This window comes from Amblyraja radiata, chromosome 15 (genome assembly GCF_010909765.2).
Source record: "Amblyraja radiata isolate CabotCenter1 chromosome 15, sAmbRad1.1.pri, whole genome shotgun sequence".
In the NCBI taxonomy this organism is placed as follows: domain Eukaryota; kingdom Metazoa; phylum Chordata; class Chondrichthyes; order Rajiformes; family Rajidae; genus Amblyraja; species Amblyraja radiata.
Genome location: NC_045970.1, coordinates 49,800,952 through 49,944,107, shown reverse-complemented (window position 1 = coordinate 49,944,107; position 143,156 = coordinate 49,800,952). Strand labels below are relative to the sequence as shown.

The window sequence follows — 143,156 nt, the reverse complement described above, 5'->3', positions numbered from 1 at the left end:
CTCAGCTGTCTCACCGACTGACTCACTTCGGGGTATTCTGGGGTCCAGGAACTCGGTTCCAGACGGAACAGAGCGGTGGCGTAGCCCATGTTCCACTCCGTGTTGTCGGGATCTTCCTCCACAGCCCTGGCAAAACATTCCTTCACCTCCTCGCAGCACTGAGGGTGGGAGGTCAGCAAAAACCACCCCTTCTCCCCCAACACCTCGGGCACCATTGCCGTGACGTGCGAGCCCTGTGTGAGGGGGCCACACATCACCTCTAGCTTGTCGAGGTAGGACTGGGCCTCGCTGAGTTGCCCCATGTGGTAATGCAACCAGGCCCGGTTGCCTTGGGTGACGATGCTCCTCCTCTCAAATCCATCCCCATGGATCTCCCTCAGACGTCTCTCCGCCTCCTCTAAGTCACGGAGAGCTTCTTCGCAGTTGCCCTGCAGGTACTTGATGTAAGCCAAGTGGTTGTGCGGCACGCCGTGGTGCTTCCTGCCGATGATAATCGAATCCTGCAACTTCTGCTTCACGTTGTCCAGGTCACTGTCGTTCATCCTTGGCCTCCAAGTGAAGTGGCACTGAAGCTGGCCGAGCTTCACCAACAAGGACTCCCTCAGTGTGTCGCTGCAAGAGAGCACAAGGTGATCAATGGGACAACACACAAAAAGCTGGAGTAGCTCAGTGGATCAGGCATAATCAAGGATGAGTCGCACCCTGGTCACTCCCTTTCCTACCCTCACCCAACGGGCAAGAGGCACAGAAGTGTGAAAACGCACACCTCCAGATTCAGGGACAGTTTCTTCCAAGCTGTTATCAGGCAACTGAACCATCCTATCACCAACTAGAGAGCGGTCCTGACCTTCCAGCTACCTCATCGGTCTATCTATTATCGAACTTTACCTTGGACTAAACGTTACTCCCTTTATCCTGGATCTGTGCATTGTGGACAGCTTGATTGTAATCATGTATAGACATTCTGCTGAATGAATAGCACAAAGCAAAAAAAGCTCATGTTTTAGCTGCATTTCAGCTCCACCCTCCTGATCTCAGGTTTCCCAGTACGGAGGAGGAGGTTCGGTCGGCTATTCAGTGGTGGGAGGAAGGGGGACCTCCATGTCGGTTTGCCCCTGGTTCTGGCCAAGATGGCCGCTCACGTGTCCCGGCAACGGACAGTCGAGGGTTCTGCCTGAGTCGAATGCCTGCCCCACTTCCGGGCCTACGTCCGGGACTCGTGAGGCCTTCCGTGAGCACTGATTGCCGTGAAGGAGTGAAGGAGGGGTTAGGTGCATCGTGGATAAGAATGACAACACTGTAATGATAACAATGCCTGTCTGTACGGAGTTTGTACGTTCTCCCCATGACCTGCGTAGGTTTACTGCGAGATCTCCGGTTTCCTCCCACACTCCAAAGACTTGCAGGCTTGTAATTGTAGGCTGATAGTTTTTGTTTAGTTTAGTTTAGAGATACAATGTGGAAACAGGCCCTTCGGCCCACCGAGTCTGCACCGGCCCCGGTGCGATCCCCGCACACTAACACTATCCTACACACACTAGGGACAATTTACATATGCACCAAGCCAATTAACCTACATATCTATACATCTTTGGAGTGTGGGAGGGAACTGAAGACTGTCTGTGCGACACACTAGTGCTGTACACTGTCAGTAAACAATCATTTCCCCTCTCCCTCCCCCCACTCTCTCCCTCCCCCCACTCTCTCCCTCCCCCACTCTCTCCCTCCCCCACTCTCTCTCCCCCCACTCTCTCCCTCCCCCACTCTCTCCCTCCCCCACTCTCTCTCCCCCCCCACTCTCTCCCTCCCCCACTCTCTCCCTCCCCCACTCTCTCTCCCCGCACTCTCTCTCTCCCCCCCCCCACTCTCTCCCTCCCACTCTCTCTCTCTCCCCCCTCCCCACTCTTTCTCTCTCACTCTCTCTCCATCACCCCCTCTCCCCTCCTTTCTCTCTCCTCCCCTCTTTCTCCCTCTTGGTTCTTGGTTTCTTGGTCCTCCAAAATATTCCAAATGGAATTTAATCTGAGGTGGTGAAGAGAACCTCGCCCCCTCTATACCCCCTTCTACTCTTCTCTCTCCCCCCCTAACTCTCTCCCTCTCTCTCTCCCCCACTCTCTCTCTCTCCCCCCTATCTCTCTCCCCTACTCTCTCTCCCTCTCTCTCTCCCCCCCTCTCCCCCACAGATCCACGTTGCCGTGGTGACGAGGCCTGAGACCTGAGGCCAAACCCCCGGGTCCAGACGACAACTCCCCCCTCCTCAGTCGTCAGTAGACCCCTGACTGACCTTGACCCCCGCAGGCCCAAAGTCAGTAACCGGGCCTCAAGCCTCCAGCGGGTTGCCGCGGTGATGGACAGTGGGGCCCCAGGCGGCCATATTGGGCCCGGGACCCTTCCTCACCCTCCTGCCCCCTCTCCCCTGCAGGGCCCAGAACGAGACAGAGTCGGTGGCCCTGGAGGGCCACTGCCTGGTGGTGTGTGACGGACCCCCGGCAGGGGCCCAGCAGTGAGGGGGGGCCAACGGTCAGGCCCGGACAGGCCGGTGGTGAGGGAGCGGCCGATGGCTAGGCCTGGACAGGCCGGTGGTGAGGGGGGAGGCGCTGGTGATGACGGTTCGGCCCGGCGGGCTGAAGGCGGCCTTCTCTGCCATCCACGAACCAGCAGCCAACGGGAACGAGTCTAAAGTCATCCACTTTGACCAGGTCAGTGTCTGTGTGTGTGTGTGTGAGAGAGTGTGTGTGAATGTGTGTGTGAGTGTGTGTGAGTGTGAGAGACTGTGAGTGTGAGACTGTGTGTGACTGTGTGTGAGAGATTGTGTGTGTATGCGTGGGTGATTGTCCATGTGTTAGTGTGTGTGTGTTTATGTGGCTCTGTGTGTAGGTATATGTTTGTGTGGGTGTCTATGTCTGTTTGTGTGTGTGTGTGCATGTGTCTGTATGTCCATGTGTCTGTCTTTGTGTGTGTGTGTGTGGCTGTATGTCCGTGTGTGTGTGTCTGTCTGCGTGTGTATACAGTATGACTCTGTGTATCTGTATGTGTGTGTGTGTATTTATGTGGCTCTGTGTGTAAGGATATGTTTGTGTGTGTGTGTGTGCGCGTGTGTCTGCATGTCTGTGTGTGTATGTCTGTGTGTGTATACAGTATGTCTCTGTTGTATGTGTGTGTGTGTGTGTCTGTGCGTGTGTGTCTGCGCGTGTCTGTCTGTGTGAGTGTGTGTCTGTGTGTGTGTGCCTGTCTGTCTGTGTGTATGTGTATACAGTATGTCTCTGTGTGTCTGCGTGTATCCACGGTTGGCCGGCAGGGACGTGATGGGCCGAAGGGCCTCCCCACCGTGCTACCCTTGCCACGGCCGTCCCTCACCATCTCCCCTCCCCCACCCGCAGGTCCTCGTCAATGTCGGACGCTATTTTGACCGGGACCTTGGAGCGTTCGTGGCTCCTCATCAAGGCATCTACAGCTTTGCCTTCCACGTGGTCAAAGTCTACAACCGGCAAACTATCCAGGTGGGGAGAGGCGGATGGGGAGGGGTGAGGGTTTGGGGGATGGAGATGAGGGGAAGTGAGAAGGGTGGGAAAGTGGGTGGTGGGTCCCAAGGGTGCCAACAGAATTGGCACGCCGGGCCAATAAGACCGTCACAACATGGCCGACGTTCCATACGTTTCTGGTTGGAGAGGATGGGAGGGGGAAGGGTTGAGGGGGGGGAAAGATGGCCTTAGGATTTTGGTCAACCTTCACATTATTCCAAGACTGCCTTGGGAGGGGGAGGAAGTGGGATGTAGCCCACTATCCCGTCATGCCTAGGGCATGACCTTCACAAGATGGCCGACCCTCCCATCGTTCCAAAGCGCGGTTCGAGGTGAGGACAGCAAATGGGAGCCTGATCTTTCACCTCCTCCCACCTGATTCCCTCCCATTTACAAAAGGTCATAGGTGGGGACGGAGGTCACACCTTCCCTTGGTTTAAGCCAACATTGGGTGAGAGTTGGGAGTGAGAAATTGCGAGAGACCAAACCCGAGAGAGCATAGCGACCAGGGGGGGGGGGGAGGAGGGTGTCTCCTCTCCCATTAGTACGGAACCTTTGCATTTTTCAGCTTGAAATTGTGCAATATGGTGCATACTGTAGCGAGTCTTTTAACCTACACTTGAATGCAATATATATGCTTTAAATTGGATTAGCTATGAATAAGGTTAGAGTAAATTACATTCCTAATTACATTCCACAGTAGAGCCCAGACTCTGATCAACAGGTGCAGCACATGACTGATCTTAGTGTATTCATGTATGGAAATCAGATTATAATCAAGCACTTGGTCCATGTTGACCAACCTGGGTCTCACTGCATACCTGGTACTACTCCTGGCCCTGACTCCAGTTGCATACCTTCTCTCATTCCTGACCCTGAGTCCAGCCTTACACCTGGCCCCCTATTCTACCCTGATCATAGCTGCTTACCTGCTTAGGTTCCCAGTGCTGAACACACCCCTGGTCCCAGCTTTGACTGCACATCTAGTACTATTCCAGACCTTGACTCTGGATGCAAACTTGGCCTTGCTCCTAGCCCCTTTGCACTGACAATATATCTGGCCCACACATAAAGTCCCATATCTGACCCCCTGGACTTAACCTATTACGTTCAAGTCCACAGGTGCTTATCTAATGCAGTAATCCTTTATGGGGCACTTCACAGACCAAATTATGGATAACAACATTTGCTACATTCATTGGCTTCCTTGTTATCTAACATGCTAGTTACTTTGTCAAAGAAGTCATCAGTTGGTTGAACACAATTCCAATCCATAAAATTATACTCACTCAGCTGTATAAGTATTCTATTACAATTTCTTTCATTTTCGTAACAAACTGTCCTGAAGTCATTTTCACCCCCAATATTTTCAGCATTTTGCTGTCTTCCTCTCAGCTGGAACTTTTCCGAAATGCAAAGTTCAATAACTATATATTTAAGCAATATTATTCTATTAAATGTGATCTTGAGAGTACATAATCTTTTCTGTGGTATTCATATAGTTAATATGCACCGAGGGTAAAGTTTTGTTCCAATGCTCCCCATTCCCAATTACTTCTACATTGAAGTGATTGAAATCCAAGTGAAGTTTAAATGGCATCATAAAAGTAAAACCGCCGGAATGGATGATATTCATTCCATGGTTGGTTGGGGTCAGTATCAACACAATTGCTATATTAAACTTTGAATCTTCAGATGTCCTGGTTCAAGCTAAAACTAAATACAAATAATAATCTCCTCACACATTCCCCTGCAAGTATCTCTGTCACTCCTTTAAAATATACCCCTTCTTTGAACAAGCTCTTAAACATCACATCTGAATCAGTTTCCATCTGATTACACTCCTTGAGGATGTTCATCTACGTGTTCAATTAATAAGACAATGAGATTGGGGACATTTCCATTCAACCTGTGAAAGGAATTGGGGGGGGTTAGAAATAGTCAGTGAGGTAAACAAACATAATAATTGAGTGGCAAATGACAATAGTGCTACCTTCCCAATATTTAACTGAAGGAAATAATGGGTTCAAGGCTGTATGTTGTGACAGACAGCCTGACACCTTGCATGTCATTTAATATTACACTTATCCCATCCCCCTAGATATTCTGGATTCATCAATTAAGGTTTTGTCAACTAATTACAAATCAGGCTAATTACAATCAATAACATTAGCCAACTCCGAAACATGAAGTGCTGAGCATTGGGATCCAGACATCATGGATCTCGGTTCCCCGCTCATATCTGGCAATGTTCTCCGTGGAGCGATTTTGAAAGGGGGGAGGCTGAGCAATCACTGATCACTGGCCTGGGGGGTTCCCAGTGAGGGAGGGGAGCAACCGAGTGGGGAGAGGGTGTGGAAGAAGGGTGTGTCCCCTCCCAGGGTAGGAACCTTTTGAAATTTGATGTATTAAAATCATGTTTTAGTGCATTGTAGAAGTTGGTTTCAATGTTTTTTGTATGAAGTATTTTTAAGAGGTAACTTTTTAAGGGGTAACTTTATCCACACAAAGGGTGGTGGGTGTATGGAACAAGCTGCCAGAGGAGGTAGTTGAGGCAAGGATCCCGACATTTAAGAAAAACTTAAGACTGATTCATGGATAGGACAGGTTTGGAGGTATGGACCAAAAGCAGGTAGTGTAGCTGGGACATGTTGGCAGGTGTGGGCAAGTTGTGCCGAAGGGCCTGTTTTCACACTGTATCACTCTATGACTACATTATACCTCCAACATGCATGAATGCTTCAAAATCAAGTGATCGAGTTTTATTGCCATATACTCAAGCATAGAAACATTGAAAATAGGTGCAGGAATAGGCCATCGGCCCTTCGAGCCAGCACTGCCATTCAATATGATCATGAGAAATCTAACTCTCTCTTGAAAAAATCCAGTGAATTGGCCTGCAAATTCCTTCTGTGGCAGAGAATTCCACAGATTCACAACTCTCCGTGTGAAGAAAGTTTGTCCTCATCTCACTCCTAACTGCCCCCCCCCCCCCTTTATTCTTAAACTGTGACCCCTGGTCTGAACTCCCCCAGCATCGGGAAATTTTTCCTGCAGTTACAGTAAGTGAAAATCTAGCAGGCAAGCAGGATGCTTTCTCCAACCACCCCCATTTGAAGTCCACTATCTTCCACCGTTTCTACCCAGTGCTTGGTACTTACTTCCAGCAGCCACTGGTTGTCCTCCAGGATGCACTGAGCTGCAGCCTGATCCATGCCGGTCACCTGGGCGAATTTGGCACAGAGACTCTCACGGCAGCGGCGCAACGCTTCTGATGCCTTGCACTGAAGCTGCTCCATGGCCGGAGTTGCAGTGAGCGACTAGCCAGCCCGGCAAACACTCGCCAGCCCCACTCCCCGTCCACATCTGTCCCCGTCGCTGCTTCTGCTTCCAACACCCATGGACCATGTAGTTGATATGAGTTTTGAAATTTTCGTTGATCACAGAATTTCTCACAAAAGAGCGAGAGAAATTTGTGATCAGCGTGATGGCGAAATGCGTGATTCTCACGCTCAATGCATGGGAGTTGGCAGCCCTGCCTCTCTATCCCCCTCTCTCTCTCCCCCTCTCTCTCCCCCTCACTCTCCCCCCTCTCTCTCCCCCTCTCTCCCCCCTCACTCTCTCCCTCTCCCTTTCTCTCCCCCTCCCTCGATCCCCTCACTCTCTCCCTCTCTCTCTCCCCCTCTCTCTCCCCCTCTCTCTCTACCCCTCTCTCTCCCCGTCTCTCTCTCTCTCTCTCTACTCTCTCTCTCCCCTCTCTCCCCCCTCTCTCCCCCCTCTCGCTCCCCCCTCTCCCCCCTCTCTCCCCCCTCTCTCTCTCCCCCTCTCTCAGTCCCCTCTCTTTCCTCTCTCTCTCCCACTCTCTCCCTCCCCTCTCTCTCCACCTCTCTCTCTCTCCTCTCTCTCTCTCCTCTCTCTCCCCTCTCTCCTGCCCTGGAGAGGAAAAGAATACAAAAAGTAGTAAACACTGCCCAGTCCATCATCGGCTCTGACCTTCCTTCCATCGAGGGGATTTATTGCAGTCGCAAAAAGGCTGGCAGTATCTTCAGAGACCCACACCATCCTGGCCACACACTCATCTCCCTGCTACCTTCAGGTAGAAGGTACAGGAGCCTGAAGACTGCAACAACCAGGTTGAGGAATAGCTACTTCCCCACAGCCATCAGGCTATTAAACCTGGCTCGGACAAAACTCTGATTATTGGTGGCCCATTATCTGCTATTTGCACTTCAGTTTATTTGTTTATGTGTGTATATATTTATATTGTGGTATATGGACACACTGATCTGTTTTGTAGTAAATGCCTACTATGTTCTGTGTGCTAAGCAAAGCAAGAATTTCATTGTCCTGTCAGGGACACATGACAATAAACTCACGAACTTGGATCTTGCGAGTGGGTTTTTGTGGAACGTGATCGATTGGAACGTTGCGGTTGCAGTGAATTTGAACCCAATATCGGCAGGAAAAACACTGCCGGTTCGTATGGAGCCAACATCACATTTATGCCATGGAAATGTTGATTAAAGTCATCCTAAGAAGTAAGCTTATATGTAAAATTTACGACTTACCTTATGTTTTGTCCCCTACGTGAGATCCATCCCGTTGTCGGTGTTGACGACGTTAGAAGTCGCTTTTTTATTTTACTCCAGCGACTAAATTGTCCCGCGATTTTTTTTAAACTTCCGAGAACGGAAGTCGGAACAATTTTTCAGCATCAGCTAGCAGCCCGAGAAAATATATCCCGGACAGGCAGGAGAAAACGGCATTTTAATCCTACCCCCCTCCCCCCCCAGCCTGAAAGGCGCGAAAGTCGCGCACACGCCAGTGGCAGAACTGCAGCGCCGCTGAAGGTAAGTATTGTAACATACCTATGAACTGGGCTTGTAGTCACTGGAATTTAGAAGGATGAGAGGGTATCTTATAGAAACATATACAATTCTTAAAGGATTGGACAGGCTAGATGCAAGAAAAATGTTCCCGATGTTGGGGGAGTCCAGAACCAGGGGTCACAGCTTAAGAATAAGGGGTAGGCCATTTAGGACTGAGATGAGGAAAAACCTATTCACCCAGAGACTAGTGAATCTGACAGAAGACAGTGGAGGCCAATTCACTGGATGTTTTCAAGAGAGAGTTAGATTTAGCTCTGAAGGCTAATGGAATCAGGGGATATGGGGAAAAAGGGGGAAAAAGGGGTAATGATTTTGGATGATCAGCCATGATTATATTGAATGGCGGTGCTGTCTCGAAGGGCCGAATGCCCTACTCCTGCACCTATTTTCTAGGTTTCGGGTCAAGACCCTTCTTCAGACAGGACAGTCAGGGGGGAGGTGAGGAGGGTCTTCCTTCAACTCCTGCACTCAACCCAATATCAGTCCAGTTTCTGTCATCTTTCATCACACTTTACTGTGGGCGGTGCGACCGACTTCGCAGCGGCCTCTGCAGTCTGTCTGTGTATTTGTCCTGTAGGGGGCGCTGCTCTGTGTGCAGCCATGTCATGCAGCTCGTCAGTTTTTCAACTTTTTTTATTTTTTTAGTATGTTTTAAAGTCTGTATTTAATGTTTCTTTGTGTGTTTTGTGTGGGGGGTGGTGTGGGGGGGTGAGGGGGAAACCGCTTCGGTCGCCTCCTCCACGGAGAGGCGAGTTTTTCCAGGTCGCCTCCCCCGTGGCCTAACATCAAGGATCGACGCGGCCTTTCCCGGAGACGCGCCCGGGGCTTCAGCAGCGGGCGCAGCGTGGACTCTCGGCGTGGAGCGGGTGAGCCCTCGCTGGGGCTCGCTGGAGGGGAGCGCTCCGTTTCGCTGACCCGGGGCAGCCGGCAGCCTGAAGTCGCAGCCTGAAGCCGCGGTCTGCAGAGCTCCAGATGGTGCGGCGTCTACAGCCCGGGATCTCACGTTGGGGACCCGGGGGAAGAAGAAGCCATCACTGCCGGCCCGCGGCCGACTTCTACCGCGGGTGCGGCATGGACTTACCATCACCCCTGGAGGGGAGCTTCGACCGCCGGCCCTGCAGTCTACGGTGCTTCTGGCTGCGGCGGGGACTTTAAATCTTGACCGCCGGCCTGCGGCCTACAACAACTTAAGGCCGCGGTCTCCGGTGAGGAAGAGCCGATCCTGGACTGACTCTGGGCTCTGGTCCTGACCACGGGGGGGAAATGGAGGAGGACTGGCCAAATTTTGTGCCTTCCACCACAGTGATGAATGCTGTGGTGGATGTTTGTGTTACAGTTTTATTGTGGTTGTGTGTTCTTTATTATTGTATCGCTGCAGACAACCCAAATTTCCACCAGCCTGGCTGTGTGGCAATAAATTTTATCTAATTATATCTAATCTATCTATTTTTTACTTTTTTGTCCTGTTGAGGGTTTAGTTTGTAGCGGGTTTTTAAATGTGTATGTGTGGGGGGTGGTGGGTGGGTGGGGGAAACTTTTAAATCTCTTCCCTGCATGGAGACCCGACCTTTTAGCTGTCGGGTCTCCGTTGCCGTTGGGGCCTAGCGCTGTGGAGCGGCCTCCAACCGGAACGACCTGGAGGCTCAAGTCACGGAGCCTGTGGAGCTGCGGAGCTGCGGACTTACCATTGTGGAGCTAGCCAGCTTCAGAGCGTGGAGAGCTGCGGCGGCGCGCTGCTGCGACCCGACTCCGGTGGATGGTGACACCGGGAGCCCGCGGGTCCCTGCTGGGAGACCACTTTGCGGGGCACCGGCAACGGCGACTTCTCCCACTCGAATTGCGGGGTTCAGAGTGACCTGGAGCGGGGCCTTACAACGCCCGGCGCGGCTTTAAATTGCCGCGGACTTGCTAGCGCCCACCGGGGGCTCCAACATCAAGACCCGGGGCAGGGCCTTACATCGCCCGGCGTGGCTTTGAGTGGCCGCGGACTTGCTAGCGCCCGCCGGGGCCTTTGACCTCGACTTCGGGAGAGGAATGGAGAGCAGGGGAGAGATAAGACTTTGCCTTCCATCACAGTGAGGAGGAGACTCACTGTGATGGATGTTTGTGTGAATTGTGTTGGTGTGTGTCTTGGTTCTTTTCTTGTATGGCTGCAGAAACCAAATTTCGTTTGAACCTCATGTGAGGTTCAAATGACAAATAAAAGGTATTGTATTGTATTGTATTGTATTGTATTGTATTGTATTGTATTGTATTGTATTGTATTGCTTCCTGTGACACACCCTCTGACTCAAGTCCTGTCTTTGGCACGGTGACCAGAACTCACACCAGAGCTCCCGATATATTTTGACCAGAGATTAACACATATGCACCCGTGATCACCACCCCACCCCATCTTGTCAGCTTCTGTTTGTCACTTAGATCATCCCCTCAGGAGATATGGTGCCGTCTGCACGGAGTTTGTACGTTCTCCCCGTGACCACGTGGTTTTTTTCCCTGGGTGCTCCGGTTTCCCCTCCCCCCCCCCCACACGCCAAAGACGTACAGGTTTGTAGTTTGATTCCGCGTTGGTAAATATTGCAAATTGTCCCTGGGTTGCGTCGGATAGTGCGAGTGTACGGGGTGATCGCTGGTCGCCGTGGACCCGGTGGGCTGAAGGGCCTGTTTCTGCACTGTATCCCTAAACTAGACTAATGTAGAATTAATCGTAAATTCACTAGATTATAGTGCAGAATTAGGCCGTTTGGCCCATCAAGTCTACTACACCAATCAATCATGTCTGATCTATATTTCCCCCTCAGTGCCATTCTCCTGCCTTTTCCCCATAAACCCATTAAACCTGCCCTGTTTATGTACCTATGCAAATGTTTTTTAAACGTCGCGAAAGTACCTTAAAGCCTTAAAATATGTTCCATTCGTAGATCCATTGCCAGACCTTGGTCCCTTTTCCTGAATAATGACTGATGGAATGGATTAGAAACCCTGACCCCACATGATCACCCTTCCCAAACATGCTCACCGATTCAGAGACATTAAATATGACCAATCCACTAATCATCGTCATAGAATCACACAGCATGGAAACAGGCCCCTCAGACCAACTTGCCCACACCGGCCAACATGCCCCATCTACACTAGTCAAGTTCAAGTTCAAGTGAGTTTATTGTCATGTGTCCCTGTATAGGACAATGAAATTCTTGCTTTGCTTAAGCACACAGAAAAAATAGTAGGCATTTACTACAAAACAGATAAATCCCACCTGCCCTTGGCCCGTATCCCTCTAAACCGCTGTTTGGGGAGTCCAGAACCAGGGACCACAGTTTAAGAATAAGGGGTAAGCCATTTAGAACGGAGATGAGGAAACATTTTTTCACACAGAGTGTTGTGAGTCTATGGAATTCTCTGCCTCAGAGGGCGGTGGAGGCAGGTTCTCTGGATACTTTCAAGAGAGAGCTAGATAGGGCTCTTAAAGACAGCGGAGTCAGGGGATTATGGGGAGAAGGCAGGAACGGGGTACTGATTGGGGATGATCAGCCATGATCACATTGAATAGTGGTGCTGGCTCAAATGGCCGAATGGGTTACTCCTGCACCTATTGCCCCTAAACCTATATAATCCAGTTACCTGTCCAAATGATTTTTAAATGTTGTGATAGTAACTGCCAAAACTGCCTCTGACAGCTTATTCCATTTAACGACTCCCCTCAGGATGCTATCAAACCTGTTCCCTCCTCCCTCACTTTAAATGTCCTCTGGTTATCGATTCCGTTACCCTTGATGTGTTTACCAGATCGATTCCTCTCATGATTTTAAACACCTCTATAAGATCATCCCACATCCTCCTGCACTCCAAGGAATAAAGTTCCAGCCTGATCAGCCTCTCTCTATAGTTCAGATTCTCGAGTCCTTGCAACCTTTCTCTGCACCCTTTCCAGCTTGGCAACATCTTTCCTATAACACGGTGCCCAAAATTGAACACGATACTCTAAATGTGGCCCGACCAATGTCTTATATAAGTGTAACATGACCTCTCAACTCCTAGCGGGTGGCGGGGTTGGCGCAGCGGTAGAGCTATTGCCTTTCAGCATCAGAGACCCGGGTTCGATCCTGACTACGGCGCTTGTCTGTACGTTCTCCCCGTGACCTGTGTGGGTTCCCTCCGAGATCTTCGGTTTCCTCCCACACCCCAGAGACGTACAGGTTTGTAGGTTAATTGGCTTGGTATCAATGTAAATTGTCCCCAGTGTGTGCAGGATAGTGTTTTTAGAAACATAGAAACATAGAAATTAGGTGCAGGAGTAGGCCATTCGGCCCTTCGAGCCTGCACCGCCATTCAATATGATCATGGCTTTTGTGCGGGGATCGCTGCTCGAGGTGGACTCGGCGTGCCGCATGTGCTGTTTCCGCGCTGTATCTCTAAAGACTGAAAACTAAGCTTCTCTACTCATCCACCTAATGTCGGCGTCAGTGCTTTGAGAAGGTCCTGATCCCCGATATCACTGTGCAAAGTGAAGATGTTCCTTACCTCATGCTGCTGTTCAGGATTCCGTCTTCCTTCTGAGAAATGGCTGGACCAGAGAAAGTGTGCGGTGTTTTTATAGTCCATTGATTGGGATGAGTCCAGATAGTTCACGCCCTGAAAGTGGAAATGAAACAGAAAAAAATCAAATCTTCCCATTTCTCTGTGCAGTCTAGTTGTGAAACTGAAACACCTTGGTTCAAATTCCAAACCAGTGATGTTGGATTTACAGACAAGTGCGGGCAAACATTCACTTCAATTTTTAATTCCTACACGTACATAGAATCATAGAAAATAGGTGCAGGAGGAGGCCATTCGGCCCGTCGAGCCTGCACCGCCATTCATTGTGATCATGGCTGATTGTCTCCTATCAATAACCCGTGCCTGCCTTCTCCCCATATCCCTTGACTCCACTAGGCCCTAGAGCTCTATCTAACTCTCTCTTAAATCCATCCAGTGACTTGGCCTCCACTGCCCTCTGTGGCAGGGAATTCCATAAATTCACAACTCTCTGGGTGAAAACGTTTTTTCTCACCTCAGTCTTAAATGACCTCCCCTTTATTCTAAGACTGTGGCCCCTGGTTCTGGACTCGCCCAACATTGGGAACATTTTTCCTGCAACTAGCTTGTCCAGTCCTTTTATAATTGTATATGTTTCTATAAGAATCCCCCTCATCCTTCTAAACTCCAGTGAATACAAGCCTAGTCTTTTCAATCTTTCCTCATATGACAGTCCCGCCATCCCCGGGATTAATCTCTTGAACCTACGCTGCACTGCCTCAATCACAAGGATGTCCTTCCTCAAATTAGGAGACCAAAACTGTACACACTACTCCATATGTGGTCTCACCAGAGCCCTATACAACTGCAGAAGAACCTCTTTACTCCTATACTGAAATCTAGTTATGAAGGCCAACATTCCATTAGCTTTCTTCACTGCCTGCTGTACCTGTAAGCCAACTTTCAATGACCGGTGTACAAGGACACCCAGGTATCGCTGCACCTCCCCCTTACCTAACCTAACCCCATTGAGATAATAATCTGCCCCCTTGTTTTTGCCGCCAAAGTGGATAACCTCACATTTATCTATATTATACTGCATCTGCCACGCATCTAACATATCACTCGACCTGTCCAGGTCACCCTGCAACCTCCTAACATCCTCTTCACAGTTCACACTGTCACCCAACCTTGTGTCATCCGCAAACTTGCTAGTGTTGCTCCTCATTCCCTCTTCCAAATCATTAATATATATGGTAAACAGTTGCGGCTCCAACACCGAGCCTTGCGGCACTCCATTCGCCACTGCCTGCCATTCTGAAAAGGACCCGTTCACTTCAACTCTTTGCTTCCTGCCTGACAACCAATTTTCTATCCATCTCAACAACCTACCCGCAATACCATGTGCTCTAATTTTAGTCACCAGTCTCCCGTGCGGGACCTTAACAAAGGCTTTCTGACAGTCTAGATACACTACATCCACTGGCACCCCTTCATCCATTTTGCTTGTCGCATCCTCAAAAAATTCCAGAAGATTAGTCAAGCATAATTTCCCTTTCATAAATCGATGTTGACTTGTACTAATCATTTTACTGCTATCCAAATGCCCCATTATTAACTCTTTAACAATTAACTCCAGCATCTTTCCCATCAGGCTAACTGGTCTGAAATTCCACGTTTTCTCTCTCGCTCCTTTCTTGAAAAGTGGGATAACATTAGTTATCCTCCAATCCACAGGAACTGATCCTGAATCTATTGAACATTGGAAAATGATCACCAATGCGTCCACTATTTCTAGAGCCACCTCCCTGAGGACCCTGGGATGCAGACCATCAGGTCCAGGGGATTTATCATCCTTCAGTCCCATTAGCCTACCCAATACTATTTAACCATATAACCATATAACCATATAACAATTACAGCACGGAAACAGGCCATCTCGACCCTTCTAGTCCGTGCCGAACACATAATCTCCCCTAGTCCCATATACCTGCGCTCAGACCATAACCCTCCATTCCTTTCCCATCCATATAACTATCTAATTTATTTTTAAATGATAAAAACGAACCTGCCTCCACCACCTTCACTGGAAGCTCATTCCACACAGCTACCACTCTCTGAGTAAAGAAGTTCCCCCTCATGTTACCCCTAAACTTCAGTCCCTTAATTCTCAAGTCATGTCCCCTTGTTTGAATCTTCCCTACTCTCAGTGGGAAAAGCTTTTCTCGCCTAATTAAAATTTATTTCAGTTCCTCTACCCCCTTAGATCCTCTGTCCTCCAGTACAGCTGGGAGATTGTTTGTGTCTTCCTTAGTGAAGACAGATCCGAAGAACCTATTCAACTCTTCTGCTATTTCCTTGTTGCCCATAATAATTTCACCCGTGTCTGCCTTCAAGGGACCTACATTTGACTTTGCTACTCTTTTTCCCTTAACATATCTAATGAAGCTTTTACTGTCCTGCTTTATATTCCTGGCCAGCTTCCCCTCGTACTTCATCTTTTCAGCCCGTATTGCCTGTTTTGTTTCCTTCTGTTGTCCTATGAAAGTTTCCCAATCCTCTGGCTTCCGGCTACTCTTTGCTGTGTTATACATCTTTTCTTTCATTTTTATTCTATCCCTAACGTCTCTTGTCAGCCACGGTTGCCTCCTACTCCCCTTAGAATCTTTCTTCCTTTTTGGAATGAAATTATCCTGCGTCTTCCGGATTATGCCCAGAAATTCCTGCCATTGCTGTTCCATCGGCAGGCATGACCTGCGCAGTAATACACCAATATGGAGAAGCCTGCCGCACCGGGATCAGAGACGCTGGCAGGCGGGACCTACACAGCAACCTCCATTTAAAGCTCCGAATGGGAGCAGTTTGGAAGCGTGGAGCCGAAGCGGGTTGCTGCGTAGGTCCCGCCTGCCAGCGTCTCCGATCCCGGTATGGCTGTTGGCGAAATGGAGCAGCTTGGAGACGCTGGCAGGTAAGAATCCCTCGGCTATTTACAGACCCGGGCTCGGAGACGCTGGCAGCATGGGCTGTACAGTAACCTCCGCTAGCTCTGAAAAAGAGCAGGTTGGCGACCCGGGCTCAGGGATACAGGCAGGGTGGCCTGCACAGCAACCGACAAAAGCTCCAAAAAGGAGCAGCTTGTCGACCCCGGGCTCAGAGACGCTGGCAGAGTGGCCTGCACAGTAACCTCTGAAAGCTCCAAAATTGAGCAGTTTGTCGACCTCAGTTCAGGGAAGACCAACTCGGAACTGGCTGTTTAAAAGGGAATATATTGGCCAGGGAAGCACTGCCTCAACATCAAAGATTGAGGTTATCAGGCTGCTTACAAGAGTAAGGATAACTGAGTGAGTGCACTGCACTGGTACAGGCAGTTAAATTCAGATATTTGAAAGAGGCAGGGAGCTTGAGGATTCCCTCAACACATGCAAAAAACTTTCAGCTCACAGCTAAAATATAGTTTCCAGCACTCTGGAACTTAATTTGCCATCCTGTCGGGGATAGGCAAAGCAGTAAAGGCCGAACTGGCAGATAGCATTATTACCTGACTTGCAGGTTTGTGTTGTAAAAAATAAATAAATACAAAAATAAGAAGCCAAAGCTCCGAAAGAGAGTAGTTTGGCGACCCGAGTTTGGGGAAGACCAAGGCCAAAACAGCAAAATATGTCCAAAAGACAATACTAGGCAGGAAGGTACTGCCTCATCATCCATCAGGGATATCATCTGTCGGCTCTCAAAACTGGAAAACCTGATTAAGAGGTTGAGAGAAGGGAATGTGCTCCGCACTGGCGAGCGATACAGGTGTTCCAGTCAGATGTCTGCGGCAGCAATACTTGGTTCAGAGTTGCATTATGATATCTACCGCTCAGAGGAGGGGTGGTTTGAGGAGTATTACATGGTAAACTCTGACTGTGGGGAAGTCCACAGCAAACTCGAATTCCCTCAATAAATGGATGATATGCTTCAACTCAAGTCTAAAAAGGAGCTGCCGGCATTTGTAAGTAAATTTGCCATCCCCTCGGGGATAGGAGAACCGTTAGAGAAAGCACTGGCAAGTAGCGTTGGTTACTTGACTTCTCATCAGCTGAATGAGAAGAACATGCAGGACACTGCTGGAAAGTATGGTATTCCTGATAACTGCCAGACACTGGAGGTTCCGAAGGTTAATGCCACCATTTGGGGCAATCTGAATGGCAAAACAAAGTAAAAAGACTTAAAACTCCAGTGAGTTCGGAGATTTCTCACAAGAGGGATTCGGTCTTTGCAAGGTCGGTAGAGGGAACTCAGCTGTCTGATTTGCAGTAGACACCTCAGCACTTCTGTGTAATGCACCGTTTGGGCTCAATTGTGTTGTAAAGGATTTGTGCAAGGCAAGTAATGTGCAGTCTGCAAGTATCTCTTTGGAGAAGATTTGGGCAAGCAAGTAAAATTCAAGGCTGCGGTGGGTGTGGTAGACACTCTTTGTGGGTAAGACTCCCGGCTACCGGCGTGCATATCATCACTACCAAGCTAGCGGCACATACCGCTACACAAAGGTTGGTTGGAGCAACAGGCCTACACAATTAAAACCAAGCCAGAGGCCGTTTTTATAAGCAGGTTCACAGCGCTCACCATGGAGGCAGCGCACTCCACATACTCAGTATCGGTCCCCAGCAGGCCACGATGCCAGAGCCAAAGGGACAGAGTAAAATCTAGGGTCAGTTGACTCTATTGATCAACCGCCTAAGGCCATTTTGGTGGTGTCAGTCTCAGGGTTTGCTGGATCTTGGTGGGTGATGGTGAAATCACCTCTTGCCTACTATTTTATTGGCAGCCTTGGTGGTTTTTATAGCAAGCTCTTTCTTAAAAACTGCCTTGGTCAAACCTACAGCCGCTGTCTGTTTCGTCATGGACAGCAAAGCGACCAAGAGGTGCGGGCCGTTGAGGTATGCAATTATAAAGTTCATAAGTTCATAAATTATAGGATCAGAATTAGGCCATTTGGCCCATCAAGTCTACTCCGCCATTCAATCATGGCTGATCAATCTTTCGCTCCCAACCCCATTCTCCTGCCTTCTCCCCATAACCACTGACACCCGTACTAATCAAAAATCTATCTATCTCTGCCATAAAAATATCCATTGAGATTCAACTGATGCTGGGAAACTGCATGTTGGTGAAACTCAATGCCACTGATAAACTGATAAATCATTCCGGGAAATGATGAGCCTGATCCCTCAGTCACGAACCAACCTGCCAGGAGATGTATATATTTTAAGGACATTTTCCACATGCCCTGAATTGTGAGTCTCGACGATAATTACAGAGTCAGCTGCCTGATGACAATTGTCTGTCAGTGGTTGGGTGAAAGCTTTTGTACGAGTGACAACCTGCGTTTTTCAAAATATTTCCAGCATCAGTAATCTCTGCTGCAGTTCGCAGCAAACCGCAGGAAACAGTTTTAGGGAACATGTTCCCCTCGTAAAAACAGGCAAGTAGGGGCAGGAGCAGGCAACTGTTACCACAGGACCGCATGATACTGGAGCAGAATTAAGTCATTCGGCCCATCGAGTTTGCTCCGCCATTCGATCATGGCTGATCTATTTTTCCCCTCTCAACCCCATTCTCCTGCCTTCTCCGCATAAATTTTGACGTCCTTACTAATCAAGAACCTATCAATCTCCACTTGCTGCACCTCCAGTTCCTTGTTACAGCAACTTCCAAGGTTCAGTTAACCTTCCAATTATCTTTCTGTACGAAGATAAATAGATCAGAGACCCATCAACCTTTCCAGGAATTAACTCTGAGGAGAAAGATGACACGATGTAGCAATGTTACAAAATTTTGAGATTTTAAAAATCAAGTCTGCATTTTATCCCATCCGATAAAGCATAAAAAGAAGTTTAATTTGACACCTAATTCACTTTCATATCTTCAGTATTAAAAAAGTTATGGCCATTTTCATCCTCGGAAATTAGCACTATTGCTTTTCCATTGACTTAACACAAAAGCTGTGATCGAGGACAGTCAAAAGCCCATAACTTTCTTAAAAATTAAGAGAACTGAAATAAAATTTCAGTTATTATAGATTGCAGCATTCTGAAACAAATATGAAAATCTTACTTGGATGACCTGAAATTAAAGCATATAATTAGTTAGTTACTTAATTGTAGCTAATTACAACATTCAATTACTAGATCTAATAATAATAATAATAATAAATTTTATTTATGGGCGCCTTTCAAGAGTCTCAAGGACACCTTACAAAAATTTAGCAAGTAGAGGAAAAACCAAAACTGCGGAGGTTGGATTTGTGGATGGAGAGGAGGCCGGCTGATGTGGATCTGAGGGACCGTGAGGGTTGTTAGGGGGAGAGGAGGTCAGTGAGATATGGGGGGGCCAGATGGTGGAGGGCTTTGTAGGTGAGGACCAGGATTTTGTAGGTGATCCGGTGGGAGATGGGAAGCCAGTAAAGTTGTTTGAGGACTGGAGTGATGTGATGCCAGGATTTGGTGTGGGTGATGAGTCGGGCGGCTGCGTTCTGGACCATCTAAACATCTATCCATTTCTTAAGAAAAGATTAAAATTTTTAAATAGCCTAAGTGTCCAAATAACATTCACACAAGAATTCAGAATATAACATGATTTTTAAATCTCATTGTCATGAATTTATAGGTAATGGAATGAATGGAATATAGGCCAAATGGAAGGAATGTAGTGTTTAATTCCCGTAAATTAATGGCCATTAAATCATCTCGCGAGTGAGATTTTGTGGAACGCGATCGATTGGAAGGTTGTGGTTTGTGGTGAATTTAAACCCCATATCGGCAGGAAAAACACTGCCGGTTCGAATGGGGCCTAAATCACCTTTTCGCAACGTAAAATTTGGATTAAGGTAATCCTAAGATTAGCTGTTCCGTACGGGAGATCCGTCCCCGTTGTCGGCGTTGACGGCATTAGAGCGGATTATTATTTTACTCCAGCGCTGAAATTGTCCCGCGCTTTAAAAATTTTTTTCACAGAACGGCAGTCGGAACAATTCTTGAGCTAGCAGCCCGAGAAAATATATATTGGACAGGGAGGAGAAAACCGCATTTTAACCCCCCCCCTCCCCCCTCAAAGGTGCCAAAGTCGCGCACACGGCCAGTGGCAGAACTGCAGCGCCGCTGATGATAAGTTTTGTAACATACCTACACGATGTTCTTTTTGAAAGGTCCTTGTTATTTGCACTTTTTAAAAATCAGTTAAAAATACTGAACATGCTCAAATTAATGTGTTGGATGGGCAACGAGTTGACAAGAGGTGTTTGATCATTTTCTGAAAAAGGGTCCGGACCTGAGACGTCATCTATCCATGTTCTCCAGGGATGTTGCCTAACCCCCTGAGTTACTCCAGCACTTTGTGTCTTTATCTGTTTCCATCAGTCGCATGAGATGTGCTGACGATATTCAAGTCGGAGGTAGATTGAGACCGTTCAAAAACAGGTGGGGACAGATAACCTCTGATCCTTTCAGCTTACTAATCACAAATGGTTATAAGGTTGAGTTTCTAGCTGATCAATTTCCTCCGCGGCAAGTAAAGCCAAGACTCCCGTACATACGGACTAAAGAGGAAACTATGGCTATCCATGTTTAAATAGAAAAACTACACAAATAGGGTGTGATGGAGCAGTCTGCTCAACAACAAGAGGGTATATTATTAATATCTTCTCAAGGTTGAAGAATAGCGGAGGAAACTGAATCTTTCTAGGATTTAGCTAGGCTGAACACGTGCTTGGAATATACCCATTTTTAGATGGATATTTTTCATTCAGCAAAATATCTGATACAGATTATGAGGCATTATGGCCTCAATCGATCTCGAAGATGCATACTATTCAGTACCAATACACGAGAGCCACACGATATCTGTAGGTTATTTGGCAAGGCCAGTTGTGGCGATTTTTAGGCTCTACCTAAGGGGTTGAGTTCAGCGCTAGGCTATTTACAAAGATTCTAAAGCCAACGTTGCCCTACTTAGATCTAAAGGGCATATTATAGTGGGATTTTAGATGACATGCTCATTGTAGGGAAGAGATCATGTGTCACAGAGTTAGCTGTTTCAGCAACAAAGGCAATCCTAGAATATCTAGGGTTTGATATTCATCCAGGGAAGTCCATACTGGAGCCGACAAAATCAATTACATATCTAGGTTTTGTTATAAACTCTGCAGATATGTCTGTGACCCTACACGCAGATAAGAAACAGAATATTGTAGAGGCATGCACAAATATTGGAAGATGCCTCCAAAGATAATTCAAGACAATTCTCTGCCTCAGTGGGCGGTGGAGGCGGGTTCTCTGGATGCTTTCAAGAGAGAGTTAGATAGGGCTCTTAAAAATAGCGGAGTCCGGTGATATGGGGAGAAGGCAGGAACGGGGTACTGATTGGGGATGATCAGCCATGATCACATTGAATGGCGGTGCTGGCTCAAAGGGCTGAATGGCCTACTCCTGCACCCATTGTCTATAAGACGAGGTAACATGAATTATAGTAGCACCAAATTGGCCTATTCAACCATTGTAAATAGGTCTGCTGAAAGAAGCTTCTATATTTGCTCAGAGATACGAGCACTGGTTAGTTCAACCTAAAGGGCCTGTCCCAAGAGCATGCGACCTGCATGCGGCAAGCGCGACCAAACCGGAAGCAGAGGCCGCACGGAGGTCGAGTGATCCCCGTACAGGGCCGGTCCCACCAGCATGCGACCAGCATGCGGCGGGCGCGACCAAACCAGAAGCAGGGGCCTCACGGAGGTCGAGTGAGTGACGTGAAGTTCGAGCGAAGTTCGCATGTGACGTACGGCGTCAAGACGCTGCATCCAGCGTCGAGACGCTTCGTATGCCCGTCGAGGCGGCTGCGGGCCGGCAGGCCATTGCCGCGCGGAATTTTTTAACACGGCCACTTTTTCGGAGCCCCGCGCGATGACGGGACCAGCTCCGCACAACTCCATACGGCTCCGACGATCGAAGTGGCACCGGCCCCGCGAGGCCGTACGACTCAAGCAACCACGTTAGGTCGCGCTTGCCGCATGGAGTCGCATGCTCATGGGACAGTCCCTTTACACTCATGCATTTATCACTGCGTGGCTGTATGGAAAAGGTTTGTGAAGAGACACATGTGAGCTACTTTTAAACAGAAGTAGCAGAGGTTTGGGGGGGATAATAAAACAAGGAAAATAGTTTTGTGAAGATGTACAACTGAACTACTTTAAGGCAGAAGTAGCAGATGTTTGGAATTGCTTTCAGTTTCGTTTTTTGAGAAGCGTCTAAGTTATAGCGCTATTAACACTGCTCACAATGCTTTATCATTGTATCTAGTGCTTGGGCTGGGACAACAAACTATTGGCACTCATCCATTGGTGTCAACATTCATGAAAGGTGTCTTTAATATGAACCCTCCGAGGCCTAGATATAATGAGGTGTGGAATGTGAAAGTAGTTTTAAGTTTGTTTCGCAACCTGGCACCAGCTGCATCGTTGACGTTGGAACAGCTCACTCATAAATCAGTGATGCTTATGGCACTTATTTCAGCGCAAAGAGCTCAGTCTTTGCACTAACTCCATCTGGATAATTCTGCTATAACTGACAAGAAAGTGGTATTTATGTGGATGATCTGATAAAGCAGAGCAGACCAGGCGCGGTGGAGTACAAGTTAGATCTGGCAGCATACCCACCGGATCAGAGATTGTGTGTTGTTATTTATGTGAAGAAGTACATTGAGGTTACTAAAAACCTTCAAGATGAGGAAAAAGCTTTCTTCATAAGTTATAAAAAGCCACACAAGAGAGTGTCGGTGCAGACTATTTTGAGATGGATAAAGTGTACGCTGTTGAAAGCGGGAGTGAATACTGATATTTTCAAGTCTCACTCTACCAGGGCTGCAGCCACATCGGCAGCAAATAGAATGGAGGCTCCTCTTGATCACATTCTTGCAACAGCAGGATGGTCAGATGAACGCACGTTTCGGAAGTTTTATAATAAACCGATTAACAGATCTGGACAATTTGCAGATAGAATTCTGGGTTGTGTTAATTAAGACATCGTCCAACCCCGATGTAATGGGACTTTGGTTCTGTTAAGGGCGATATACATGTATGTAAAATTAGCATCATGTTTGAATGGCCTATGTTTTTTCTTTCAACCATTTATGGTTTATCTGTGTAGTGTGTTCACATACAGATTGGTTTACTGCATGAAACCACAGAGCTTTGAAGGCTTCACGTAGTCTCATCACGAGACTTCGATATAAAATAGAAAGATTAAACGAGAATAAACTTACCGTTTAAAGTTTGATCTTTATTTTATGAAAAGTTGGAGTGAGAGACTACGTGCCCTCTACTCCCAACCTGAATCTCATAAAGATCATTCAGTAAGTCAAGGGTTATTAATCTTACTATAGTTTAATTTGGTGCAAGTGGTCTGTGGTTTCATACAGTTGCTTTGAAGTTTGACGCGCATGCGGGCTGGCGGGTTCTTCGTGTAGTCTCTCACTCCAACGTCCCATAAAATAAAGATCAAACTTCAAACGGTAAGTTCTCGTTTAATCTTTCTATTTTTGCCCTTAGTTGGATAACACACATCTTCAGTCATTGTGTGGGGTGGGAGATTGCAACCTTCACGTGGTCCACCCTGTTTCGACGAATACAATCAACCTGGCGTGCACAAATAAATAAGATCAAATAGAACAAGTTGTCCTACAACTTTAGGCTGTGCACGCCATACGCAAGAAGAAGAAGTCATTGTGTTTTACATCTATATGGCTGTTTTTTAACCCCTTCAGTCTGAAGGCCTCGACCCGAAACATCCCCCATTCTTTCTCTCCAGAGATGCTGCCTGTGCCGCTGAGCTATTCCAGCTTTTTGTGTCTATTTTCAGTTTAAACCAAAATCTGCAGTTCCTTCCTACACTCTTTGTTAAGCGAAACAGGTCCTATTCTCAGAATATTATTCACCTCAACTAAGTATTTTCTTCACCTCCTTGCTACAGAGAATACAATCCCAGTTATCAAATCTTTCTTCAAAGTGAAAAGAAAATTCTAGACCTGCCAACATCTTCATAAATCGCCCCTGAATCCTCTCCAGATCAATTGCACCCTTTCTACAATGTGCCATTGTCTTACAGCATGGAAACAGGCCCTTCATCCCAACTTTAGATAAAGTTAGCCTCTAATTTCTATTGAAGTGATTGAAGTGAGGGTGTGTGAAGATGTGTGAGTGTGCAACAGTGTGTGTGAGGGTGTGTATGAGGGTGTGTGTGAGAGAGTGTGTGTGAGTGTGTTTGAGGGTAGTGTGTATGAGGGTGTGTGTGAGAGAGTGTGTGTGTGTATGAGGGTGATTGTCTATTTTAACACTGAGCACTCAGGAGGTATAGTGCGCTCTGCGTAGGATCAATCCACGCAAGGCTGCAGGCCCGGATGGAGTCCAGGGAAGGGTACTAAAGGACTGTGCTGTACAGCTGGCGGAGGTATTCACGAGAATCTTCAATCTATCTCTATCTCTGGCAACGGTCCCCAAGTGCCTGAAAAGAGCCACCATAGTGCCGGTGCCGAAAAAGTCCAAAGTCACCAACCTGAACGACTACCGCCCGGTTGCCCTAACTCCAATCCCAATGAAGTGCTTCGAAAGGCTGGTCCTCTCCCATATCAAATCCAGCATCCCTGCCTCACTGGACTCTCATCAATTTGCATACAGGGCAAATAGATCAACAGAGGATGCCATCTCTCTGGCTCTTCACACTGTCCTGACTCACCTGGACAGACAGGGCACGTACGTGAGGATGCTCTTCATTGACTATAGCTCTGCATTCAATACGGTCATCCCCACCAAGCTCACCACCAAACTCCACCAGCTAGGCCTCAGCTCGCCGATATGCGATTGGATCCTGAACTTTCTGACGGAGCGACCGCAGGCAGTGAGACTGGGCCCGCACCTGTCCTCCACTATCACCCTGAGCACCGGCACACCACAGGGCTGTGTACTAAGCCCCATGCTCTACTCCCTCTTTACTCACGACTGTGTTCCTGCATTCGACACCAACACCATCGTGAAGTTTGCAGACGACACAACAGTGATTGGGCTGATCACCAACGGTGATGAAACAAAATACAGGGCGGAGGTGCAGAACCTGGCGGACTGGTGCACACGTAACAACTTGTCACTAAACACCTCCAAGACCAAGGAGCTGATTATTGACTTCAGGAGGTCCCATAATGGAGAATACGCCCCAATCTCCATTTACGGGGAAAGTGTGGAGAGAGTGTCCAGCTTTAAGTTTCTGGGCACTCACATTTCAGAGGACCTCACATGGTCCACCAACACCGCTGCGCTGGTCAAGAAGGCACAACAACGACTGTTCTTCCTGAGGACATTAAAAAAGACTGGTCTGCTCCAACAGCTGCTGACAACGTTTTACCGCTGCACCACAGAGAGCATATTAACGTATGGCATCTCTGTGTGGTATCTCAGCTGCACGGAGGCGGAGAGGATAGCTCTTCAGCGCATCGTCCACAGAGCGCAGAGGATCATTGGGACAGAGCTACCAGCCTTGGAGGGCATCTACCACACACGGTGCCTCAGGAAGGCCGTCAGCATCCATAAAGACTCATCACACCCCTGTAACGGTCTGTTCGAACTACTTCCCTCTGGCAGACGTTACAAGGCCTTCTACGCCCGAACCTCCAGACTCAGAAACAGCTTTATTCCAAGAGCTATAGCGGCTCTGAGCCAGCCCTGCTGAGTGCCCCCCACCCCCCCTGGACTGTCTCCCTCGGATGGCCACGACACACAGCTTATTTATTTATTTTACTTTTCTTTTTCATCGGTTGGAGCTGCATACTAAATCTCGTTGCACTGACGTGCAATGACAATAAAAGATATTATTATTATTATTATTATTATTATTGTGAGGATGTGTGTGAGTGTGTGAGAGTATGTGTCAGTGGGAGTGTGTATCAGTTTTTGTGAAGGTGTGTGTGAGGGTGTGTGATAGTGTGTGTTAGTAAGTATAAGAGTGTGTATCAGTGTGTGAGAGTGTGTAAGAGTGTGTGTGAGGGTGTGTATGTGTGATGGTGTGTTAGTGTGAGAATGTGTGTGCGTGTGTGTAAGTGTTTGTGAGAGTGTGTGTGACGCTATGTGTGAAGATGTGTGTGAGATTGTGTGTGTGAGAGGGTGTGCCTGTATGTGTGAGGGTGTGAGAGAATATGTGAGGGTGTGTGCCAGGGTGTGTGTAAGGGTGTGTCAGTGAAACGGCGCCAACACCCAGAGTGAGAAGAAATTCGGAGACTTAGCGACGTCTGGGGAGCGTTCCCCCCTCCAAACCCTCCCCCACCCCTCCCCAGGAATGCGGGCCAGCCCAGGTGCTCTGTGTCCAGCTGGGGTCCGGGGGAGGTGAGGGTTAATGACCCGGGGGTCGGGCATCGGAGGGAAGCCTTAGCCTGAGATTCATCCCCGCGACTCCGGAAGCGGCACCGACGCCCCCACTCTCCCGGTCCGCTCCGCCGGGCTGTGGCTAGAACTTCATGGGGTGTGGGCAGAGCGGCCGATGGACGCAGAGCCGCCGGAGGTGAGGGTGGGAGGTGTGAGCGGTGCCTCATAGGTCGGTGCTGGGACCACCGCCGTGTCTCACCTATCACACCATCTGCATGGGAATGTGTAGTTTAGTTTAGACTCTAAACTAAACTATTTTTTTCCCAAATCATCCCACGGACCGGATTGGACCCCTTCGCGGGCCGGTAGTTTGACACCCCTGCTTTAAACCAATGCCCTCTAGTTCTTGAATCACATATCCCGGGAAAAATACTATGCATTCATCTTATATATTCCCCTCATGGTTTTTACTCACCTCTAAAACAATTATTCCTATATTTTGAATTTACAGCACCTGCAGATTTTGGTTCCATGAATGTCAAATGGAATAATAAATACTGCAGTTACATTGCCATTTAAATAGCGTGCGATGGGCTTAAGACAATCAAATTGCTCGTTCTTTATGGGAAACCCGCCGACAGAAAACTATTCTCATTGGTGTTCAAGAAGGAACTGCAGATGCTGGAAGATCGAAGGTACACAAAATGCTGGAGAAACTCAGCGGGTGCAGCAGCATCTATGGAGCGAAGGAAATAGGCGACGTTTCGGGCCAAAACCCTTTTTCAGACGTCTCATTATTCTCATTGGTGAGTGTGGAGATCTGGAAGCCTTAGGCGAATTGAATTGTTCGTGACTTTCTTTCTTTTTTTCTTTATTTATTTGAGCGCGAGACATTCTGTGATCAGCGTGAGAATTGCGTGAAATGCGTGAGTCTCACGCTCAGTGCGTGAGTTGGCAGCCCTGAAAGAGGGGCGGCGGGGAGAGGGGAGATGGGGAGGGGGGAGATGGTGAGGGTGGAGAAGTGTGGGGGGAGATGTGTGAGGGGAGGGGGAGATGGGGAGAGGCTAGATGGGGAGATGGAGATGGAGAGGAGATGGAAGGGGATTTGGAGGGAAAATGGAGATGAGGCAGGAGGTGGTGGATGGCGACCCCTCCCCCTTCCTCCCTCTTGACCAAAGACGGACACAAGATGCTGGAGTAACTCAGCGGGACAGGCAGCGTCTCTGGAGAGAAGGAATGAGCGATGTTTCAGGTGGGGAACCTTCCCGCCATCTTGTCCACCTGCCCCGCTGCGAGGCGGGCCGGAGCGCGCAGGCGCGGTGCGGAGCGGAGCGGGGCGGAAGTGATGGTCGAGCCGGCCGTTGCGGGGCGGGGCGCCGGAAGCGTCTGCAGCGTCGGCGGGGGGCGGGGGCGGGGGTTGGGCTCGCGCAGGCGCGGTGCGGAGCGGGGCGGAAGTGATGGTCGAGCCGGCCGTTGCGGGGCGTTGCGTTGCGGGGCGGGGCGCCGAAGCGCCTGCAGCGTCGGCGGGGGGCGGGGGCGGGGGTTGGGCTCGCGCAGGCGCGGTGCGGAGCGGGGCGGGGCGCCGGAAGCGTCTGCAGCGTCGGCGGGGGACGGGGGCGGGGGGCGGGGGTTGGGGGTTGGGCTCGCGCAGGCGCGGTGCGGGCCGAGCCGGCGGAGCGTGGATCAAAGATCTTTGGACGTGGGTCGGCGCCATGTACCGGGTGGAGGAACGCGGGCTGAGCAACACCACCTCTTACCGCCTCTACCTCAGTGAGTGCCCGCCTGGCAGGGGGAACACGGAGCGGGAGGGGGGGAAGAGAGCGGCATAGAAGGTGGATGGAGGAGAGGGTCGAGGGTGGATGGAAAGGAGGGAGGTGGTAGAAAGGAAGGTGGAGGTGAGGAGGGATAGAGGGGAGGATGACGTGGAGGAGGAGGAGGAGGAGGAGAGGGTGGAGGTGAGGTTGGAGGGGGTAGGGATGGTTGTAGAAGGGGGTGGAGGAGGTAGAGTGGAGGATAGTATCGCCTCAGCGCAGAGGGAGAAGAGGTGGGAAGAGACTGGAGACCTAAGACTTTTGCCTCCATCACAGTGAGGAGATGTTGGGTGGACTCACTGTGGTGGATGTTAATATGTGTTTATTGTTGTTTTTTATTGTATTTTATTGTATGTATGACTGCTTCAATTTCGTTCAGACTTCGGTCTGAATGACATTAAAGGTTATCTTATCTTATCTTATCTTATAGATGGGGAGGTGGAGGAGGTAGAGTGGAGGGGGAGAGGGGAGGGTAGAAGGGAGGGTGGAGGACGTAGAGGAGAAATCATGGATGAGGTAGAGGGTAAAGCGTGGAGGAGGTAGAGGGGAAAGCGTGGAGGAGGTAGAGGGGAAAGCGTGGAGGAGGTAGAGGGGAAAGCGTGGAGGAGGTAGAGGGGAAAGCGTGGAGGAGAGCAATGGAGGAAGGATTGGAGGAGGGGAGGGGGAAGAGGAGATGGGATGGTGTGGAGGATAGGAGTTGGGGAGGGAATAAATGGGAGGTTGCAGAAGAAGGATGTGGGTAAAGGAGAGAGGTGGGGGTGGTGAGCAGACTGGGGTGGAGGGATGGGTAGTGGATTGGCGGGTATGAGTGGGGGACTAGAGGGGGTGTGCTGGGTTTGAGGGTGGTGGTGGAGGCGAGGGGGAAAGAGGAGGGGAGGGGTACCAGGTTTTAGAGGAAGCGGGGCGGGCGGGGAAGGGAGAGGAGACGGATGTGAGAAGGAAGGGGGGGAAATGGATGAGGGAGACGGGAAACGAGTGTGAATTTGAGGAAAGAGGAAGGAGTCTGGCCGGGGGGGGAGGGGGGGGGAGATAATTGGTGGCTGGAAAGAGGTGAGAGGCTGAATTGAGGAAAGAGAAAGCACTAGTTGGAGGGAGAGAGGGTGGGGAGGTTTGTAGGAAACCGGTTGGGTGATCTATCGGGCAGAGCGACAGGTTTTGTTAGAGATTAAGAAGGGTGGAGTTGGTAGTCGTTGTGAGGGTGGTGCGTGCTTGGTTTTGGAGATTTCATCGTACTTGTATCTGATTGTTGTCTTTTGCAGGGAATTCCCAGGGTCAGATCCTGTCTCCTTTCCATGACATCCCACTTTGGGCTTCAGAGTCACAGGTAATAAAATGACATCTCTTGCTCCATCCATCCACATCCTTTGCTCAGCATCTCTGGGGAGAGTCCTGGACCAGAGGGCACAGTCTCAGAATAAAAGGACGTACCTTTAGAAAGGAGATGAGGAGGAATTTCTTCGGTCAGAGGGTAGCGAAGCAGTGGAGTTCATTGCCACAGACAGCTGTGGAGGCCAAGTCAATGGATATTTTTAAGGCAGAGATTGACGGGTTTATGTTTAGTTTAGAGATACAGTGTGGAAACAGGCCTTTCGGCCCACCGAGTCCGCACCGACCAGCGATCCCCACACATCAACACTATCCTACTACTAGGGACAATTTAAGCATACGCCAATTTGCCTACATACCTGTACGTCTTTGGAGTGGGAGGAAACCAAAGATCTCGGAGAAAATCCTCAAGGTCACAGAGAGAACGTACAGGCAGCACCCATAGTCAGGATCGAACCCGGGTCTCCAGTTCTTGATGGGCTGAAAGGCCTAATTCTGATCCTAGAACATGAACTTATGTATGAGCAAAGCTTGAAGGTTTCCCTAACTGAATGAGTAGTCTCACATTCTCAACACCTTTCATTCCTCACCCTCCTACCCGCTGGCCCAGTGAGGCAGACGCTACAGAAGCTTGAATGCGGCTCAGGAACACCTCAGGAATCAGTACCCCATTCCTGCTTTCTCTCCATGACCCTTGATTCCGTAAAATGAAGCTTTGTACTATACCTGGGTACATGTAATAATGGGGCGGTGCAGCGGCGTAGCAGTAGAGATCAGGGTTCGATCCTAACTACAGGTGCCATCTCTTTGGAGTTGAATGAATGAAACTGTATCATGGCACGTGACATGTCACCATGAAATTCTTTGTTTTTGCGTGCCACACACAACGTGGGCAAAGAGTTGCCATGTAGAGAGCACCGACAAAGCCACAAAGTGTTTGGACGTTCTCTCTGACCAGGTGAGTTTGCTCCGGGTGCTCCGGTTTCCTCCCGCACTCCAAAGACGTGCACGATTGTAAGCTAATTGGTTTCCGCCTCGTATATCTAAACTAAACCAAACATCTTGAGATCAGATGTAGTTTTACGATGCAAGTGCGTATCCTCGTGACATAGAAAACACAGAAAAATAAGTGCCAGAGTAGGCCATTTGGCCCTTCAAGTCGGCACAGGCAGCCATTCAATATGATCATGGCTGATCATCCAAAATCACTACCCTGTTCCTGCTTTTTCCCCATATCCCTTGATTCCTTTAGCCCTTAGAGCTAAATATAAATCTCTTGAAAACATCCAGTGAATTGGCCTCCACTGCCTTCTGTGGCAGAGAATTCCGCAGATTCACAACTCTGGGTGAAGAAGTTTTGCCTCATCTCAGACCTAAATAGCCTACCCCTTATTCTTAAACATGGGGAACATTTTTCCTGCATCTAGCCTGTCCAATCCTTTAGGAAGTTGATACGTTTCCACAAGAAATGTAGAAGGTCATTCAGCCTGTGCTGGGTCGCTGAGCAATCCCATTCCGTGCTTCATTCACCTTACACTTTTCTCCCTCGTGTGCCCATTAGTACCATCTGATTTTTTTCTTTCCCCACCAGACACTTCCAGCAGCATAATCTAGCCCTGTAACAAACCTTCCATCGTGCCTCCGGGATGCGAGAAGAAACCTGAGCACGCGGGTAAACCCGTGCAGTCACTGGAAAAGTGGGGTAAACTCCACAGATGGGGGCTGGAGGCCAGAATTGAACCTCTATTTTGTTCCTGTCCCCGATTTGTTACATCCAACTTGTATAAAGATTCGTAAACCGGACTGCAAAGGCTTGAGTGCTGAGGATTGAGTGCTGGAGTAGCTCAGCGGGTCAGGCAGCATCTCCGGAGAACGTTTAGATTAGTTTATAGTTGCGTTTACCGAGGTACAGTGAAAAGCTTTTTTGTTGCGTGCCAACCAGTCAGCGGATAAACAGTAGCTGAGCACAATTGTGCCATCCACAGTTTACAGATACATGATAAAGGAAATCACATTTAGTGCAAGATAAAGTGCAATGAAAGATAGTTTGAAGGATAATAAGGCAGATAATAGGTCAAGACTACTTGGGATAGGAAAGATTTAGAGGGATACGGGCCAAAAGTGAGCATGTGAGACTAGTATAGATGGGGAATCTTGGTCGACAGGAACAAATTAGGTCGAAGGGTTTGTTTCCATAGATAGACATAAAATGCTGCAGTAACCCTGCAGGTGATAATAATAATAATAATACAATTTACTGTCATTGTAAATATATACAACAAAATTTCAGGCGCACTGCCCGAGCGGAACTCTAACGTATCAGATAAATAATAACGAATAACAAAACGGCAAGAAAACGTCGTCATAATGGGCAATATTTCAGTGTAGTGTTGTGGCAGTACAAAATATTGGCTCTGGGGGCTGTGTGTTCAGTTCAGAGTGGTGATGGCCTTGGGGTAGAAACTGTTTGTTAATCTTGTGGTGTGTGATTTGATGGACCTGTAACGCTTTCCTTAGAGCAAAAGGGCAAACAAGTGATGTGCGGGTTGAGATGAGTCCTTTAGGATGTGTGATGCCTTCCGCAGGCAACGAGAGCTATCGATCTCTTCCAGGGCAGGCAGGTGTGTGTTGGTGATCTTCTGGGCTGTGTTGATGACTCTCTGCAGAGTCGTCTTGTCATCCGTAGAACTGTTGCTATACCATACCAGGATGCCATGTGTCAGGACACTCTTTATGGAGCAACGGTAGAATGACAGCATCTCTGGAGAAAAGGAATAGGCGACGTTTTGGGTCGAGACCCAAAATGTTTCCTTCCTGTTTGAGCCTATATGGCTGTTTTGCTTCAAGTGTTAGTGAATTAACACAGAGTAAAGTCCGGTTAAAGATTGTCTAAAGGTCTCCAATGTAGTGGGTAGTAGCTCAGGACTGCTCTCCCATCTTGTTGGCAGGATGGTTGGTAATGACGTTTTGGGTCTGGACCCTTCTTCAGCTTGAGTCGACAAGTGCTGTTATAATCTGCAACCCTTAAATATGGTTTCATTTGCAGACATTTTGCAATCGTGTTGCTTCCCAGCTAAAGGCGTTGCTTTGATAGTTCATTGCATAGTTACTTCATAGCTAATCTTAAAGAAATAGTACCATTCATTTATTGCTGTGATTACTCTGACCTTTGGTACCTGTTTAAGTATGTGTATGTGTCAGCAGGCAAAATGGTGGGTCTCTAATAAATTGTGTTCGCTAATACTTAACTGTGAATTCCCCTGCAGAATGTGTTTAACATGGTTGTTGAAGTTCCTCGTTGGACCAATGCCAAGATGGAGGTAATTCTACATTTTTGTCCATTAATATGTCATTTGGTTTTTAAATAACTTGCCATTTGTTCTCATTTCAAGCTATTCTTTAACACTCTAAAGTTGTATTGAGTGTGTTACAGGTCCACCACTGATTTTCCGGCCCCCTTGGTTCCAGAGCTTTGCCATTTATTATCCGTCTTGCCGGGCCAACAGAGGGGGGCCGAGATACAGACCCGCAATGTCGGCGATGGGAACGGATCTGCCGGCTCTGGCCGGGCCGTAGTTCCAGAGCCCCGGCCACAGCTGGCAAATTCGAACCGCCGAACAGCGCTGAAGTTCGGATGAGGTCGATATCGGCAGCCTCACCCGGCCTAGGCGCCACGTTTTCAGGGGAACTTCCCGGAAAGGTGGAGGGGGGGTCCAGATTAAATGAGGTGCTGAACCACCAGTAGCCGGAACATCGGTAGTGGACCTATATTGACATAGGAACTGAAGACTAGTGCAGCACATAAATAGACCCTTGGGCCCAACTCTTCAATGCAAACTAAGATATCCATCTATGCTAGTCCCATTTGCCTGCATTTGGACCCTATTCCATTAAGCCATTCCTATCTATGTAAATATCTATCCAAATATCTTGAACGTTGTAATTCTACATGTCTCAACCACTTCTTCTGGCTCGTGCCATACAATCACCACCCTCTTTGTGAAGAAGCTGGCCCACAGGTTCTCAATAATTTGTTCTCTACTCACCAGAAGCAGGTTTTAAATCAGCATCTGCTTTAGCTTTTTGCTTCTCCTCCCTGGGCAAAAGATGGTGGACCTCATTATATTTGAACCTCGTAATGTTATACAAATGATACACACACACAATGCTGGGGTAATTTAGCAAAGTATTACAATATCTAGGCCCAAGCCTTTAATGAAGTAGGAGGGAACTGCAGCTGCTGGTTTAAACTGAAGATAGACAAAAAATGCTGGAGTAACTCAGCGAGACAGACAGCATCAACAAGACAGCGGGACAGACAGACAACAGAGAAGGAATGGATGAAGTTTCAGGTCGGGACCCTCGTTCAGACTGAGTACAAAGTGTCTAGACGTAGTCCACTGAGACAATGTACACGAGTCGCTCGGCATTGGCGGCATTTTCAAATTCCAAATTTCTATGTGCAGCTGACCATAAAAGCTAGTTGATGGGTAAATGTAAAAAGGAACTGCAGATGCTGGTATCGACTGAAGATAGACACAAAATGATGGAGTAACTCAGCGGGTCAGGCAGCATCTCCGGAGAAAAATGGACAGGTGACATTTCGGGATGGGACCCTTGTTCAGACTGATTGTAGCTGGGGGGGGGGGGGGGGGGGGGGAGCTGGAATTGAGGGGGGAAAAACAGCAAATTGCTGGATACTTGCATGCCTTAAAATGGTGTCTGGGTTCTGATGGTTGAAGTTGTCTTTCACCGCCTTCTGTTTGATAAATTCATACGTGATAGAAGCAGAATTAGGCCATTCGGCTCATCAAGTCTGCTCCGCCATTCAATCATGGCTGATCTAGCTTCCCCTCTCAACCCCACTCTCCTGCCTTCTCCTCATAACCTGTGACATCCATACCAGTCAAGAATCTATGTATCCCTGATGTAGATGAAGTTTAGCTTTTCCTCAACGTCATTTTCCCCACATGGCTTCATAATCTAAGTTAATTTCTTGATTTGACATCTGGGATTAATGGTTTACACAGAAATGCTCCTCACATATTACAGCAGGGAGGTTGTGGTTTAGGATTACACAGAAATGCTCTTCACATATTACAGCAGGGAGGTTGTGGTTTAGGAGAGGGGAGGATCTGTTGGTCTATGATTAGTTTCGGAGAAAACTAATGGGAGCGTGTAGGAAGGAACTGCAGATGCTGGTTTAAACCGAAGATAGACACAAAAAGCTGGAGTAACTCAGCGGGGCAGATAGCATCTCTGGAGAGAAGGAATGGGTGACGTTTCGGGTCGAGACCCTCCTTCAGATGGAAAGTCACAGGAAAGGGAAACGAGAGATATAGACGATGACGTAGAGAGATAAAGAACAATGAATGAAAGATATGCAAAAAAGTAAGGACGATAAAGGAAACAGGCCTTTTTTAGCTGTTGGGTGTAAACGAGAAGCTGGTGCGATTCGGGTGGGGGAGCGATGGAGAAGGAGGGAATGCAGGGGTTACTTGAAGGTAGAGAAAACAATATTCATACCTCTAAGCTGCCCAAGCGAAATACGAGGTGCTGTTCCTCCAATTAGCGTTTAGCCTCACTCTGATAACGGAGGAGACCCAGGACAGAAAGGTCAGCGTGGGAATGGGAGGGAATTAAAGTGTCTAGCAACCAGGAGATCAGGTATGTCTAGGCGGACTGAGCAAAAGTGTTTATCGAAACGATTGTCCAGTCTATGTTTGGCCTCACCGATGCATAAGACTCCACATCCTGAGCAACGAATACAGTAGACGAGGTTAGAGGATTTGCAAGTGAACTTCAGCCTCAGGCTGGAATGTCCAGGCAGCCAGCCAACCGTGATTGCTGGTGTTTGCTATTGTTTCTGATTGTAAAGTCGCTTGCCAAAGGCAAGCCAACCAATCCCCAACGAACTGCTTGCCAATGAAGCTGAACCCTGGCCAAACAGTCGGCACGGTGGCGCAGCGGCCTGCCTTACAGCGCCAGAGACCCGGGTTCAATCCTGACTACGGGTACTGTCTACGGAGTTTGTATGTTCACCCCGTGACCCGCTTGGTTTTTCCCGGGGTCCTCCGGTTCCCTCCCACACTCCAAAGACGTACAGGTCTGTAAGTTAATTGGCTTTTCTAAGGATTGTAAATCGTCCCTCGTGTAGGGGGGATTGCTGATGGGCGGGCCGAAGGGCCTGTTTCCACCGCTGTACCTCTAATCTAAATAAACTAAAGTGTGATATCCTGACCCTTGCATTGGCAGGTGGCTCTATTACTAGTGAAACTGGATCCTTGCCAGGCCAGAGAGTCCTGCCTGGGGTGGGAGAGTCTAGTGGGAAAGTCCAGGACCAGAGGAATAAAAGGGTGTGCCTTTAGAAGGGAGGAGAGGAAGAATTTATTTATGTGTACGATGGAACTGCAGATGCTGGTAAAAAACCGGCACAAAAAACTGGAGTAACTCAGCGGGCCAGGCAGCATCTCTGGAGACTAAAGAAGGGTCTCGACACAAAACGTCACTCATTCCTTCTCTCTAGAGATGCTGCCTGCCCCCCTGAGTTACTCCAGTCTTTTGTGTCTATCTTAGGTTTAAACCAACAAATCAACAGTTCCTTCCTACATGCGCGCGTGTGTGAGTGTGTGAAGATATATACATGTGTGTGTTTATACACACACACACCGCAAAGACAAAAATATTGTCTTTTTTAAATCTATTTATGTTTCCAGAGATGCTGTCTGACCCGCTGAGTTACTCCAGCACTTTGTGTTCTTTTGTGTATTAGTCAGCATCTGCACTCCATGGTTTCTCCATATAGAGTGCATGGCATTGAGATGGAACAGGTAGGTTTAAAGCAGATTTACGAGGTATTTTTTGTTTGTTGCCATGGCAAGCTGCGATGCGAGGTGAATACAATAGAATGCTCTCCGTGGTGCTTCTGTGTTAATTGGTGACCGTCTCTGGGGACGTGCCGGATTTCCCTCGTGTCTAGTGCCTGCTGTTAACCGGCACGTCAGCTGCCGTTGCTGGCGTCGGACAACGGACAATGTTTCTTCACCAAACTTCTGTTTTCAGATTGCAACAATGGAACCCTTGAATCCCATTAAGCAAGACATTAAAAAGGGGAACCTGCGATTTGTGGCAAATATTTTCCCTTATAAGGGATATATTTGGAATTACGGTGCCCTGCCGCAGGTGAGTGCGATTAAATTGTTCTTGCACGTGCAAATAGCTACATTTGACTTGATTCAGATGAGTCAGCTCTTCACTTTGATGTAGGTACTGCAATGGTTTAGTCATACAGCGTGGAAAAACATGCCCTTCAGCCCAACTTGCCCACGCCGAACCACATGCCCTACCCATCTATATTATATGTTCCACCTGCCTGCATTTGGCCATATCCCTCGAAACCTGTCCTATCCTTATATCTGTTCCAATGTTTTAGAAACATAGAAAAATAGGTGCAGGAGTTAATTGGCTTGGTATGAATGTGAAATTGTCCCTAGTGTGTGTGTGGATTGTGTTAGTGTGCGGGGATCGCTGGTCGGCGCGGACTTGGTGGGCCGAAGGGCCTGTTTTTGTGCTGTATCTCTAAACTAAATGTGCAAATTCCACCCAGACAGCACCCAGGGTCAGGATCAAACTCGGGTCTCTGGCAATTTGAGACAGCAGCTGAAAGGGGTGGGAAAATATTGCTATCTTAAAAATGTATAACATCCATGTAAATACTGATACGATTGTGCCCGTGTTACATTCTCGTTTATTGGTGATATCCTATTACCACTTGAAATGCATTTCCTCGCTTCCGTTATTGTTCCTATTATTAGAGGTTTTGATTTTTAGATAGGAACTCTGAGGCAAAGTGCTAAGTTGGGGAAAGGCTGATTACAACAGTGTAAGGCCGGAGCTGGTGAGGGTCACTTGGCGGCCACTGTTATTGGATCAGTCTTCATCTGACGTGGGAGTCATTTAAAGGCCAGTAGGTTAGAAGTCAGGCCCAGCATCTTCGGGTGAGGGACAAGGGGACAAGTAATAGCTTTTTAGTTTATCTCCGTGTCGAGATGCAGCGCAGCAACAGGCCCTTCGGCCCACCGAGTCCGTGTCGACCAGAGATCCCCCTACACTAGCACTATCCTAAACACACTAGGAACAATTTAGAATTTTACCAAGCCAATTAGCCAACAAACAGATATACGTCTTTGGAGTGCGGGAGGAAAACCAGAGCTCCCGGAGAAAACCCATGCAGTCACGGGGAGAACATGCAAACTCCGCACAGTCAGCACCCGTAGTCAGGCTTGAATCTGGGTCACGTTCCAAAGACGTGCAGGCTTGCAGTTTAATTGGCTTCTATAAAATGTGCCTCGTGTGTGGGATAGAACTAGTGTATGGTGATCGTAGTCAGGGTGGACTCGGTGGGCCGAAGGGTATGTTTTCACACCATATCTTTAATACTAAAACTAAAACTAATTTATGTGTCTTGGTTTGAGTTGAGTTTATTGTCAAGTGTGCCAAGGTACAGTGAACCTTTGTTGCGTGTTATCCAGTCAGTGAAAAGACAACACATGATTACATTCGACCCATCCACAGTGTACAGAGATACGTGATAACGGGAATAACATGAATAACGTTTAGTGCAAGACAAAGCTGGTAAAGTCCGATCAAAAATAGTCCGAGGGTCTCCAATGAGGTGGATAGTAGTTCAGGACCGCACTCTAGTTGTGGTCAATCCAGTCCATCATCGGCTCTGACCTTCCTTCCATCGAGGGGATTTATCGCAGTCGCTGCCTCAAAAAGGCTGGCAGTATCATCAAAGACCCACAACATCCTGGCCACACACTCACCTCCCTGCTACCTTCAGGTAGAAGGTACAGGAGCCTGAGACTGCAACAACCGGGTTCAGGAATAGCTATTTCCCCACAGCCATCAGGCTATTAAACCTGGCTCGGACAAAACTGATTATTAATAACCAATTATCTGTTATTTGCACTATCATTTTATTTATTCATGTGTGTATATATTTATATTATAGTATATGGACACACTGATCTGTTTTGTAGTAAATGCCTACTATGTTCTGTGTGCTGAAGCAAAGCAAGAATTTCATTGGCCTATCAGGGACACATGACAATAAACTCAGTTGAACTTGAACTTGAACTTGAACTTGGTGAATACTGTAGACTGAATAGTTAAACCAGTACTTTCCCTGTAACTCCTGCTTTGCTTTTCTCTCTCCAGACATGGGAAGACCCCAAGCACACCGATGAATTGACTGGATATGTTGGAGACAATGATCCTATTGATGTCTGTGAAATCGGAACCAAAGTATGGCAGCTTTCAGCTGGTGTTTAGAAAATATCTTCTGTTAAAATGTGCATGAAGGAAGATAGACACAAGATGCTGGAGGAACTCAGTGGGACAGGCAGCATTTCTGGGGATAGGAAGGGTCACCCATTCCTTCTCTCCAGAAATGCTGCCTATCCCGCTGAGTTACTCCACCATTTTGAGTCTACCTTCTGTTAAAATATGTGTGAAGGGACAGTTACCTGTGAAGTCTTTTACCTCTATTCGGTTCAGTCACTTGAAGGTCGTCACTTGCAACTTACTGTTCCAAGTGTATCCCTGACTATCCTCGAACATTACAGTTTAGTTTAGAGATACAGTGTCGACACAACACCTTCGGCCCACCGGGTTCGCGTCTTAACCAACCTGATCGCCCGGTTGCTCAGCACTTCAACACCCCCTCCCATTCCCAATCTGACCTTTCTGTCTTGGGCCTCCGCCATTGCCAGAGTCAGGCCCAGCGCAAATTGGAGGAACAGCACCTCATATTTTGCTTGGGTAGTTTACCCCAACATTGACCTCTAATTTCAGATAGCCCTTGCTTTCTCCCTCCCACCTTCCCAGTTCTCCCACCAGTCCTACTGTCTCCGCCTACTTCCTTTCTTTTTCCCGTCTGAAGAAGGGTCTTGACCCGAAACGTCACCTATTCCTTCGCTCCATAGATGCTGCCTCACCCGCTGAGTTTCTCCAGCATATTTTGTCTACCTTCGATTTTCCCAGCATCTGCAGTTCTTTCTTAAACGCACCACAGCCTGGGATGCGAGTGCAGGCGCCAGGATAAATAAAGTGAGTGTGAAGGTTTGGCAAATCAGACATTCCACAAGATGTCTTCCTCCAGCAAAGTCTGACTCTTCAGAGGAATGGGAGAAATAGATTGGGTAACCGCTTTAGTCTTTTGCCCAGTAGGGGAATCTAGAGCCATTGGTCATACGTTTAAGGTGAGGTGAGGGGATGGGAGGGAGAGATTGCCCATAATTTTAAACACCCTTATGGGCCTCTCCCGCTTAGGCGATTTCTTTTAGGCGACTGCCAGCGGCTAGGACAATGGAATTCACCAAAGTCAGCACCAGCGACAACCTACGTCACCTGGCGACAACCTACGTTAACCTGGCAACAATCTACAACAGCACCTATGACTGTTGTCTGTTTGTCTTTTTGCACAAAGTCCGCGAGCATTGCCACTTTTAATTTCACTGCACATCTCGTATGTGTATGTGACGAATAAACTTGACTTGACAACCTATGACAGCCCAAATTAACCATATAACCATATAACAATTACAGCACGGAAACAGGCCATCTCGGCCCTACAAGTCCGCGCCGAACAATTTTTTTTTTCCCTTAGTCCCACCTGCCTGCACTCATACCATAACCCTCCATTCCCTTCTCATCCATATGCCTATCCAATTTATTCTTAAATGATACCAACGAACCTGCTGCCACCACTTCCACTGGAAGCTCATTCCACACCGCTACCACTCTCTGAGTAAAGTAGTTCCCCCTCATGTTACCCCTAAACTTCTGTCCCTTAATTCTGAAGTCATGTCCTCTGGTTTGAATCTTCCCTATTCTCAAAGGGAAAAGCTTGATCACATCAACTCTGTCTATCCCTCTCATCATTTTAAAGACCTCTATCAAGTCCCCCCTTAACCTTCTGCGCTCCAGAGAATAAAGACCTAACTTATTCAACCTATCTCTGTAACTTAGTTAAATTGTTGGCACTGTATCCGAATAATTTTCAACGTGTTGACATTTTTTTCGGCTGTCGCCTAAAAAGATCGCCTAAGTGGGACAGGCCCATTACTAATAAAGAATTTGTCAATCTCTGCTTTAAAAATACCCAATGACTTGGCCTCAACAGCCATCTGTGGAAATGAATTCCACAGATTCACCACTCTCTGGCTCAAAGAACAATTCCTCCTCATCCCCTTTTTCTAAAAGAATGTCCTTTTATTCCAAGGCTGTGCCCTCTGGTCCTGGGCTCTCCCACGAGTGGAAACATCCTCTCCACATCCACTCCATCCCAGCCTCTCTTTTGAGATTTGCTTGTCTTGACAGTGAAAGGTCGGCTCCTAGACACAGCCTGGGACGATTGAATGCTTTTGGTTTTGTTCCATTTGTTTGTTCTCAGGTGTGCACAAGAGGTGAGGTGATCCAGGTTAAAGTTCTGGGGACTCTGGCTTTGATTGATGAAGGTGAAACCGACTGGAAAATTATTGCCATTGATATCAAAGATCCTGAGGCAGATCAATTTAATAGTAAGTTCACGCGGGCTTTTACCTGCCTAACTCATGCACTCCTGGTGGGCGACGCGGTAGAGTTGCTGCCTCACAGCGCCAGAGACCCGGGTTCTTTACCATCTCTGCCACGGAAGGCAGTGGAGCCCAATTCACTGGGTGTATTCAAGAGAGAGTTAGATTTAGCTCTTGGGGCTAACGAAATCAAGGGATATGGGGAGAAAGCAGGAACGGGGTACAGATTCTGGATGATCAGCCATGGGCATATTGAATGGGGTTGCTGGCTCAAAGGGCCGAATGGCCTACTCCTGCACCTACTTTTCTGTTCGATCCTGACCTCGGCTGCTGTCTGTATGTCCGTTCTCCCTGTGACTGCGTGGGTTTTCTCCGGGTGCTCTGGTTTCCTCCCACACTCCAAAAGACTGCAGGTTTGCAGGTTAATTGGCTTCAGTAAAATGATAAATTATCCCTAGTGTGTGTAGGAGGATAGTGTAAGTGTGCGGGGTGATTGCTGGACTCGGTGGGCCGAAGGACCTGTTTCCACGCTGTAACTCCAAAGTCCTAAAGTCCCAGAGCCAGCACATCCTTCCTCAGATATGGCGCCCATAATTGCTCGCAATACTCCAAATACGGCCTTATCAGCGCCTTATAGAGCCTCAGCATTACATCCCTGTTTTTGTATTCCACTCCTCTTGAAATAATTGCCAGCATTGAGTTTGCTTTCTTTCCTACCAATTCCACTTGCAAGTTGGCTTTTTGGGAATCCTGCACCAGCACTTCCAAGTCCATTTGCACCTCCGATTTCTGGATTCTCTTCCCATTTATAAAATAGTCTTCGTCACGGTTGTTCACAGTGATGGGGATCATTGGTTATCTTTACGTTAGGAGACGTTAAATCTTTTATTTTAAACTTTGATGATGGTGCCACCCAGAGAAAGATCCAAATTACCGCACTTTTTGATTTTTCGCAACCAGATATCGATGATGTGGAAAGGCTGAAACCGGGATATCTTGCCGCCTCCGTTGACTGGTTCAAACGATACAAGTTGCCTGATGGTAAACCTGAAAACCAGTTTGCGTTCAACGCCGAATTCAAGGACAAGGTATTGTGGCTTCTGGTTCTCTACGCTGTTTTAAGGTAGTGCAGATTCTTCTTGTCCTTGGACTCGATTTCCAATCCATGCCCATCCTCCTACTCTCCTCGCATATATATGAGGGACCGGCGCGGTGGCGCAGCAGTAGAGTTGTCTTACAGCCCATGCAGCGCCGGAGACCCGGGTTCGATCCTGACTATGGGTGCTTGTCTGTATGGAGTTTGTACGTTCTCCCTGTGACCACGTGGGTTTTCACCGAGAGTTTTGGTTTCCACCCACACTCCAAAGATGTTCAGGTTTGCAGGTTAATTGGCTTGGTGTATGTGTAAAAAATAGTCCCGAGTGTGTGTAGGATAGTGTTAATGTGTGGGGATCGCAGGTCGGCGAGGACTCGGTGTGCCGAAGGGCCTGTTTCCACGCTGTATCTCTAAACTGAATATGTCCTGATCCATTTTACTTCTGTCTCATCATGACACAGAGGCGCAGCGGTAGAGTTGCTGCCTCACAGCGCCAGACACCAGGGTTCGATCCTGACTACGGGTGCTCTCTGTACGGAGTTTATTCATTCTCCCTGTGGGATTTCTCCGGATGCTCCGGTTTCCTTCCATATTCCAAAACGTCCAGGTTTGTAGGTTAATTGACTTCTGTAAGGATTGTAAATTATCCCTAGTGTGTCGGATATTGTTAGTGGACGGGGATCGCAGTGTGGCATGGACTCGGTGCACTGAGGGGCCTGTTTCCATGCTCTAAACTAAACTAAAGTTATACATGATTGATTACAATCAAGCCATCCACAGTGTACAGATACTGGATGAAGGGAATAACGTTTAGTACATAAAGTCCAGCAGAGTCCGATAAAAGATAGACCGAGGGTCTTCAATGAGGTAGATAGTAGCTCAGGGCCGACCGTTCTCTAGGATGGTTCAGTTGCCTGAAAACAACTGGGAAGAAACTCCCTGAATCTGGAGGTGTGTTTTCACACTTCTGTACCTTTTGCCTGAAAGGAGAGGGGAGAAGAGGGAGTGACCAGGGTGAGACTTGTCGTTGGTTGTGCTGGTGGCCTTGCCGAGGCAGCGTGAAGTGTTGTTTTTGATCCCACTGTGATATGTCTAACTGCTATAGACTTTGGCCTGTTTACGGAGTTTGCACGTTCTGCCTGTGACTGCCTGGGATTTCCCCTGGTGCTCCGGTCCCTCCCACATCCCAAACACGTGTAGATTTATAGGTTAATTGGCTTAAGTCCCTGGAGTGTGTGGGATAGAACGAGTGTACGGGTGATTGTTGATCGGCGTGGACTCTTCAGAGAAATACCGACTTTAGAGATGCAGCACGGACGCGGGCCCTTCGGCCCATTGAGTCCGTACCGACCATCATCCGACACACTAGGGACAAATTACATTGTTACAGAAACCAATGATACTTTTAGATAAGCTCATGCATATGCAGGAAGCAGAGGGATATGGATTATGCACAGGCTGGTAAGAGTTGGTCTTGTCGTCGTGTTTGGCATGGACTTTGTGGGCCGAAGGGCCTGTTCCTGTGCTGTAGGAAGGAACTGCAGATGCTGGCTTAAACTGAAGATAGACTCAGAATGCTGCAGTAACTCAGCGGGACAGGCAGCTTCTCTGGGGAGACGGAATGGGTGATTCACAACCCTCTGTGTGAAAAAGTTTTTCCTCGTCTTCGTTCTAATTGGCTTACCCCTTATTCTTAAACTGTGGCCTCTGGTTCTGGACTCCCCCAACAGCGGGAACATGTTTCCTGCCTCTAGCGTGTCCAAACCCTTAATAATCTTGTATGTTTCAATATGATCCCCTCTGATCCTTCTAAATTCCAGTGTATACAAGCCCAGCTGCTCTATTCTATCAACATATGACTGTCCCGCCATCCCGCTTTCTTCAGTGCAGCAGGCAGTGAAGAAAGCGAATGGTATGTTAGCATTCATAGCAAAAGGATTTGAGTATAGGAGCAGGGAGGTTCTGCTGCAGCCGTACAGGGTCTTGGTGAGACCACACCTGGAATATTGCATACAGTTTTGGTCTCCTAATCTGAGGAAAGACATTCTTGCCATATAGGGAGTACAGAGAAGGTTCACCAGACTGATTCCTGGGATGTCAGGACTTTCATATGAAGAAAGACTGGATAGACTCGTCTTGTACTCGTTAGAATTTAAAAGATTGAGGTGGGATCTTATAGAAACTTACAAAATTCTTAAGGGGTTGGACAGGCTAGATGCAGGAAGATTGTTCCCGATGTTGGGGAAGTCCAGAACAAGGGGTCACAGTTTAAGGATAAGGGGGAAATCTTTTAGGACCGAGATGAGGAAAACACTTTTCACACAGAGAGTGGTGAATCTCTGGAATTCTCTGCCACAGAAGGTTGTTGAGGCTAGTTCATTGGCTATATTTAAGAGGGAGTTAGATGTGGCCCTTGTGGCCGAATGGCCTACTCCTGCACCTATTTTCTATGTTTCTAACATATGACAGTCCCGCCATCCCGGTAATTAACCTTGTGAACCCACGCTACACTCCCTCAATAGCAAGGCAAGGCAAGTTTATTTGTATAGCACGTTTCAACAACAATAATTCAAAGTGCTTTACATAAAACATTATAAGCATTGGAAAGAAACACATATGAAATGACATTTAGATGTAAAACGATTATTAGATTATTCAGATAAAATAATTACAAAATTAAAAGCAATCAAATAACATATTTAAAATAGAATAAAACCAGGAATCGAAGTTACAGTGCAATATAGGTAATTAATAAATTGTATTGTTTACTGAAAGGCAGCGGCAAACAGAAAAGTCTTCAGTCTAGATTTAAAAGAGCTGAGAGCTGCAGCAGACCTGCAGTTTTCTGGGAGTTTGTTCCAGATATGTGGTGCATAAAAACTAAATGCTGCCTCTCCATGTTTAGTTCTGACTCTGGGGACACAGAGCAGACCTGTCTCAGACGATCTGAGAGGTCTGGGTGGTTCGTAGCTAAGCAGAAGATCAGAAATGTATTTTGGCCTTAAACCATTCAGTGCTTTGTAAACCAACAGTAGTATTTTGAAATCAATTCTTTGAAAGACAGGAAGCCAGTGTAAAGACCTCAGACTGGAGTAATGTGATCTACTTTTTTGGTCTTAGTGAGGACTCGAGCAGCAGCGTTCTGAATTAACTGCAGCTGTCTGATCGACTTTTTAGGGAGACCTGTAAAGACACTGTTACAGTAGTCGAGCCTGCTGAAGATAAATGCATAGACAAGTTTTTCCAAATCCTGCTGAGACATAAGTCCTTTAATCCTTGATATATTCTTTAGGTGATAGTAGGCTGACTTTATGACTGTTTTTATGTGGCTGTTGAAGTTCAGGTCTGAGTCCATGACTACTCCTAAGTTTCTGGCAAGAATGTCTTTCCTCAAATTCCCGCAACAATCCCCCACTCTGTACGTACCCTCATGAGCTGTCTGCTCGACAAGCGGCCTGTGGGTTGATTGCCATTGGAATTACTAGTTGAGCAGGTGCGTTGAAGTTTATTAACACAGTTAATGAAATAGTTTAAGAAACAGTTAGACGGGTACATTGATAGGACACGTTTGGAGGGATATGGACCAAACGCAGGCAGGTGGGACTAAAGTAGCTGGGACATGTGTGGGCGAGTTGGGCCAAAGGGCCTGTTTCCACCCTCTATCACCCTGACTCTAACACACAATGTCTTTGCTTTCAGGACTTTGCCATGAAGGTGATCAAAAGCACACATGCTTTTTGGAAAGCTCTGATAATGAAACAATCCCCAACTAAAGGAATCAACTGGTAAGTGTTACAATGACTGATGAAATGGAGATAACACAGGCTAATCTAAAGGGAATATTACACTTTGTTGTCATGCATGATCTTAACGTGACCTGTTGTTAATTGTTGTTTGGACAACTTATGTGGGGACAGATTGAAGAGTCTGTGCACTGGCTGTGAAAGGGTTGAATCTTTTGTGTTGGAAATGGGTATTCTGTGTTTGCCATCAACATCTGTCAAGAGTGTCGCAGCGTTAGAGTCGCTACCTCACAGCGCCAGAGACCCGGGTTTGATCCTGACTACGCGTGCTGTCTGTACGGAGTTTATACATTCGCCCTGTGACCAAGTGGGTTTTCTCCGGATGCTCCGGTTTCCTCCCACATTCCAAAAACGTGCAGGTTTGTAGGTTAATTGGCTTCTGCAGGAATTGTAAATTCTCCCTAGTGTGTCGAATAGTGTTAGTGTGCGGGGATGGCAGTGTGGCACTGTCTCGGTGCACTGAAGGGCCTGTTTCCCTGCTCTAAACTAAACTAAAATTATACATGATTGATTACAATGTACAGATACTGGATGAAGGGAATAACGTTTAGTACATAAAGTCCAGTAGAGTCCGATAAAAGATAGACCGAGAGTCTTCAATGAGGTAGATAGTAGCTCAGAACCGATCGCTCTCTAGTTGGTGCGAGGAATGTTCAGTTGCCTGATAACAACTGGGAAGAAACTGTCCCTGAATCTGGAGGTGTGCATTTTCACACTTCTGTACCTTTTGCCTGAGAGGAGAGGGAAGAAGAGGGAGTGACCAGGGTGAGACTTGTCGTTGGTTATGCTGGCGGCCTTGCCGAGGCAGCGTGAAGTGTTGTTTTTGACCCCACTGTGATATGTCTAACTGCCCTAGCCTTTGGCCTGTTTACCAAACGTTCATTTCTTTTCACAGTACAAACACCACCGTGTCTGGCAGCCCGTCCCTGTGCTCTGAACCTGATGCTGCTACTCTTTTGAATAAAGTGAGTACACTGATCAAAAGGATACCCATTTCAACAGCAATCGTTTGCTGTTTGGTCTCGGATGCGAGCTGGTGACGTGTGCCTTGTAAATGCTACTATGTGGTCTCTAGAAGCAAAGAACCGCCGATGCTGGTTGATACCAACAATAGACACAACGTGGTGGAGTAACACTGCGGGTCAGGCAGCGTCTCTGGAGAAAAAGGATGGGTGACATTTTGAGTTGGGACCCTTTTTCAGAGCTGGTGACGTTTCAGTTGGGACACTTCTTCAGACTTGAGGGTCCTTACCCGAATCATCGTCCATCCCCTTTTCTACAGAAACTTTGTCCGGCCTCACAGAGTTACTTCAGCACTTTGTGTCTATTTGTGGTTTCTAGTGTATGTTAGTTGTGTCATACATTTGAAATACCTTCATCTACCTAGAGCATAACAGGAAACAGACAATTGTCTGATATTTGGACACGTTCACAAATTATAGGAGTAGAATTAGGCCATTCGGCCCATCGAGTCTACTCTGCCATTCAATCATAGCTGATCTCTGCTTTCTAATCCCACTTTCCTGCCTTCTCCCCATAACCCTTGACACCCGTTCTAATCAAGAATTTGTCCATCTCTGCCTTAAAAATATCCACTGACTTGGCTGATGTCTGTGTATGGAACGATTTGCAGGAGGAGGTAGTTGAGGCAGGTACTATAACAACATTTAAAAGATGTTTGGACAGGGACATGGATAGGAAAGGTTTAGAGGGAAATGTAATGGAAATGTCCTGAAGGCATTTCTGTTTTATCGTGAAGAGGTGCAGGATGTCCTACGATGTATGAAGGGAGATAAATCTCCCAAGCATATCAGGTATCGTGTATCAGATTTATGTACAAAATCATGAGAGGAATAGATTAGGTAGACTATTATAGACTAGGTCGAGTCTCTTGCCCAGTGAAGGGGAATCACGAACCAGAGGACATAGGTTTACAGTGGGGGGGGGAGATTTAATAGGAATCTGGAAGGTTACTGTTTTACACAACGGGTGGTGGGTGTGTGGAGCAAGCAGCTGGAGGAGGTAGTTGGGGCTGGGACTGTTGCAACGTTTAAGAAACATTTAGATAGGTAGACACAAAAAGCTGGAGTAACTCAGCGGGACAGGCAACATCTCTGGAGAGAAGGAATGGGTGACGTTTCTTCTGACTTCATTCTGAAGAAGGGTCTCGTCCCGTAAACGTCACCCATTCCTTAAGTCCAGAGATGCTGCCTGGCCCGCTGAGTTACGGTCTGTGAAACCGTGTGACCAAGGAGATGCGGCAAGACTGGAAGATGTCTCTAGGTGAAGAAGGGATACAAAGTAAAACCTGGGATTATAAACTCTGACTCCACCCACTGACTCTTCCAATACTTAGCCTTATTTCCCAGAATTAGGTTTGGGGAGATTTGAAATACAAAATCCATGGTATTTTTAATGAGAAATTTTAAATTGCAGGGTTAGTGAACCTGTATGAAAATAAGTATTTGTCAAGACAGCAAGTGGAAAGGAGGTGGGGTGCGAGTATGGTTATATATGCTGCTGCAACAAGGTTCATGGAACCAAATTTAATAACGTTCACAGGAGAACTGAATAATGGATAGAAGGTAGACACAAAATGCTGGAGTAAGTCAGCGGGACAGGCAGCAATGGTGGCCAATTAGGAAAAGGGGAGATGCAACGAGACCTGGGTGTCATGGTGCACCAGTCATTGAAAGTAGGCATGCAGGTGCAGCAGGCAGTGAAGAAAGCGAATGTTATGTTAGCATTCATAGCAAAAGGATTTGAGTATAGGAGCAGGGAGATTCTACTGCAGTTGTACAGGGTCTTGGTGAGACCACACCTGGAGTATTGCGTACAGTTTTGGTCTCCAAATCTGAGGAAGGACATTATTGCCATAGAGGGAGTGCAGAGAAGGTTCACCAGACTGATTCCTGGGATGTCAGGACTTTCATATGAAGAAAGACTGGATAGACTCGGCTTGTACTCGCTAGAATTTAGGAGATTGAGGGGGGGATCTTATAGAAACTTACAAAAATCTTAAGGGGTTGGACAGGCTAGATGCAGGAAGATTGTTCCCGATGTTGGGGAAGTCCAGGACAAGGGGTCACAGCTTAAGGATAGAGGGGAAATCCTTTAGGACTGAGATGAGAAAAACACTTTTCATACAGAGAGTGGTGAATCTCTGGAACTCTCTGCCACAGAAGGGAGTTGAGGCCAGTTCATTGGCTATATTTAAGAGGGAGTTAGATGTGGCCCTTGTGGCTAAAGGGATCAGGGGTATGGAGAGAAGGCAGGTACAGGATACTGAGTTGGATGATCAGCCATGATCATATTGAATGGCGGTGCAGGCTCGAAGGGCCGAATGGCCTACTCCTGCACCTATTTTCTATGTTTCTGTTTCTATCTCTGGAGAAAAGAAATGGGTGACGTTTCAGTTCGAGACCCTTCTTCAGTCTGAAGAATTGAAACATCACCCATTCCTTCTCTCCAGGGATGCTGCCTGTCTTTCTCAGTTACTCCAGCATTTTGTGTCTATCTTCGATTTAAACCAGCATCTGCAGTTCTTTCCGACACATGAAAATGTATAGGACAGGTTTAGAGGGATATGGGCCAAATGCAGGCAGGTGAGACTAGTGTAGATGGGATATGTTGGTCAGCAATGGGGCAATTTTGGCCGAAGGGCCACATTTTATTTTTTTTAAGTTTCCGCTTCCGGCGCTGAGCCAGCCAACAGTCCATCGTCCGTTTCATATAGTTTGTGGGTTGTTTTTTTAATTGATCTGTTGGCAGATCAATTTCCCTCTCTGGATAAATAAAGTTCTATCGTACCGTATAAAAAAGAATCTTGGATTCGGGTGGAAGAATGTGGGAATCTGATGAAAGGGTCCCGGCTCAAAACGTCACCCATCCTTTTCCTCCAGAGATGCTGCCTGACCCGCTGAGTTCCTCCAGCCGTTTGGGCCTAACTGTGGGAGTAATTCTGATGGCTAGTTCTTTCAAAGACCAAGCTCCTTCTTCTTCTTGCGTATGGCATGCACAGCCTAAAGTTGTAGGACATGCCGGGTTGATTGCATTCGTCGAAACAGGGCGGACCAGGTGAAGGTTGCAGCCAAGCTCCTGTTATTGCTTTTGTTCCATTTGATGTTACGGTTAAAATTAAAACATTTCTAAACTTTTGTCTATTTTTGTGCAGTTGCCAGAATTTGGAATGGGCGACTCGACGGCAGCAAATCGTGAGTGGTTTCTGGACTCTCTCGTTGTTCCGTTAGTCAGTGGCACCTCCCCAGCACTTTTACTGAACTCTTTTATAATACTCGATTATAACTAAGAGATGGGATCATCTGGATTATGTACCATTTCCACAGTTCTCCCGTGGCGAATTCATTGTGCAATCTAATTGCATTGGACAATAAAGACCAAATGTCCATGCCAGGTATAGCTCACTTGGCAGGTCAAGAATAGGCTGGGTCACTGTGACAGCACAGTGGCACAGAGGTACAGTTGCTGCTTTACAGGGCCAGAGACCCAGGTTCGATCCTGTACGGAGTTTACAACTGCGACATGCGTGGGTTTTCTCCGGGTGCTCCGGTTTCCTCCCACACTCCAAAGAGGCACGGGTTTGTAGATGAATTGGCTTGGGTAAAATTGATTGTCCCTCGTGTGTGGAGGTGTAGGATAATGTCAGTGTGCGGGGATTGCTGGTCGGCGTGGACTCAGTTAGCCAAAGGGCCTGTTTCCGTGCTGTGTCTGCAAACTAAACTAACAAAAATGGATTTACATCACTTCAAAAGACACAGCGTTGTCTGTGGCAAGCGAAGCTGTTAAAAATTCAGTTCTAGTGCAATTGAAACCGGCTACCATATCACGGTTGATAAATTACTGTTAAAGTCTGTTCAGAACATAGTATTTTTGGTTAATTTCCAGTATTTTGCCCTTATATTTTCTGTAATATTACCCATGTCTGCAAGATGTCTTTTCATTGTGTTAGTACAGTTAGACCTCGTCAGAAATAAAAAGTAACGGAAATTCCCCTACTCTGGGCAAGAGACTGTGCGTATACTCGATCTATTTCTCTCATGATTTTTACATGATCACCCCTCATCCTCATGAGTTCCAAGGAAGAGTCCCGGCCTACTCAACCTCTCCCTGTAGCTCAGGCCCAATACATGCCCCTCGTGAACCAAAGCGCCTACAATACATTAAACATGGTTTTGGTGGATTGATCCCAGTATTGTAGTTGTCATAAGGTCGTATGTGATGGGAGCAACATCATGGCCCATCTACTCTGCCATTCAATCATGGCTGATCTCTCTCTCCCTCCTGACCCCATTCTCCTGCCTTCTCCCCACAACCCCAGACACCCGTACTAATCAAGAATCTATCTATCTCTGCCTTAAAAATATCCACTGACTTGGCCTCCACAGCCTTTTGTGGCAATGAATTCCAGATTCACCACCCTCTGACTAAAGAAATTCCTCCTCATCTTCCTATAGGAATTCTGAGGCTATGACCTCTAGTCCTAGACACTAGTGGAAACATCCTCTCCACATCCACTCTATCCAAACCTTTCACTATTCGGTACATTTCAATGAGGTTTGCCCCTCATCCTTCTAAAGTCCAGCGAGTAAAGGCCCAGTGCTGTCAAACACTCATCATATGTTAACCCACTAATTCCTGGGATCATTCTTGTAAACCTCCTCTGGACCCTCTTCAGAGCCAGCACATCCTTCCTCAGATATGGTGCCCAAAATTGCTCACCATATTCCACAAATGCGGCCAGACCCTCGTCTTTTTGAACCTCAGCTCTATGTTGTACTGGACCAGCTTGGCCAGAAGCCAGTTGCAAAATACAGTCTTCAGCTTGTTGCCTAGATAATGTTTTGTTTAGTTTGGAGATACAGTGCAGAAACAGGCCATACGGCCCCCCGAATCCGCACCGACTAGCGTTCCCCTCACATCGACACTATCCTGCACACACTGGGGACAATTTTACATTTATACCAAGCCACTTAGCCTACAAACCTAGTCAAGTGGTCAAACTGACTTGCGGCCGACCACTAAGTTATGGGGGAGTCCACTGTGGACTTTCTCCAAGGCAGACCCAGCCTGAAGCCCCATCCCCTGCACTACGTGGACAGACCTTGCTAAGTCTTCCTCGGCGTGGTTTCGTAACGCGTTTTTGACACGAGGAGCAACATTTGCACGTGCGTTTATTTGCCGTTTGTGTTTCTCCCTGCAGTGGACCTGTGGTGGTACGGGAAGAAGAATTGAGCGAGGTACTTGGTCTTGGCTGTTGTCGTCCAAATTCTTGCTGCTTCTCGGTTCAAAAAAAGGGATAAGCGAAGACTACTACTTAATGTACATCTGTGAAGAGTAGAATATACTTTGGATAATTATAAAGTGTGGCTCCCAATAAATAAATGTTCACTCTTGCTCAGTTTGTTCAATTTGATATTAATCAAGGTCCATGGTGGATTATGGTCAAGCTGTTACAATTACTCTCAAGTATGAACCTGCTAATCTCTTGGCAGAGCTCAGTAAAATGTCTATTTTGGGAACCTTCTGTTGTTGATGTGGGGCCTGTCCCTTGCAGATGTCAAATGTGATTATACTGGTTTGTGAGTGCTGACAATCCAGCTAGCTGACACACCAGCTAGTTAAAATTCCCTGGTTTATTTTGGCTTTTTTTTTAAAACAGAGGTTCTGGTGAGCTCCTGCAACACTGCATCCCTGGGTATTAGTCAATTATAACTAACGGTAACCTCGGTTCGATCCTGACTACGGTAGCTGTCTGTACGGAGTTTGTACGTTCTCACCGTGACGTCTGGTCTCCACACATGTCCCAAAGACGTACAGGTTTGTAGGTAAATTGGCTTGGGTAAGAATTGTAAATTGTCCCTAGTGTGTAGGGTAGTGAGTGTACGGGGCAAAAATTGCTTGCTAGTCGGTGCAGACTTGGTGGGCCTAAGGGCCTGTCTCCATGCTGTACCTGTAAAACTAAAAATCACGGTTAAGAGGCTCTTTCCAATGTGGAACTGACATGAAAAGGGGTCCTGACCCAAAACGCCACCTATCTCTCTTCGCCAGAGATGCTTCCTGACCTGTGCTACTGCAGCACTGTTTTATTTTGTAACCTATAAAGATACATTTAGAACACCTCAAATACTTAGAGATGAGCATGATCCTCATACACCCAGTGTGTGGAAATACCAGCATCTGCAAATTCCAGACAATCATTATCACTTCCCGATCAACCACCCACCAAGACACAAATATTGACCCTGCACTAACTTCCTGCTTCTTTCACCATCTGGCCTTCTGAGGGTCATGAGGATTAGACTATAAACTGGCTGGTCGGTGCGGACTCAGTGGACCGAAGGACCCGTTTCCGTGCTGCATCTCTAAACTGTACGCCACAGTAACGGGCCCACAATGTTTGTGCCGAACATGATGCTAAATCAATCTCTGCCTGCAATGTGATCCATAATCCCTCCTTTCCTTACCTATCCATAAAGAATGTGTCAATGTGGATCGGGCATCTATTTCACCAACCATCCAAAACATTCAGCCCCTGCAACGCACAATGGCCATGGTGCTTACCATCTACAGGATGCACCAAGGCTGCTCCAGCAGGCTCTCCCAAACCTGGTTTTCTTTCCAACAAGGATGAGCAGCAGGTACATGGAAGCCTAAAATGACTCTAAACCCTAAAATTCCCAATATAACCACAGAGAAAGTACCATCACCAAGGATTGCAGCAATTCAGAAACGTGGCACATTAAGATGGCAGCATGTAGATATGGTAGTAAAGGCGGTGCCTGATATGCTTGCCTTCATTGCTGGGGGGGGGGGGGGGGGGGGGGGGGATTGAGTATAAGAGTCAGGATGCAGCTCTATAGACTTTAGAAACAGCGTGGACACAGGCCCTTCGGCTCACCGAGTCGACACCGACCAGCGATCACCCCCGGTATGCACGCACTATCCACACGAGGGACAATTATAATTTTTAACCAAAGCCAATTAACCTACAAACCTGCACGTCTTAGGAGTGTGGGAGGAAACCAGAGCACGCAGAGAAAATCCACGTGGTCACAGGAAGAACGTACAAACTCCGTGCAGACAGCGCTCGTTGTCAAGATTGAACCTGTGTCTCTGGTGCTGTTAGGCAGCAACTCTGCCGATGCCCCACTGTGCCACCCTAAAGCTCTATAGGACTTTGGTTGGGCTGCATTTGGAAGATTGTGTGCTGTTCTCGTCACCCCATTACAATATCAGAGTGTGGTGGCTTTGGAGAGGGTGCAGGGGAAGTTCACCAGAACACTGCCTGGATTAGAGTGTTTCAGTTACAGGGAGTGGTTGGATAGACATGGATTATTTGGTCTGGATCATCAGAAGTTGAGAGGAGACTCGATAGAAATATACAAAATTATGAGGGGCATAAATAGGGTAGTCAGAACCATTTTCCCACGTGAGGGCATAAGGTGGGAGGGGGAAAGTTTTCAAGGAGATGTGCGGGGCAAGTTTATTTACTCCCCCCCCCCCACACAAACAAGGGGTGGTAGTGGTGCAGATATGATAGTAGCTTTTAGATAGATGCATACAGGTGCAGGAAATCGAGGGATAGGGAACCAGTACAGGCAGATAAGATCAGTTTAACTTGGCATCATGTTCTGCACAAACATGCCCCAAAGGGTCGAGTCCTGAGCTGTACCCTTCTATGTTCCATGACCAACTCAACGATGGCCTGGATAGAGTGCATGTGGAGACAATGTTTCCACTTGTGGGGGTCTCGGAACATAAGCTTAATCACAGAATTAAAGGGTGTACGTAACTCTAGAAAGGAGACAAGGAGGAATTGTTTTAATATCAATGGATATTTTTAAGGCGGAGATGGACAGATTTTTGATTCGTACAGATGTCAGCGGTTATGGGGAGAAAGTAGGAGCATGGGGTTGAGAGGGATAGATTAGCCATGATTGAATGGCGGAGTAGACCTGATGAGCTGAATGGCCTAATTCTGCTCCTAGATGGCCTTGCCATTGCTGCCCTGAAACATGACAGCATCACTAGATATATGACATTAATGTGACTCATTTATATGATTATGATCTCCTGCCTCCAATGAAGCAGAATACAATAAAACATCAGCAGCAACAAATGTTCACAAGGATTTACTGCAGTTGAAGATTACAAGAAATAAATGCCGAGAAATGTGATGGTTTTGGTGGTCTTGAGCATGTGCGGCGTTTAGCGATGGACTCGGCGCCAGTCGTGGCCAGGCGTTGACGAGACTCTGCAGACCCGTGGACTGCCAGCCCTCATTTCCAAACCCTGCTGGTTGAGCTGGTCCCAGATCTTCTGCGAGTAAATAACAACGGTCTCGCGTTTCCCCAAATAGCTCCGACCCCTGTTGGCAGTGGAGGAAACGGGCATGTCCTAAACCAGCGACCACTTCAGCAATACTTCATTTTATGTAGAGAAGTTTCAGTTAAGTCGAACTTCAAGTCAATTTCTCGACAAGTTATTTTCAAGTCAATGTCTCGACAGGTGCACATACGTCTGTAGATGCAGTGAAATGCTATGAACGGGAAGCTTATGGAAGGTGTAGGTGCAGTGAAATGTTATGAACAGGAGATACAAAGGGTCTTCTCCTTAAGTTGGGCTGAAGGATGGTTTCCTCAGAGCTGGAAGCTTATGGAAGGTGCACATCTCTAGATGCAGTGAAATGCTCTGAACAGTAGATACAAAGGATCTTTCCCTTAAGTTGGGTTTGAATGGTTTCCTCACAGCTGAAAGCTTGTGGAGGGTGGATGTGGCGGTTGTATCTCAGTTAACGGACGCCATCGTGTCTATGCACAGGGCCAGACTCGCATGTGGTTCAGCAGGTGCAGTCCAATTGGCAGCACTCTTGCCCGAGTTGATAGATTTTGAAGTGTGGCTTACCGGGGGAGAACGGAAGCTAAATTCTTTGGCCGGCACTTCAGTGCGGCACGGTCAAAGGGGCCACCCGTCTAATGATGGTTCTACCGAGGCCCTTCAGCTCTTTTGAAATGACATTAAAGAACCCGTGGCGTAATTCTGAAGGACCGTCCAAAAGCAAAATCTTGGCCGAAGCACAGTGATGCCGATCTTCAAACCCGAATCACAGTCACTTCATTAAATAAATAATCGTCTCCAAAGACGGTCGGAACAGTCAGCAGAGGCAAATCTTCTCATGATTGATACGTGGTGGTTGTGACGATGAACTCGATGGTCCCTCAGTTGAGGTGAAGAGCCTGCCTCATCAGTTCGTAGGTGGTAAAGGCCACAGCCTGCGAGGGGATACAGCGGATGTAATTGAGAGTGAGGCCTCGGTACAGGCCCCTCCGTAAGCCATGTTGATCGTAGACATATCTCAGAGTCTTGGACATTGTCCTGATGAAGGAGAAAGATAGAACAAGAAACCATCATCATCATTTACACATAATTATTTTCCTTCCGAATTAACTGAATAATGACAACATCGTTGATTAAAAGAGGGTGGGGGCTTGGAACGCATTGCCAGGGGTGGTAGTGGTGGAGGCAGATACCGTAGTGGCGTTTAAGAAGCTTTTAGATGGATGCATAGAAGTGCATGGGATCGAGGGTTAGGGATCAGGTACAGGCAGATGAGATCAGTTTAACTTGGCTTCAAGTTCAGAACAAACATATCCCAAAGGGCCCGATCCTGTGCTGTACCGTTCTATGTTTGATGACCATCAGGGGCGGCACGGTGATGCAGAGGTGGAATTGCTGCCTTACAGCGCCAGAGATCCAGGTTCGATCCTGACTATGGGTGCTGCCTGTATGGAGTTCGTACGTTCTCCCCGTGACCTGTACGAGTTTTCCCCGGGTGCTCTGGTTTCTTCCCACACTCCAAAGATGTACAGGTATATAGGTTAATTGACTTTGGTAAAATTGTAAATTGTCCCTAGTGTGTAGGATAGTGTTAGTGTACAGAGATTGCTGGTCGGCGTGCCGAATGGCCTGTTTCCGGGTTGTAACTCTAAACTAAACTGATGGTTATAGAAATCAAGGACTGCAGATGCTAGAAAAGTTGTCGACATGCAGAATGTCAGGCAACATCTGTGGAAAGAGAACCAGTTAATATTTCAGGTTTGAAGATCCATTGCCAGAACTTGGAAAGGGAGAATTCAAACTGTAGAGATGGTAGTGGAGGGTTGTATAGGGAAAAGAAATGGGAGAAAACCCACGCAAGTCACAGGGAGAATGTACAAACTCCATACAGTCAGCATCCGTAGTCAGGATCAAACCCGCATCTCTGCAGCTGAAAGGCAGCAACTCTACCACTGCTCCACCGTGCCACCCAATCATTCTGTGGGATTTATTTAGTTTAGTTTAGAGAAACAGGGCGGAAAAAGGCCCTTTTGGCCCACCAGGTCGGCGACAACCAGCTATCCCCGCACATTAACACTATCCTATTCCCTCTACAGACAATTTTTACATTTACCAAACCAATTAACCTACATACCTGTAAGTCTTTGGAGTGTGGGAGGAAACCGAAAAACATCGAAGAAAACCCACGCAGTTCACGGAGAGAACGTACAAGCTCCGTACAGACAGCACCCGTAGTCAGGATCGAACCCGGGTCTCTGGCGCTGCATTCGCTGTAAGGCAGCAACTCTACCGCTGTGCCACTGTGCTGCCCTTAGGGGTTTCTAGGGTTGCAGCGTGAACATAAGGTCACTGAAGTTGGAATGGTCCCTACTGTTAGATATCCAACTATCAGGGGGGGGTCGCAAAACTGGGGTCCACTGACTGTGGACTTGGCAAAGTAATACCAGAGGCTCTGCTCTCGTCCAAAACAACACTCTGGCATGCAATGATTACCTTGCAGCTGATAGCTAGCACACAATGACCTGCAGTGTCAGCTGAGCCAGAATGGGCAAGTTTGGCATACGGAACTACTGCACCACAGATGTAGCGGCCAGCAGCAAGGGCAAAGGATGACATGTGATCAGTGATGCCACAGGAGGAGCCGCTGCCTCACAATGCCAGAGGCCCAGGATCGGTCCTGACCGCGGGAGTTGTACGCTTGGAGTTTGCGCGTTCTCCCTGTGAGCAATTGTTTTTGGGACTTAGTTGTGATATCCATTTTAGATAGACACAAAATGCTGGAGTAACTCAGCGGGACAGGCAGCATCTCTGGAGAGAAGGAATGGGCGACGTTTTGGGTCGAGACGTTCTGAAGAAGTGTCCCATTCCTCTCCAGAGATGCTGCCTGTCCCGCTGAGTTGCTCCAGCATTTTGTGTCTATCTTCGCTTCAAACCAGCATCTGCAGTTCCTTCCTACACATGTGATATCCATTTGTTGCTCATGGACATCAAAACTGCCCACTCGTCATATTTCGGTCAATGATTTGGATGTACCTGAGATTTGTGAAGAGTGCTTTACTGTGGAGCACAGATAGAAACAGAGATGTTTCATTTTGGCATTGTTGCCAGAAATACGGGTACTTACACATATTTGTCAGCCTCAGCCAAAGCGGAACCCAATTGCATTCGCCGTCGAGCCACGTCTAGTGGGTACCTACAAACCACACAGTTTGTTAATAATTTGTTAAATCAACCATCATTATTGCATTTTATGTTCTGCATCAACCTTCAGGAAAACAAGCTGAATCAGTATCAAGGTCAAATCTCGGTTCATGCATCTGATTTTAAAAAGGAACACTCATCTTGGAAAGTCCGCGTGTCATAGTGACGACCAGCACGGAAAAAGGCCCTTCAACCCTCCTTGTACCTGCCGATCAATACTGAAGTATCTGAGGTAGTCCCCAGGTTTGACGCAGGCCCTTCAGCCCAACTTGCCCATGTGGACCAACATGTCCCATCTACATTAGTACCACCTGCCTGCATTAGGCCCGTATCCCTCTAAGCCTGTCCTATCCATGTACCTGTCTAATTATTTCTTAAATGTTGCGATAGTATCTGCCTCAACTACTTCCTCCGGCAGCTCGATCCATGCACCCACCACACTTTTGTGTAAAAAAGTTACCCCTCTGGTTCCTATTAAATCTTTCCCCCTCTCACCTTAAACCCATGTCCTCTAGTTCTTGATTCCCCTGCTCAGAGCAAGAGACTGTGCGTTTACCCGATTTTCCCGCTGTGCGTTTACCTCATGATTTTCAACACCTCAATAAGATCACCCCTCATCTTCCTGCGCTCCAAGGAAGAACGAGACTCCTAGTCTGCCCAACCTCTCCCTACAGCTCAGACCCTCAAGTCCTGGCAACATCCTTGTAAATCCTCTCTATACCCTTTCCAGGTTAACAACATCTTTCCCATAACACGGTGCCCAAAACTGAACACAATACGCTAAATACGGCCTCACCAACGTCTAATACAACTGCAACATGACCTCCCAACTTCTATACTCAATACTGACTGATGAAGGCCAACGTACAGAAATTCTTTTTGACCACCCTATTAACTTGAGATGCCACTTTTAAGGAATCATGGACCTGTACTCGTAGATCCCTCTGCTCTACAACACTTCCCAGAGCCCCACCATTCACTGTATAGGCCCTGCCTATGTTAGACTTCCCAAAATGAAACCCCTCACATTTCACTGTACCACCTTTCCTCAGTCCACTTACACAACTTATTCTAGATCCTGCTGCAATTTTTGACAACCACCTTCACCTTCATTTGCCTCCATCTCCCTCCAAATATTTCCTATTCATGTACTTGTTTAAATGTCTAACAAAGATTGAAATTGTACCCGCTGATGTTGTGATATTGTGATGTACCCGCTGATGTTGTGATATCCATCCACACGTACCAGACCCAATTCCATTATTTATCCATTCAAAAATCCATTCATACTTTGGCTTTTACAGTAGTGCCCAGTCAACGCAATCTTTTATTTGAGAGTGACTGAAAGATTAGCTGATTAATGTATTCTGATGAAGGTTTCGCTGAACGCTTACACACGGACCGCCGAGGCCGACGGGATCTTCTGCTTGCCAACCATTTCAATTCCCCCTTCCCATACTGTCCTGGGCGTGGCTCCTCCATGGCCAGAGGGACGCCATATGCAAATTGGAAGGACAGCAACTCATATTTCTACTTGGGTGGCTTACAACCGAGCAGAATTAACTTTGAAATCTCTCATTTTAAGTGACTTCTACCTATACTACCCTTCCCCTCAACTTCCTCTTTCCCTCATTCATTCCACCCCTCTAGTCATTTAACCAGTTCCACAGCTCTCTACATTGTATCTCCCTTGAGATCACACCTTCCAGGGGTGTCAGGGGTTATGGGTGGAGAAGGCGGGAGCGTGGGGTTAGGAGGGAGAGATAGATCAGCCATGATTGAATGGTGGATTAGACTTGATGGGCCAAATGGCCAAATCTGCTCCTATCACTTTTGACCTTCCCTAGCCAATAATGGGCCCACCAGGGCACCGCCCTGCCCAAGGTCATTTGTGGCTGGCTCGGACTGGTCCTAGTCTTTTCTCGCCTCCAGCTTTTCACCCCACTCACCTCCCCCCCACCCCCTCCACCCAACCTTCAGTCTGAATAAAGGGTCCAGACAAGAAACGTCACCCATCTTTTTTCTCCAGAGAAGCTGCCTGACCCACTGAGTTACTCCAGCACTTTGTGCCTAGGCAATGTATTCTGACGATCAGGTAATCATATCGAACAAAACCTGCTGAACATGTTGGGGGAAAAATACCTAAAAATGTAGATAAGAACATTTCTGTGTGTGCAATTTAAACTATTATTAAAACCCGGAGAACCTCTTACAAGCAAACTATTGGCTTAAAACAAAATCAAAAAGCTTAAGAGATCGTGGGAAAATCCCTCAGAAAATCATGAAATCACTCCGCAGGTCGGATCGCATTTATAGAAAAAAACCCAATATAGGTATGAACGGGGGAATGGTTAGCAGGGAGCAAGGGAGAGCTTGGAAATTGATACCTCTCTCTCTCTTTCTTTTACTTTATTTCAGGTTTATTGAATTACAGGTAGCTCTGCTATTACCTTGAACCCTTGTGTTATAGAAAATGGTGTTCTAAAAACCATTGTGTTAATGGGGCAAGTAGCTTAGGGGCTTAGAGAGTTTAGTTAGCCGATTGTCACATGTACTAAGGTACAATGAAAAGCTTTTGTTGCGTGCTAACCGGTCAGGGGAAGGATAATACACGATTACAATCGAGACATCTACAGTGCACAGATACTTGATCAAGGGAAAAACGCGAATAATGTTTAGTGCAAGATAAAGTCCGATCAATGATAGTCCGAGGGTCTCCTATGAGGTCGAGAGTAGCTCAGGATTGCTCTCTAGTTGTTGGTAGGTTGGTGTGGTTTCAGACTTGGAACAGTAACGTTTATTTGCATGAGGGATTTTCAATATTAGAAGTCTTTTTCATCAAACACAAAGTTTATTTTGGTTACTTTACTGCAAGCTAAAAATACTAAAGGCTGTATGTTGTACTGTTTAGTAGAGTAAGGCGGCACAAATGTAATTCGAGGTGATTGCTTGCCGATTTCCATGGCCACCTGTGGTGTCTCGCATTACAAGTAATTTGGTCTGCATTATCCACACTGTGTTCCCCAATACAGCAATGGTGTTATATCTAATTACGGTTTATGAAAGCATGCAGAACGATCTGTAGTTGAATATGACTTCCTCAGTTACCATAGGTAGACAAAAATGCCAGAGAAACTCAGCGGGTGAGGAGCGAAGGAATAGGTGACGTTTCGGGTCGAGACTAACTCCTCAGTTGCCATGGTCAGGTTTAAACCTGTGATTCTGAATAAATGGCTTGGTCAAAATCTTCAAGTTCCTGGGCGTGCATATCTGTGACGATCTGTCTCGGACCCAGTACATTGATGCAACCAGAAAGAAAGGCCATCAACGCCTCTATTTCCTTGCAAGTTTTGAGGAGATTTGATATGTCGACAAATACTCTCTCGAACTTCTACAGGTGTACAGTGGAGACCACATTGACACAGCAACCCTAGTGCCCAGGGACAAAGGAGGACAAAGTGACCATGACCAGCTGAACCGATTACGATTTGAAAACTAAAGCAAGGATCATGAAAAAAATGTCCATAAGGTGGCAGTGTGATTTGATCCCCGGAACCTGTTGCCTTATAGATCAGCAGAAACTTTATGATCTGGGGAACCGGTCACATTTTAACCTGCAAAGTTTGTTATAAACTGATCAGAAGACTTTGGTTCGTTATAATCTTACTCTGTCCGCAGCAAGACATCTCACAAGTCGATCTATTGTGAGCGGTTTTGGGCTCCGTATCCGAGGAAGGATGTGCTGGCTTTGGAGAGGGTCCAGAGGCAGTTGACGAGAACGATCCCAGGAATGATTGGGTTAACGCACGATGGGCGTTTGACGACATGGGACCTGTAATCGCTGGAGTTTAGAAGGATGAGGGGACACCTAATAGAAACCTACCCAATAGTGATTGGCCTGGATAGAGTAGATGTGGAGAGGATGTTTCAACTAGTGGGAGAGTCTAGGACCAGAGGCCATAGCCTCAGAATTAAAGGACGTACCTTTAGAAAGGAGATGAGGAGGAATTTCAGAGAGTGGTGAATCTGAGGAATTCATTGCTACAGAAGGCTGTGGAAGCTGTCAATGGGTATTTTTAAGGCAGAGATTGACAGATTCTTGATTAGTACAGGTGTCAGGGGTTATGGGGAGAAGGCAGGAGAATGGGGTTGAGAGGGAAAGATAGATCAGCCATGATTGCATGGCGGAGTAGACTTGATGGGCCTAAGTTGCCAATTCTGCTCCAATAACATAACAATTCAATCATTGATGCACGATCAACAGATCTGAAGAAGGGTCCTGACCCGAAAAGTCACCTGGCCACATTCAGCCTGACCCACTGGGTTATTCCAGCAGTGTGTGTCTTTGTGTAAAGCAGCATCCCTGCAGTTCCTGGTGTTCGATCAGCTACAACTCTTCATGTAATCGCTGAACTTATTACAATCTACTCACAGCAGCGGGTTCTATTTTGTCACCAAATCCTCTTGTATGTTGAAGATCAGAGATGCCTCAAAATCAATTGCATGAAGCTATAATCCAGTCACGAGATCCAATTTGATGACAAGATCCAGTTTCATTGAAATCTGGAGAAGCATTCAGTTCATAAGTTCTTTGCGCAGAATTAGCCCATTCAGCCCATCAAGCCTAGTCCACCATTCAATCATGGCTGATCTATCTTTCCCTCTTTACCCCTTTCTCCTGCCTTCTTCTCATAACCCCCGATACCTTTACTAATCCAGAATCTGTCAATCTCCGCCGTAAAAATATCCATCGGCTTGCCCTCCCCAACCGTACAAATTTTATTGTGGAAACTACTACGATCTATTCAGAAGTGTCTATAAATTTGAGGAAATATCTTGAAATTTGATCGACATAGAACAGTATAGCGCAGGCACAGGTCCTATAGTCCATGATGTCTGTCCCTATCATGAGGCCAAATCCAAAACATGTGCTCGAATAGTCTGGTTACTTGAACCTACAGTAATTTTGATCATCAAAATGGGTTAAAATTGGACTCTGCGAACCAGAAATAATCAGTAACAGAACCTCTATCAACATTACCAAAGGGTGCTATTGATCAGGTGATCCTGTTCAGCTTTGACCAACAGGACCTCTATCAGCAGAACCTGGTTCAATCCCACCTGCAGAACCCCCATTCAATCTTATCAGCAGAGCTGGTTACAATTTGGTCGATGGAACTATTTACGTGCAACAGCACAGCGACAAGCCTTTTGGCCCACAGAACATCTCAAGATAAACTAAGCTCATTTGCCTGCATGTGATCTACATGCCACCATCCCCTGCATATCCATGTGCTTATCTTATCTGAAAGCCTTTTAGATGCCAGTATCGTATCTGCCTCCACCACCACCCTTGGCAGTGCATTGCAGGCTTTACACTTTACCCTTCTCGCCTTGATGCTATGCCCGCCCGCTTGTCTTTGACATATCCATGCTGGGGAAAAGGTTCTGACTGTCTACCCTATATATTTTTATATATTTCTATTGGATCTTCCCGGAGTTATTCCCAGTCTTCAACTGCTGCCCCGGAAGGTTACATTTCCTGCAATGGTCATCCAGTGAAGGTGATGAAATTATGCTTTCAGACAGGGGAATCCAAACTCCACTGTGTGTGTGCAGGAATGAACTGCAGATGCTGCTTTACACTGAAGATAAACACAAAACGCTGGAGTATCTCAGCAGGACAGGCAGCAGCTCTGGCGAGAAGGAATGGGTGACATTTCGGGTAGAGACCCTTCTTCAGACTGTGCGTGTAATTATTTTATTCATCTTCCCACCAATCTTTCCACCTTGATCTCTGTCGCTGGTTACTGTCTGTACTTCTCAGAACTCTGTGCAACTTAATCAATCGTGGATGTTTGTAGAAACAAGGAACTGCAGATGCTGGTTCACCAAGGAAAGACGCAAAATGCTGGAGTAACTCAGCAGATCAGGCAGCATCCCTGAACAACATGGATGGGTAACATTTTGGGTCTGGACCCTTCTTCAGACTGAATGTAGTATGGAGAATGCGGTGATAAAACTGAAAGTTCAGCATTGTGTCTACCTTTGGTATAAACCAGCATCTGCAATACCTTTTTATTACACATTAACTATTTCAACTTCTGCTTATGAACATGGGCAAGTATTTCCAACTGAATTGTATCTTGTAAACATCTCTCAATGAAGAAATGTTTGGACTTTTCGTGAATTATAGCTTTTAAATAAGTCTCGTATTTATACTTCAGAGAAGCTAAGTATTCATAGTCCTAGAGAGATACAGTGTGGAAACAGGCCCTTCGACCCAAATTACCCACACCGGCCAACATGTCCCAGCTACACTAATCCCACCTGCATGCGCTTGGTCCATATCCCTCCAAACCTGTCCTATCCATGTACCTGTCTAACTGTTTCTTAAACGTTGGGATGGTCCCAGCCTCAACTACCTCCTCTTGCAGCTTGTTCCATACACCCACCATCCTTTGTGTGAAAAAGTTACCCCTTAGATTCCTATTAAACCTTTTCCCCTTCACCTTGAACCTATGTTCTCTGGTCTTCAATTCCCCTACTCTGCGCAAGAGACTGAGCATCTACCTAATCTATGCCTCTCATGGCCCGGATCATTCATGGCACAGATCAATACTTTCTCCACCCTCCTCTTCTCCCCCCCCCCCCCCCATGTCCACAAAGGTGAAGATGAAAACTTACGATATTGTTTGGGCAAACGCTCCTGCTATTCCACCACACATCAGATTCACGTGGGATTTTAATACCATGACATCGGGATTGTCAGAAGAAGGCCTTCCCAGCACACCAGGGGCATGGCTGAGTCCAATACTCTTCAAGGTGCCAAATGTGAAGAAGGAAATACCTGATAGTAATATCAATAATGCAAAATAAATGGATTTTTTAAATTGCTGCCTATCCTAAACATGCTGCAATTGTAAATGGCCTCTTCTGATTAAACCAAAAAAATACTGAAGAGTAGGATGTAAAATCAGTCAACATGGAGGGTGCAGGATAAAGACTGCAGCGAGGCATGGCCCATGCATTACTCTTCAAGCTGCAAAGATGCATGACATCTCACTGAATAACACTTCAAGGGCGGCACAGCGGTAGAGTTGCTGCCTTACAGCTCTGGAGACCCGGGATAGAACCTGACTGTATGGAGTTTATATGTTCTCCTTGTGACTGCGTGGATTTTCTCCGAGTGCTCCGGTTTCCTCCCACACTCCAAAGACCTACAGGTATGTAGGTTATTTAGCTTCTGTAAAATTGTAAATGTAAATTGTCCCTGGTGTGTAGGATAGTGCTAGTGTATGGGATGATCGCTGGCTGGCCTGGGCTCGGTGGGCCGAAGGGCCTGTTTTGACGCTGTATCTCTACGGTAAAGTCTAAACTAGAAGTTAAAATGGCAAAATTGGGAGAGTGCTTACTAAATTCATCATAACCCTGTTTTTTACATTACCCTGCCAAACATTATTATACATTTTACACCAGCCAACCAAGAATAAGCCAAATGAGATAAAATGTTCTTTTAGATTACCAGCATAAGGAGCCATGCCAATGATAGTAGGAGTCAGGCCTCTGTAAAATCCTCGATATCCTCCTTCCTTACAAAACAAGACAAAAACACCAAGATTTGAATAATATTACAGTGAAACTAAGTTGCCACATGTTAATAACAGATTTAAGTCTCAGGACCATCTATAAAGGTATTGACTTCCTTGAAATCTGACAACATAAGGCAAGTGAGCAGAGTGCATAGTCTGACAAGTGGAGGTGATGTATCACAGGGAAAATATATAAGGAACTGCAGATACTGGTTTATAACAAAGATAGACATAAAATGCTGATGTAACTCAGCAGATCAAACAGCCTCTCTGGAGAAAAGGAATAGGTGACTTTTCGGGTCCGTCTGAAAAAGGATTCCGACCCAAAACGTCATCTATGCCTTTTCCCTCAGAGATGCTGCCTGACATGCCGAGTTATTCCAGCACTTGTGTTTATCACAGGCATCAGTGAATAATTTAAGAGTTCTCGAGTAAAATAGAGTGGGTATTAAAAAGTCAAAATGTCAATTACGGAAACAAACATACGTGTGTACAATGAATCTAACAATACATGAAAACAGAGTAGAGGACAGTACAGGAACACCACCTTTGAACCACCGACTATAATGCCAATCTAAATTAATCCCATCTGCCTGCACATGGTCCATATCCCTCCATATTCTGCCTGTACTTGTGTCCGTCTCAAAGATGGCTATCATATCTGCTTCTACCACCTTCCCAGACAGTGCATTGCAGGCACCTACTATTCTATGTGTAAAAAGAAAGCTGCCTCACAAATCTCCTTTAAACCTTCCCTCTGACATTCTGTATTTTGTGCGAATGCTCTTGGTACAATGATACGATGGAAAGTATCCTGACGCGATATGAACAGCCTGGTATGGCCACCTCCGCTCTTCAGCACCTGAACCTTCAGAGAGTGGCGAACACGGCCTAACCCATCAGAGACTGGTCCCTTCCTTCTATCTTGAACATCTTCCTATCTTGAGGAATAGAGGGGGTAGATGCACAGAGTCTCTTGCCCAGAGTAGGTGAATCGACGATCAGAGGACATAGGTTTAAGGTGAAGAAGAAAAATGTTCATAGGAATCCGAGGGGTAACTTTTTCACACAAAGGGTGGTGGGGGCATGGAACAAGCTGCCAGAGGTGGCAGTAGGGGAGGTGGGGCTAGTGTAGTTGGGACGTGTTGACCACTGTGACTATCTTCATGGTGCATTGTATCAGGAAAGCTGGAAATATAGTCCAAGATAACAGTCACCCTGGCCATTTCCTTTTCTCTCATCCACCTACCGGAGGAAAGTACAGGAATGTAGAATAAGGCGGCACGATGCGCAGCGGTAGAGTTGCTGCCTTACAAAGCCTGAACCCGGGTTCAATCCAGACTACGGGTGCTATCTATACGGAGTTTATACGTTCCCCCCGTGGGTTTTCTCCGTGATCTTCAGTTTCCTCCCACTCCAAAGACGTATGGGTATGTAGGTAAATTGGCTTGGTATAAGTGTAAATTGGCCCCTAGTGTGTGTAAGATTGTTTTAATGTGCAGGGATCGCTGGTTGGTGCGAACTCGGTGGGCCGAAGGGCCTGATTCCACGCTGTATCTCTAAACTAAGATAAACTAAATTGCCCCTCGTGTGTAGGAAGCGGATGAGAAAGTGGGAATGGGTGATCGATGGTCGGCGTGGACCAAGTGGCCTGTTTTTATGCCGTATCAGTAAACGAAGCTTAAAAACATCGTACGGTTTAAGGTTGCAGTGACTTTTTTGACCACCGCAATCAAGTGGACTCTGTTGTGGACATAGATTGAGTTGGGGAACAGCGAGTTCAAAAGCTCAGCATTGTAAAGAAAATGTACACAGGCTCAAGGATCATAAAGAGAAGAATGAAGCAAAATGCACCTCAGTTATAAAGGCTTCATAGGGCAAGGGATGCAAGTTATTGTCAACTATTGCATGTTGTTAGGCATAACATTCTGTCCTTATAAAATTCTTTTACACAGATATTCTGGATGCTGCCCAAGAACTGTTCCAGTCATACACCACAGGGCTGTGTGCTGAGCCCCCTCCTCTACTCCCTCTTCACCTACGACTGCACACCTGTACATGGGACTAGCACCATCATCAAGTATGCAGATGATACTACGGTGATTGGCCTCATCAGCAACAACGATGAGTCGGCCTATAGGGAGGAGGTCCAGCTCCTAGCAGCATGTTGCGCTGACAACAACCTGGCTCTTAACTCCAAGACGATCAAGGAGCTCATTGTAGACTTCAGGAAGTCTAGGGGCGGCACGCACACCCCCAAACACATTAACGGGACGGAGGTGGAATGTGTTTCCAGCTTCAGGTTCCTGGGGGTCGACATCTCCGATGACCTCTCTTGGACCCGCAATACCTCAACTCTGGTCAAGAAGGCTCACCAGCGTCTCTTCTTCCTGAGGAGACTAAAGAAGGTCCACCTGCCTCCTCAGATTCTGGTGAACTTCTACCGCTGCACCATCGAGAGCATCCTTACCAACTGTATCACAGTTTGGTATGGCAACTGCTCTGTCTCCGACCGGAAAGCACTGCAGAGGGTGGTGAAAATTGCCCAACGCATCACCAGTTCCTCACTCCCCTCCATTGAGTCTGTCCAGAGCAAGCGTTGTCTGCGAAGGGCGCTCAGCATCGCCAAGGACTGCTCTCACCCCAACCACGGACTGTTTACCCTCCTACCATCCGGGAGGCGCTACAGGTCTCTCCGTTGCCGGACCAGTAGGTCCAGGAACAGCTTCTTCCCTGCGGCTGTTACACTACTCAACACTGTACCTCGGCGATTGCCAGTCACCCCCCCCGACACTCCTCCCACCAGGAAAAAAATACTATGACTGTTTGCACGTAAATAGATTTATTTATTGCTCATATTTATGTCGCTCTTCTAGGGAGATGCTAACTGCATTTCATTGTCTCTGTACTGTACACTGCACAATGACAATAAAGTTGAATCTGAATCTGACCAATAATAACTTGCAAATTACTACCTTTGAATTCCTTTAGAAACCTCCTCCCAAGGTCAATGTTGATCTGCCTACAGAAGTTCATCCTTATAATCATGATCTGAATGTAAGATCGCATGTTCCAGTGAGGGAAAGAGACAAGGATACCAAGGTTCGGGATCCGTGAATGACATGAAATGTTAAAAGTTTAGTCAAAAAGTAAAAGAAAGCAGATACAAGGATTTAGGAAGCCGATATCAGACGTGGCCCTGAAGGAATATAAAGAGAGCAAGAAAAAGGGAATGAGGAAGGCCTGAAGAGGCCATGAAATGTCCTTGTGAGTACAATTAAAAGGAAGACAAAATGCAGGAGAAACTCAGCGGGTGAGACAGCATCTATGGAGCGAAGGAATAGGGTTGAGTCGAGACCCTTCTTCAGACTGCTGTGGGGTTGGGGCGGGAAGAAGAAAGGAAGAGGTGGAGACGGCTGTGGGAGAGCTGGGAAGGGGAGGGGAAGAAGGGAGAAAGCAAGGAATACCTGAAATTGGAGCAGTCAATGTACATACCACTGGGGTGTAAACTACCCAAGCGAAATATGAGGTGCTGCTCCAATTTGCGGTGGGACTCACTCTGGCCATGCAGGAAGCCCAGGACAGAAAGATTAGTTTACACCCGAGCGGTTTGAACATTGACTTCTCCAATTCCAGGTAGTCCCTGCTTTCTCCCTCTTTCCCCTCCCCAGCTCTCCCACAGCCCACTGTCTCCGCCTCTTCCTTTCTTCTTCCCGGCCTCCCCACCCTCACATCAGTCTGAAGAAGGGTCTAGACCCGAAATGCCACATATTCCTTCGCTCCATAGATGCTGCCCCACCCACTGAGTTCCTCCAGCATATTTGTCTTCGATTTTTCCAGCATATGCAGTTCTTTCTTAAACAAGAAAATTCAAAGGTATTTTCATGTTCATCAGCTATAGGAGGAGAATTAGGCCATTTGGCCCAACAAGTCTACTCCGTCATTCAATCATGGCTGATCTATCTTTCCCTCAACCCCATTCTCCTGCCGCCCCCCCACACCCGTACTGATTAAGAATCGCAATCTCCGCCTTAAAAATATCCATTGACTTGGCCTCCCCACACTTCGGTGGCAGTGAATTCCATATATTTCAGCACCCTTTGACTAAAAAAGATTTTTTTCATACACTAAAAAGAGGGTAGCTAGGGAGAGGATTGAATTATGAAGAATAAAGGAGGGAATTTGAGCTTGGAGTCAGATTGGGAACATTTTACCTGCATCTAGCTTGCCAAGTCCTTTTATAATTTTATATGTTTCTATAAGATCCCCCTCATCCTTCTAAACTCCAGTGAATACAAGCCTAGTCTTTTCAATCTTTCCTCATATGACAGTCCCGCCATCCCAGGGATCAATCTCGTGAACCCACGCTGCACTGCCTCAATCACAAGGATGTCCTTCCTCAAATTAGGAGACCAAAACTGTATACAATACTCCAGATGTGGTCTCACCAGAGCTCTATACAACTGCAGAAGAACCTCTTTACTCCTATACTGAAATCCTCTTGTTATGAAGGCCAACATTCCATTAGCTTTCTTCACTGCCTGCTGTACCTGCACAGGCCCTTCGGCCCACCAAGGCTGCACCAACCAACGATCCCGCACACGAACACTATCCTATACACACTAGGGACATCTTAACCAATTTACATCTTAACCAAAGGTACACAAAATTGCTGGAGGAACTCAGCGGGTGCAGCAGCATCTATGGAGCGAAGGAAATAGGCGACGTTTCGGGCCGAAACCCTTCTTCAGACAGTTTTTAGACGGCCCTAGTGCAGGGGTTAAGCTACATCTTAACCAAGCCAGTTAGCCTACAAACCTGTACGTCTTTGGAGTATGGTAGGAGACCAGAAGAAAACCCACGCAGGCCACAGGGAGAACATACAAACTCTGTACAGACGCACCCTTAGTCAGGACCGAACCCGGGTCTCTGGCACGATAAGGCAGCAACTCTACCGCTGCGCCATTGTTGCATAAACTATAAAATAACTGAAAGCCAGTAACGTATAAACAGTACACAAATAAATGTGCACCGAGTTCTTGAAGATACGGTTGGTAAACTCAAAACTGACACAATCACAAGCCCTTAGCTAGAGACCTACACAGTGTGACAGAAAGATTCAGTACGCACCTGTGCATAAATAACTCTGAAAGCATCAATGATTCCAGCGTACCTGTGCTCACCCTTTACCTGGAAGGCCAGACGTGCTCGGATCATATCCAGCGGATAGGTGCATATCACTGCAGTAATCCCTGCAAGACAACACTATTTATTGGCCACAGTCAGGAAAAACTCCTAACATGCAAGGTTGAGATATGTTAATTGCAATATCAGTACATTAACAGCTTGTATACACAATGAAAGCCAGCCATCGTAGTTTAGAGACACAGCATGGAAATAGGCCCTTCGGCCCGCCAGGTCCACGCCGCCCATGCAGTCACAGGGTGAGCATGCAAACTCCACACAGACAGCACTCGTAGTCAGGATCCAACCTGGGCCCCTCAAGCCGAGAGGCAGCAGCGCTACTAGCTGCACCAATGTATCACCCTTGTTGTAAAATAACCACCAATAACATAAATCAATTTCTCACAAGGCTAACTGTCAACGCCTTAAGAACATACAACAGGATAACATAGGAACAGGCCCACATCTGCACCAAACCATTATACCAAACTACACTAACATAATGGCTACTCCACCATTCAGTAAGTTCACGGCCTCAATGCCGTTTTAACATTCAGTCCACATATCCCATGACTGCCTTTTTGTTCAAACGACTGTGGGGCGGATGAGATTGAGGGGAAAAAAACGCCTGCGGGCCGGATTCGGCCCGGGGGCCGTAGGTTACCGACCCCTGCACTAGGGCCAATTTTACATCGCCACAGCTCTCTGGGATAAGGAATTAGAAGAGCACAGTGGTGCAGCTGTTGCCACACAACACCAGAGACCCAGCTTCAATCCGGACCTTGTGTGCTGTCCGCGTAGCTAGCACGTTCTCCCTGTGTTCGTGCGGGTTTCCTCCGGGTGCTCCAGTGTCCCCCCACATCCCAAAGACGTGCAGGTTTGTAGGTTACCGTTGTAAATTGGCCCTAGTGCAGGGGTCGGCAACCTAAGGCCCCCGGCCCGAATCCGGCCCGAAACCCAAAATCATCCGGCCCGCAGGCGTTTTTTTTCCTCAATCATCCGGCCCTCAGAATTCCGTCATCTCCGGTACCTGGAATGTTTATGAAAGAACTGCAAATGCTGGAAAAATCGATGGTAGAAAAAAAATAAAATGTTGGGAGTGAGTTTCTCCAGCATTTTTTTTTTCTACCTCCGGAACCTGGAAGGTGATTTGGCTGTACCACATCTTGCGCAGAGCCACTGGCACAGCCGCGCACCTTCTGTGTCCAGGCTTCACTGTCGGTATCGGGGTTGTCAGTAGGCCGGGGAGGAGCGAGTATGATATTTGAGCTCAGTGCTCCGGGTGGCGTCCTCGAAGGGGCGGAATCAATGTGAACACGTGATTTGATGTCTGCCATCCGGGGCAGGATGGGGGCGGGGTCCATGTGTACACGTGATAGATGTGGCCCGCCATCCGCTCATATGTCCTGGCCCCTTGGCAGAAACGGATGCTGACCCCTGCCCTAGTGTGTAGGATAATGTTGGCGTACTCGGTGATCACAGATTCTGTGGGCCGAAGGACCCGTTTCCACCCTGTATCTGGGGAGCCAGTGTCAGTAATATGATGAGTTAACTGGTGTGTGGATGATTTACATGATTTCAGGAAACTTGATGATTATTCCTTCTTGCCAACTGAGAATATTCAAACACCGATCCTTGCGATTCATTTCAAAACTTTTAGATTCAGGAATGAGATATTTGGGAACTTTGCTACCATTCTCGACTGAAGATACCCTGGGAACGTATCTGGAATTCAAAAGGAAATAAATACCTGCCATGGCTCCGGCCATTAATCGGTGAATGTGCCCAGCAATACCTAGTTTGTTGATCAAAATCTGTACAAAACAAAAGAAAGAGCTGTTTTGTTACCAATTTCAAATGCAAACTCCATCCTAATGTGTTACAAATGCAACAGCACCACGTGGCATTTCCAGTAAAGGTAAAGTAGGTCTATATTATATGTCTATCTACATCTACAATATTAATTAGATATCAACCACCGATTTTCCGGCATCCTTGGTTCCAGAGCCTTTCTGGATTATCCGTTTTGCTGGACCAACAGAGGTCACAGCCTCTGAGAGTCCAATTGTACCGAGATATCGGCTCGCAATGTCGGCCTAGGCCACCCAGCCGCAAATTCAACCCGCCGATCAGCGCACAAGTCCCGATGAGGTCGAGATCGGCTGCCTCACCCGGCCTAAGGGGACTTCTGGGGGGGGGGGGGGGGGGGGGGGGGGGAACCCGTGTATTGATAAATTCTAAGTGTCATGAGATTATATCAAAAGAACCATGAGATCATCTGACCAAAGAGCCACACAGCGCAAAGGTAGAATCACCATTGCTTGTCCAACACATTGAGATGCTGCAAAAAAGCTGCAGTTCACAGAAAAACGTACTGCCCAGAGGTGTGATAGCATAGAAGCCAATTACTGGATGAGTACCTGGATACCAAGACTACTGACCAGAGGAAAAAAGGGAATTTAAATTGGAGTCATACAGCACAGGCACTTTGGCCCAACTTGCCCACAACAAACAACATGCCCCATCTACACTACTCGCACCAGCTCGTATTTGGCTCGTATCCCTCCAAACATCCCATCCAAATGTTCCTTTAAACATAGCGATAGTACCTGCCTCAACTACCTCCTCTGGCAGCTTGTTCCAAATACCTACCACCCTTTGTGTAAAAGATTCAAATAATAATTATATTTTTTCTAATGAATATAACCATTAAATGGTGATAAATTGAGTTTCCACAGCCACCCTGCAGTAGAGAATTCCAAGGGTTCACAGCAATGAGCAGAGATATTTCGCAAACCTTTAGACTTGAGAAACAGCACAAGTCTAAAGGCCCTATGACGACCAGCGATCACCCCTTACAATTTGCAATCTTACAAAAGCCAATTAACCTACAAACCTGTACGTCTTTGGGATGTGGGAGGAAACCGGATCATCTGGAGATGACTCATAGGGAGAATGTACAAATTCTGTAGAGTCAGCACCCATAGTCAGGATTGAACTCTGGTGCCCGGCACTGTAAGACAGCAACTCTATCGCTGGAGACAGCATGGAATCAGGATATTCAGCCCACTCATCCATGCTGACCAGTGGGCGCTCGTTGGCATGAACCCATCACCCATGCACTTGGTCCATAGCCTGCATGCCCAAGTAATTCAAGTATTCATCTATGCACTTCTTAAATGCTGTCAGCAACCTAGCATCAGCCACTCTTTTAGACAGTGCATTCCAGTCACATACTATTGAGTGGGTGAAGGAGCCCCCCGCCACAGACCCCCCCCCCCCCCCCGAATCCTTTCTCCCTCACCCTAATCCTACATCCTCTAACTTTATCAGCCTCTGAAACTGCTAAAGGTTCGCTGCGCTCTTCTCTATTTATACCCCTCAATTTTATAAGGGGTAGGGCGGCACGGTGACGCAGTGGTAGAGCTACTGCCTTACAGCGCCAGAGAGCCGGGTTCCATCCCGACTACGGGTGCTTGTCTGTATGGAGTTTGTCCTTCTCCCCGTGACCTGCGTGGGTTTTCACCAAGATCGTCAGTTTCCTCCCACACTCCAAAGACGTACAGGTATGTAGGTTAATTGGCTTGGTGTAAATGTAAAATTGTCCCTAGTGCGTGTCGGGTAGTGTTAATGTGCGGGGATTGTTGGTTGGTATGGACTCAGTGGGCCGAAGGGCCTGCTTCTGCATTGTATCTCTAAACTAAACTAACTTCACCCATTCCTTCTCTGCAGACATGCTATCCGTCCCGCTGAGTTACTCCAGAATTTTGTGTCTATCTTAAACTAATCATGTCCCTTCTTAATCTCCACTCCAGGGAGAACAGACCTAACTTTTTGTGTCTCTCCTCAGAACTGATCAGCTCCATCCTAATGCCTCTCCAGCATAATCACATCCTTCGTATACTTTGGTGACCAGAACTGTGCGTGGCACTCTAACTGAGGTCTGACCAAGGGTTTATAAAGTTTTTCACATATGGTATTATCTGATTTGACTGAATTGCCTACAAAATAAAGCTTTTCACACTGTACCTCAGTACATGTTACAATAAACTCAAACTAATAACATACCACGATACATTCTAATTTAACTCAGCATGAAATAGAAAAGAATGCTCACAAACTGTTGTAGTGCAATATGTAAAAGCCAAACGGCTTCAATTAATTGCACAATTTATTAATAATGTTGGCCCAGACTTGGCATTGTGACAGGATGCCTGGCCTATGGAGAATTTCAAACTTAGTTAGTATTTCCCAATAGTAAAATGGCGATAGCTGAACACAAGATACGCACAAAAAGCTGGATGAACTCAGTGGGTCAGAGAGCCTCTCTGGAGAAAGGGAATTGATGTTTCGGTTCGAGAACCTTCATCAGACCTAGAGTCCGGGGAAAGGGAAACAAGAGATTATAGACAATGATGTGGGGAGAGATATGGAACAAATTAATGAAAGATATGCATAAAAGTAATGATGATAAAGGAAACTGGCCATTGTTAGCTGTGGCCTAGGTGAGAACGAGTACATACAATGAGACTCAACAAGACGACTTTGAAGCTGGTACGACTTGGGTGGCAGAGGGACGGAGAGAGAGCGAATGCAAGGGTCACTTGAAGTTAGAGAAATCAGTATTCATACTGCAGGGTTGTATGTACCCAGTGGTTTAAATATTGATTTATCAAACTTCAAGTACCCCCTGCATTCCCTATCTCTCTCTCTCTCTCTCTCTCTCTCTCCCATCCCAACTCTACCCAAGTCACACCAGCTTTTCATTCTCACCTAGTTACAGTTAACAATGACCTATTTATTTATGTTACTTTTTTGCATATCTTTCATGAATTCGTTCTATATTACTCAACATCATTGTCTACATCTCGTTTCCCATTCCCGTGACTTTCAGTCTGAAGAAGGGTCCCATTCCTTCTCTTCAGAGATGCTGCTTGCCCCTTCTGAGTTACTCCAACATTTTGTGTCTATCTTCGGTTTAAACCAGCATCTGCAGTTCCTTACTGTACAGGAAAGAGAGGTGGGTGTGGGATATTACTTGAAATTGGAGAATTTAAGAGATATATCGCTGGGTTGTAAGCTACCCAAGCGGAGTAAGAGGTGTTGTTCCCCCAGTTTTCATGTGGCGTCACCCTGGCAATGTAGGAGGCCAAGGATAGAAAGGAATATATGGGAATGGAAAGGGGAATTAAAATGGTTACCATCTGTGAAATCCAGCAGGCCTTGGTGGACAGAGCGCAAGTGATTAACAGCCTAAAAATGGGGCCATTGATCCAGAAGTACAAGTTCAAATCATGTCATGACAACAGAATAAATTAAATTAATGTAATTAAACAAATCTGAAATTAAAGCTACTCTTAATGGTAACACTGAAACCAGTAAAATTCCACCTGGTTCATCAGAAAAATAATTAGTTTTAAGTTATTAGTTAAATAATTTTCGTTATTTGTTGTTATTAGTTATTAGCTTAATGACTAAATAAATTGCCACCTTTTATTCGGCACCAACCACAACAATGTGGTTGACCTTTAATTATCCACTCTACGCATGGGCAATTAGTGTTGGCAATAGCACTTCCAGCAATCTCCGCAACTCATCAATTTGGGAAAGGGAGAAATGTTGCAGCTTTGTGCTCACTGAAATAACGACAATTATGGATTCTGGGGAGTGGAGGGCTTATACGGAGCTTGGACATCCTCTCTGTGACTGCATGGGTTTTCCCCGGATGCTCCAAGGGACAAAGGTTTAAGGCGAGAGGGGAAAGATTGAATAGGAACCCGAGGTGCAACATTTTTCCCCCACACAGAGTGTGATGGGGACATGGAATGAGCTGTCAGAGAAGGTAGTTGAGGCAGGTATTATAACAACACTTAAAAGGCACCTGGACAAGGCCAAACGCAGGGACTAGTGCAGACGAGGCATCTTGGTCAGCATGGGCAAGTTGGGCTGATAGACCCGTTTCCATGCTGAATGACTTTCACTCTACGGAGGGTGAGGAGGAACAGAAGATGATTCCACGTGGGGAAATAGAGAGAGTACAACTTGACTCAATATCACTACTATTGAGTTAACTAACTTTACCTTTCTGTATCTGTCGAATGCAGTGAACTGAATGGCGCCGTATGGAAAGATCCTGACCATCATAGCTCCGTTACCTTTATACAATCCAAGGAAGCCTTCTTTCTTTGGCACAGCGCAAAGAGCAGAAAACACTCCTGTAAGAAAGGTCACAATCTTTAATTTCATGGGTGTCGCCAATCGTTAAACCCCCTTCAACCAGATTCTCCAATATTTCCCCCAGAGTAACAGTGAGAAAACTAGGCTCTGCCACTGGACTCAAATTTCAGCAGCAAAGCAAACCTACAAATTTAGCATCCGAATCTAATCAAGTCCGTCTAGAAATTGAACGTTCTTGAACAATGTGCAGAGGTCCAGAAATGGCTGGCCTGGACTCTGAACCTTTAATTAGGACAGGGGGCGGACAAGAGTTGGAGGTTTGTAGAAAGTAACATAAGTCTCACAAAGATCACCAGCGTGCAAGGGAAATTAAGTACCTCAGTATCTTTAATCTCAACTCATACATCAGTTAGCACTTGGCCGAGTTCTCCAAGTTACATTGCATTGGTCTACAATCAAACAAATAGGTGCAGGAGATGGGACAGATTTTTGAGAGTAATTACCAAGGTGATTGTAGTGACGGTTGTGAGCCTGTAGTAAAATCTTCACTCTGTCCAAGGGGGCGATAGTTGACTTTGCACAACATCCTGCAACACCTACGTAAAAAACAAATTTAGATTTTATCTTCAATCACAATAATACTTTATTAGCCAAGTATGTTTCGCAGCATACGAGGAATTTAATTTGCCAAGTCGGTCATACAAATAAAAAGCAACGAACACACATAACACATTTTAACATAAACATCCACAACAGTGACTCCTCCACATTCCTCACTGTGATGGAAGGCGAAAAAAAAGTTCAATCTCTTCCCTTTGCTCTCCCACGGTCGGGGGTGTCGAGGCCTCAGTTGACGGGACGATCTTGACACCTGTAGCCGGCGGCATTTTGGCCCTCCACATCGGGGCGATCAGCTCCTGCATCGGCAGGGATGTCAGCTCCCCCGCGCCAGCAATCGAACCCTGCATCAGGGCTGGTCAAACCTTCAGCGACGTTGGACCTCCTGAGACTGCGAGCTCTCAATGTAAAGTCCGCAGGTTGGAGCGAACCCAGGCAAGGGATCGACTCCGATGTCAAGTCCACGCCCCACGGTGGGGCCCAAGATCAGTCCAAGGAGGCCTTCAGCTCCATCGATGGTAGGCTGCCGAGCGACCGGAGCCACGATCCGGAAAGTAATCACATCTCCGGCAAGGTAAGAAATTGTAAAAAAAAGTTTCCCCCAACCCCCACATAAATAAAATCGAACATTTACACAAACTTTTAACACACACTAAAAAAAATTTAAAAGACGAAAAAACAAACAGATTGCTGGCGGGGCTGCCAATCGTGCGGCGCCCCTTTGTCAACACCAACAAAGAGAATCTGCAACATCTAAATACTATTTGCATAGATATACAAAGTATACATATAATAGAACGAAGGAGCTAAAATTGACCATTGTCCTAGTCAGAAGTGTGGGTTCAAGCCCCACTAATTGTTTGTGCACATTAATTACAGTGCCATAGTGCAAGAGTATTAATCTTTCATATAGACATGCCAATTCGGCCCGGTCTACCCTCTCAGTTGATGAGCATCTTTTCCAATGTGAAGAGGAACCAAATTTTCAACCATGATCTCATGAGTAGGTTAACCTATGATGAGCATTTGACAGCACTGGGCCTGTACTCGATGGAGTATAGAAAAATGAGGGGGTCCTCATTGAAACAAACAGAATAATGAAAGGCTTGGATAGAGTGGATGTGGAGAGGATGTTTCCACTAAAGATCATAGCCTCAGAATTAAAGGACGTTCCTTTAGGAAGGAGATGAGGAGGAATTTCTTTAGTCAGAGGATGGTGAATCTGTAGAATTCTTTGCCACAGAAGGCTGTGGAGGCCAAGTCGGTAGATATTTTTAAGACAGAGATTGATAGATTCTTGATTAGTACTGATGTCAGAGGTTATGGGGAGAAGGCAGGGGAATGGGGTTAGGAGGGAGAGATAGATCAACCATGATTGAATGGTGGAGTAGACTTGATGGGCCGATTGGCCTAATTCTACTCCTATTCCTTATGACCTTATGAACAATCAAGCAGATTCAAAAATAGACACAAAATTCTGGAGTGGGTTGGGCAGCATCCCTGGAAAACATGGATAGGTGATGTTTTGGGTCGGAAGCCTTCTTCAGACTGATTGTAGGGGGTGGGAAAGCTGGGAGTGAGGAGGGGCAGGGCAGAGCGACGCCAGTGATAGGTGAACACAGGTGAGGGAACTATTTGATAGCCAAATTGTTGGACAAATGCCAGAGATGAAGAAACAGGTGTGAGCCGAAAGGATAAAGAGTTGCAAACCCTTGTTAAGCCCAGGGATAGAAATGCTGTGATATGCAAATTTGTTGTAAATTGTACAGATGGAGTGGGAAGGAGAAGGGGGAGGGGGGGAAAAAAACGGTGCATGGTCAGCCAGGTTTCAGGAGAGGGTGGAGGGTTGGTTTTGGGAGAGATAGGAGAGGGGGAAGAAGACTGTTTGTTGATTAGTTATTTCAATAGATTCTCTTGGACGATCAACAAAACTATTTAAACACAATGGAGAGGTTAAGAGAAAAGGCAGGACCAAGAGTCGTCAGCATACACATGGAAGCACAAACTCTCTCTTTAGGTGATGCTAACATATCGAGCAGAAAAAACATAGATCCTTGGAAGTATCAAGAGATACCGGAGCAAAGAAAGGATCTCAGGCTACAACCTGATAAAGTCCTGGAGAAATACAGCATGGAAATGGGTAGAACATAGAACAATGCAGCACAGGAACGGGTCCAATGTTTGTGCCAAACATGTTGCCAGGTTAAACTGATCTCATCTTCCTGCGTATGATTCATGTCCCTCTATTTCCTGCACTTGCACGTGCCTATCTAAAAGCCTCTTAAACACCACTATCTTAACTGGCTCCTCTGTTGCTCCTGGCAATGCGTTTCAGGCCCCCACTACTCTCTGTACAAAAAGGAAAGGTTTAAAAAGGATACGGGCCAAACGCTCACAATTAGGAGTGGCTAAGATGGGACATGAACGACTTGGATGAAGGGGCTGTTTACGTGCTGTAATGACTAAACAGGCCCTTTGGCCCAACTCAATGCCGATCAAGACATTCATCCGAGCTAGCACCCCTTGCCTGCATTTGACTCATAATCCTCTAAACATTTCCTCTCCTTGAATCTGCCCAGAATGTCTTTTAAAACCTTTCCAAAGTGTTTATTACATTGTACCACCCTCTCCAAGTTCCTTTTGAAGTCCTTCCATATAAACACCATCCTGTTGAATGTTGACCTTCGGGTTCCTTTTAAATCTTCCTCATCTCCTTAAATTTATGCCTTCCAGTTTTGCACTCCGCTAACCCAGGAAAAAGGCTGGCTTTCTACCTTTTCCACGCACCTCATAGTTTTATACAGGGTTTGTGTTTCTACAATAGGTATAAAACTATGATCAATTTATTCAAATTTATAGTTACCTCCTGCTACGAAGGAGCGGAGCCAAAAATAGTTTTGATGCGCAGGGGCGTGAGGCTTGGCGTTGCCAGGGATGGGGGCTTCCGTTGTCATGACGAACGAGTCCCAATCTATTCACGGATGATTAAGCTGCAGTGCAAAAACAGGAAATAAATTAGATTACGTTTATTTAACAGCAAGATACCATACAAAGTTTCACTATCATTTCTTCATATTTCGGAACAAAAATTCTGAATTCAACAGTGAGAGGGATTTTTTTTTTCTCTTAATGTATTAATTTTCCAGGATCGAGGAATCATTGACAAGGCCACCATTTCTTGTCGCTATCCAGAAGCTGTGTAAGATGGCAGAAGCCCCCCCATCATAAATTTCTGAGGTCATTCTGGTGAAGATGCTCGCAGAGTATTGTTGGGAAAGGATTAGACCAGCAATGAAGAAGAAACAGTGATATTCTTTGGAGATGTACTATTTGAAGGGGAATTTACATGAGGGGATCTTGTGTGCCTGAAGCCTTTGTCCTCCTTAATGGTAGAGCCATGGTCTTGGGAAGAGCTTTGGAGCAGTCTTGGTGTGGTCATGGAGTCACACAACATGGAAACAGGTTTCACACACATACAACCACGTTCATCCTTTTGGGGCCCTATTTTTATTCGAGTTACTGTTCAAGATACCAGCATCTGCAGTCTCCTTGAAGTCCACAATTATAGGCATATTGACGGTTGAGATGTTAAAGGAATACTTCTGATCTGGATTTACTGTGGAGAAGGTCTCGGACGCAAGGGGTTTCGGAGAAGTGCCTAATGATGTCAAAGACATCTCCACGTTACAAAAGTGGAGATACTCACGGTTTTAAAGAACATAAAGGCGGATCGATTCTCGGTATCCGACTAAGTGTATCCAAGGACATTGTGGGAAGCTCAGGAAGCAATTGCTGGGGCCCCTGGCAAAGATATCAGTATCACTGCCAGCTGTTTGGGAGGTACCCGAAGATTGGAGGGCGGCTAATGTTGCGCCATTATTTAAGCCATGGAGACTCACATCAGTGATAGAAAAGTTGGTACGGTGATTCTGGCACACCGGAACTGCCTGCATTTGGAAAGGCAAGGAATGATTAGGGATTGTCAACGTGGCTCTGTGCGTGGGAAATCTGATCTTGCCAATTTGAATTGAATCTTATGAACAGGTGACCAACAAGATTGATGAGGGCAGGGCAGTAGAGATTATCTATATGGAAGTAAGACAAAATGCTGGAGTAACTCAGCGGGTCAGGCAGCATCTCTGGAGAAAAGGAATAGGTGACGTTTCAGGTTGAAACCCTTTTTCAGACACCTACGTGGACTTTAGCTCGGCCATTGACAAGGTTCTGGGTGGTAGGCTGGTGTAGAATGTTAGATCGCGTGGGATTCAGGGCGAGTTGTCAACTAGATGCAAAACTGGCTTTGTGGTTGGAGTCAGTGGATGGTAGTGGAGAGTGGTTTCCCAAGTTAACCAGCACTGGGTCACAGGGGATCAGTGCTGGGTCCATTGTTGTTCGTCATCAATGAATGATGGGATGAGAATGTATTTTGGCACAATTATTAAGTCTGCAGATGATACCAAAAATTAGTGGAAAAGTGGAGAGTGAAGGTTAGCTATGATTATAACAGGACCCCGATCAACTGGGGAAATAGGGCAAAGCATGCAGAGACACAAATTGATGAAGTGACTCAGCAAGTCAGGCAGCATCTCTGGAGAACTTGAATAATTGCCTTTTTAGGTTGGGATCCTTCTTCAGACTAACTGTAGTAAAGGGGAAAACGCTGGAAGAGAGGTAGGGGCAGGACAAAGCCAGAGAAGTGATAGGGGGATGCAGCAAGTGGGGTGGGGTTGATTGTCAGATGACAGGGCAAAAACCAGGAGGTGAAAAGACAAAAGGTGTGAGATAAAGAGAGAATAGGCATGAAATGTGAAGCCAGAGGAAGTTGCATTTTGACAAGTTAAAACCAAAGCATGACTTGCACAGTATATGACAGGCCCCTGGAGAACGTTGTAGAACAGAGACACCTCGGGGTACAAGTATATTGATTCCTAAAGGTAGCATAGGCAGACAAGGTCTTGAAGACATTTAGCACGCTTGCCTTCATCAATCAACGCACTAAATACCAAAGTTAGAACACCATGTTACAACTGTACAAGACGTGGATTAGACTACAAACTAAAGGTGTAGCCATGTGCACTCATGTGGTCCCTGGCTACACCTATCTCTGCAGCGCAGTCATTGTTCTAAACCAATACTGGATAGACTCGGCTTGTACTCGCTAGAATTTAGAAGATTGAGGGGGGATCTTATAGAAACGTACAAAATTCTTATGGGGTTGGACAGGCTAGATGCAGGAAGATTGTTCCCGATGTTGGGGAAGTCCAGAACAAGGGGTCACAGTTTAAGGATAAGGGGGAAATCTTTTAGGACCGAGATGAGGAAAACATTTTTCACACAGAGAGTGGTAAATCTCTGGAATTCTCTGCCACAGAAGGTAGTTGAGGCCAGTTCATTGGCTATATTTAAGAGGGAGTTAGATGTGGCCCTTGTGGCTAAAGGGATCAGGGGGTATGGAGAGAAGGCAGGTACAGGATACTGAGTTGGATGATCAGCCATGATCATATTGAATGGCGATGCAGGCACGAAGGGCCAAATGGCCTACTCCTGCACCTATTTTCTATGTTTCTAACTCCGGCACCATTCCCAGACTTTTTATCCGCGATGTTAACAATTGCATTGGTGCTGACAATTTCACCCATCAATTTGACTGCCCACTTCCCTCCACAGATATTGCTTGGCCCGCTGAATACTTTGTTAAGTCACCTCAGATTCATCAGGATTAAAAATACATCTGTCAATGCTCCACTAAACTTTTCACCTGATCTATATCCTATAGTAGCCTTAGATGAGCTTACATGCTATTCTCAGCACCACCAAAACCGGTGTTACCTTCAAACATCATCATACCTCTGACATACACGTACAAGTCATTCATATATACCACAAACAGTAAAGGTCCTAGCACTGATCCCTGCAGTGCACCACTTGTCACAGACTTCCATTCAGATAAATACTCTTCCACTACTACCCTCTGCCTATCATCAAGCCAGTTTTGGTTCCTATTATAGACACAAAGTGCTAGAGTAACTCAGCGGGTCAAGCAGCATCTCTGGAGAAAAAGGAGGGTGACGTTTCGAATCTGAAGAAGGGTCCTGACCTGAAACGTCACATCATCCTTTTTCTCCAGAGATGCTGCCTGACCCGTTGAGTTACTCCAGCACTTTGTCTCTATCTTCGGTATAAAGCATCGTCTACAGTTCCTTTCTGTACACTTTGGATCCTATTTGCCAGCTCACCTTGGATCCCATATTGCCACTAACGCAGATAAATGCAGAGGATGAATTAAGAGAAATATTTTGTAAGTCATGCAAAACCAACGGGTTTTATGTCTGCACTTTTACCACGAGTTTACTGATGTCAAGGCATCTCTATTTATCTTAAATTTAAGACAAATAAACTGACATGTCAGTGAAAAGAATTATTCGTGCATGTTAGGTGGTCTTCTTTGGCTGTCCCTCGGAAATGAGGATGGATTGTTTCCACTCTGGTCCCGTAGGAACCACAGACTCTAAGTCAGGGCAGAATTTGCAGGGATGCACTTCTTTTGGCTTACACACAGATGGTGTTTGGAGCCAAGGCATGGACTTGAAGCTTGCAACACCGTCCCAAATGTTCCCACTCCATTTTGAACAGTCATGGTTAGAAATTTCCCGGAGTCAAGCAAGCATGTTGGATTGCCCTCGAAGGATACTTTGAACACATTTTTCCAAATACTGTCCATCTGCTCTCTCTTCAATGGCATTAATAAGTTCATAAGTTCTAGGAGCAGAATTAGGCTAATCAGCCCATCAAGTCTACTCCACCATTCAATAATAGCTGACCTATCTTTCCCTGTCAACCCCATTCTCTTGCCTTCCCTTTGAAAGTATATTCTAGAAAAACAGATATAAGCAAACGACCTGCTACAGGCCCACCGCCGTTTTTCCAGCACCCTTGGTTCAGGAGCTTTTCTGGATTATCCGTTTTGCTGGATCAACAGAAGTCACAGTCTCCAAAAAGAGTCAAACGATACCAGAACGGTCCGCGTAGAGGGTACCAGCCCACATAGTCGGCCTCGGAAATCGGCTATGGGAACGGATTTGCCTGATACGGCTGGGCTGGAGTTCCTGACCCCTGGCCGCAGAGGGCAAATTTGACCTGCCAATCAGCGCAGACATTGAATGAGGTCGAGATCGGCCGTCTCACCCAGCCTAGGTGCCACATTTATGGGGGGACCTGTTGGGTGGGGTGGGGTGGGGGGGGGGGGGGGAAGAGAATTCCACAGATTCACAACTCTCCAGTCTCTGTCAGCAAGGGCCTACATTAATATTTTCCTCTTCACATATCTATGGAAGCTTTTAATCAGTTTTATATTCCCCGCAAGCTTTCTTTCATGCTCTATTTCCCCCCCCTCTTAATTAATCCCTTTGTTCTCATCTGTTAAATTCTAAATTTCTCCCAGTCCTCTGGTTTGCTGCTTTCTATGGCCAAATTATATGCTCTTCCTTGGATTTAACACTATCCTTAATTTCCCTCCTTAGCCACGGTTGAGCTGCCTTCCGTTTTATTTTTATGCCAGACAGGGATGAGCATTTGTTGTAATTCATCCATGCAATCTTTAAATCTATGCCATTACTTATCCACCGTCAACTCTTTAAGTATTATTTGCTCGTCTATCCTAGCCAATTCCCGTCTCATACCGTCAGTTACATTTCTTTAAGTTCAGGACGCTTGTCTCCAAATTAACCGTGTCACTCTCCATGTTAATGCAGAATGCTGGTATATTATGAACACTGTTGCCCAAGGGGTTTTGCACAACATGATTGCCAACTCATCCTTCCTCATTGTACAATACCCAGTCTAGGACGGCCTGCCCTCTTTTTGGTTCCTCTACATATTGGCTTAGAAAACCATCCGTATACATCCTGGGAGAGTCCAGGACCAAAGGTCACAGCCTCAGTATTAAAGGATATTCCTTTAGGAGGAAGATGAGGAACTTATTTAATCAAAGGGTGGTGAATCTGTTGAATTCTTTTTCCCAGAAGGCTCTGGAGGCCGTCAATGGATATTATAAAGGCAGAGATAGATTCTTGATTAGTACGGGTGTCAAAGGTTATGGGGAGAAGGCAGGAGAATGGGGTTAGGAGGGAGAGATAGATCAGCCATGGTGAATGGCAGAGTAGACTTGATGGGCCGAATGGCACAACTTTGCTCCTATCACTTGTGATTTGGAGAGGATCAGTAATATCATTTTATTCTCCCCACATTCCTCTGGGGAACATTTCTCCTCATCATCATCCAAGGGAAACAATTTACACCGGTTAATCAACCAACCAACCTGTAATAAAAAGGAACAGCTGGTGCTGGTTTATACTAAATATAGACACAAAATGCTGGAGTAACTCAGCGGGTCAGGCAGCATCTGTGCTCTGTAACACCTGATTCTACATAGAAAGATCCTCATTGAGTTCAATGTCATTGATTAACAGCCGCATCGTTATATTTGTTCAAGAAAGAACTGCAGATGCTGGAAAATCGAAGGTAGACAAAAATGCTGGAGAAACTCAGCGAGTGCGGCACCATCTATGGAGCGAAGGAAATAAGCAACGTTTTGGGCCGAAACCCTTCCCATCGTTATATTTTTCAGGTCAGGAACCTTCTGGAGTCGGAAGGAGGTTCCCGATGATTCATCGCCTATCTGTTTTCTTCAGTGATGGTGCCTGACCCACTGAGTTACGCCAGCATTTTGCGTCTATCAAACCACCAACCTGAGATAGAGCCAAATTGCTGGATTAACTCAGCGGGTCAGGCAGCATCTCTGGAGATAGAGAATATGTGATGTTTTGGGTTAGGACTGTTCTTCGAAGAGGGATCCAGACCTGAAATGTCTCCTATCCAAATTCTCCAGATATGCAGTCTGACCCGCTGAGTTACTCTAGCGCTTTGTGTCTATCTTTAGTATAACACGATCCTTAATTTCCCTCCTTATAGGCTGTGGGCCGAGCATCACAAATGTGTCTAGAAATGGGATTTCGTGACCCAAGTCACCAAACTACATGAAATGTTCACATATTGTGTAAAAAAAAATTATATAAATCACCCCTGAAACTCGATATGAAGAAGACTTGCACATTTTTTTATTAAATTAGAGAAAAACCGGAAAAATTTCGGGTGATTTTTAGTCCAATCAAAGCACGTTTAACATTGAGTTGTCTACCAGTTGGCCAATCACGCGCTTTGTTTCAGGCTAGCACACAAAATGGCTGAGGGGGCTTCACAGATGCCTGTTTTACTGGAGATTCCGATTTGTTGTTCTGTGGAATAAATGTCGTGGAAACTTGCAGCAGGTAATTGTATGTAGTGGGAAAAGCATTAAAAAGGCTGAAGAAAGTGCTGCGAAGTGGATTCAAGTGCAAGAAAGCCTTGAAAGCAAAGTCCCTGCTGAGGTCCTGGAACACAAAGATTTAGACAGCCAGGGACCAACTCTAACTAAAAGGTAAAATCTAAAGTCTGAATTCATGAAAATCTATCTGTATGGCGTTTAATTAATCCCTTTTATAATGTGAATAAATTCATTCTTTCATTCAAAACACAGTAAATTAACCATTGTCACTAATGCCAGTCTGTTGTAGAGTAATAAGTCTTTAACAGCTAATCTCGGAGCTGCCTGCGAAAACTTACCGGGAAAAAGTGCTCCGATCGCGGGACATAGGTACTCGCGGTAAAGTGAAGCCACGGTCTCAATTAATAAGCGGCCGATTCGCGAACGCAGCAGGCAGCATCCCTAGTGAGATTTCAGATCACGACCCTTCTTCAGATAGGGTCTGAAGTTCTTCTGCATGTCTTTATTTCTGCAACCTACCAACCAAATCTTTGCTACCAACCTGCACGTGTTTGGGATGTGGGAGGAAACTGGGAGGATCCAGAGGAAACTATACCAAGTCACTGGAAGATTGCACAATGCACAGGCAGTACAGAACTCTCCAAACTGCGCCACTGGACGCCCCATGGTGGCGCCACCAGACAGGAACTCACTCGCATTTGTTTGTGTCCCACAGTAATGCCTGAATCACACTGCTAATCTGCGCCAATGTACACAAGTGGAAATAAATAATTGGAAGGATTTTGCACTGAGGTTTACAAATATAACGATGCGGCTGTTAATCAATGACATTGGACTCAATGAGGATCTTTCCATTTAGAATCAGGGGTTACAGAGCACAGATGGTAGCAATGCCAACAATCTAATCTCACAGTCAACAATTATGGGCTCCACCTTTCCTTGTCATCTGTTGCCGGCCCCGATTTATTCTGGACTTCTCCTACCTCCAGGTAGAAAGCAGGGGTAGGGGGGAGGAGTGGATGGGTGGAAGGCGGGGGAGAGGGCAGGGTGGAGGAAAGGCGGGGGGAGGAGGGGAGGAGCGCAAGGCGGGGGTAGGGGTGGGAGGCAGGGGATAGGGGGACTAAGGGTGGAAGAAGACAGGGAGAAGGGTGAAAGACGGATGGGTGGAAGAAGCGAGGGAGGCGATAGGTGTGGAAGGCGACATGGAGTGGATAGAGGGGATATGGATGGAAGGAGACGGAGAGTAAATGGAGGGGTTTTGGTGGAAGAGGTGGGGGGTGGAGAGAGTGAAGGCAGGGTGGTGGTTGGGGACAAGGGTAGGATTGGGAAGGTGGTGAAATAAAGGGAGAGGAGCGCACGTTGGAGGAGAAAGGGGGGCGGTGACTGGGGATACACGTGCGAGGGGCGCCAAACCACTCACTCCATCTTGCTTCACCACCTTCACCCACACATGATCCTTCTCCCTCGGGATCAACCCCTCGTCCAGCAGCTCCCTCTCTCCAGCGCGCAGCCCACTGACCTTATCTCGGCTTCTTCTCGCCTCAGCCGCCAGTTAATAGACCGATAGACAGTGCGAGCGAGCGAGCGACTGACTGACCGACCTTTGGCCGCCGCCCCCGCGGCCTCGTCCGTTAACAAACAGCCCGACGATGGCCACTGCATCCGGGCCTCCGCGCGCAGCCCGCCTCTCGATCACCGGAGCAAATGACCGCGCGGCTGCAACCTGCAGCACGGTTTGCATTGGTTGGTGCACACAGCCTGAATCAAATGCATGCATCTAAAACTGCACACGGGTGAAGTGTGTGTGTATATGTTGTCATATGATACACTACTTGCAGCAACACCACAACGCGTAATGTAAACATTAGTAGGCCAAGAGAGCAGGCCAACCAGCGCCCCTCTTTCCTCAGAAGGCATGTCATGTCGTAATTGAGGAATTAGGCCATTCGGCTTTCAAGTCATCATGGCTGATCTATCTATCTTTTCCACTCAACCCCCATTCATTCTCTTGCCTTCTCCCCATAACCCCTTACACCCAAACTAATCAAGAATCTGTCGATCTCTGCCTTACATGTATCCTTCTGTGGCAATGAATTCCACAGACTCGCCACCTGACTAAAGAAATTCTCCCTCATCTCCTACCTAAAGATGCGTCCACTAGTGGAAACATCCTCTCCACATCGCCCAGGCCTCATATGTCCCCAACAATACTCACTGACTTCTGCAGATGTGGCGTAGAAAGCAAGTGTTAATGTATGGGGATCACAGGTTGGTGCAGACTTGGTGGGCCGAAGGGCCTGTTTCAGCACTGTCTCTAAATTAAAGTAAATTGCAGCATGATTTGGCAACAGTTCCATCCAAGACCACAAGAAATTGCAGAGTCGTGGACATAGCCCAGACCATCACGTAAACTAACCTCCCTTCCATGGATTCCATCTATACTCACGCTGCCTCGGCAGGGCCATCAGTGTAATCCAAGACCAGTCTCACCCTGGTTCTTCCCTCTTCTCCCCTCTCACATCAGGTAAAAGGTACAGACGTTTGAAAACAATACATCCAGATTCAGGGACAGTTACATCCCAGGTGTTATCAGGCAACTGAAAGGTCCCCTCATCAGCTGGAGCGCAGTCCTGACCTCCCATCCACCTCATCAGAGACGTTTGAACTATCTTTAATTGGACTTTATCCAGAATTACAGTGGTTCCTCCTTCACAGTTGAGATGAATCAAATGGTTACTTTTGTGGAAGTCTAGGACTAGAAGATAGCCTCAGAATAAAAGGATGTTCCTTTTGGAAGATGATGAGGAATTTATTTAGTCAGAGAGTGGTGAATCTGTGGAATTCTCTGCCACAGAAGGTAGTTGAGGCCAGATCATTGGCAATATTTAAGAGGGAGTTAGATGTGGCCCTTGTGGCTAAAGGGATCAAGGGGTATGGAGAGAAGGCAGGGATGGGATACTGAGTTGGATGATCAGCCATGATCATATCGAATGGCGGTGCAGGCTCGAAGGGCCGAATGCCTACTCCTGCACCTATTTTCTATGTTTCTACGAATCTGTGGAATTGTTTGCCACAGAAGGCTGCAAGTAAAAATTTAATTGTCCTATCTGGGACATACGACTATAAAACATTCTTGACTGTGGAGGCCAAGTCCATGGATATTTTTAACGCAAAGATAGATTCTTGATTAGTACGAGGGTTACGGGGAGAACGCAGGTGAATGGGGTTAAGAGGGAAAGATAGATCAGCCATGATTGAATGTCGGAGTGGACTAGTTGGGTGCAATGGTCTATCTCTGCTCCTGTCACCTATCACTGACGAGCTGATGACATTCCACCGAGGGAAGGGGAGGTTCCGTGAGACCACGTGGGCAGCCAGGCCGGGCGGGGTGGAAGGAATCGGATGTCCCGCCCTCTCCACGGGTCGGCGTGATTGACGGTCCCCTGCGGCCAATGGAGAGGCGGGCGGGCGCCGTTTCAAATCCAACGGGCGGCCGAGCACGTGACCGGGCCGCGCGCCGATTGGCCGGTAAGCGCGCGCGGGGGGGAGAGTGCGCAGAGGGAGGGGTTGCGGAGAGAGCAAGATGGCGACGGCGGAGCCGGTAGCGGCCGCGGAGCCGGTGAGAGGAGGAGTGGGGCGGAGTTGGAGGGAGAGAGGGAGAGACACACACACATCCATCCATCACAGCACACCACACCACACTGGCCGGCTCGCTCGCTCGTTGTTTCTCTTGTTTTCCCATCGGTCTACCTCAATCGTGTGGCCGGTTTGACACGTGTGTGTGTGTGGGGAAGTATCCCGTGGTCAAGTGTGACAGGCGATGGACACGGGGAACCGGCATGGCGTGCAGCTGATGTGGGTTCCTCGAATGAAAGCAGAGGGAGGGGAGATGAGATATATATATATATTGTAAATCAACATTCATTTTCTCTCTTTTTACATTACAATTCAGGCCATTTAGTGCGTGAGACAGTATTTCTTGGGAGGAAGAAGGCCCCATGAGGCCTAGGGCTGTCATGCTTTCCGGAGTGGGAAACATTCTAGTTGGTGGAAAGGCGGAGGGGATGTCAGGGGACGGGATAGATCAGGGGTGAGAGGTGGGGGTGGACTGTGGAGGAGGTGTTGAACTGTCATTGGAGTGGGGAGGGGGTTTCTTGAGTTGACTAAGGGGGTGAGGTGTGGGGAGGGTTTTTTTGTGGGGGTGGCTGTAGGGCTCTAGATGGTGGGGGATTTGGCAAGGGATGATGGGGGAGTAGGCTCGGGCATGGGATGCAGAGAGGAGGTGTGTGTGCATGGGATGGCGGGTGAGTGGGCACAGGTGATGGAGTGGGTGCCAGATGGCAGGGGAGACGGCACAGGATGTTGAAGGCTGGGGAGGATGTGTGGGGTGGTGCATGGTGGATGGGGAATGCCAATGAGAGTACATGTTCATGGGCTGCGGGAATGATGGGCGTGCAAATGAATGAAGAATGGGGTGTCGAGTGTGGAAGGGGAGGAACAGATATGGTGGGTGTGGGATGGGGTGCTGTGATTTGGAAAGGAGGTATTTGTTTTGCATGGAAGGAATGGTGTGCGAGTGAATTTCAGGCTAGCTGAGGGTTAGGGATGATGATTCTGTTTGTAACAGAATTTTTGGCCAGAAGTAGGTGCAGGAAGGTGGATATTGCGCCAGTAGGAGGGAATAGGCAGATGGGTTGAGGTGTAGGGTTGTGAGAAAGGTGGGATTGTGGGTCGGTGGGGGAGAAGAAGTAACTCTGCACTGACTAAAGGTGGACTGCAAGGAGGGTTGGGGGTGCAGCAGATTGGATGTGAGATGGTGGTGGGAGGAGCAGGGTTAGCAGTTAGCCAAAGGTCATAAGTGGTCGGAGCAGAATTCGTACATTCGGCTCATCAAGTCTACTCCGCCATTCAACTATGGCTGATCTATCTCTCCCTACTAACCCCAGTCTCCTGCCTTCTCTCCATAATCCCTGACATCCTTATTAATCAAGAATCTATTTAAAAAATATCCATTGACGTCCTCCACAACATTCTGTGGCAAAGAATTCCACAGATTCACCACCCTCTGACTAAAGAGGGTGGAAGCATTTCTGGGAGGTGATGAACATTGTACGGTTATGGAGTTGTACCGCATGAAAACACCTCAGCCCAACTCGTCCATGCCAGCCAAGATGTCCATAGTCATATTTGCCCGCTCCTGACCTATATTGCTCTGGCTCGTATTCCTATTCATGTACGTGTCCAAATGTCTTTTGAGCGTTGTTATCTGCCTCAACTATTTCATCTGGCAGATTCTTCCATATATCCACCACTCTCTGTTTTTAAAAAAAATCGCTCGGGTTCCTATTAAATATTTCTCCTCTCACCTTAAACCCACGCCTTCTACTTTAAAAATTCTGTGCATGACACTGAAAAAATTTGTCAAACGTCTTAAGAACAGCTCGAGTGAAGGTTTTCCATTATGTTGTTGGAGGGGGGCCTTCATTTTATGAAGCTGAAAATTTTGGGTTAAAAATTTTTTAAAAACTGCAATGCTGGGAATATAAAATAAAACGGGGAATGCTGGAATTGTGCAGCGTTAGGATTTTTGTCAGGAGGGTCTTCAGTCTGAAATGTAAGCTGTTTCTCTTCCTCAGCTATGGCTTGACTTGTCGAGTAGTTCCAGTGTTTTCTGCTTTTAATTTTATGTTAAGACCGTTCTCATTTAAACCAATTTTTTCTTTTGCTCTGTAAAATGTGATAATTTTTTTTCATTTCCCATGTCTGGAAACTGAAGCTGGAAGTCATAGATTGAAATGATTGACAAAAGATTTACAAGAGGCGGAGTAAAGTCTTGAGTTATTGGAACAGTATTTAGATAGGACAGGCTTAGAGGGATATGGGCCAAAGCCAGGCAGGTGGGACATGTTGGCCGGTGTGGGCAAATTGGGATGAAAGGCCTGTTTCCATGCTGTAAGACTGTGACTATACCAGTGAGTATGGGTAGAACTGATTTCATAAAATTTAAAGGAAGGCAGATAACCATTTGAGGATTTTGGGCTAATAGGCTGACAGGCACAATTCAGGATGTGTGTTAAAGTAAAACTGCCCCTTTTAAGAATCAGCACAAATATGTAGGTTAAATATCATCCACATTAGCTTTCAATATTTAGTTTCAAGCAGAGCTTCAAATGTTTGTCGCTTTTGTCGCCAACCTCTACCTATCTCTCCCCCTGCCTTCAGCCTCTTTGCCGTTAAAATCGTCAGTCTTGTCCATTTTATCTCAACTTGTAGTGCACACATGGATGGGCATAAGATCAGTGTCTACCTGGTGGACCAAAATGCGTGTTTCTATGTTGTATGACACTAGTGGAGCTGCTTTCCTGCCGCTCCAGTGACCGGCATTTGATCCCGACTTCTTGTGGAGTTTGCACATCTTTTTCTATGACTGCATGGTTGTCATTGGGTGTTCTGGTAACGTCCCACATTTCCAAAGAGATAAAGGAGTGTGAAATGATGGTTTGATTTGCCACTAAATAGTAGATGAATAGTAGAATCATGGGGAAAGTGTTGATGGGAATGTAACAAGAATAAAATGGGATTTGTGTGGAAATGAGGAACTAGCAGATGCTAGTTAGTACACAAAAGGACATAAAGTGCTGGAGTAACTTTGAAGAAATGTCACCTATTCCTTTTCTCCAGAGATGCGGCCTGAACTGCTGAGTTACTACAGCTTTTTGTGTCTTATCTTCTGGAGTAACTCATCAGGTCAGGCAGCATCTCTGGAGAACAAGGGTCTTTACCCGAAACATCGCCTATCCTTATTTTCCAGAGATGCTACCCAGATGCTGAGTTACTCCCGTACTTTGTGCCCTTTTGAGAGTGATGTATGATTTTATAAATAGGTGTTTCATGGCTGGCCATTTTCATGGTTTGATAACACTCCAGGTCTCCTTTCACATATTATCAATTTAAATTTGTATTCTGAATCCTGTTGTCTGGACCTTTACGCTTGACATGCATTGTCTCCCAGTCTAGCAATATCTCAATTTTAAAGCTCTTATCGTTAAAACACGAGAGGCTGTAGATGCTGGACACTGAGGCAAAAGTCAACCTGTTGGACGAATTTGGCGGGTCAGATAGCATTGGGAGCCCTGATGCAGACCTGCTGAATTCATCAAGCAGTTTGGTTTAGTTTTTGCTTCTTATCTTTGAGTCCGGGTTTCTGCATGGCCTTCATAATCCTTGTCTATCTATGCTACACAATCTCAAGCCCTCTGTTTTCTTCCAATTCTAGCCTTAGAAATATCACCCATCACTTTTTCTGCCGTTTGTTCTTTCAACTTCTATCTCCGGAATTTGATTGTTAACCTTTAAACAATTGCATGTTTAAACTGGGGGTGAAAATGTTCCTTTCTCCAAACCTTGAGATATGCAATCTCTCATTCTGTATCTTGTTGTTAGTTCAGGTGCTTGTGTTTAAGGAGAGATCTGCTTAACTTATCACAGTTTTAATCTTAATACTGCAGTCCTATTGCAATGCAACAAGTGACAGAAACTGAGAGATTCTGGTGGGTGGGAGGTCAGTTGGCTCCTCTGAACAACATGTTTAGGATGTGTGCATTTTTCGGCCTTGCACCTGAATTCTGTCTATACCAAAGCCGTCAGTAAAACGATCTTTTCCCTGATGCTCAGTTGTATTTATTTTGCAGCAAGAAATATCTGAAATACTAGAAACTGACACGGCAGCTGCAGATGCGTGCTCCGAAAATGCAACCCAAGATCAATATCTGAAACATCCTCTACAGAACAGGTCAGTCTATGCACAAAGCAGAACTGGTGGATGGGAAAACTAGGTGTTGCTAAGTGCCATTTTGGAAAGTGTGAATAAGACCAAGAATTTTGAATTCCATCAACAGAACTTCAAATTCCTTTTCAAGAGTGTAAAAGTTTACATCAAAATTCCCGTGCTGCGTCATGGATGATGACTTGAACTGAGGTTCACCTTCCTCAAAATCTAGATGTGAAAATCTCATTATGTTGTGGAAGAGTGTGGAATTATTCCTGCTGTCCTTTAAGCGATATAATTAAAACAGTATCCAAAATGCTGGAGTAACTCGGCAGGTCAGGCAGCATCTCTGGAGAACATGGATAGGTGATGTTTTGACTTGAGTCTGATGATGGGTCCTGAACCGGAACTTCACCTATCTGTGTTGTCTAGGGATGCTGCCTGACCTACTGAGTTACTCCAGCATTTTTTCTTTCTTTGATAAACCAGCATCTACATTTCCTTGTCTCTGCTAATTAAAGAAGTAACAATGTTCTAAATTATTTCTTTTGTTAAGCATTGGGAACTTTGAATGTTATGAAAGATACTATGTGGGTAAAGAAGAGGTACTATTGGAAAAGTTGGTTTGCAGTTACTCTATGTTCAGTTGTACTATGTTGTGGGAATCGCAGCATACAGTTGAGTTGTGTTGGTAGCTTGCTGAAAGCAGTTATCATTCTCCTTGGTTACTTCCTCAAAAAACATGATCAAATTAATGAGACAATTTCTTCGTCACAAGGCCACGCTTTCCAAAATCAGTCTCTGGCAATTTAAATGGGCACAATTCCTGTCCCTTTAGAGTTATCTTTAATAATTTCTCTGTCATTGACGTAAGATTCACAGCCTATGGTTATTTGGGTTATTCTTGCGACCCCTCTTAAAGGGCAGCATTAGCTACCTTCCTCAAACACTTCCTCTGGCAACTCGATCCATATACCTCGCACCCCAAGTTCTTATGGCATCTTTGCCCCCTCTGCTTAAACCTGTGCCCTCTAGTTTATGATTTTCCCAACGCTGGGGAAAAGGCCTGTGTATACATCCTATCTGATTTCATATGCCCCTCAGTCTCCTAAACTCCAAGGAATAAAGTTCATAATATGTAGGATCAGAATTGGGCCATTCAAGTCTGCTTCACCATTCAATTATGGATGATCTATAAAGTCCTAGTTTGCTCAACTTCCAATATTCCCAATTACTCAATCCCTCGACCCTAGGCAGCATCCTCGTGAATAATGTCTCGACTCTTTCTTGCTTTCTGTACCTGTTTCATCCGTCCCAATAGCCCATTTATGTAAGATTTTGCAGACACCCAAAATGCAGTACTCGTCCTTTTCACTTCTTGCCACCTTGTTTTAAGATTCTAATGATTTCCAATGCAAGTTGTTGCCAGGAGAATTGGAGTGGGGGGTGGGAGCAAAGGAATCTGGATTTTATGCAGATGCTGGTTTACAAAAAAGTACACAATGTGCTGGAGTAACTCAGCGGGTCTGGCAGCATCTCTGGAGAATGTAGATAGGTGACGTTTGTTTGAATGAATGTTACTTTATTATCAATTTTTTTGTTATGCTTAGAGACACCAACAAAGTTTAAACTCAGGACACTTTAGAAGAAAATTCTCTTCTGAAGAAGAAGGGTCCCAACCTGAAACGTCACTTTGCGTCCTATTTGTTCTCCAGAGATGCTGTCTGACCCACTAAGTTATTCCAGCACTTTGTGTCCTTCATTGTAGGCACACGGGCTGAAGAATGCAAAGCCGTATTCAGCCTGAAGTCGCCTCCTTTCGTCCATCCGTGGTCTCACAAAAAGCCAGTCTTCACAGTTTGATTTACTTCACATCAATAAACAGTTGAGAGCATTACGTACAACATATGTAATGGAACTACTTAAAACCTCAGTCCCTAAGAACTGTGTTCCAGGAATAGTATTAATTCTAGCCAATACACCAGTCATTATAGCAAGTGCCATCTACCTGAGTGTGGAAAATAGTTTATCAGATAAGAAAAAACAAACTGATTAGAACTGAGAAGGTCGTTAATAACTCCATCACTTTGCAAGCTGGATTTGCTCTTCTAAGCATATCTAAATTATTTTTCACATTTGGGTAGAGGCCACTTATAATTGTTGGGTGTATTGGCTAGAGTTTATATTTGTTTTGGAACACAGTTCCTAAGTACTGGTTTTAATTGGTTCCATTATCTATGCTTTATGTAATGATCTCAGCCGTTTATTGATGTGAAGCCAATCAAATTGTGAAGACTTTTTTCTTAGACTGAGCTGAGGAGGAAACTTCAGGCTGAATATGGGTTTGCATTCTTCAGCCTGTGTTCCTATATTGAAGTACAAAATCGTGAGAGGAATAGATCAGGTAATCGTCTCTTGCCTGAGAACCAGAGGACATGGGTGTAATGTGAGAGGGGAAAGATTTAATAGGAATCTGAGGGATAACCTTTGTACACAAGGGGTGGTGGGTGTATGGAACAAGCTGCCGGAGGAGCTAGTTGAGGCAGGTACTATTGCAACGTTTAAGAAATATTTAGAAATGTACATGGATAGAACAGGTTTAGAGGGATATGGGCAAAACCCAGGCAGATGGGACTAGTGTAGATGGGACACGTTGGTCGCTGTTGGCAATTTGGGCAGATGGGCCTGTTTCCATACTGTATGACTGACTCTGGATCTCCTTGGAGATGCTCCTTTCGTCAAGGCTGCAGACCTGTGAACCGATCTGTCGTTTGTGAGATGATTGATTCATGCATCAAAGAAACAGGCCATTTGGCCCATTGTAACCATGCAAACCATTAAACACCCATCTGCACTAATCCATTTTTTTCCTCTTGCCTCCACATAAATCATGCTTTCTCTCTCACATTTCCCCCTCCAATTCTCCTGGCACTGACTTGCGTTGGAAACAATTTACAGCAGCACATTAACTGTCCAGCCCACCCATTTTTGGTAGTGGGAGGCAACAGGAGCACTGAATGGGAAATCCATACGATCACAGCAACTTTCACATTCTCAGCATCCTGTGTCAGATTAAACAAGATTCCTTGGAGCTGAGCCCCACCTGGATTTGCAACTATTTCTCCCTTCCCCCTACATTCCTTCATCTGGCATCACAATTTGCAACTCTTCAATCATCTTGTTTCCCACCTTCTGCTTTAATCTCTGGCTTCTGTTCCAACCATGTGCCCATCAAAAACATCCCTTGCCTTTGTTTATATAATACCCGGCACATTTTGTCCTGCCATTCCTCTCTCCCCACTTTCTTTTATATCTCCACCCCCCCCCCCCCCCCCCCCCATTACAATAGGTCTGAAGAAGGCCCCCAGTCCGAAACATCATCCATCCATGTTGAATTATTCCAGCATTTTGCGTCCTATTTTTTAAACCAGCATCTGCAGTTTCTTGTTTCTACAAATGACTAGGCAACACTCAAATGACAGTAGGAGCACTCTGGAGAACCAGCAGAGCAAACTCCATGCCGATGGGTCACTGGATCTGCAAGGACATTATGCCACCCATTTTGTTTTGAAACTGCTTCCATCACTTGGCTTGTGACATACAGGTTTAGCTGTCTAACATGCATGACGTCAGACTTTTAGACCAGAGATATAGCAGGGAAACAGGCCCTTTGACCCACTAAGTCCACGCCGACCAGCGATCACTAGCACTATCCTACATACTCGTGACAATTTACAATTTTACCAATGCCAATTAACCTACAATCCTGTACGTCTTTGGAGTGTGGGAGGAAACCAGAGCATCCAGGGAAAACCCAGGCGGTCACGAGGAGAACATACAACTCCGTACAGATAGCACCCGTAGTCAGGATCCAACTCGGGTCTCCGGCGCTGAGAGGCAGCAACTCTACCATTGCACTTCTGCGCTGCTCCAAATCTGTAGTCCCATGCAGAGTCCGACGTTGACATCTTATTTCTAGGCATGCTTGATGTGCATCCACCATGCCCTTCTGCATTAGCTGATGGATTCCGGGCATGATTGTTATCATGGGGATACATTGAACCAAGACATCACAGATGTTAGTGACGATCCAGAGAGCTTGCACACTTCCCCATTTGGCATAATTGTGCTGCCACATCTAGTGGTGGTGTCGTTGTGTGAAGCTGGACTACGGCCACTGTACAGCCCAAGTGGAGATACTTTTACCAGAGTTATTGTGTGGATGTCCGTGTACAGCACGCACGCCTGCACAAATGAGATTAAGAATCTTTATCTCTACTATTTGTTTGCTCTCTATTTGTCTACAGGCCTATTTTGGCATCTTGATAAGGGGTAGTACTACCAACTACTTGTGTAGTGAAGTACTGTACCTATTCTGTGCCTTTGCTGCTTGTGATGTTTCTTGCAAGTATTGCTAGTGTGGTGGCACTAATCAGCAGAGGGAGGGTGCTAGTGATCGTCAGAAGGAATTTTTGTTGCCTGTTGTTGACCTTTCCTTTTGGTTTCAATTCTGAGGATTCTTTGATGTGTTGGCAATTTTGCTTTGAGTTATTTGCATGAAGCATAACTCCTGTGCCAGAAAGCTGGAAGAGAGAAGGGCAGGACAAAGCCTGGTAGGTAATGGGTTGATCGGAGCGAAGTGATAGGCAGGTGGCTGGACAAGGGCCCGAGATGAAACGACAGAAGGTGCGAGACAAAAAGATTGAAGAGTTGCAAGTTGTGAAGCTCGAAGAAGGAATGTAGGTGGAAGGGGAGGGGAGGAATATGTGCGGGTCCAGGTGTGCACAGGGGAGAGTGGTGGTTAATGGGGAGGTATATGGGGTAAGGAGGGGGGACGATTATGTAGTTATGTATCTACCTAAAATTGGAGAATTCAATGATCATACCAAGCGGAATATGAGGCATTGTTCCTCCAGGTTGTGTGTTGCCTCAAACTGGCGATGGTGGAGATTATGATTTGTTCTGCAAACTAATAAAATAATATGTACAATTGCATTGACATAATTGAAGTATTTGGAAAAAGTTTTTCTTGCTGTTGAATGTTGTAACTATAGCAAGCTATTTTCATAAATAGGATTGATAGTAACATTAATGGATTAAATACATCAAAATGTTGCCTGGTCAGATCTCCACCTCTAACTATGAGCATTGCAAAGCTGTTTTCTTCCTCGCATGTCCTTGAAATTCTAGTTTATTTCTGTGTGCCTTTTATTACTGAACACGATCTGCAAAGGCAAGCAAAACAGGAGTGCCAGTGTGTCACTGGGTTGCCAGCATTTAGACAAAAGATTATACTGTAGGCCTTCCTTAACAGGTGAAAGTAGAACATGATGATATGGTTTGTGCAGCAATAGAGATGCTGCTTTGCAGCACCAGAGACCAGGGCCCGATCCTGACTACGAGTGCTGGCTGGACTGAGTTTGTGCATTCTCCCGGTGACCGTGTGGGTTTTCCCATGTGCTCCGGTTTCCTCCCGCACTCCAAAGACGTAGAGGTTTGTAGGTTAATGGGCTCAGTAAAGATTGTAATTGTCCCTAGTGTGCAGGATAGTGCTTGTGTGGGGATTGCTGTACAGCACGAACACGGTGGGCTGAAGGGTCTGTACCTCTAAACTAAACTATCTTTTCCAATTCAGGGGATCACAAAGTTCTGTCTTGTTCACAAGGTGTCAAGTTCACTGCTTCTGATTTTTACTGTAGGTGGGCACTATGGTATTTTAAAAATGACAAGACCAAAGGTTGGACCGAAAACTTGCGACTTATCGCTAAATTTGATACAGTGGAAGATTTTTGGGCGTAAGTACTTGGTTTATGACTATTGCTTGTGTAACCTGTTCTTAACCTTGAAGTTGCAGTGGGAGAATACAAATGTGTGAAGTCAGTGAGGTATATGTTGGGTATCAAGTGTCATACAGGGGAGAGAGCCCAGTCCCCATCATTTATATATTACAATTATATTGCATTTGGGGCATGTGGGGGGAGGAGGTGGCGACGAGGGTTGTGGTCCTTTTTTAAAACAAAAGTCCATATCGTGATTTTCCTTAATGTGAAGCTATGCATCTGCGCATATGTCAAAGAATGCAAGTTGATAAAGTTTTAGTCATACTGCGTAGAAATAGGCCCTTCGGCCCAACTTGCCCACACCGATCTGCATTAGTCTCACCCGCCACCCCATCCCTCTAAACCTGTTCTGTCCATGTACTTGTCCATGTGTTTTTTTAAACATTGTGATGATACATGACTCAACTACCTCCTTCAACAGCTCGTTCCATACACCCAGCACCCTTTGTGCAGTTTTTTTTAAAGATGCCTCTTGGGTTTCTATTAATCTTAACCCCTCACCTTAAACCTATGTCCTCTGGTTCTTGATTCCCTACTCTGGGGAAAAAGACTGTGCATTTAAATTATCTATTCCTCTCATAATCTTATACACCTTTATAAGATCACCCCTCATCCTCCTGAGCTCCTAGGAATAAAGTCATAGCCTTCTCAACCTCCATATAGCTCAGTCCCTCAGGTCCTGGCAACATCCTTTTAAATCTTCTTTGCACCCTTTCTAGCTTAACAACTTTATTCATTTCCCCCCTCCCCCCCCCCCCCCCCCCCCACAAATTCAGTGGGAGCAAATTTTATTCTGTATCTGAAGTCCTAGTGGGGAGAAATGCTTCTCCAAACGACACTTGTACAGTTTTTAAAAAGACCTTTACAAGCTGTTGCCGAATGCCTTCAAAATCTGCCTTGCTGCAATTTAAGATTTTAATTTGTGAACCAGTTCAATCTTCTCCATAACTATTTTAAAACTAATAGAATTATGGTCACTGCGAACACAGTGCTACCACAATGACACTTCAAGCCACCTGCCCAGCCTAATTGCCCAACTGTGTCTGGGTCCTTTTGTTGCCCCTTTTTTTAGCAGATCTAGGTGTGATCTGATCATACGTTTGATCCTGACTACGATTGCTGTCTGTACAGAGTTTGTACGTTCTCCCTGTGACTGCGTAGGGTTTCTCCGAGTGCTCCGGTTTCCTTCCACACTCCAAAGACCTGCAGGTTTGTAGGTAAAATTGTCCTTGATGTGCAGGAAAGTGTTAGTGCACGGGGTATTCGCTGGTTGACCCGGTGGGCCGAAGGCCCTGTTTCTATGCTGGAGAAACTCAGCGGGTGCGGCAGCATCTATGGAGCTAAGGAAATGGGCAACGCTTTGGGCCGAAACCCTTCTTCAGACTGAAGAAGAGTTTCGGCCCGAAACATTGCCTATTTCCTTCGCTCCATAGATGCTGCCGCACCTGCTGAGTTTCTCCAGCAATTTTGTCTACCTTCGATTCTCCAGCATCTGCAGTTCCTTCTTGAACACTGTTTCTATGCTGTATCTCTAAATGTATTTCCTTTTCTGCAGATTATATAATCATATACAACAACCAAGTAAACTGCTGTTTGGGTGCGATTATTGTTTGTTTAAGGTAAAGCAAACATTTAGATGCATTGTAATTTTTCATTTGTTGAATACAATCTGGGTCATATGAAGATTTACATATGCTCAATGAGATCAGAAAGCTGAATGCAGGCAAACTTGGGTGTGGGAGAATCATTGCCACTATAGAAACATAGAAAGTAGGTGCGAGAGTAGACCACCAGGTCCGTCGAGCCCGCACCGCCATTCGCTCATGGCTGAACACTAAACAGACACACTTACCCACAAACAGTAGACACAAGACACTACCCTCCCCTTTATACCGCTATCACCCCTCTCCACCCCAAGAACCTCGTGATCTCCTGGGGGAGGCAAAAAAAACGGATAAAAACCCAGGTCCAATTCGGGAAAAAAATCCGGGAAATTCCTCTCCGACCCCAATCCAGGCGATCGACACTTGTCCAGGAGATCACTCAGGTCTTACTATACTAACCATACCTAGGTCCATATCCCTGCCCTCTCCCCGTAGCCCCTTATCCCCTTGGCAGCTAAAAAAACATCTATTTTAGACTTAAATATATTTAACGTTTCTGCTTCCACTGCTCACTGGGGCAGTGAATTCCATAAATTAACCACCCTCTGGGTGAAGAAATTCTTCCTCATCTCAGTTTTAAAAGAGCCCCCCCTTATTCTGCAACTATGTCCCCTAGTTCTAGTTTCCCCGATCATTGGGAACATCCTCGGTGCATCCACCCGATCAAGGCCCCTCACGATCTTATATGTTTCAATGAGATCGCCTCTCATTCTTCTAAACTCCAAAGAGTAGAGTTCCAGCCTACTTAACCTTTCCTCATATGTCAATCCCCTCATTGCAGGAATTAATCTTGTAAACCTTCGCTGCACTGCCTCCAGGGCTAGTACATCCTTTCTTAAGTATGGACCCCAGAACTGTACACAGTATTCCAAATGTGGTCTCACTAATACTGTGTACAGCTGCAGCAAGACCTCCGTGTTTTTATACTCAATCCCCCTAGCAATAAAGGCCAAAACTCCATTGGCCTTCCTGATTGCTTGCTGCACCTGCATACTAACTTTTAGTGATTCATGTACTAATACCCCTAGATCCCTTTGCGTTGCATTACAACGCAGCTCCTCCTCATTTAGAAAATAACTTGCCCTATCATTTTTTTTCCCAAAGTGAATGACTTCACATTTATTAGTATTAAATTTCATCTGCCAAGTTGTTGCCCACTCACCTAGCTTATCTATATCCTTTTGCAGACTCTTCCTATCCTCCTCATCCCCTACTTTTCCTCCCATTTTTGTATCGTCCGCAAATTTTGATATATTACACTTGGTTCCCTCCTCCAAATCATTTATATAAATTGTGAACAACTGGGGTCCCAGCACCGACCCTTGCGGAACCCCGCTAGTTACCGGTTGCCATCCCGAGTATGAACCATTTATCCCCACTCTCTGCTTCCTATTTGTTAGCCAATCCTCTACCCATGCTAATATATTACCCCCAATCCCATAATTTTTTATTTTTAGCAATAGTCTCTTATGTGGCACCTTGTCAAAAGCCTTTTGGAAGTCCAAGTATACCACATCCACCGGTTCCCCTTTATCCACCCGGGTTGTTACTTCCTCAAAGAATTCGAGCAGATTCGTTAAACAGGACTTCCCCTTCACAAAACCATGCTGGTTCTGTCCGATGAAGTCATGTTTATCCAAGTGCCCCGTTAGTGTTTCTTTAATAATTGTCTCTAACATTTTACCCACCACCGATGTTAGACTAACCGGTCTATAGTTACCCGCCTTCTGTTTACTTCCTTTTTTAAATATAGGTGTTACATTGGCCATTTTCCAATCCACTGGGACCGTTCCTGCCTCCAGGGAGTTTTGGAAAATTATCACCAATGCATCCACAATCCCCACCGCTATCTCCCTCAAGACCCTTGGATGTAATCCATCAGGCCCAGGGGATTTATCCTCCTTCAGTCTCATTAATTTCCCTAATACCACCTCCTTGGTGATCTTAATAGTATTTAGCTCCTCCATTCCTACCGCCCCCTGTTTATCCAGCGTTGGAATATTTTTTGTGTCTTCTATGGTGAAGACTGATACAAAATACTCGTTTAATGCCTTTGCCATTTCCATGTTCCCCACCAACAACTCTCCAGTCTCACCCTCCAATGGACCAACGTTCACCTTAGCCACCCTTTTTCTTTTTATATAGCTATAAAAACTCTTACTATTAGTTTTTATGTTGTTCGCTAAATTCCTTTCATAGTCTATTTTCCCCGTCTTAATTAATCTTTTAGTTATTTTTTGCTGACCTTTAAATGCTTCCCAATCCTCTACCCTCCCACTATCTCTGGCTACCTTATATGCCCTTGCCTTCAGCCGAATACTATCCTTTATAGTTTTACTGAGCCATGGCTGACTGTTCTTACCCTTACCCCTTTTTTTCTTCATAGGAATAAATTTTTCTTGAAGGTTATACAGTAGATCCTTAAACGTACACCACTGCTCATGTACCGTCTTATTCTTGAGTCTGCTATCCCAGTCAACTTTGATCAGCTCAGTCCTCATACCTTCATAATCCCCCTTATTTAGACTAAGCACCCTAGCCTGAGTTTCAACCTGCTCCCCTTCTATTTGAATATGGAATTCGACCATATTGTGGTCACTTGTTCCCAACGAGTCCCTAACTATGACATTTTTAATTAATCCTGCTTCATTACACAGGACCAGATCCAAGATTGCCTCCCCCCTTGTCGGTTCTGTGACATACTGTTCTAGGAACCCGTCTCTAATACATTCTATAAACTCTTCCTCTAGTCTACCCTGCCCAGTTTGGTTTGCCCAATTAATATGAAAATTGAAGTCCCCCATGATTACAGCAGTTCCCTTTTTACATGCGTCAACTATTTGCAGATTTATGTTCTGACTAACAGCGTCACAGCTATTTGGAGGTCTATAAATTACACCCACTAGTGTTTTTTTCCCCTTGTTATTCTCTATCTGTACCCAAGCTGTTTCACTATCCTGATCCTTCAACGCAATATCCTTCCTCTCTATTGCCGTTATTCCCTCCCTTATTAAAAGGGCCACCCCTCCTCCCTTTCTTTCCTGTCTATCTTTTCTAATTGTCGAGTACCCCTCTATATTTAACTCCCAGTCCTGATCCCCTTGCAGCCATGTCTCCGTAATGGCCACGATATCATAACTATATATACTTAATTGCACCGTTAATTCATTTATCTTATTTCGAATACTCCGTGCATTTAGATAAAGCACTTTCAGATGATTTTTACTACCCTTCCTTTCCGTTTTTGCCCCTTTTACATCTAAAGCTTTATCTTCACACATTCTGGATCCTCCTGTCACATTTTGATTTTCCGCTTCCCCACTGATACCCTGCTCTATTTCCTCTACCCCTGCCGTTATTACCCCCCTTGATACCTCCCCCCCGCTACTTAGTTTAAAGACCTCTCTACTGCCCTAGTTATATGATTTGCCAGGACCCCAGTCCCAGCACCGTTCAGGTGAAGTCCGTCCTTACAGAACAGATCCCCCCTGTCCCAGTACTGGTGCCAGTGGCCCAAGAAACCAAACCCATTTTTCCCACACCAGTCTTTGAGCCACGCATTCAGCTTTTTAATTTTACGTACCCTCGCCGATTTGGCCCGTGGCTCAGGTAGCAATCCGGAGATCAGTACCCTCGAGGTTCTGCTTTTTAATTTATTCCCTAACTGCTCAAACTCCTTCAGCAGATCCTCCTTCCTCGTCCTTCCTATGTCATTGGTCCCCACATGGACCACGACCACTGGATCCTCCCCCTCCCTCTGCAAATTTCTCTCCAGCATCGCAGAGATATCCTTAACCCTAGCACCGGGTAGGCAACACAGCCTTCGGGACATGTTCTGCTGGCCGCAGAGAACCTTATCTACCCCCCGAATAATACTATCCCCTATCACAACGGCATTTCTTCTAACTCCCCCCTCTTGAATGGCCCCCTGATCCACGGTGCTGCAGCCAGGTTGCTCATCCCTCCCACAGCCCCTGATCCCGTCCTCACATTGAGTAAGAGCCTCGATCATGCTCGTCAGGGACAAGGGCTGTGGCTCCTGCCGCATCTCCTCCTGGTTCCCCCTACCTGCCTCGCTTATGGCCACACCTTCCTTTCCTTGCTCACTGACTACTGAATTAGTTAAACTGGTCGGTGTGACCATCCCCTGGCACAAAACATCCAGGTAATACTCCCCCTCCCTGATGTACCGCAGCGTATGAAGTTGTGTCTCCAGCTCATCAATGCGGAGCTCGAGTTCCGCTAGCCTCAAACACTTACTGCAGCTGTAGGGATCTTCTACATCAATGGTGTCGACAAATTCCCACATCTCACAGTATTGGCACATCTCCTGGCCGCCCATCTTATATAAGTAATTAACTGGTCCTACTTAAGAATCCCCTACCCGGATTACTGTATTGATACACCCCTTATTTATATAATCCTACCTCCTATAAATGGGAAAGTACTCACCCCAGCCGTAAATTACCTACTGGTTTGGCTGTCTAGTGGTAATTCCGTCCGCTCTTCCTGTCTGGTCCACTGCTCCCTTGCAGTGCGTGGCAAACCTCTTAGCCTCTGTTAGCCTCTCGAGCCGCGGCTCCGTCCGTCCTCCCTCGGCGACAGCCCGGGCCGCACCTGTGGCACCGCGGTCGTGACGTCCCTTCCGTTCCTGCAGAGCCTTCCTGTCCTGGGCGGAGTCTGCAGCAGCTGGAACAGTCCGTTGCAGGGGTGGAAGCTAGATCTAGCTCCTTCTCCAGCTACAGCTAATATTCTGCTGGCCTTCCTTCAATTGAATTGAATTGAAAAGAGATCAGTTACTGAGCAGGTCAAATATCTGTGGCTTCAGATAAGGTCTTATCTGGGGGAAGAACATGTATCTATGTTGGGCACACTTACGAAGTTGGAGGTAGAACAAGTTAACAGTGTGGGTTCGTGAACTGGTGATTGGGCATTTTTAAATTGGAGAGAAATGGATTCTTGATTAGCAAGGGCAACCAAGGTTACTGGGAGAATGGGATTGAAAGGGGGGAAATGGGTCAGCCAGTGGGCCTGAGAAAATGGGGATAATATCATTCAGAATGTTTTTTTCAAGATAAAAACGTGCAATATGTTGGAAGAATCTGATGCACTATTTATTTAACAGGATGGTATTAAGCCAATGTGGGAAGATGACAAGAATAAAAAAGGTGGAAGATGGCTAATGACGCTGAACAAGCAACAGAGGCACAATGATTTGGACCGATTCTGGCTCGAAACAGTAACTGCATTTCACCTATATCATGCGTTGATTGTCATGTTAGTTAATACACTTGGGATCCCAGGTTCTGGACATTGCCACAGTGTGGACTGATGACTGATTTGCCTATCTGTCTTGGGTCTTTTAAAAAAAAATTTTTTTTAATCTGCCACAGTTTTCTGAAGGCATGGACTGCTGCAGCATAGAAACTGGCCATTTGCCTTTACTGATCTGTGCTTGACCTAAGTTTTCCCTTGCACACTTTCCATTTCATCCTGTTGGCATATTGTACATCCTTGTATAGTTTTTCCTAAAACCTATCCCAATATTGCCATCAGACGGTCCTTCTGCAGGTTCCACATTATATCTACGCTGCGTATCTTAGAAACAAGAATTCAAAGCAAAAGTAGGCTTTTGAATATGCTGCATCATTCAATAAGGTCAGTAGATCTGATTATTAGCCTCGGCACTATCTTCCACTAAGCTCCTAACTTCCAAATTTAATTAAAATTCCAAATAATTTCCCAAAAGTTAAACTCTGTCTTAAATATTTATTGATGAATTGGCTTCCACAGCTTTGGCGGAAAATTATCTTAATCTTACGCCATATCCCCGAGTTTTCTCCTCCTCCCCCCCCCCCATATTCAGATCATCATTGTGACCAGTCCTTTCCAAAAATTTAATGGACACTGATACCTAGCTGAGTATACGTCCCATTCACCCTGTTACTTATTATCCTAGCCATCTTCTAATCCATGCCCCACTTTCCCAATTGATCAAGGTGCTATTGGATAATCACCTTCGCTATCCACGATACCACTCATCCGTAAACTTGCTAACTATGCCAACTACATTCTCAACCAAATTGTTCATATAGATGACGACCAGCAGTGTACCTAGCACAGAGTTCTGCATCACACTGCTGGTCACAAACCTCCATTCTGAGAAACAAAGTCCACTGTCGCTTCTCAACGTCTATTACTAAACTAATTTTATATCCAATTTGTTAGCTCACCCTGGATGCCATGCGATCTAACCTTCTGGAGCAGCATATCATGTGGGCCCTTGTATAAGGCCTTGCTTAAGTCCATGTAGACAACATCCACCACCCTACCCTTGTCAATCCTCTTGGTCATCTCTTCAAAAAAATAAACTCAAATCACACCCCTGAGATACTATCACCCACGCACCAAAACCTTGCTTAAAATCCTTAATCAGACCTTGTCTTTCCAAATACAAACTGTCTTTCGGAAACACCAATATTCCCACGACTAGGGTCTGTAGTTCCCTGGCTTGTCTTTACAACCCCACCGTCCTTCTGATACCTCGTCCATGGCTAAAGATGTTGCAGATATCATCTGCAATTTAATTGAATGTCATTAGACAGGACTTGACATTATTCGAATGGAAGCAGCCACTTGCAGGTCTAGTTTAGTTTAGAGATACAGTGCTCAAACAGCCCCTTCAGCCCACCGAGTGCACCGACCAGTGATCGCCACACACTAATGTACACTGGGGACAATAAACAATTTTACCAAGCCAATTAACCTTTCAAACCTGTATGTCTTTGGAGTGTGGGAGGAAACCGGAGCTCCCGGAGAAAAAGCACGCAGGTCCCGGGGAGAATGTACAAAGTCTATACAGACAGCACCCGTAGCCAGGATCGAACCCGGGTCTCTGGCGCTGTAAGGCAGCAACTCTACAGCTGTGCCACCATGCCGCCCAATGTCTACATTTGGGAAGTGAGGGTCTTTTAAAAATGAAATGGGGTTTGGGGCCGATCTTTTCCTATAAGGGTGAAGGGGAGGGACAGCAAACCCTGGAAGTTGGCGAATGTTCAGCATTTGGATTTTCTACAGGAGGGATTCGTGTGGTTGGTATAGTGCATTGAAAATGGAGAGGCCCTTCTGGAATACATAGAATGCTAGAGGGATGCTTTAAAAAGATATTAGGAGGGCAAAGTGGGTCATGAAATATCACAGGCAAATAAGATTAAGAGAAATCCCAAGGCATTTTAGACATATATTAAGAGCAATAGAATCACTAGAAAATGTGGACGATTAGCAGCCAAAGAAGCAAACCAGAGGATATGGGAATGGTCTTTAATTTGTGTGTATTTGCCAAGGGGAATAACATTGTGGTGGAGATTTATATTGGGATAGTGAAATTCAAGAGCAAATTCAGATTAAAAACATGGTATTAGATGTCTTAGCTCGCATAAAGGTGGATAAATTCCTAGGACTTGAAAATATATCCCAGCCTGCTACGTGAAGCAAGGAAGGATATCACGCAAGCCGTGACAGATATTTAAGTCTTTGCAGGTGATGTGTCAGATAACTAGAAGAAAGCAAGTGCACTTTTATTCATAAAGTGCAGTTGGATTTAAGCGGTTTTAGACAAATTAGTTTAATGTCAGTGGTCAAAGAGATTATTGGAAAAAATTCTGCGGGATACGATTACTGTAGATTTGGCAAGGTATGGATTGATCTGGAGACTCAAGAGCCGACAGTTACTGGAATATTGAGCGCAAAATAGATCGGTAGAGGTAGCTCTTCTATAACGCGTGTTTCCATATTGCAAATTGGATATAACACAATTGATGAATTGGGGAACATTTAATGGTATTTCATAGGTGGGAGTGGAAAAAGACTGCCTCGGGGGAACAGAAATGTCTTGGGTGGGGGGGGGGGGGGGGCTTTTCATTTAACTTCCCCACAGTATTTAGACATTTTTGTCCATTCGTCTCAGTTTCACCACAATGGGCTTTGAAATTAACATGCAGTCCCTTCTATTGGCAATTGAGCAATGATGCTTTATTATACAACATAGAGCCTTTGCTATTTTTAGCTTGCAGCAACAAAAATAAACTTAAAGCTATTAAAAACATATTTTATTTTTCTAATTCCTCTGGGAGGGAAAATAACATTGTTTCTGAAATTCTGCAGTACCTAACCTCCTTTTGTCCAATTATTTCACTAACACTATTTTCTATAACAGGAGGGTTGTTAGGACCACAACTGTCACAGTGTAACAGAACTACCTGTAAAGTTCAGTGGTGATTTGTTATTTAAAAACCTTGTCTGACTATTTTAATTGGGTTTTTTGAAGATGTTACTTTGAAGGTATTTCAATTGATGTGGTTTCCATAAAGCCTTAGAGGAAGGGGCTGGTCCAAAAGATTATTAAAACATTTTGATCAAAAAGACTCGTTGGCCTGTCATAGGGGAAAGTGATAGTGGAGGGTTGCTTCTCTCTTAGGAGCCTGCTTCAAGCAGCGGATCACATGGATCACTGCTGACACCTGTGAATGTAGGAGGTATGGTTCGTAAGCTTGCAGTTGATAATTGGTGGTGGTAGGAGGGTAGACTCGGGCAGCAGAACGATATTAATCAGCAGGTAAACTGGGAAGGCAATGAAAGTTGAAAATTGATCCTGATAAGGGAAGTTATATCAGCGGTTATGGGGAGAAGGCAGGAGAATGGGGTTAGGTGGGAGAGATAGTTCAGTCATGATTGAATGGCGGAGGAGACTTGATGGGCCGAATTACCTAATTTTGACAGTTCTAATAAGAATGGGACATGTATCATGAGTAGGAAAGAACTGTAGATGCTGATTTAAACTGAAGATAGACACAAAATGCTGGAGTAACTCAGCGGGTCACGCAGCATCTCTGGAGAGAGGAATGGGTGATGTTTAGGGTTGAGACCCATCTTCCGACATGTATCATGAATGGTATGGCCCCTAAGAATATTGAAGAACAGATGCTCAAGACCAAAGTCCCCTGAAGGTGTTGGACAATATATATCCAGTATATTGGATACTTGCCACATTCGCTGGGCAAGTAATGCGGCAAGAACATTATCACAGAAAGATAAGAACAGGGTGGTCTTGGTATAACTTTATAAAATCTGGTTAGGCCACAACTGGAATGTTGTGTGTGCGGTGCCTTAGCCACAGCACTGTAGGAAGAGAACAGTTTAATTCAAAAGGGTGCTGAGGGGATTAACATGTTGCCTGTGGCTTACCATCTTTTCAAGGTACAAGACCAGACTCCAGATACCAATCACAGAATGAAAGACATTTTTGGTCTGTGATCTAAATGGTGTTGTGTGCATTTGGGATCATATTTATTCCTTACCTACCCATGATATTCCATTGTTAACCGTTTGCACAATTGGTAGCAAAAAAAATTCAAGGCGCATTGCTTGTGGCCTGTATGTATGTCCGTGGTAAGTTTGTGTTTTTTTTTTGGGGAGTTATTAGATAAACCTTGATTCTGTATTGTGTGTAACTTTTCTCCTGTTCCGTGTGCCAGCTTTTGTGTCTGATTGGCGAGTCCTTTGATGAAAGTAGTGACGAGGTTTGTGGAGCCGTTGTAAACGTCAGGCCTAAAGGTGATAAAATAGCAATCTGGACAGGAAACTGCCAAAACAGAGAAGCAGTCGTTTCTATAGGGTAAGTATCAGTGACACAATCTTAAATGCTCAAATCTGGTGAGCTGTTCTGTATCAATCTGTGGTTTAGTCTATATGTCAGTCTGAAGAATGATTCCGACCCAAAACGTCACCCATCCTTTTTCTCCAGAGATACTGCATAACCCGCTGAGTTACTCCAGCACTGTCTATATTCGGTATAAACCTGTGCTCCAAGGAATAAAGTACTTACCTGCCCAACCTCTCCCTCAAGTCCTGTCAACATCCTCATAAATCTTCCCTGCACTCTTTCCAGTTTAACCTATAGCAGTGTGACCAAACCCAAACACAATACTCCAAAGTGCGGCCTTGCCCAGCCTTTCGCAACTGTAACATAACATCCCAACTTCTATACTTCATTCCCAGTCTGATGGAGGCCAATGTGCTAAAAGCCACCTTCACCACGCTATGTACCTGTGACGCCACTTTCAAGGAACTATGCATTAGTACTCCTAGATCCCTCTGCTCTACCACATTCTTCAGGGCCTTATTATTTACTGTGAAGTTTTTGCCCAATATCCACTCATAGACTTGATGAAAGATTTCCACCCAGAGCGTTGACAATACTTTTCCCTCCGCAAATGCTGTTCGATCGGCTGCCAGCAGATTTTGTTATTACTGAATGCTAGTGCAGGTGAGAGAGGCTGAATGGCCTCCTATCCCTTCAGTACCGGTAGTTGTGGCAGGGCCAGAGTGGAAGACCATTATTACTGTACTATTATAAAGCTGCAGAAATCCATACAACAGAGGGAGGGAACAAAGGCAGGTCTTGCCTAGAATTGTCTGAATTCTGATGGAACACATCATCAGAAATTAACCTTTCACTGATTTAACTCTTATAATTTCTTGTTCATTGTCTAGGTTGCACTTGTTGGATCTGTTTCAATGGAATAGCGCACAACCAAAAGCTTTTCACTGTGTCCTTGTACACCTGACAATAATAAACCAATACAAATAAATATTTCTCCTCTCACCTTGAACCTCTGCCTTTTGGATCTTGATTTGTGTACATGTGCATTCACTCCATTTAGTCCCCTCCTGATTTTATATACCTCTACAAGATCACCCCTCAGCCTCCTGTGCTCCAAGGAATAAAGTACTAACCTGCCCAACCTCTCCCTGTAGCTCATGCCCTTGAGTCGTTCGTTGATTTAGCTCTTACAATTTCTGTGTCGGATGGAACTGCAGATTTTTAAACCAAAGTTAGACAGAAAAAGCTGGAGTAGCTCAAGGGGTCAGACAGCATCTCTGGAGAAAGGGAATAGATGACGTTTCGGGTCTGAAGTAGGATCTCCACCCAAAACGTCACCTTTTCCTTTTATCCAGCGGTGCTGTCTGCCCCGCTGAGTTATCCCAGCTTTTTGTGTCTGTCTTTTTATAATTTCTTGTTCATTTACCGATCAGCGGCACTTTTGATTTTCACCATATTAATTTCTGTTTTTTTACATTTTACAGGCAATTGTATAAAGAACGCTTAGGACTGTCTTTGAAAATTGCTATTGGGTACCAATCACACGATGATACTTCTAGCAAAAGCGGATCTACAACAAAGAATATGTTTTCAGTCTAAGGAACAATCTCAAACGCAACAAACTTAAGATTCATCTGCTACTGTGTTTAACAAAAAAAATTAACTAAAACTTTGGATCGGTCAATATATACTTGGAACGAGCAGAAGCAGAGCAAGCTACGTTCTGGGATTATCTTGCTGCTGAATGGATTTGGTTTCTATTGGCAAATGAAAGGAAAATGCAGAAAGCCTTAACATTGGGTCTATAGATTTTTTTCCCTCTTTTTATTTTGTAGATTTCAAATTCGACAATAGTGAATGAACCAGCTATACTACATTTTTTCAGTTTTGATTGCCATTTCTAACCTATAATCTGCTTAACAGAAGTTGCCAGCTGCTTGGTGTGTATAACATTACATTAGTTGCTGCAGTACAAAAGGCATGGTCCAATGAATATTTCCCTAATATTTGGCAAGACTCCCGGTGGGCTGAGACCTGTCTGGAATTTGGCTGCTGGAGGTGAGAGCAAACAATAAACTGAACACACTCCATCCCATAGTAAGGAAGTTGATACGCTTGTGCTGTTTTTACAAATAACACGTCGTGTCTTGAATAAAGCATTCATTAAGGAATGGTCCTCTGCATGGAAACAAGTGCCATTTGACACAGCCACATCAGTAGTATTATAACCAAAAGGGGACGTTTTTGTGCCCGGATGAGATTATTTCCCAATCTGTTTAAACTCACTGCAGATAGGTGGTTAAATTATGGCTTGCTATACTCGTGGGCCTGCCTTGCTCCCAAATGATGGGTCTGAGGTGCATAATTGCAAGTCAATAACTTAACATCCAATGCCTCTCCCAGAAGTGTCTGTGGGAATGTACTGACTGTTCATTTTTTTTTCATTTTGTTTCTTCCGCATCAATGTTAAATTATTATTTTAAATGGCGTTTTAAGCAGAGCGGGTACTGGCAAAAAAAAAATGGAGAAATTATACTTTAATCTTACATTTCGAAGACCGTTAGCTGAAAAATATGGGAGGCCAATCCAAATGTTTCTAGTTGACAACAGCACAAACCTGTTTCTCACTTGCCTCTGCTTATTTTCCTTTTCCCTGCTGCATTTTCTGCATTAAGTTTATTTCTGTCCATATTTTACTCCAATACCCAGACACATTCCCACAGCTATTTTAATCTGCAGCCCTAATTTTATTCACTATCGCATTTTGAGGTCGACGCGTTTGCAAGCAGAACCATTCCTTGGAGAATATTTTCTAAGATATTTAACATTCAAAAGAATTGCTGTGAATTTAATTTGCAACTTTTAAGAGGACTTTGAACAGTTATCCTTTGAGCTTCATTGGATATGTATTGCTTTTCACAGTAGATGAAATCAAAGTTAGGAACAAGAAATTAGATGCTTTTAATATTCTCCAGTGTTTTCTCATTTGGTATTGTGCATTGTGAATTCCAGAACCTGGTAATAAATGGCAACGTTGGAACTATCCATGAATTATTTTGCTGTCTAGCCCTGTTAATTCTTTAAATGGATTATCTAATTTAATCGTCTGTGATTGAAATCTCTTTTCTTCCTGTTTTGATTCAATTATTAATACTTTTTTTACTTGCTAACAAATCTGTCAACTTTCATTTTGGAGACTCTCTCAATGTGCATCCTTCACCCTGCATGCCCCCACTCGCCCACTCACTCACCACCACTGATTGGCCTTGCAGTGAAGATGTCCTTGGACAGGTGGGAAGAGAAATTAAAATGCCATGCAACTAAAAGTTCCAAGATAGGCTTTACAGACACAGAGAAGGTAAAGTATATGAACAATGCATCACATTCACAACTCTGTCCTTTTGGCTTAATCCTGTCTATTCATCCCTGCCCTGTGTTCACCTATTGCCACCCATGCTCTGTTCTGTCCCCCCCCCCCCCCCCCCTTTTTTTCCAGCTTTCCTTCCGCTCCCTTGCTATCAGTCTGAAGAAGGGTCCTGGCCCGAAATGTCGCCTATCCATGTTCTCCAGGGATGCAGCCCGACACGCTGAGTTACTCCAGCATTTTGTGTCTGCCTTTGGTTTAAACCAGCATCTGCATTCCTTGTTATCACAACACATCATATTCCACTTAGGCCCCCTCCAACCCACTGGTATGGACAATAAATGATCCGATTTGAGATAACCCATACTCCCGTGTATCACATTCTCTCCGATCCACCTGGATTCTCTCCGCCTTTGTGCACTTTTTCCTTCCTTCTCCCACCTCATTTATAGTGTCCTGAAACATAGAACAATGTAGCACAGGAGAAGGCCCTTTGGCCCACAATGTCCTTGTCAGCCATGATGCCAAACTAAACTAATCCCATTCCTGCTATATGGCCTACATCAAAGGTAGGCACAAAATGCTGGAGTAACTCAGCGGGACAGGCAGCATCTCTGGAGAGAAGGAATGGGTGATGTTTTGGGTCGAAACCCTTCTTCAGTCTGGAGTCACCCATTCCCTCTCTCCAGAGATGCTGCCTGTCCTGCTGAGTTCCTCCGGCATTTTGTGCCTACCTTCGATTTAAACCAGCATCTGCAGTTCTTTCCAACACATATGGCCTACATCTCTCCATTCCCTGCCTGTAGAAGTATCAGTCCAAATCACTCAAATGTTGCTATTGTATCTACTTCCACCATCTCTCCTAGGTTGTATTCCTGGCACCTATTACCCTGAAAGTATGTAGAAATTACCTCCTAAATCTCCTTTTAAATGTTCCCCTTCTCACCCTAAGACTACGCCCTGTAGTATTTGACACTTCCATCTTGGGAGGGAGACTCGGTGACTATTGAACCGATCTCTGCTTCTCATCATGTTATATACTGGCTTTGTGTCTCAATGCAAGGAGCATTCGTAATAAGGTGGATGAGTTGAATGTGCAGATAGCTATTAATGATTATGATATAGTTGGGATCACGGAGACATGGCTCCAGGGTGACCAAGGCTGGGAGCTGAACATCCAGGGATATTCAATATTCAGGAGGGATAGAGAGAAAGGAAAAGGAGGTGGGGTAGCGTTGCTGATTAGAGAGGAGATTAACGCAATGGAAAGGAAGGACATTAGTTTGCAGGATGTGGAATCGGTATGGGTAGAGCTGCGAAACACTAAGGGGCAGAAAACGCTGGTGGGTGTTGTGTACAGGCCACCTAACAGTAGTAGTGAAGTTGGAGATGGTATCAAACAGGAAATTAGAAATGCGTGCGACAAAGGCAAAACCGTTATAATGGGTGACTTCAATCTACATATAGATTAGGTGAATCAAATTGGCAGGGGTGCTGAGGAAGAGGATTTTTTGGAATGTATGCGGGATAGTTATCTAAATCAACATGTAGAGGAACCAACGAGAGAGCAGACTGGGTATTGAGTAATGAGGAAGGGTTAGTTAGCAGTCTTGTTGTACGTGCCCCCTTGGGCAAGAGTGACCATAATATGGTTGAGTTCTTCATTAGGATGGAGAGTGACATTGTTAATTCAGAAACAATGGTTCTGAACTTAAAGAAAGGTAACTTTGAGGGTATGAGACGTGAATTGGCCAAGATTGACTGGCAATTAATTCTAAAAGGGTTGACGGTGGATATGCAATGGAAGACATTTAAAGACTGCATGGATGAACTACAAAAATTGTTCATCCCAGTTTGGCAAAAGAATAAATCAGGGAAGGTAGTGCATCCATGGATAACAAGGGAAATCAGGGATAGTATCAAAGCGAAGGATGATGTGTACAAATTAGCCAGAAAAAGCAGCATACCGGAGGACTGGGAGAAATTCAGAGACCAGCCGAGGAGGACAAAGGGCTTAATTAGGAAAGGAAAAATAGATTATGAAAGAAAACTGGCAGGGAACATAAAAACTGACTGCAAAAGTTTTTATAGATATGTGAAAAGAAAGAGATTAGTTAAAACAAATGTAGGTCCCTTGCAGTCAGAAACAGGTGAGTTGATCATGGGGAACAAGGATATGGCGGACCAATTGAATAACTACTTTGGTTCCGTCTTCACTAAGGAAGACATAAATAATCTGCCGGAAATAGCAGGGGACCGCGGGTCAAAGGAGTTGGAGGAATTGAGTGAAATCCAGGTTAGACGGGAAGTGGTGTTGGGTAAATTAAATGGATTAAAGGCCGATAAATCCCCAGGGCCAGATAGGCTGCATCCCAGAGTACTTAAGGAAGTAGCTCCAGAAATAGTGGATGCATTAGTAATAATCTTTCAAAACTCTTTAGATTCTGGAGTAGTTCCTGAGGATTGGCGGGTAGCAAACGTAACCCCACTTTTTAAGAAGGGAGGGAGAGAGAAAACGGGGAATTACAGACCAGTTAGTCTAACATCGGTAGTGGGGAAACTGCTAGAGTCAGTTATTAAAGATGGGATAGCAGCACATTTGGAAAGTGGTGAAATCATTGGACAAAGTCAGCATGGATTTACAAAAGGTAAATCATGTCTGACGAATCTTATAGAATTTTTCGAGGATGTAACTAGTAGCGTGGATAGGGGAGAACCAGTGGATGTGGTGTATCTGGACTTCCAGAAGGCTTTCGACAAGGTCCCACATAAGAGATTAGTTTACAAACTTAAAGCACACGGCATTGGGGGTTCAGTATTGATGTGGATAGAGAACTGGCTGGCAAACAGGAAGCAAAGAGTAGGAGTAAACAGGGTCCTTTTCACAATGGCAGGCAGTGACTAGTGGGGTACCGCAAGGCTCAGTGCTGGGACCCCAGCTATTTACAATATATATTAATGATCTGGATGAGGGAATTGAAGGCAATATCTCCAAGTTTGCGGATGACACTAAGCTGGGGGGCAGTGTTAGCTGTGAGGAGGATGCTAGGAGGCTGCAAGGTGACTTGGATAGGCTGGATGAGTGGGCAAATGTTTGGCAGATGCAGTATAATGTGGATAAATGTGAGGTTATCCATTTTGGTGGCAAAAACAGGAAAGCAGACTATTATCTAAATGGTGGCCGACTAGGAAAAGGGGAGATGCAGCGAGACCTGGGTGTCATGGTACACCAGTCATTGAAAGTGGGCATGCAGGTGCAGCAGGCAGTGAAGAAAGCGAATGGTATGTTAGCTTTCATAGCAAAAGGATTTGAGTATAGGAGCAGGGAGGTTCTACTGCAGTTGTACAGGGTCTTGGTGAGACCACACCTGGAGTATTGCGTACAGTTTTGGTCTCCAAATCTGAGGAAGGACATTATTGCCATAGAGGGAGTGCAGAGAAGGTTCACCAGACTGATTCCTGGGATGTCAGGACTGTCTTATGAAGAAAGACTGGATAGACTTGGTTTCATACTCTCTAGAATTTAGGAGATTGAGAGGGGATCTTATAGAAACTTACAAAATTCTTAAGGGGTTGGTCAGGCTAGATGCAGGAAGATTGCTCCCGATGTTGGGGAAGTCCAGGACAAGGGGTCACAGCTTAAGGATAAGGGGGAAATCCTTTAAAACCGAGATGAGAAGAACTTGTTTCACACAGAGAGTGGTGAATCTCTGGAACTCCCTGCCACAGAGGGTAGTCGAGGCCAGTTCATTGGCTATATTTAAGAGGGAGTTAGATGTGGCCCTTGTGGCTAAGGGGATCAGAGGGTATGGAGAGAAGGCAGGTACGGGATACTGAGTTGGATGATCAGCCATGATCATATTGAATGGCGGTGCAGGCTCGAAGGGCCGAATGGCCTACTCCTGCACCTAATTTCTATGTTTCTATGAAGGGCCGAATGGCCTACTCCTGCACCTAATTTCTATGTTTCTATGTTTCTATACTTATATCAGGCTGCTCCAGAGAAATTATTTCACGTTTCTCCAGCCTCTTGTAGCTAAAATACTCCAATCCAGGCAACATACCAATTAATTCTTCTGCAATCATACCTGCACACACTACACAGAATGTGGCCTAACCAAAGTTTTATAAAGCTGCAATATTCTGCCAGCTTCTATGCTCAAAGCCCTGACTGATGAAGGCTAGCTTTACCACCCTATACACTTGTGTTGTCACTGAGGGAGCTATAAAACTTTCACCTCATTTTCCCTCTACATCTATGCTCCGAAAGGTCCTGCCATTTGCTGCTTATTTCCCCGCTAGCATTTAGCCTCACAAAATGTACCATTTGCACATATCCGGAGTAAATTCCATCTGCTAGTTCTCTGCCCATACTTCCAACTGAGCACCCAATCCTACCTGGTTAAATCTGCCCATTGCCCACATATACCTATTCACCAGGGTTATTTCCCTCGTGGTTTACCATTCCCCATCTCCTCCCAGCTCCATCTGCATTGGCGCAGTGTTAAAGTTGCTGCCTTATAGCTCCAGAGACCCGAGTTTGATCCTGACTACGGGTGTTGTCTGTACGCAGTTGGCACGCTCTCCCTGTGACTGCTGGGGTTTTCTTCAGGTGCTCCAGTTTACTCTCATACTCCAAACACACACAGGTTTGTAGGTTAATTGGCTTTGGTAAAATTGTAAATTGTCCCTAGTGTGTAGGATAGTGCTAGAGTACGGGGTGATCACTGGTTGACGCGGATTCGGTGAGCTGAAGTGCCCGTTTCTGCGCTGTATCCCTGAAGTCTTAAAAACTGCCCAATCATCCCTTCCCTCCAGGAATGAGCAGGTTAACCTGTGATGAGTGTTTGTCGGTGCTGGGCCTGTACTCGGTGGACTTTAGAAGAATGAGGGGGAATCTCATTGAAACATACAAAATAGTGAAAGGCTTGGATAGAGTGGATGTGGTGAGGATGTTTCCACCAGTGGGAGAGTCTAGGACTAGAGGTCATAGCCTCAGAATTAAAGGACGTTCTTTTAGGAAGGAGATGAGGAGGAATTTCTTGAGTCAGATGGTGGTGAATCGGTGGAATTCTTTGCCACAGATGGCTGTGGAGGTCAAGTCTGGATATTTTTAAGGCAGAGATTGATAGATTCTTTGTTAGTACAGGTGTCAGAGGTTATGGGGAGAAGGCAGGAGAATGGGGTTAGGAGGGGGAGATAGATCAGCCGTGTTGAGTGGCAGAGTAGAATTGATGGGCCGAATGGCCTAATTATCCTCCTATCACTTATAATCTTTAGACTACACCTGGTTTCATCTGTCACCCAACCTCTGTCTCTCCCCTTCCCTCTCGCCTTTTATATACAGGCCCTCTTACCATTACATTCTCAGTTCTGATGTAGGTTCCTGACCCGAAATGTCAACCATCACTTTGCCTCCACAGATGCTGATTGTCCAACTGAGTTCTTCCAGCAGCTTTTTTTTCCCTACAGATTTCCAACATCTGCAGACTCTTCTGTCTCCACACTGCTGTATTATTTTCCTTTATTGTAATAAGCGCTGTGATGTGGGAGTCTGATATCTTGGCTTTAAGATGGAAAGAAATAGCAGCAACGTTTGTGGTTTATGGTATGGTACTTTATTTGGCACCTGTACTGAGACACAATGGTAGTCATTTTTGTATGCAGTTCAGTACAAGTATCTTAAGCACTTAGATACATCGTGGATAAGCATCCCAGATACAGTGCAAGTGTATAGCAGTATACAGTGTCGCCATTTTGAAGTTCCATTTGTTGTTGGTGCAGGGCTCTTGCCCTGACCATGAAGGCCCCGTTGTCCTGGCAACGCTGAAGAGGCGGCCTGACTAAGTGTTGCTGTGGTGTTCACTGCCCCTTTTTTTTTTACTTGAAATTATTGAGTATTAAAAAAAAGAGCATCGCAATGTCTCGCAGCGAAAGGGACAGATGCAGAATTCTTAATACTTTTATTTTAGAGATTTTATTTTTAAATGCACTATTTTAACAATAGAAGGTGTGCTGTGAGCATTTTATACTTCTCTCTGTTTGCCCTTAAGCCTCTGAAAGAGTAAAGAACGCACGTTTATCCAACCTCACCTTCTAGCTTATCCACTCTCAATTCTGGCTCAACCTCCTCTGCACCGTCTCCCAAACCCTGCACATAATACTCTAAATGTGGGCAATGCCAACAAATGCTGACAAGGGAGGTGCCGTTGTAGTTTGGTTGGCTGACCACTCCCATGCTGAGGCCAGGTGCCAGCTCTCGGATGACAACCTCTTGCCCACCCATCGACCAGGACCCCATAGATGAATATATCAAAACAAAGTCTGAAGAAGTGCCCTGACCCAAAGCATCACCCATTATTTTTCTCCAGAGATGCTGCCTGACCCACTGAGTTACTCCAGTACTTTGTGTCTATCTTTGGTGTAAATGCAGTTCCTTGTTCTACTGTTTATACTCCAAATGTGGCATGAGGTATAAATCGGGTTGAAGCACAGAATCTCTTGCCCAGAGTAGGAGAATCGAGGACCAGAGGACATAGGTTCAAAGTGAAGGGGAAAAGATTTAATAGGAATTCAGGTTCACCTGCACATCCTCAAACCTCATCTATTGCATCCGCTGCTCTAGGTGTCGGCTGCTCGACATCGGTGAGACCAAGCGTAGGCTTGACGATCGCTTTGCCCAACACCTCCGCTCGGTTCGCTTTAACCAACCTCATCTCCCGGTGGCTCAGCACTTCAACTTCCCCTCCCATTCCGTGTCCAGATTGAGGACCACTGTAAATTGGAGGAGCAGCACCTCATATTTCGCTGGAGCAATTTACACCCCAGCAGTATGAGCATTAACTTCTCTAATTTCAGGTAGTCCCTGCTTTCTCCTCCCCTTCTCAGCTCTCCCTCAGCACACTGTCTCCGCCTCTTCCTTTCTTCTTCCCTCCACCCCACCTTCACATCAGTCTGAAGAAGAGTCTCGACCCGAAACGTTGCTTATTTCCTTCGCTCCATAGATGGTGCCTCACCCGCTGAGTTTCTCCAGCATTTTTGTCTACCATAGGAATCTGAGGGGTAACTTTTCACACAAAGGGAGATGGGTGACTGGAACAAGCTGCCAGAGGAGGCAGTTGAGGCTGGGACTAACCCAACGTTTAAGAAACAAACAGGTGCATGGATTGGAGAAGTTTGCAGGGATATGGAGGAAACGCAGGCAGGTGGGACTAGTGTAGCTGGGACATGTTGGCCGGTGTGTGCAAGTTGGACCGGAGAGCCTGTATGACTAAAGTTTTATACAGCTGCAACACGACTCGCCAACTTTTATACTTAATGCCCAGACTGATGAAGGCAAGCATGCTGTCTGCTTCCTTTACTACTCCCTCTACTTGTTCTGCCATTTTCAGGTAGCTCTGCATTTGTACCCCAGGATCTCTCAGCAAATAAATGCTCCTAAGGACCTTGTCATTTACTTTTCCTCCCAGATTTGACCAGCTAAAGGCTGCACTGATCAACCTGAGGAGCACCTTCAGCAACAGACTGGTTCAATCAAGATGCAGGACAGAATGCCACACGAGATCCTTCTTTCCTGCGGCTATCAAACTGTACAACTCCTCCCCCTTCTGTCGTGGGGTAGACTGAGACTGACTCCCTCCCTGGGTTGGGCACTATCTCTGGAGGACATGGATGGGCGATGTTTCGGGTTGGGGCCCTTCTTCAGACCGATTGTGTGGTGGGGCGGGAGGGGAAAGAAAGACCGGGAGAAAAGAGGTGGGATAAATCATGGCGGGTAATAAGTGGACCTGGGTGAGGAGCATTTTTGTTTTGTAGATGGTTGGAACAGAGATAGCAAAAGGATCGAAGAGTTATAAATTGTGAAGCCAGAGGAAGGAGTGAGAGGAGAGGAGGCTGAGAGGAGACCTGCTGGAGGTGTACTACATTATAAGGGGGATAGATAGGGTAGACAGTCAGAACAGTTTTCTCCAAGGTGGGAAGGTCAAAGACTAGAGGGTACAGCTTTAAGGTAAGAAGGGCAAACATTTAAAGGTGTGTGTAGGATAGAGCTAGTGTTTTGGCCCTTCCACTCACCAAGTCCAGGCCGACCATCAATCACCCGTTCACACTGGTTTAGTTATTGTCACGGTGGTACAGTGAAAAGCTTTTTGTTGCGTGCTAACCGGTTCTATGTTATCTCTCTTTCCCATACACCACCTATACACCGCGGGGCAAATTTACAGAGGCCAATTAACCTACAAACACACACGTCTTCGGGATGTTGGCGGAAACCCAAGTGGCCAGAGGGAGAATATGTAAACTCCGCATAGACAGCACCCAAAGTCATGATCCAACCTCGTCCATTTGCATCCACCTCTTGCATGTTACAGCGCCGTTTAACCTGCATCCCTGCGTGTCCTTCCGATGCAGATTCCATGAGTAACAAGGATAGATGATTAAATACTCTTGTTCGGGATGATCATTGCCTGATAAATGGGTGAATTTTATTTTTTCCCAGTGGTTCCGGCAGCAGTGATCCTGCTGCCATTGCCACCGTTATCACACGTTGTTACTTTTAGCCATTGACCTGGATTTGCATCCTCCAGAACGGATGTATTTAAGGGAATGATGGCCTAGATTTGCAGGGAAAACAGTAAAATGGCACAATGGCACAGCGGTAGATTTGCTGCCTCACAGCGCCAGACACCCAGGATTGATCCTGACTACGGGTGCTGTCTTTTGAGTTTGTGCGTTCTCCCTGTAACGATGTGGGTTTTCCCTGGGTGCTCTGGTTTCCTCCCACAGTCAAAAGATATGCAGGTTTGTAGGTTAATTGGCCTCTGTAAATTGTCCCTATTGTGTAGGATAGAACTCATGGACAGTATGAGAATGCAGGGTGAGTGGGCAGATGCATGGCAGATGCAGTTTAATGTGGATCGATGTGTGGTTATCCACTTTGGTAGCAAAAACAGGAAGGCAGATTATTATCTAAATGGTGTCAAGTTGGGAAAAGGAGAAGTACAACGGGATCTGGGGGATCCTTGTGCATCAGTCAATGAAAGTAAGCATGCAAGTACAGCAGGCAGTGAAGAAAGCGAATGGCGTGTTGGCCTTCATAACAAGAGGAGTCGTATCGGAGCAAAGAGGCCCTTCTGCAGATGTATAGGGCCCTAGTGAGTCCACCTGGAGTATCGTGTGCAGTTTTGTTCCCCTAATATGAGGAAGCACATTCTTGCTATTGAGGGAGTGCAGAGTAGGTTTCAAGGTTAATTCCCAGGATGGCAGGACTGTCATATGCTGAGAGAATGGAGTGACTGAGCTTGTATACTCTGGAGTTTAGAAGGATGAGAGGGTATCTTATTGAGACAAAAAAGATTATTAATGGTTTGTCCAAGCCAGAGGCAGAAAACATGTTCCCGATGTTGGGGGGACCACAGATTAAGAATAAGGGGTAAGCCATTTAGAATGGGGACGAGGAAACACTTTTTCACACTGAGTTGTGAGTCTGTGGAATTCTCTGCCTCAGAGGGCAATGGAGGCCGGTTGTCTGGATACTTTCAAGAGAGGAGAGCTAGATAGGGCTCTTAAAGATAGCAGAGGATAGGGGGAGAAGGCAGGAGCGGGGTACTGATTGGGGATGATCAGCCATGATCACATTGAATGGCGGTGCTGGCTCGAAAGGCTGAATAGCCTACTCCTGCACCTATTGTTTATTGATTGGCAGGACTGATTGGCAGGTGGGTCGTATGGCCTGTTTCCACCCTGTATCTCAAACTAAAACTGAAGGAGCATAACTAAAGCAAGGCATGTTCAATGGCCACGTTGTACTTACACACAACCCACACGATCGAGCAACAATGATAATCAGATTAGATTAGATTAGATTAGATTATTCCTTTAATAATCCTTTTCAGGAAATTACAGTGCCACGACAGCTTCAAGACAAACATAACACCACGCTTTCATACATAACAAGTTAAAATACGTTAAAATACAAGTTAAAATACAATTAATTTAAAAAAAGTGCAGTTATTTATGCTCATTAAAAAGTCTTATAGCAGCTGGTAAACAGGACTTCCTGTATCTCTCCGTTTTGCACATTGGTGCAATCAGCCTCTGGCTGAAGATGCTGCTCTTGATCACCTTCAGGGCATGGAGTGGGTGAGTGGGGTTTGTCATTATGGAACCTAGTTTATTTAGAGTTCTGGCCTCTGCCACCTGCTGGACCGTTCGTTGCTCAGCCCCGACCACTGAGCCGGCCTTCCTGATTAGTTTGTCCAATCTGTTTTTATCCGCTATACGGGCGCCATCTCCCCAACAGGCCACAGCAAAGAACAGAGCACTGGCCACCACTGAATGGTAGACACTGCACAGTAGGGGTTGGCAGATATTAAAAGACCTCAGCCTCCTTAAAAAATACAGTCGGCTTTGTCCCCTCCTGTACACCGCCTCCATATGACACTTCCAGTTCAGCTCACTGTCAAGCTGCACCCCAAGGTACCTGTGATTAGCAACCACCTCCACCTCAGTGCCCTTAATGGTGATCGGCGTTGCTTGAGTCCTCCTCCCCCTCCTAAAGTCCACCACTATCTCCTTTGTTTTTTTGGTGTTGAGATGGAGATTATTGTGTGCGCTCCACTCCACAAAGTTACTTATAATGTCTCTGTATTCCTCCTCATTGCCCCCTTTAATGAGGCCAACAACAGCTGTATCATCCGAAAACTTCTGCAAAAAGCAGCTGTTGGTGTTCCATTGGAGATCCGCTGTGTAGATGGTAAACAGGAACGGAGCCAGCACAGTTCCTTGTGGAGCCCCTGTGCTGCTCAAGATGGTGCCCGAGACACTGTTCTGTAGGCGCACGTACTGTGGTCTGAGGGAAAGGTAATCCAAACACCACAGTACCAGTGATGGATCCACTTTCATCTTCTCCATCTTCTCCCCTAGCAGTCGGGGCTGAATAGTGTTGAAGGCGCTTGAAAAGTCAAAAAAAGTAATCCTTACAGATGCATCAGCAGTGTCCAAATGTGTGTACACCCTCTGCAGCATGTAAATGAGGGCATCATCGACACTGATGTTAGGCTGATATGCAAACTGCAAAGGATCCATGTGATTTGACACACTAGTCCTGATGTAGGAAAGGACAAGTCTCTCAAATGTCTTCATTATGTGAGAAGTGAGCGCTACTGGTCTGTAGTCATTGTAGAGAGTGGGATTCTCTTCTCGTGTACGGACCTTTGTGAATTTTAGAGCTGGCTGCAGTCTACTATTCAAGTGTGTGGAAGGAACTGCAGATGCTGGTTTAAACCGGGGATAGACACAAAATGTTGGAGTAAGTCAACGGGACAGGCAGCATTTCCGGAGAGAAGGAATGGGTGACGTTTCGGATCGAGACCCTTCTTCAGATTTTAGTCTTCAACAAAAAGAGTTTCACTGTGCAGGTGCACATGTGATAAATAGAGCACCATTGATAGGTTCTTTCACAAGTTATAGGAGTAGAATTAGGCCATTCGGCCCATCGAGTCCACTCCGCCATTCAATCATGGCAGATTACTGCCTCTCAATCACATTTTCTTGCCTTCTCCCCATAAACCTTGACACCAGTTCGAAGCAAGATTTTGTCTATCTCTGCCTTAAAAATATCTGACGGCCTCCAGACCTCTCTGGCAATGTGTTTCACAGATAAACTACCCTCTGACTAAAGAAGTTCCTCCTCACCTTTTTAAAAGAGTGCCCTTTAATTCTGATGTTTTGACCTCTGGTTCTAGACTCTCCCACCAGTGGAAACACCCTTTCCACATCCATTCCGTATATGCCTTTCTTTATTCTGTAAGTTTCGATGAGGTCCTCCCTCAACCTTCTAAACTCCAGCGAGTAGAGGCCCAGTGCTGTTAAATGCACTTCGTATACCAACCCACTCATTCCTGGAATCATTCTTGTAAACCTCCTCTCCAGAGCCAGCAGGTCCTTCCTCAGATATGGGGCCCAAATTTGCTTCAAGTCTCTATGCAAGAGACTCCAGGACTAAAGCTATTTAGCCGAACACTGGCGCTCGGTCCAGTATGTATGTATGTGGCCCAGTTTAGTTTAGTTTATTATCACGTGTACCGAAATACAGTGAGAAGCTTTTGTTGTATGCTCTCCAGTCAGCGGAAAGACAACACATGATTACAATCAAGCCATTCAAAGTGTACAGATACATGGCAGTCTGAAGGAGGGTCTCAACCCGAAACGTCACCCATCCCTTCTATCCAGAGATGCTGCCTGTCCCGTTCTTGGTTTCTTGGTCCTCCAAAATATTCCAACTGGAATTTGAGTTACTCCAGCATTTTGTGTCTATCTTCAGTGTGAACCAGCATCTGCAGTTCCTTCCCACACATCCTTCAAATTCATCAGTGGGTGTTGTGTATTAGACCATGTCAGAACGTCTTTTATTGCTTGACTTAAAGTATACACGAATACCAGATAAAATGAACTAGCCCAGACGCAAAGAAATTGAAATAGTCATAGAGTGATACAGTGTGGAAACAGGCCCTTCGGCCCAACTTGCCCACACCAGCCAAAATGTCCCAGCTACAATAGTCCCACTTGCCTGCGCTTGGTTCATATCCCTCCAAAGCTGTCCTATCCATGTACCTGTCTAACTACTTCTTAAACATTGGGATAGTCCCAGCCTCAACTACCTCCTCTGGTAGCTTGTTCCACACAACCACCTCCCTTTGTGTGAAAAGGTGATCACTCAAATTCCTATAAAATCTTTTCCCCTTCACCTTTGTCCTCTGGTCCTCGATTTCCCCTACTCCGGGCAAGAGATTCTGTGCATCTACCCGATCGATTCCTCTCATGATTTTATACATCTCTATAAGAACACCCCACATCCCCCTGCATTCCAAGGAATAAAGACCCAGGCTACTCAACCTCTCCCTATAGCTCAGACCCTCTAGGCCTTGCAACATCCTCGTAAATTTTCCCTAATCCTTTTCAAGCTTGACAATATCCTGTAACATGGTGCCCAGAACTGAACACAATACCCCAAAGAGTCACTCTGCACCCCCACCCCCCCTCCAGGAAGGCCTTAAAGCCCTTAGTTTCTTCCTCGGTCGCAGAACCATCCAATTTCCCTCTACTAACATTGCAGCGCTGGTCTTCACCCTCAACAACTTCTCCTATGACTCCTCCCACTCCAAGTCCAAGGCGTAGCTATGGGCACCTACATGGGCCCCAGCTGTGCCTGACTCTTTGCAGGGTTCGTTGAACAATCCCTGTTCCAGGTACACTAGCCCTATCTCCGAACTCTATTTCTGTTACAATGATGACTGCATCGGTGCTACCTCTTGCACCCATGGAGAACTCATGAACTTCAGCACTGATTTTATCCTGTATCAAATTTACTTGGACCATCTCCGACACCTCCCTCCCCTTTCTTGATCTCTCAGCCTCCATCACAAAAAAGACTGTTGACTGACGTCTATTACAAACCCACTGACTCCCACAGCAATCTCGACTACACATCTCCCCACCGTGCTTTCTGCAAACACTCTGTCCCCTACTCCCAATTACTCTGTTTACGCCGCATCTGCGCCCAAGATGCATTCCATATTAGAACATCCGATATGTCCTCATTCTTTATGGAACGGGGGTTCCCCTCTCCTATCATAGATGAGGCCCTCACTTGTGTCTCCTTGGTACCCCGCAGCTTTGCCCTTTCTCTCCCTCTCCCTAGTCGCAATAGAGACAGTCCCCCGAGTCCTTACCTTCCACCCCATCAGCCATCGCATATCTATATATCTATCTATCTATTATATAAAAGTCTGTGCCTGTCGCCTGCCGTCTGTCCGGCTGCCTTTTGATTCATTCCCATCGTGTGATGTCACAATGCCCAATGCTCGCAGATGTCCAATCGCAATGCCCAATGCTCGCAGATGTCCAATCGGAATGGATCCATTTACATGTACGGCTTCCGACTGCATTTCTTCCTTTGATTCACTGCAACTCCGAAACCAGACGCAGAATCGCCGACATCTTTTCCATTTCGGTAGAGATTTCACTTTTCTTGCTAAGTATCCGCTCCTCATTACATTTTGTCGTGTTTAAGTACACGTTTTTAATAAACCCCTTACCCCCCCCCCCCCCCCAATATCCTGTACCCCCAAAATAGGTACAGGATACTGAGTTGGATGCTCAGCCATGGTCATATTGAATGGTGGTGCAGGCTCGAAGGGCCGAATGGCATACTCCTGCACTTAATTTCTATGCTTCTATGTTTCCTTCTCCTCACCCCTCTCCCTCTCCCACCCATCCCTCTCTCCCCCACCCCCCTTCCCTCTCTACCACCACCCCCTTCCCCCTACCCCTCTGTCCCTCTTTCACCACTCCCCCTACCCCTCCCTCCCCACTCTTCCACTTCTATCCCCTTACCCCACGCCTCTCCCACCCCCACCCCTCTCTCTTCCCCTCCCTTCCCCTCTCTCCCCCACCCCTTCCCCTCTGTCCCTCTTCCACCACTCCCCCGTCTCTCTTCCTCCACTCCCGCTACCCCTCTACCCCTCCCTCCCCACTCTTCCACTTCTCTCCCCCTTCTCTCCTCCCCCTCTCCCTCTCCTCACCCCTCTCCCTCTCCAATCCCTCTCTCCCCACCCCCCTTCCCTCTCTACCCCACCCCCTTCCCTCTCCCCCCCCACCCCCTTCCCCCTATCCCTCTGTCCCTCTTCCATCACTCCCCCTACCCCTCTCCTCCTCCCTCCCCACACTACCACTTCTCTCCCCCTTCCCCTCCACTCTCCCTCCCCACTCTTTCCCCTCTCTCCCCCACCCCTCTCCCCGTCCCTCCCTACTCCCCATCTTCCCCATCCCCCCTCCCCCTCATCTCTCTCCCCATCTCTCACCCCCTACCCCGCTCTCCTTTCCCTCCCAAATCTGTCCCGTTTCCTCCTCCTCCTCTCCCCTCCCTCCCCTCTTCTCAACACCCCCCCCCCCCCCCAAACGCCGTTGGGGAAACAGACCCAACGGGTCTGCACTTGGTCTAGTCTATTATATAAAAGTCTGTGCCTGTCGCCTGCCGTCCGTCCGGCTGCCTTTCTGCCTTTTGATTCGTTTCCATCGTGTGATGTCACAATGCCCAATGCTCCGCAGAAGTCCAATCACAATGCCCAATGCTCGCAGATGTCCAATCGGAATGGATCCATTTACATGGACGGCTGCCGGTTGCATTTCTTCCTTTGATTCACTGCAACTCCGAAACCAGACGAAGAATCGCCGACATCTTTTCCATTTCGGTAGAGATTTCACTTTTCTTTCTAAGTATCCGCTCCTCATTACATTTCGTCGTGTTTAAGGACACGTTTTTAATCAAATCCTTCACCCCCTCCCCCCCTCCCCCCCCACCCCCAATATTTCAAAAATAAACTGGCTTCTCACCCATAGAATCAGCACCAGCCCCAGCCCCTGGTGAACATTCCATCGTGTGATGTCACAATGCCCGATGCTCACAGATGTCCAATCGGAATGGATCCATTTACATATGCCTTTGCAGGAGCCCCAGCCCCTGGTGAACGTTCCATCGTGTGATGTCACAATGCCCAATGCTCAAATACATTCTTGCCATAGAGGGAGTACAGAGAAGGTTCACCAGACTGATTCCTGGGATGTCAGGACTTTCATATGAATAAAGACTGGATAGACTCGGCTTGTACTCGCTAGATTTTAGAAGATTGGGGGGGGGATCTTATAGAAACTCCTGATTACATTTCGTCGTGTTTATGTACACATTTTTAATCAAATCCTGTGGCTAAAGGGATCAGGGGGTATGGAGAGAAGGCAGGTACATGATACTGAGTTGGATGATCAGCCATGATCATATTGAATGGTGGTGCAGGCTCGAAGGGACAAATAGCCTACTCCTGCGCTTAATTTCTATGTTTCCCTCTCTTCACCCCTCTCCCTCTCCCACCCATCACTCTCTCCCCCACCCCCCTTCCCTCTCTCCCCCGCCCCCTTCCCCTCTTCCACCAATCCCTCTACCCCTCCCTCCCCACTCTTCCACTTCTCTCCCCTCACCCCACCCCACCCCTCTCCCTCCCTCACCCCTCTCTCTTCCCCTCCCTGTCCCACCCCTTCCCCTACCCCTCTGTCCCTCTTCCACCACTCCCCCGTCCCTCTTCCACCACTCCCGCTACCCCTCCATCCCTCCCCACTTTTCCACTTCTCTCCCCCTTCTCTCCTCCCCCTCTCCTCACCCCTCTTCCATCCCTCTCTCCCCCACCCCTTCCCTCTCTACCCCACCCCCTTCCCTCTCTCCCTGCCCCCTTCCCCTCTGTCCCTCTTCCACCACTCCCCCTTCTCTCCCCTTACCCCACCCCTCTCCCTCCTCCACCCCTGTCTCCCCCTCCCTTCCCCTCTCTCCCCCACCCCTTTCCCTACCCCTCTGTCCCTCTTCCACCACTCCCCTTGTCCCTCTTCCACCACTCCTGCTACCCCTCTCCCCCTCCCTCCCTACTCTTCCACTTCTCTCCCCCACCCACACTCTTTCCCCCCACCCCTCTCCCCCTCCCATCCCACTCTCCCCCTCCCTCCACACTCTTCCCCCTCTCTCTCCTCATTCCCTTACCGTGCACAATCTCTGTCTTTAAGAAGGAACTACAGATGCTGGAAAATCGAAGGTAGACATAAAAAAAGCTAGATAAACTCAGCGGGTGTGGCAGCATCTATGGAGCGAATTGAATGGTCAACGTTTTTGGCCGAAACCCGGAAGAAGGGTTTCGGCCAAAAACGTTGCCCTTTTCCTTCGGTCCATAGATGCTGCTGCACCCGCTTAGTTTATCCAACATTTTTGTTGTTGTACCAGCCTCTCTCTCTCTCTGCCCTTTTCTCTTCTCTCGACTCATGCACGCCCGCTCCAACCCCTCCCCCCCCCCCCTTCACCTCTCTCCCCCATCCTCTTCTCCCCCCTCCCCCTCTCCCTCTCCACCCTCCTCCTCCCCTTCCTCACAAAATATTTTTTGTGGGGGCGGGTCCTCAGTGTGTGTGAATGTTTGTGGAGGCGGCCACGCGCTCTCCATTCTAGAAGACGCTCATCTGTTTGTGGAGGCGCGTGCTTAGTATGTGACCAAAGACCAAAGATCTTATAGCGGTCAACAAAGCCAATAATGCCTTACTTTTGATGAAATGCAGCGAGCAAACGCGATAATTCCCGATATTTTGGATCTTTAAATCTCCACGACAAATGTCCGCTAACAACTTCCGCTGTATTTGCACCTTCAGCTCCCTCTTGAATTTACCTTAGTTTCTATCTTTTTTTTTTTACTGAAAATTTAGGTAGCTGTGTCTCACGGTCACCCCGACTGGTACAGTTAATTGCAGCTCAAAAACTGGCCGTTTTAGATATTTTTAACGGGTGTGAAAGTGCGTGTTTTCCCATTCACTAACATGTACCGGAAGTGACGCTTGTCCCCCAGTTAAATTTTGCGGTCACGTGGGTGCGGATCTACGCTCCAGTGACCTTTCGTTAAATCACCCTATACTATTAAAACTCTGTGCCTGCCGCCTGCCGTCTGGCTGGCTGCCTGTCTGCCTTTTGATTCGTTCCCAATACTCGCAGATGTCCAATCGGAATGGCCGATGCTCGCAGATGTCCAATCGGAATGGCCGATGCTCGCAGATGTCCAATCGGAATCTGCCGGCTGCATTTCTTCCTTTGATTCATTGCCACGCCGAATCCAGACACTCAATCTCTGACATCATTTCCATTTCGCTAGAGATTTCGCTTTTCTTTCTAAGTATCCGCTCCTCATTACATTTCGTCGTCTTTAAGTACACGTTTTTAATCAAATCCTTCTCCCACCCCCCACTCACTCATGTTGTCGCCTCCTGCTGGCCAGCGACCATAAACGCTGCTGGTGCCCGCATCTCAACCTCAAGAGACGCCATTTAAAAACGGCCTTTCGGGAACGGCTTTACTTCGACGACCACGTCTCCCGTGGGGGCTACGTGTAGGGAACGGCTGTGTTGGGGGATTATACTTTTAAAACTCTGTGTGTGGGGGTGCTTGGTGTGTGTGATGCCGCCCCGCACCCCACCCCTCCCCCCGCCCCGCAATCGCACGTTGGGGAAACGGACCCGACTTCGAGGACCACGTCGAACCGTGGGGGCTACAGGTAGGGAACGGCTGCGTCGGGTCTGCCATTGCTCTAGTAACACATAATCCACTGAAATTTCCACCACCTCCAACGGGATCCCACCACTAGCCACATTTTACAATCTCCGCCCCTTTCCGCCTTCCGCAGAGACCGTTCCCTCCGCAACTCCCTGGTTAACTCGTCCCTTCCCAACCAAACCATCCCCTCCCCAGGTACCTTCCCCTGCAATCGCAGAAGATGCAACACCTGCCGTTATACCTCGTCCTCGACTCTGTACAGGGCCCCCGACAGTCCTTTCAGGTTATGCAGCGATGCACTTGTACCTCCTCCAACTTCATTTATTGTATCCGTGGACTCTTATACATCGGCGATACCAAACGAGGACTGGACGATCGTTTAGCGGAACACCTTCGCTCAGCCCGCATGAACCAACCTGATCTCCCGGTTGCTTTACACTTTAATTCTCCTTCCCATTCCTATACAGACCTTTCTGTCCTCGGTCTCCTCCATTGTCAGAGTGAGGGTAAATGCAAATTGGAGGAACAGCATCTCATATTTCGCTTGGCCCAGTGATATGAATATTAATTTCTCTCACTTCAGGTAGCCCTGGCATTCCTTCTCCCTCTATCCCTCCCCCACCCAAGTCGCACTAGCTTCTCATTTTCCCCCCACAAACAGCCTGTTTCCTTTATCATTGTTACTTTTTTACATATCTTTAATTCATCGTTCTTTATCCACATTGTCTATATCTCTTGTTTCCCATATCCCTAACCAGTCTGAGGAAGGGTCTCGACTTCCTTCTGTCCAGAACTGCTGCCTGTCCCGCTGAGTTACTCCAGCTTTTTGTGTCTATCTTTGGTTTAAACTCCAGCTTTTTGGGTCTATCTTTGGTTTAAACCAACATCTGCAGTTCCTTTTCTTACACAATACTATAAATGTGGTCTCACCAACGTCTTATAGGGGGGTTGCACGCAAGGTCATCGGGTCAAAGGGCGTGACGCACGGAGCAGCTCAATCCTTTCGGAGGACAGCTTCTGGCATACACTGCTAACACACTAAACGTGTACTTTCTTACCTGTTAAAAACTGCCGAAATGGTCATTTTTTGCGCTGTAAATAATTGTGGAGGGAGACTGAGCACTCTGAACCAAATGCTCTACTATCTTTACTCTGAACCTAAGCACCAAGGTGTAAGCGGCTGAAGGAGCGCATCCCTCGGGACAACCCCCACTCTCCCCCCGGGGTCAGCGCTGTCCGGCCACGGCCGCCCTCCCTTCCCCTGTGCTGCCGCATTATCACGGGCTGTAGGTCGGCAGCGCCCACACACGGGGCCGGGTGGAGCTGGACCGCGGCTCCGGGCAGCAGACACACGGGGATGAAAACCCGGCAACATCCCCGACAGCTGCAGCAGTCTGCTCCCTCAGCCCACCCCCCCCCCCCCCCCCCCCAACCATCTCCCCTCCCCCCACGACGGGACGTGACCTTGACTGCCGTGCAACCTCCCAAAACAACTGCAACATGACCTCCCAACTTCTATACTCAATATTGACACAAAGAGTTGTAGTAACTCAGCGGGACAGGCAGCATCTCTGGTGAGAAGGAATGGGCGACGTTTCAGGTCGAGGCCCTTCTCATGTACCCTTTGGCTTGTACTCGCTAGAATTTAGAAGATTGAGGGGGGGATCTTATAGAAACACAAATTCTTAAGGGGTTGGACAGGCTAGATGCAGGAAGGTTGTTCCCGATGTTGGGGAAGTCCAGAACAAGGAGTCAGTTTAAGGATAAGGGGGAAATCTTTTAGGACCGAGATGAGAAAAACATTTTTCACACAGAGAGTGGTGAATCTGTGGAATTCTCTGCCACAGAAGGTAGTTGAGGCCAGTTCATTGGCTATATTTAAGAGGGAATTAGATGTGGCCCTTGTGGCTAAAGGGATCAGGGGGTATGGAGAGAAGGCAGGTACATGATACTGAGTTGGATGATCAGCCATGATCATATTGAATGGCGGTGCTGGCTCGAATGGCCTACTCCTGCACCTATTTTCTATGTTTCTGTGTTTCTTCAGACATACTCAATACTCTGACTGATGAAAGCCTGCGGCACCGACGCCACGGGATGGCCGGGGCTGGGACAAGTTCACTGACGTCACGGGAAGGCCGGGGCAGGTACACTGACGTCACGGGGGGGGGGGGGGGTGCTGGGACATTGACGTCACGGGATGGGCGGGGCCGGGACGTGTGAGGCGGGCTGAGCTTCAGACGTCACGGGATGGGCGGGGCCGGGACGTGTGAGGCGGGCTGAGCTTCAGACGTCACGGGATGGGCGGGGCCGGCGCGACAGTGGGCGGCAAAGATGGTAGAGCAGAGCTCCTCTCGTATCTTTGGTGGGCGGGGTGGATGATGCAGTGGGCGGAGTCCGCGCGGCCGTTGATAAGCGCGGGCGGGGGGGGGGCATCAACGTACAGCTGCAGCTCGCGGATACTCGGCGCCATGAAGAGGAGGACGACGAAGAACAAGCCGTCATGTTTGGCCGTGAGTACCGGACCCCTCCCGCCACAAACCCCCACCTCGCCAACCTCCAACCCCCCCCTCTAACCACCCCCCCCTCTCTAAACCCCCCCCCCCCCTCTAACCACCCCCCCCTCTAACCACCCCTCTCCTACCCCCCCTTCTTACTCCCCCTCAACCGCCCCCCCTCTCCAACCCCACCCTTCTCCACCCCCCCCTTCTCCAACCCCCCCCCTTCTCCAACCCCCCCCTTCTCCAACCCCCCCCTTCTCCAACCCCCCCCCCTTCTCCAACCCCCCCTTCTCCAACCCCCCCCTTCTCCAACCCCCCCTTCTCCAACCCCCCCCTTCTCCAACCCCCCCCTTCTCCAACCCCCCCCCTTCTCCAACCCCCCCCCTTCTCCAACCCCCCCCTTCTCCAACCCCCCCCCTTTCCCTCCACCCCCCCTCTCCAACCCCCCCCCCCTCTCCAAGTATCTATTTCTCTACTGATTACAGCAGCAGTGAACCTATCTGACATTTCATTGCAAATTTTTAATTTCCTTCTTCGTACAGTCTGCACTGGTGGAAAAGAAATGCTTTGATGAAATTGCTATTGGATGTAAAATTGATGAAACAAAACGAATCAGGATATTCCCAGATAATATCAGTCAATTGGAAAGAAATAATGAAGGCAGTTTTGTGGAATCGAGCTCTTTGAATTTTTCTGATGTCGATGAAGTTGTCCCTGAAAGTCCAGCAAATAAAGCAGACATTTTTACCATTCCTGAAACACAAATGGTGAAACACACATCAGTGCATAGTCTCATCTCTTCTATCCGTCGTACTGGTTTTAAACAATCAAAGGAAAGTGCGGTGGCCGATCTTTGGCCTTTTTCGAGCCGTTTAGATATTGAAAATGTGAATCCCCTTCCACGATATGGTGCTACTGATAGGAAAAAGATGCAAGATCCATTGAGGGATTGTGACACATTGTGTCCTGTTAAGCTGCATGGGAAAAGACTTAATGGTCCTGATGGGGTACCAAGGTCAAAGAAATTGAAAAGAACCCTAATCGAAGGGGCAGGTAATTCCGTAGTATTAGATTCAGAGGGTTCCTCTGATAGTTTGCTAGAGGAGTATCTAATGGCTATTAACCAGACCATTTCTGAGTCTCCGCTATGCAGAAAAACTGAGAATGGACAATTAAACAATAGGAGGACAAGACAGTGGGGAGATAATGTTTTGAAGGGGTTCTCTTCCCCAGATACAGTACATAAAGATGGCAAGCTATGTATGGTTAGTAAGAACGAGATGGGGAACCACCAGTTGACTGCATGCACAACTCCCTCAAGGAATCCCTTTCAGAGAGCAGATAGGAAACAGTACACAAATATACAGAAGAAAAGTTGTGATTCTGCACTCGTTCAGAAAACAGAAACAGAATACAGTGACTGCTGTAAAAGGGATGGTGAACGGAGATGGATTCAGTCCTCGGGGCCTGTGCACAAAGCTAGGCTAGATACATTCCAAACACCCACACAGCGGGGTCCCACGAAAACCCCTGACATACCTGCAGGACAAGAGCGCGAACAGTGCAGTGGGAGCAGTATACCTAACTGCGTCCGTTCAGAGCGTAAAGATTGTGAAGAGGCACTCGCTGAAATTACAGGGGACAATGGAAAGACTACGACGCCTTTAGAGATGGAGTCTTGTCAGGCTAAACTGCATTCCAATACATCAAACAAAACCCAGTTTACAAAAGTTACAACAAAGTTGGATGGCACACGAGAAACAGCGGACAGCAACCACCTGCAGAGTTCAAGCAGAGCAGCAGAGAAGATGAGCTGCTGGAGGTACAGATATATTTTTGCCCTTGCAATGTTATTTGTCTAATTTCAAGTGCATTCTTATTGAATAATTCCTGTGAGCACTGTACTGTTGTTTTTACAGATTAGGACAGCATGCTTCTTGTTGGATTTGTTTTGTGTTCCAAGTGCTTGGTTTAATTGGAGCACTTGTCCAATATAGGATCAGATAGATACCCAATACACATGAACCTACTACATACGTGCCCAGTGGGGAATATTTATATATGGGAATTTGTGAATATCAGTACAGGTCCACCACTGATTTTCTGGCATCTTGGTTCCAGAGCCTTGTTGGATTATCTGTTTTGCCAGACCAACAGAGGCCACGGGGAATTGGGTCTGAGCGAAATTCGGCCTCAGAAGTCGGCTATGGGAGTTCCAGAAGGCAAATTCGACCCGCCAATCGGCCATGGAAGTCCTAATGAGGTTGGGATCAGCCGCCTCACCTGGCCTAGGTGCCACATTGTAATGATTGCCAGTGTAGTGTCAAATTGATGAGATTTTTCACCAGTGTGATTAAAAATGTTAACATTGTCATTCTTTTCTCACCATTAGCAAGAAGTATTCAGATGACGGTGTTAATTTCTGGAGGGGCCGGTTCCAAGTTGTGACGGTGAATGATGTCTTGAATTCGCGTGGAGATCGGGAGAAACATCTGATCATTGCAGTGAGCCAGCCGGGCAGTCCGAATAACAGTTTCACGGAGCAGTGTATTCTGAAAGATGACTGGTAGGACTTGCAACATTTGTAGTCTCTTGGGCCTGCATAATAACAGTATCTAAGATGGAACTACAGATGCTGGTTTACACAGAAGATAGACACAACATGCTGGAGTAACTCAGCGGGACAGACAGCATCCCTGGAGAGAAGAAATGGGTGGTGTTCTGGGTCGAGACCCTTTTTCGGTCTGAAGAAGGGTCTCGATCCGAAACATCACCCATTCCTTCTCTCCAGAGATGCATTTGTCTAAAGATGCTGCCTGTCCTGCTGAGTTACTCCAGCATTTTATGTCTATCCTCAGAGTGCCAAAACTGTTGCCACATCAGGTCTTAAACGCATAGCTCCTCTCCATTTGCTTTGTGGTGTTCACTTGCTTTTATGGGAATTCTTAGTGGATGTCAGGTTGTCATAGCGCCGTATAGCACGGAAACAGGCCTGTCTTGCCCACGCCGACCAAGATGCCCCATCTACGCTTGTTCAACCTGCCCATGTTTGGCCCATATCCCTTTATACCTTTCCTATCCATGTACCTGTCGAAACATGTTTTAAATGTCACTTACTATGTGCCCCATACACCTCCTCTGGCGACACCATTGTTCTGACCAGGGGTCATTAATTGGATCAGTGAACCCATGGCAGGTTGTAACGTTGATGTTTGCTGTTTTTTTTAAAAATTCTGTAGACCTGTAGGATTGAAAAATAAACGTTATTGTGCTCTTAAATTGATGGATGAAGCATAAAATTGGATAAATTATTTTAGTTTGCAAGTTGCTATTTCCCAAAAGTCATCATGGGTCCTCTGTAACCTACGAACTGCTGACTTGTATATGTGTGGTCTGTACACATGAACTGTTCGAGTTATGAACAATTCTCAGGAATAGAACCCTCCCGTAACCTGGGATGAGTCTGTGTGTCATTCAAGTCTTCCATGTAAGAGGTATTCAGACAGTAGGAAGGCCTAGAAGATATGGTCCTAAGAACAGTTGAATTTGTGTAGGTGGCAAAAACACATGGAGGGGTGAAGGGGATGTTTCTGTGCGGTGTGAATCTAATCATGAATCAGATAGCCTCACAACAGCAAAAGTTGGAAACACCCAAGTCAGGCGGCATCTGCGAAGATAAACAAAACATGGTGTTTCTCAAGCATTGATGTAAGTTTGCTCCTATTCCTTCTTCAAGGATATGTGTGAGTTTCTGAATGTTTTTCAAATTTTCAATTTTTGGTTCGGATGTAAGATGTACGCCATTTTGGTTGACCATTGAATAACATAACATAAGTGGGTCTGCTACATGAATGTACACATCCTTTGAGAAACTCTTCATTTCAGGGACACCACTGAAGTCAAAGCTGGGGATATGATTCACCTTGAAGGGGAGAAACACTCGGACACCTGGATAATAAAAAGAGACGCCGGGTACTTGATTGTGAACCCTGACCGTCTTATTTCTGGGACTAGTGTTGTAAACAGTATCCGGTGCATGCGCAGGGCTGTGCTGAATGAGAGATTTAAGGTAAGATTTATAATTTCTCTTGACAAAGTGTGTATATCCAGTTCATGTAACATTCATATAATATGTACATTTCAGTTGCCCCTAAAATATCGAACAATGTCATGTTTAGAGTGGAGAAGCAGGCCCTTGGGCCCACCAAGCCTGTGCTGACCAGCGATCCCCGTACACTATCACACACACACACGCGCGCACACACACACACACACACACACACACACTCACTCACTCACTCTGGACAATTCACAATTTTTATCAAAGCCAATTAATGTCTCAACCTGTACGTCTTTGAAGTGTGGGAGGAAATCGGAGCACCCGGAGAAAACCCACACGTGGTCACAGTGAGAGAATGTACAAACTCTGTACAGACAGCACCTGTAGCCAGGATTCAACCTGGTCTCTGGTGCTGTAAGGCAGCAACTCTACCTCTGCACCACTGTGCCGCCCTTACCTGACCAAACTTCTGGGGCCATATCACCAGATGTGTGGTGCTATATAATTCGAACATTACAAATCTTCATTAAATAATGAGCTCTGATATTCCATTAACCATAGGCATCAAAATCAACACATAGTGCAAGCTGAAAACTTAAATCCACCAGGCAATCTGAAATTGAGTTCAGTTTAGAGACGCGGTGTCTGTGGGCCACCCAAGTGGAATATGTGGTGCTGTTCATCCAGGTTGTGTGTGTTCTTACTCTGATTTGTTGAAATATTTTCACTGACATACACACAATTCATTGGGGATTCCATTACTTTGGTTTAATTTGAATGCAGTTATATATTACAGCATCCTCTTCAATTTAAGTAACTGTTGACACTGTTTGATACAATCACAGGACCCAGACAGGGTCAGTGATTCGAGATTCTGAGGGAGTGAGAAGCAGTACGGTGGCGCAGCAGTAGAGTTGCTGCCTCACAGCGCCAGAGACCCGGGTTCCACCTGACTACGGGTGCTGTCTGTACTGGGTTTGTACGTTCTCCCCGTGACCTGCGTGGATTTTCTTCGAGTGCTCCGGTTTCCTCCCGCACTCCAAACACGTACAGGTTTGTAGGTTAATTGACCGGTAAAATTGTAAATTGTCACCAGTGTGTGTGCAGAATAGTGATAGTGTGTGGGGATCAATGGGCGGCACAGACGCATGGGTCGAATGGCCTGTTTCTGCACTGTATCTCTAAGCTTAACTAAATTTCAGATTGCCTAATGGATTATAGTTTCCAGCTTGCACTATGTCTTCATTTTGATGCCGATGATTGATATTCCATTAATGATAATTTGTAATGCCTGAGTTATATAGCACCACACCCCTGGTGATACAGTGCCCTCCATAATGTTTGGGACAAAGACTCATCATTTATTTATTTGCCTCTGTGCTCCACAATTTGAGATTTGTAATAGAAAAATATCACATGTGGTTAAAGTGCACATTGTCAGATTTTAATAAAGGCCATTTTTATACATTTTGGTTTCACCGTGTAGAAATTACAGCAGTGTTTATACATAGTCCCCCCCCCCCCCCCCCCATTTCAGGGCACCATAATGTTTGGGACACAGCAATGTCATGTAAATGAAAGTACTCGTGTTTAGTATTTTGTTGCATATCCTTTGCATGCAATGACTGCTTGAAGTCTGCGATTCATGGACATCACCAGTTGCTGGGTGTCTTCTCTGGTGATGCTCTGCCAGGCCTGTATTGTAGCCATCTTTAGCTTATGCTTGTTTGGGGGGCTAGTCTTCAGTTTTTTCTTCAGCATATAAAAGGCAAGCTCAGTTGGGTTCAGATCGGGTGCTTGACTTGGCCACTCAAGAATTGAACATTTTTTAGATTTGAAAAACTCCTTTGTTGCTTTAACAGTATGTTTGGGATCATTGTCTTGCTGTAGAATGAAACACCACCCAATGAGTTTTGAGGCATTTGTTTGAACTTGAGCAGATAGGATGCGTCTATACACTTCAAAATTCATTATGCTACTACCATCAGCAGTTGTATCATCAATGAAGATAAGTGAGCCAGTACCTTCAACAGCCATACATGCCCAGGCTATAACACCCCCATTACCGTGTTTCACATATGAGGTGGTATGCTTTGGATCTTGGGTAGTTCCTTCTCTCCTCCATACTTTGCTCTTGCCATCGCTCTGATATAAGTTAGTCTTTGTTTCCTCTGTCCACAAGACCTTTTTCCAGAACTGTGGTTGCTCTTTTAAGTACTTCTTGGCAAACTAACCGATCCATCTATTTTTGCGGCTAACCAGTGGTTTGCATCTTGCATATTTCTGTTCATGAAGTCTTCTGTGGACCGTGATCATTGACAAATCCACACCCGACTCCTGAAGAGTGTTTCTAATCTGTCGGACAGGTATTTGGGGATTTTTCTTTATTGTAGAGAGAAATCTTCAGTCACCAGCTGAGATGGTCTTCCTTGGCCTGCCAGTCCCTTTGCAATTAGTAAGCTCATCAGTGCTCTCTTTCTTCTTAATGATGTTTCAAACAGTTGGTTTTGGTAAGCCTAAGGTTTGCCTGATGTCTCTAACAGTTTTATTCTTGTTTCTCAGTCTCATAATGGTTTCTTTGACTTTCATTGGCACAATTTTGGTCCTCATGTTTATAAACAGCAATAAAAGTTTCCAAAGGTGATGGAAAGACTGGAGGAAAGACTAGAAGCTGAGAGCTCTCCATACCTGCATTAAGGAGGCAATTAAACACGCCCGAGCAATTACAAACACCTGTGGTGCATTATGGTGCCCTGGAATGGGGGGACTATGTATAAACGCAGCTGTAATTTCTACATGGTG

At 46.4% G+C, this 143,156-nt stretch overlaps 4 protein-coding genes across 8 annotated transcripts in view; 3 read left to right on the top strand and 1 right to left on the bottom strand.

Annotated features, from left to right (window-relative positions):
* The first annotated feature begins 27,941 nt into the window (after positions 1–27,941).
* ppa1 (inorganic pyrophosphatase 1) lies at positions 27,942–52,332 on the top strand. Its single transcript, XM_033034416.1, has 11 exons — positions 27,942–28,073; positions 29,374–29,438; positions 32,707–32,760; positions 36,503–36,622; positions 38,663–38,749; positions 40,899–41,025; positions 41,980–42,107; positions 45,815–45,900; positions 46,814–46,883; positions 50,093–50,132; positions 52,139–52,332. The coding sequence occupies exons 1-11, from the start codon at positions 28,016–28,018 to the stop codon at positions 52,168–52,170; spliced, it is 867 nt and encodes a 288-aa protein (XP_032890307.1). The 5' UTR covers positions 27,942–28,015; the 3' UTR covers positions 52,171–52,332.
* A 2,722-nt stretch (positions 52,333–55,054) lies between these two features.
* slc25a16 (solute carrier family 25 member 16) lies at positions 55,055–89,125 on the bottom strand. Of its 4 annotated transcripts, none has more exons than XM_033034412.1 (10): positions 88,971–89,112; positions 80,911–81,037; positions 77,933–78,025; positions 77,334–77,467; positions 73,003–73,066; positions 71,199–71,320; positions 66,002–66,068; positions 65,164–65,326; positions 58,400–58,468; positions 55,055–56,313 (listed from the first exon to the last, which is right to left on the bottom strand). In XM_033034412.1, exons 2-10 carry the CDS (start codon positions 80,999–81,001, stop codon positions 56,157–56,159), a joined length of 960 nt encoding a protein of 319 aa, XP_032890303.1. In that variant the 5' UTR covers positions 81,002–81,037; positions 88,971–89,112; the 3' UTR covers positions 55,055–56,156. The 4 variants fall into 4 exon arrangements, with proteins under 4 accessions (XP_032890303.1, XP_032890302.1, XP_032890304.1 ...); XM_033034411.1 differs by having other exon boundaries at positions 88,889–89,101; XM_033034413.1 differs by lacking the exon at positions 88,971–89,112 and adding an exon at positions 88,790–88,851.
* Positions 89,126–90,890: 1,765 nt separating this feature from the next.
* On the top strand, positions 90,891–115,356 carry LOC116981383 (eukaryotic translation initiation factor 4E-like). Of its 2 annotated transcripts, XM_033034417.1 has the most exons (7): positions 90,892–90,988; positions 95,061–95,161; positions 100,837–100,932; positions 102,533–102,596; positions 107,767–107,880; positions 112,175–112,314; positions 113,787–115,356. In XM_033034417.1, exons 1-7 carry the CDS (start codon positions 90,953–90,955, stop codon positions 113,899–113,901), a joined length of 666 nt encoding a protein of 221 aa, XP_032890308.1. In that variant the 5' UTR covers positions 90,892–90,952; the 3' UTR covers positions 113,902–115,356. The 2 variants fall into 2 exon arrangements, with proteins under 2 accessions (XP_032890310.1, XP_032890308.1); XM_033034419.1 differs by lacking the exons at positions 112,175–112,314; positions 113,787–115,356 and adding an exon at positions 108,644–109,372 and having other exon boundaries at positions 90,891–90,988; positions 107,767–107,952.
* A 20,818-nt stretch (positions 115,357–136,174) lies between these two features.
* The window catches only part of dna2 (DNA replication helicase/nuclease 2), a 29,975-nt gene continuing 22,993 nt past the window's right edge, over positions 136,175–143,156 (top strand). The window contains exons 1-4 of the mRNA XM_033034379.1: positions 136,175–136,306; positions 136,837–138,116; positions 138,687–138,860; positions 140,180–140,363. Coding sequence (XP_032890270.1) covers positions 136,175–136,306; positions 136,837–138,116; positions 138,687–138,860; positions 140,180–140,363 — 1,770 coding nt within the window. The remainder of the gene's footprint in view (positions 136,307–136,836; positions 138,117–138,686; positions 138,861–140,179; positions 140,364–143,156) is intronic.

What these genes read in the sequence shown, in the direction of transcription:
- ppa1 (XM_033034416.1), top strand. Translation starts at nt 28,016, where the DNA reads ATGTACCGGGTGGAGGAACGCGGGCTGAGCAACACCACCTCTTACCGC. An exon ending in GGACCAATGCCAAGATGGAG is followed by an intron (nt 32,761 to 36,502) that starts GTAATTCTACAT and finishes TTCTGTTTTCAG; the next exon opens with ATTGCAACAATGGAACCCTT. An exon ending in TCTGTGAAATCGGAACCAAA is followed by an intron (nt 38,750 to 40,898) that starts GTATGGCAGCTT and finishes GTTTGTTCTCAG; the next exon opens with GTGTGCACAAGAGGTGAGGT.
- slc25a16 (XM_033034412.1), bottom strand. Translation starts at nt 81,001, where the DNA reads ATGACAACGGAAGCCCCCATCCCTGGCAACGCCAAGCCTCACGCCCCT. An exon ending in AATGGCCGGAGCCATGGCAG is followed by an intron (nt 71,321 to 73,002) that starts GTATTTATTTCC and finishes GTTGTCTTGCAG; the next exon opens with GGATTACTGCAGTGATATGC. An exon ending in TGGCATGGCTCCTTATGCTG is followed by an intron (nt 65,327 to 66,001) that starts GTAATCTAAAAG and finishes TATTACTATCAG; the next exon opens with GTATTTCCTTCTTCACATTT.
- LOC116981383 (XM_033034417.1), top strand. Translation starts at nt 90,953, where the DNA reads ATGGCGACGGCGGAGCCGGTAGCGGCCGCGGAGCCG. An exon ending in CGGTAGCGGCCGCGGAGCCG is followed by an intron (nt 90,989 to 95,060) that starts GTGAGAGGAGGA and finishes TTTATTTTGCAG; the next exon opens with CAAGAAATATCTGAAATACT. An exon ending in GAAGCAGTCGTTTCTATAGG is followed by an intron (nt 112,315 to 113,786) that starts GTAAGTATCAGT and finishes TACATTTTACAG; the next exon opens with GCAATTGTATAAAGAACGCT.